Source organism: Psittacula echo (genome assembly GCF_963264785.1).
Source record: "Psittacula echo genome assembly, chromosome: Z".
NCBI lineage: Eukaryota > Metazoa > Chordata > Aves > Psittaciformes > Psittacidae > Psittacula > Psittacula echo.
The window spans coordinates 89657509-89801687 of NC_137742.1; positions in this window are offsets into that span (position 1 = coordinate 89657509).

Genomic DNA, 144179 nt, shown 5'->3' on the forward strand with positions numbered 1-144179 from the left:
TTGAAAAAAGAATTTAAAAACATGTTAACAGAAGAGGGACTTGATGTTAAGTTGATACAAATAAGGACTGCTACTACAGTTAAACAATAAAGAAGCTAGAAAGAGGCAGGTAGTATTCATTATTAACACTATTATTATAGAAAGTCACAACTGGACACTAATAGGAACTGAAAAGGTAAGAAGGTCTGAGGATCGATCTCTGGTTCTGATGGAGTGTTGCTATGGAAAATTGATGTAAAGTTTTTGTAAGACACTAAAAATACTATTGGGATTGAAAAAGTAAGTGTCCCCATTTGAATCCAGATGTGGAACAGATAATCAGTGTAAAAGCATGAATTCCTCCTTATCATGGGTTTAATAGTTTTTTGTAAATCATTGGAGACATCAATTTGATGGGTGGACCACTCGGTGGATAAACAATTGGCTGGATGGCTGCACACAAAGAGTTGTTGTCAATGGCTCAATGTCCGGCTGGAGACTGGTAACGAGTGGTGTCCCTCAGGGATTGGTGTTGGGACCAGTCTTGTTCAACATCTTTGTCGGTGACATGGACAGTGGGATTGAGTGCACCCTCAGCAAGTTTGCCGATGACACCAAGCTGTGTGGTTCGGTTGATACGCCAGAGGGAAGCGATGCCTTCCAGAGGGACCTCAACACGCTTGTGAGGTGGGCTGATGCCAACCTTATGAAGTTTAACCATGCCAAGTGCAAGGTCGTACACCTGGGTCGGAGCAATCCCAGGCACAGCTATAGGTTGGGCAGAGAAGAGATTCAGAGCAGCCCTGCAGAGAAGGACTTGGGGGTGTTGGTCAATGAGAAACTGAACATGTGCCGGCTTCAGTGTGAGCTCGCAGCCCAGAAAGCCAACTGTATCCTGGGCTGCATCAAAAGGAGCGTGACCAGCAGGTCGAAGGAGGTGATCCCGTCTCTCTACTCTGCTCTTGTGAGACCTCACTTGGGAGTCTTGTGTGCAGTTCTGGTGTCCTCAACGTAAAAAGGACATGGAACTGTTGGAACAAGTCCAGAGGAGGGCCACGAGGATGATCAGGGGACTGGAGCACCTCCCGTATGAAGATAGGCTGAGAAAGTTGGGGCTGTTCAGCCTGGAGAAGAGAAGGCTGCGTGGAGACCTCATAGGAGCCTTCCGGTATCTGAAGGGGGCCTACAAGGATGCTGGGGAGGGACTATTCATCAGGGACTGTAGTGACAGGACAAGGGGTAACAGGTTCAAACTTAAACAGGGGAAGTTTAGATTGGATATAAAGAAGAAATTCTTTACTGTGAGGGTGGTGAGGCACTGGAATGGGTTGCCCAGGGAGGCTGTGAATGCTCCATCCCTGGTGGTGTTCAAGGCCAGGTTGGATGAGGCCTTGGGTGACATGGTTTAGTGTGAGGTGTCCCTGGCCATGGCAGGGGGGTTGGAACTAGATGATCTCAAGGTCCTTTCTAACCCTAACTATTCTATGATTCTATGATTATCATTATCTAGGATTCTCTCACTAGTATAATCCACAATGGGAAATGGTATCAACGCTCTATGTGTGTGTATGTTTGACTAGAAGAACTAGAAGTTCAGATTAGATATAACGAAGAAGTTCTTCCCTGTGAGGGTGGTGAGACACTGGAACAGGTTGCCCAAAGAAGTGGTAAATGCTCCTTCCCTGACAGTGTTCAAGGCCAGGTTGGACACAGCCACGCGCATCATGGTCTAGGGTGAGATGTCGCTGCCCATGGCAGGGGTGTTGGAACTAGATGATCTTAAGGTCCTTTCCAACCCTAACCATTCTATGATTCTATGATTCTATGATTCTATGCTGGCCAGGGGTGCTGCCTTCCTGGCCAGGTGAGGCAGGATCTCCTTTGTAGTAGGTGCCCGGTCACTGCCGGCTGCGCTCTGGTTCACCTAAAGAATACCTATGGCTGCAGCAAAGGCTTGAGGTTATTTGGGATTAGCAGGACTCTACTAGTATTCTATATAGATGAAGGAAACAGGAGATTAATATATTCTTTGTTGGTTTCTTTATTATGGATTAGAAATTAGGAGAAAATGCAGGTAATTTAAAGCAACCCCTGATTGTTAGGCTCTTTGACAGCTTTCCTCAAGCAGATTTTGGCCTCCTCTCTCCTTTCATTCTGATAGAGCACTTTTGCAGAGACTCTGAGGCTGCTACACAGTTTTGTATCCTCAACACTCTGGGCTAATACTGCTATAGTATGGGAAGAGTTACTGCCTAAAGAAGAGAGAATTTGCCATCTTTTTGGCTGGTGGTGTTTTTTTGTTTGGTTTTGGGCTTTTTTCCTCCATTTAAGAAAACAGAAGCCATGGACCTCAATCTCAAGGGATGTGTGTTGCCTACCAGGGGCATGGATCAGGGATGTTGCAGAGAGGCTGCCTGCTCTAGTAAGTCCCATGGACTATTACTCACTTATAGTGATACATGTGGGTGCTAGTGATATAGATAGCAGTAGCCTGGAGAACATAAAGACAGACTAGAAGGTGGTTAGGGGCTCTGGAGCTCAGATTGTCTTTTCAACAATTCTCCAGGATACAAGGGAGGACCTTAAAAAAGCTAGGAGGATTGGCCAGGTTAATCAATGGTTAGAAGGGTGGTGCCATAGTCAGAGGTTTGGGTGTCTTGAACATGCGACCCAAGTTTGTAGGCCAGGTCTACTTGGGGCTGGTGGAGCTGGTCTGATAAAGAAGGAGAAGAGTGGTTTTGGTAGGAGGCTTGCCAGGCTGGTCAAGGTTGCTTTAAACTACATGTGTTGGGGGAGAGGGGCATCATTCCATCCCAACACACCCAGTCAGTTGCCAGCACCTATAATAAGTGCTTGGAGCAATGTAGAGATATTCCAGCCCCTCCAGCCAATGAGCCGGCTTCATCTGGAGCTCAGCTCAGATGCCTCTATACAAATGCCCGTAGCATGGAGAACAAACAAGAGGAATTAGAGATGTGTGCACGACTATGGGAGTATGATATAATAGGCATCACAGAAACATGGTGAGATGGCTCCTATGACTGGAGTGTTGGAACGGAAGGTTACAGGCTCTTCAGAAAAGACAGGCCCAGGAGGTGGGGAGGGGGAGTTGCTATTTATGTTAAGGATAGGCTGGAGAGTATGGAACTCTGTTTGGGGACAGGTGAGCAGTCAACAGTTTGTGGGTCAGGGTTAAAGGGAGAACAATGGTGGAAGACATTACTGTGGGGATCTGTTACAGACCGCCTGATCAAGAGGAATCTGTGGATGAAGTGCTCTATAGGCAGACAGGAACAGCCTCACGCTCACAGGCCTTTGTTCTCACTGGGGACTTCAACTACCCTGACATCTGCTGGAGCGATGGTATGGCCCGGCACAAGCAATCCAGGAGGTTCCTCAATTGTGTGGAAGACAACTTCCTTCTGCAAGTAATAGAGGAGCCAACAAGAAGAGGTGCCATGCTTGACCTCATGCTCACCAACAAGGAAGGGCTGGTTGGAAATGTGATGCTCCAGGGCAGCCTTGGATGCAGCAATCATGAGATGGTCGAATTCGAAATCCTCAGGACAGTGAGAAGAGCGTGCAGCAAGCTCACTTCCCTGGACTTCAAGAGAGCAGACTTTGGCCTCTTCAGGAGCCTGCTTAGTAAGGTTCCATGGGGCATAGCCCTAGAGAGCAGGGAGGCCCAAGACTGCTGGTTGATATTCAAGGATCACCTGCTACAAGCTCAGGAGTGTTTCATCCCAACTAGAAGGAAGTGCAGCAGGAGGGCCAGGAGACCTCCTTGGATGGATAATGAGCTGCTGAGGAAACTTCGAAGGAAAAAAGAGGCTTAGAAAAAGTGGAAGCAAGGACAGGCGGCCTGGGAAGAATACAGGGATGTTGTTCGGGAAGCTAGGGACCAGGTTAGGAAAGCTAAGGCCCAGTGAGAATTAAACTTGGCTAGGGATGTTAAGGATAACAGGAAGGGATTCTATAGGTACATAGTGAATAAAAGACAGACTAGGGACAACATGGGCCCTCTCCGGAAGCTATCAGCAGAGCTGGCTACCCTGGATTTGGAGAAGGCTGGGGTTCTTAATGACTTCTTTGCCTCAGTCTTCACTGGCAAAAGGTCTGACCACACACCACTCAAGTCTTGGAAGGCGGATGCAGGGACTGTGAGAATGAAGACCTCAGGCCCACTGCAAAAAAGGAACTGGTTTGAGACCATCTTAAGAACCTGAAGGTACACAAGTCCATGGGACCTGATGAAATCTATCTGCAGGTCCTGAAGGAGCTGGCAAACGAAGTTGCTAAGCCACTGGCCATCATATTTGAAAGATCATGGCAGTCACGTGAAGTTCCTGACGACTGGAAAAAGGGAAATATAACCCCCATTTTCAAGAAGGGGAAAATGGATGACCCAGGGAATTACAGACCTCAGTCTCACCTCTGTGCCTGGCAAAATCTTGGAGCGGATTCTCCTGGAAGGCATGCTAAGGCACATGAAAAACAAGGAGGTGGTCGGTGACAGCCAGCATGGCTTCACTAAGGGGAAATCCTGCCTGACCAATTTGGGATGGGGCTAGGGAACTGATGGACAGGGGTAAAGCAGTTGATGTCATCTACCTGGACTTGTCCAAAGCGTTTGACACTGTTCCACACGACATCCTTGTCTCTAAATCATTAGAGACATCAATTTGATGAGTGGACCACTCGGTGGATAAAGAACTGGCTGGTTGGCCATACGCAAAGAGTTGTTGTCAATGGCTCAATGTCTGGCTGGAGACCGGTAACGAGTGGTGTCCCTCAGGGATCGGTGTTGGGACCAGTCTTGTTCAACATCTTTGTCGGTGACATGGACAGTGGGATTGAGTGCGCCCTCAGCAAGTTTGCCGATGACACCAAGCTGTGTGGTTCGGTTGATACGCCAGAGGGAAGCGATGCCTTCCAGAGGGACCTCAACACGCTTGTGAGGTGGGCTGATGCCAACCTTATGAAGTTTAACCATGCCAAGTGCAAGGTCGTACACCTGGGTCGGAGCAATCCCAGGCACAGCTATAGGTTGGGCAGAGAAGAGATTCAGAGCAGCCCTGCAGAGAAGGACTTGGGGGTGTTGGTCAATGAGAAACTGAACATGTGCCGGCTTCAGTGTGAGCTCGCAGCCCAGAAAGCCAACTGTATCCTGGGCTGCATCAAAAGGAGCGTGACCAGCAGGTCGAAGGAGGTGATCCCGTCTCTCTACTCTGCTCTTGTGAGACCTCACTTGGGAGTCTTGTGTGCAGTTCTGGTGTCCTCAACGTAAAAAGGACATGGAACTGTTGGAACAAGTCCAGAGGAGGGCCACGAGGATGATCAGGGGACTGGAGCACCTCCCGTATGAAGACAGGTTGAGAAAGCTGGGGCTGTTCAGCCTGGAGAAGAGAAGGCTGCGTGGAGACCTCATAGGAGCCTTCCGGTATCTGAAGGGGGCCTACAAGGATGCTGGGGAGGGACTATTCATCAGGGACTGTAGTGACAGGACAAGGGGTAACGGGTTCAAACTTAAACAGGGGAAGTTTAGATTGGATATAAAGAAGAAATTCTTTACTGTGAGGGTGGTGAGGCACTGGAATGGGTTGCCCAGGGAGGCTGTGAATGCTCCATCCCTGGTGGTGTTCAAGGCCAGGTTGGAAAATGAATATTTGTTCAATATTTTAAATGAATTAGTTTGAACATCTGCTTCTTATAAATATTTTAGCAAATTAATTTATTATCAGAAACATTTGGGTAAACAGTGAGCCTTAAGCAACTACTAAAACATGTCTGTAGAAAGGTAGAATTCAAATTTACAATATTTATGCTAGAAATATAACTTTAGGATTTATGCTTATCCAACTGGGAAAACAGTATGTTTAATATAAACAGCTCAAATATTGAGCACTCATAATTCAACAGCCAAAATAAAATAAAAAGTGTCTTTTTTTTTTGCAGATGTGGCTCATCAAATCTGTTGCATCTTACTATGTGGCAGGGAAGCAGAGGGATTGTTCAGCACCAAGATGCATATGACAAATTTATATATATATATATGTATTGTTTACTTTATATAAACAAATGGAGAATACATGTATGCATATTGTAATGCATTTATTTTTCATATGGATGTATTCAACAATCAAAGGGGACCTGTATTAAATCATAATATTGATAATACCTGAAAAACTAATGTTAATATTGTTCAACTATATTTAATGGATTTTTTTATGCTTTTGAGCCTGGGAATTGAAAAGAACCAGTGAACCAGCTAAATTGGGTTTTCTGCTGTTTACAGTGTAGTTTAGAGATATCTCCCTTGGTACTATCTGTGCACTTTAAAGTGAAAGGCCTCTTTCACATTAAAATATTTCTCAGGTTAATCTTTGTATGCCTTTTCCTTATTTTTCACCCTAGCAGTATTCTGAGCAATAGTTCATTCATTTTAACTTAATCTTGTTCTATTCCTTCTATCTCTCTGTTTGTCCCTTATTCAGTCTGCATTTTATACTCATGTTCTGGCAACTATTACAGTCATCCTGCAAAGATTGAACTGGTATACAGCTTGGTCTAAGGCTCTGCACACTGGTTTAAATCACTTCTATAGGTCTTCCATCTACAATTAGTAGCAACACCACTAAGAACTCTGGCAGGCAGCAGCCATTGCAAGAATTTTGTTGGTGCTCACAGGAAAAAATGAGAACCTATGAGAAATGACAGTATTAAGGATGTAAAATTAGGTTGTGTCAAATATGAATTTTCAATTTTCTTCTGTGATGAAGTTGAAAAATATTCTGTTTTTTCTTAGTCTTTTTCAAAATACATATTACAACTGTGGCTGCATGGTTCACGAGTCTTTTTGAATCTCATTTTATTAAACTATCCTGCAACTAGTTTCTTCATTCTTTTGCCTCCCCCATTGTTCTTCTGCATTATCATTTTTCATCTGCATTAATGCACAATGTAGAAATGCTAAATTTTCTTCCACTGCATGCAAATTATTTCCAGCTGCAGTTTCCTTATTCTTGTCTATTGAGTTTTTAGTTTCTCTATAGTTTATCTCAAGTTAGTGACTATTACATGTGGATCTAGTTCCTTACTTCAAGGTTTTTAATGTTTTATAATACACAATGCAGTCTGTTTTTGGTTACATATGTAAGATACCTTTCCATAAAGTAGAAGATCAATAAAAAAGGAATCTGCAGACTATTTTCAGCTTATATTTCACAAATAAAACATTGATGTTCCCTTTTAAGTTGTCCATCACTCATCCAGCAGGTTTCACAGACAGTAACAGTTCATCAGTAATTTCAGGAGAGGAAGATGTATGATGTTGTAAATATTTAAAATCAAATTTGAAAAAAAGGACAGAGATGAATGATATCAGAGTAACATAATGCTGAAGGCAATATTTTCAAAGCAATTCAGTAGATACTGTTTTCCCTTGTAGGTGGCACTATTGAAAAGGAAGTCAAACTGGATCTGGTGCTGAAAACTAAAACTCTGTGTCTGAAACTCACTCAAAGCTGGAATATGAACGGAATAACCACTGCCAGATCCAGACAGGATGAATAACACTGTACTAGAGATTAGCACTTACTAATTTTAGCAAAAGGTGGATTTTCTTAATTTTAAAAAATTGGCATTTGAGTTAAATATCACCTCAAATGTGACCCCATACATGCAGTTATACTGCAGGAACTATTTGTGTTAGAGTAGGTACAAGAATTGTCAGTTTATTTTTTGCTCCAGAATTCTGAATGTGAAAGAGAATTTCCAAAAATCCTATAATTTATGATTTTTGACAAAAAAAAAGTATTTAGTATCCTTAATCATATATTTCTATGGCACACAGAAGATCTCATTTACAATAATAAACTTGTCAGGCTTTTATTCCATGCTCTGCTTTAATTGCAACAAAACAGCCCTGTGGCCAGCTAAGACTGTTAAACTGCTTGTTGCCGAATTCTGGAAAAGGCTCTGAGCAACACAGTGCTTTTAAAGCCAAACAGCAATTGCTGATAAGGGTGTGGATTTGTTTTTCTCTCGATAAGACAGTTGTAGATGGTGAGCACAAACATTAAAGAGTAAATAGCAAATTTATGTCTTTTAGCTAACATGTTACTTTGATTCACTTCCCAGCATCCAGTTGCTGCCCTTCATTTATTGCCAGGAAGTGCCATACCTGGAGGTCTTTGATGTTACTAAAAATTGATGTTAAATTAATAAATGAAGAAGCACAACTATAAGAGAATATATATACTCAGAAAGTAGTTTTAGTAAATTTTAAAATGAGTTGTAGGATACACTGATGTCTGAAGCTTGTTTAATCACACTTTGCAGTAACTTACTGTAAAAATTAGCATGGTGATGGAGTAAGCATTTTCATTATGTGACATACCTTTTTAATAGTAAAAGTATTCGTATCATTTGTGATGCACCTTGTCTTTAGAAATATTCTAAGAAATATGAAGAATTATGTAACACTGAAATAACATTAAAATGAATAATCAAACTACAGTGTATCACTTTTAATACTTGCATCCATCATGTAATTCCAGATTGGACCTATTTTTCAAAATTAAAAGTAAGTAAGTTGTGCAGTACCATCTACAATATTGCTTCTCAAAAACTGAATCAGAGTTTTGATTTGGCTTAAAACATTTTTTTCAGATATAGTTTATTTATTTTGTTGTTGGGTTTTTTTGTGTGGTTTTTTGAGCAATGGTAGTTATAAGGGTCACACAGACCTTGCTTTCTTTCTGTTTCTGTGCTCTAGAAATAGCATCATGAATTGTAAGGGACCTCAGGAGGTCTCTAGTCCCACCTCTGGCTCAGAGCAGAATCCTGGTTCCTTAGGGTTCTGTCCAGCTCTGGTTTGAAAAGACCCAATGGATAGTGACTGCAAATTTTGCTGTAAAAGCACTAAGCAGATCTTTGTCAAGTACCAGCTTGAATGGATTTATATTGAATTTTGTACTTCTACAAAATAAAATTCAAAGTGTTGATTTTATAATCTCAGACTTCATGTTAGTTGGAATACAAAATAATCAAAATATTTTCAGACTGACCCATCCTTTAATGTAACATTTAAAAATAAAAGCAGAAATCCAAATAAGGTGTGTTCATCACTACTCTTTTGCTTTATTATTTGTCATATATTTTTAATACATAAGTGACATCTGATATATTACTTAATCAAGAGAAAAAGAATTATACCTTGCACATAATCAGTTATTTTTGCCACATCAAAAAAATTAGACTAACAGATGAGGAAAATAAATAAGATGAACTTTAAAAATGAAAATGCTTAGCCTTTGGAATTTTATTTGACAGCTTTTGAAAATTAAATTATAAGTCAAGTACTGATAGGTTTGATATCTTCTTTGCAGCATTGCAGATGATGTATTGCAGCTTTAATGGAATATCATTTATCATCTGATAATAACAACTGTAGTATTTCTGAGCTTGTCATCTCTTCTGTGATGACAAATAGTCCAACTTGTAGCAGTGATAATGGGATTTTATAATGATCTCTCCAAACTGACTCTGCTCTAGTGCAAGCTATTTTACTTTAAATCTCAAATACCTACTAAAAGTAGATTAAAATAGTCAAGATTTTGAGACCTGCTTGGGTATGCAAGCTTCTGTGCTGCAAAAGTGCATTTACCTCATTGATTTTTAAAATTTGATCCATTGCATTTGGTTGGTTTTATAATAAAAGTTGTCTAGATTTACTAAGCAGTAGGTTTATCACAATTTTCTCTGTAAAAAGACTCATATGTAATAGTCTGTCAGCAGACCTATAGACCAATGTAACTTGCTTTTTATCAAAGTATGAGAAATAAAAATGCAGCTTAATTTTATTCTGGAAAAAAGTGGCCAGTTAGTTACCTTTTAAAATTCTATCAAAATATTTTTATTCACACAATTTAACACCTTTAAAAGGAAAATCTTTTTCATTTGCTTGTATTGCTTTTATCTTATACTGTAATCAACTTTCATTAGTGCTGTTGACTTCTGTAATGCAGCTGCTTTATTGTGTCTGTCCAAACTGCTGGATTCTTTGAAAGCATCCTTGTCTTTTCAAGGACTAATAGACAGAGTTTTAATTTATTTGAGCTTGGCAGTTAGAGTATTTGAACTGTTCTTCAGGAGAATGCATGAAAAAGAGGAATGGTGAGGAAAAATGGGTTTTGTTATACAAAATATGTTTTTAAAAAATAACTTCCTGTAGACAAGCATCTATGAGGATACTGAAGGAATTTAAAGTACACGTTCAGATGCGAAATATAATCTTGATGTAAGTAATTTTAACAGAATATGATCAGGTTGTCGATGTGTTTTGCCATTTAATACTTAAATAGGGCAATGTGAAACGTGTGATCATAAATAGATTCTTTCAATGATTCTTCCAATCTGAAGATATTAAAAACTCAGTCTGAATTTCTCGTATACTCTCTTGTCTATCACGAACATTTATTCATGCAAAGGATATTTCAAGTGAACATGCATGAGAAGTTTAGGGATATATTTGAATTTAATTCAAAAATAAAAATTTGACTTCACCTTTCTCCAATGTAGTTAACAAAACCAAGGGAGCTGCTGGCAAGATTAAGGTAACTCTCTGGCCTCATGCATCAGAGATAGTGCTCAGTAAAAGCAGATGCTGCTCTGTTACCAATTTTTCTGCTTTTTGCAGAAATGTCCCACTAAGACAGGTAGTTTAAACCTCTGGTTTGGAAACAGGAAAGACCTGTTGAAGTGGACCCTGGCCAGAGCCCTGACCCTAGTAACCTTCCCAGAGCATCAGTTAGCAGGGCCAAGCAGGAGCCCTAACCACATTTTTGCTTGAGAGTGGGCCAGAGTCATAAATTCAAGAGTTGTGTTGTGTGGACAGGTGAAAAATTACTTCTGAGACCTCCAGAGCATCACATGCACTCTGTGCATGCCAGCAGCTGGCTGGAGCCCTGATGAGGATTCACAGTTCAGGACCTTTCTCCTTGGCAGCTACTGTAATATTAATGGCTGTAATGTTGCCATTGGGCATCTAAAGGAAACACTGTTTAGTGTGCAGCAGTTTGGATTTTGCATCTGCATACTGCTCGCAATTAAGAAGCAGTGTACATTTTATGCAAGTCTAATTCAAGACCTCAATTAATCTACAATCACTTCAAAACATATCCATATTGTGCTTTATAAGCTACAGTGGTTTACTGTTAACGTTTCAAGACAACTTGAAATATTTAATAAAATTAATCTCAATTACTCTTTTTTATTATTACTTTCATGTATGAGAGGTTGTTGGTTTCCAAAAGGATGTTACATAATCAAGAGTTTGCAGAAAACAGTTGCTGAAATATGATCAGGAACTTTTCAAAATTCTCAGTTCACAGTAAAAGTTAAGAGATTTAAACATATTTTATCGGTGATTTTTTTTGTCCCTGTTACCCTGTTCTTGTGAAAATGAAGGCCAAGTAATTCTATATTCTGTGTATAACAGACTGCGTATAAGAAGAATATACGTAATATCAACTATTCAACACTTTCACTTGAGCAAAACTTATGCTCATAAATTTCATGCACGTTTTAATGTAAACTGGAAAAAAATAAAATTGTAAACCAAACTGTATAATAAAATATATTTGCTTATGAAAAATTTATAAACAGAAAAAATGTTACTTACAAATACAATTTGAATATTTCACCCAGACTTCATAATGGCAAATAATGGCATGCTTAGAAAGGAAGAATTAAGCAAACAAATACCCTTTCACTCTTTCCTTCAAGTGAAACAAAACTTAGCACATCGGATTTCCCCTTTAGTATCTAAGTAGTGGCAGAAAACCTGAAGACTACGGGAACTGACCTGAAGATAAAGGATGAAAAAAGCTGGCAGTATAGAGCTTTCCTGAGCAGTGATAGAGAGGGTATGATAGCCATCTACAAGTATATGAAAAGTGTTAACACCAAGGCAGGAAAGGAATTGCTCAGTAAGTCAGGGTATAACTTGCAGTTACAGGAAAATATTAAAAAAAGCTAAAGTTTGGGTTGATTATCAGCAAGAAGCTTCTGACAGTGTTATACATCAGCTGTGGGAAAGTGTCTGAAAGTGATCTCCCTTGGGATACTGTTAGCTAGAGTAGACAATCCACAAGATGGTTTAGGAATAGCCCTGCACTTGTACTCAGGTTTTGAACCAGCAACTTTCAGATTTTCTGATTCTGTTTCTGTGTGTAATACTTGCTGGGGGCAAGGTGGGGGAGATGGGAAATGAGGACTTTACAGCAACATAAACATTTCTATTATCTAAGAACAAGTCTATTGACCAGTGCAAAATCCTGCAGATGAATGCCGGTGCCCAGAGTTTCCTACCATGCTACAGCCTTGAAACAAATGACTGATGTCCAGTGCTAATCATTTGCCTTCTGTCAGTTCAATTGCACATTCCTCTTTCAATGTGATCTAACCCCTGCAGCAACTGAGATAGTGTGCATCACTGCTGTACTCAGACTTCCATTCATCACTAGAGGAAAAAGCCACCATTTCCTCCTCCTCCTCTCCCCACTTTGGTACTCCTGTGTTGCAGGTACTTCAGTCCACCTAAAAGGCCAAGAGAGCAATTTAAAGGGGTTTTTGTTTGTTTGGTTGACTGGTTTGGGGTTGTTGTTGTTTTGGTTTTGTTTTTTGTTTGTTTGGGGTTTTGCTTGTTTGTTTTTTTGCTTTGACATTTTGCTTTGAGTGTAACTCATGGAAATACAGTCTTTTGCGTTAAGGCTTTGGGAGGTTTCTGTGTTAAATGAACATTGATTGAAATATTACCGCACAGTGTAAATGTACTTCTAATTCTGTTGGCTGCAGAGGCATTCTAATGTACACCAGCTAGCAACAGAGCTCAAGAATCCGGCCTCAATCTACCCATCCAAGTGGGTAAGATTTTGTTATCATGCATATCTGGGTTTACAGAAACAAGCATATAGGAATAAAAAGAAAGGAAGCAAACAAAAGCAAAACCAAAAAACTGGTAGAGGAGCACATGGTGATAACATACTAAATTCTTCTGTACACAGTCACTACCACATCCTTATTTAGCACAGCATTTTCTGAGAATATTTGACAAAATCTATTGACCACAAAACCTAAATACTGAGTCCTGTTCTCAAGTAAATACAGGGAAGCACTGCAGGAAAGCTGAACTCAAACTAATTTCCGCATCCTTTCTTAACAACATCAGAAAATCAAAGGTAGGGAGTAGTTGCTCAACTTTCTTTAAATAAGCTGTTCCTTACAAATTCTTATTTATATATGCTATGATATTCTGTCATGCACTCAGTTGCTAAGACCTCCACAGTGGATAATTTTGAAATCTGCAAGCAGTATTTTCTTATAACATTGTGTTCATGATAATTGCTTGGGTTAATAAAAAAGTGCATTGGAATTATTGAAGTTATGGGCTGAATGTGATTTAAGAACAAATGATGGTTTTACACCTTTGAGGGTAAATATTTCTACAATTTAATATCATGACTACAAAATTATCATGTTCCAGGTTGTAGATTTTTTTCCCTGCTGAAGTGAGCTCTTCTGAACATGGGCTCTGACCAATGTAGACTCAACTTTTCTCCTGTAATTTTGTGAGATCTTTTCTACAGCTTAACTGTCTGTTTAGAAATTATTGGATAACTTAATAATAATGAAATAGCAGATTTGTGTATGTGACAAACCCTATGAAGGATTATGTCTTAAACTACAATTTTCAATTTGACAGGCTCTATTAAACCTTAAATTGAATGTCATATGTAACGGTCATATGATTACATTTTATTACTAAAATTATCTTTGGGAAAGAAAATTAAATCTCTTCTAACTCTGAAATGATTAAAATAAATATATGATATTTTTCTCTTACCTTATCAAAGAGGTGATTTTCTATGCATACAGATGGTTAGAGTGGAAGCATAATGACAGGAATCATTTATAAATTGTAATAAAACTTAAAACACTACTGTGCTTATTCTATCATTTTTTTTTATTAAAAAAATTTGATATAGTTTTGCTTATGAGTTGATTGTAAATCAACTTTCCTCCTTCTACTGGATATGGATTTCTAGTTAAGTTGTTTCCCCACAAAAAAATGTTTATCTAGAGGAGAAGTGGAACAATTTATAATATCAGTTAGTCCAACCAGTAAACCAGTTGTACTATGTGGTATACAACATGATTATGCAGTTTAAGATTCAAATATGAAATAATGTTTTTCTGCTAACAATTCACAACTCATCCATTGATAAGGATTAATTTTCACCATAACTGGGACAGCCTTAATGAGAGAATAATGCATTAAAACTGCTGAAGAAAATTATGAGTAGGAACTTACAGTGCTGAAATTCCAAAAGGATTGTTACAGACTGCTTGTCAGTGTTATCTGGGGAACTGTAGAGTGGTTGTCTCCACCCTGACTTGCTCTGAGGGGTCTTCCAAGTTAAATATTCTCATTGCTTTACAGATTCTGTGGAAAGGCTTCTGCACTTAAGGACTGGAACAAATCTGATCTACTCAGGACACCCAGTTGGCTAGAGGGCTACCTAACGGTTAGCGAGTATGTGGTGCTATAGTCTGAGCTTCACCTTTAACATGCAAAGGGCATGCAATGAGGCATCCACACTGTTAAACCAACTTGCAGAAGGCATAAATTGAGGGGGGACCTGTTTTATGGTATCTGGTTTTTTGTTTCTTGTTTTCTTTTAGTATATTGCTATTATATTGTATGTGATCAAAGATGTCTTCCAACATAAGATGTGTGCAGTTGTTTTGCTACTAGAAGAGACACATGCAGACCTGGGGCTGAGGAGGCAGAAATGGGTGTCAGGTCTTTCTGTAGTTGCAGAGCACTTGCATTGTCTGGGTTTGCTGGTCATGTTCTAAAAAATGCCCTATTGCACTTGTCAAAGACAGAGGTGTGGCATGTTTCTACATACCTGAGTGTTCAGTTCCAGGTTTGTGTCCTAAACGCTGCTTTTGCCTGTTTGAGCTGTTTGCTGAATGCGGTTTTGGTAGTTCTGTGGGAGTGAGATGGGTCAGAGAGTGAGCTGGGTAATTTGTGATTCTTTCTAACCACAATTCAGAATTCTGCTGGGAATTTGCCTTGTTTATGTGATAACTTCTTTGCCTATTTGTGGAATTTCTGAGCTTCTTTTGTCAACATAAAAAAATGTTTTTCTATAATTCTATAGAACTGACAAAAATTTTGTACATAGATTTCTATATATAGCTATAATTCTCTGAACTAAGAAGAGATAATGTGATCACCTGACAATGCTTTTTGCAGTGGTTGGTCCTTTTTTGTGGTGGTGTCATTGTGTGGGGTTTTTTTTTATTATTTTGTTTTTGTGTTTTGTTTTAAGGTAATTATAAAAAATCTGTGTAGGAGAGAATGGCAAATTAAAGGAATCCTATTGTGGGGCATAAGGAGGAACTTTACTACTCCTCACTAAAATAGTAATAATGAATAGTGCATGAATTATGGATTTTCACCTGTGCATTCTTTTCACTCATCATACTGTAGAAAGCCATAACATAGACTCTAGATTAAATACAATAAAGTCTCTGACTTATATGCATGTACACCTGTAATAAAGTTGAAGGGTTAAAAGGTCTGCTTGTATATGTTCAAGAGCAGAACTTTCCAGGCAGACAATGCTGGTACTGCATTAAGTGTACAATATTTTTATTATTTGCATGAATAATATCTATGACTCTTTGATACCTGCAGGCTATATATTCCTAGCAGATCTGTGCATTCAAAGGATTCATAAAGTACATTTCAGCAAGCAAGCTACCTACTGTTCGTGTTCATCATGTCCCTTATCTTAATAAATAATGAAGATGCCATGGGCTGACAATGAAATATTTTGAAAATAGTTTTAATGTATAGCTGGCACAGGACCTGTTGGGCATTGATAAATTACACAAACGGAGAGGATGAGAAATCTGTAAAATATTAATGGTCTGCTTCTGTCGGCAGTAAAAGAGAATATACCTGTGTCTCATGTAAGGTCTTGTGCTGCCCATGTAAAGCTAAAGGGAATGTTTCCTACTTACCTGGAGGGTTCATGTGTTGTGAGCAGAGCTCACTGCCTTTGGTACTGCTCAAAACACCAGTGAATGGTCCAAAGGACATAAAACAACATGGCTGAAGTTTCGTCTGCAATTATTGCAGTGTGTGGTCCACAAGATAAAGCTGCCCCCATGGTGAAGAGATGTAGAAAGTGCTCTCAGCTTGTAGGAAGGGGGTGAATTTATATGAGAACACTTGTGCTCCAGTACTTGATATCCCTGTTATACCCTGAGCACTCAGGTTGTTCTTTGCTAATGGCTCTTGGACTGCACTGCCTGGAGGGGATAGTGTATTCAGGAATATATGAAAGTATGGGGAGATACACGAAGCATACTGTCCCCTGAGGAAACAGAGTCCTATCTTGGTAATGGCATGAATGGAGAAGGATAGGCTCACTGTCCTTCTTCCTTGTCTTCTTTGATGCCATGAGCTGTGTCATTTTCTTTTACCCTAATAATAGTCATAGTCTTACTGGGTGAAAACAACTTCTGTCACACTCCTGTCCTCATTTGAAACAATGGCTAAACACTGCAGTTATACCCCAGGGGATACTTTATTGTCCAGTGTTACTGTAAAACTGTTAGACATCTAGTTACATACTGATGGGAAATGATCTTTTATAGAGAAGTTTGGCAATGTTATCACTCTTTTAGAAACACTGGTTTTGAGAGGAACTTTCCCTCTAATTGGTGCATGTTTTGATTTGGATATTTTATTATACCTCAAATGTAACTGTCTGCAGCAAAGTGTAATTTGAATTCAGCAAATTGGGATTCCTGTGAGTCTGTGTTCTGCAACAAAATAAATTCCTTTGAGATCTGAAAATTATTGAGTAGAACATGTTTTAACTGGGAAATGGGTAATGGAGCAGTGAATTAAAATGGCAATATAGCAGTATGTTTTCACCTCACTTGTGATAATGACTTCATTTCTGAGTAATTCTGAAGTGGAATTAAAAGTAGAAATGTTAGTTTCAGTGGGAAAGATAAACAAGTATATAAATGAGAGAAATGCAAATCACGAAAGAGTTTAATTTTTGTGATAACTATAACATAAAATTCAAAAAGCTGCCTTAGCATGGCTCACATATACAAAAGAGAGGTTTGGGTAGGTGCTCAAGAAACAGCTGCTGGTGGGCTGATGGCATTCTGCATGCCTCTGTGGTCCTCTTGTCACCAGAGAGCCATCTGTCACAAAGCATCTGCCCTGAGTGAGGAGGTTAAAACTGTCATTTGTGTGTCCATTGCATGTGGCTCATAGAGCTACACGCTTCTAAAAGTCTTGCAAGTCATAACAACATACGTTTCTGTTTAAAGAACAGGGTTGCATAAGTGTTGCACAACATAAGCTGTGCGTAACCAGGAAGTGAAGTACAATTTCTGTTTCCTTTATCCCAGATTCTATTGAAATTTCTTACTAATATCTAACTAATATTCTTTATCAAAATTACATGTTTAAAAAATAATTATCTCTAGTTATTTTAGTTCTGAAACTCAGCTAATAGTTTTATCTGCTTCCTACTATTCTAACTACACAAACTGTATTTAATTTTAATAAAAATACACAGATGTGTAATCCATAACATGATCGTATATTCTATATGAGCATACTCTGCATTATCTCTGATATTGAATTATTTCACTATGGAGCATAATTATCTGCACAGGCAAATTCTTATTTAATTTCATTGAAAATTATGTAAAGATTTTCCATACATTGTACACTAACCTTGCAGCTGGATTAACATGATGGACTATCAAGACTTCTTTAGGGACATAATGCACTGTTGGGTCAATAGTACATGAACAAAGAAGGATTTACACAGTAATCTATAATGGCTCTTTAAGAGCTGTTATGGTCTATCAGGATAAAAATAAGGTAGATAATACATATAAAGTGCATACTTGCTTGTGAAAAGCAAGCATTTGACTGCTTAAATTTTAGCCCTTTAAAGGTCAAATTAGATTCTTTTAACATTTTGAATATAAGTTTACCTGTGAGAAGATTTAACTCTGCTTGCTTAATTGCATGCTATGTAATGAAAATGAAATTCATTAAACTACACAGCAGGTTTATAGAGAAAAAAATCTAAAATCTCTCTTTAAGCTATCAATATTTCCTGTTTTAAATAATTTGCTATGATTAATTTCTCCCATCTTCTCTGCCTTGGTGGCCAATGGATTTCAGAAAAGGGACACAGTGACCCTGAACCAAGGTCCAGGAAGGCAGGAGCCATGCTCCACAGCAGGCTTTGGTGTTTCAATATGATTTTGGCTCTCCTCTGACATTGTCCTGGGTGCATGTGTCCCTGTAAAGCAGTTTACATCTTTGGGACACATTACGACTGGCCAGAAAAATACTTATTTCAACTTTTCTCAATGAAGTAATATTCTCTAGTCATATGTGTTAAAAGAAATAAATCTATTTCTTGGCAGATTTTTTTTTTTTTTTTTTTTCTAATCACACTGAATAGTTGTATTTCAGTTACAGTGAAGGAAAAGGTAGGAGAGGTTTATTTGTTTTAAGTGTTCTCTTATGAATAGAATAGCATTTTCTTATTGTTTTTGCAGACAAAGCTACTTTTTGGTGTTCAGACTCAATGTATGCAGGAAAACTGAATTTAATTTAAAACAGGAGACATACCTTCCAAATGACAAGCCGGCTCCTAAGAGGTGTACAGCATCTAATCTGTGAGGATCTGATAGAGCAGTACAGCCCCTGTGATCGTTTTGCTGTAGAGGGCAGCAGAGCAGCAAGGATCTGCCGCTCTACGGCCTATGAGTGTTGACATGGGACTTGGCAATTGGATAATTTTTGATATTGTCCTGACACATAAACACCTAGAGTCAGGTTTTCAAAGGTTATTTGCACACTAAAAGAGGAATTAACAAAATGAACTTACACGCCAAAAGTAATTTTGAATATTCCAAAATTACTGTAGTCCTATGAAAAGATTAGGCTTTGACAGAAAAAGCCATTGCCATTGTTGATCTGTGAATAGAAATTAAAACATGTTCAAAATAAACGAGCTCAAATGACTTCTGGGAAAGTGTAGTAATCAGAATATAAAATTATGTAATTACAAGAAAGTCCAGCATTATTTGCACGCCTAAGGCCACATTACCTCAGCCACCCCCTCCCTTTTTTTATATTTAATATTCGTTTTTAGCATAATACCTAAAATGCTGATGTTAATATGAAGAGTAACTGTGGTGCATAATATATTGTTGTGTTTCTTATTGTGCAATTTACTTTTAAGTCATTAATCTACCTTGTACATAAAAAGTCAGCAAATTATCGGAGTTTATTCCGTTGACTTTCTCACACCTTGAGAAATAGCCCATTTGTATTATCACAGTTTGATATATTTCCCATTTACTGAGCTTCTTTGGTAAGCTGGCATTTTAATTTAATTATACTTTTTTGCTAATGGTCTTTATTTTTCAGTGTCTCTGTGGTAAAATACCTTTAAGGTCTGGTATTTATTTATCCACCAGCCCCCAACCCCCAGCTCACTCTTTTGGCATGCCTTAGTGTAAGTTTATAAACTGACAAAATTCAGTGTAAAATTCAAAGAGGTGAAATTAAGAAATCTGTTAAGAAATCCTGCGCTTAAATGATTAAGCGTTTCTTCGCTTTGAGAATGTGATTTCTGAATATAGTTAGTATTGTACACACCTAATTAGAAGCTGCAATGCAGAGTGAATATAGCATGAATAACACAGACATTTAGGAGTTTTCATGCAGTTCTCTGTATGTGTGCTGTCTAAAAAGCCTTGTTATGTGGCTCAGCATCAGATCACTGAACTCAGCAGGGCTCTGCTGTATTTTTTGGTTGTGGATAAATCTTTAATCCTTAATGCATATCCTTAGTGTAAGTGAAAAATACTGTTAAGAACAAAATACATATAGTTATAAGAATACTTTTTATATGTGATTGGTATCAATGTAAAATTCCTTTTTAATACATGAATTCACTATTTTTACACTGTAGTCCTTTTTGCAACTCTTGTTAGCTCCTTGCCTCCAGAAAGGTGGTGCATACACATCCTGCTATTCCTTTTAGCATCCTTATGTTTGCACCATCACCTTCCTAATAGCCTGCAGGAACTGCTGGATCTCTTTTCCTGGAACATTAACAGAAGTTTGTGGTGTGATCGCTAACTGTTTGCTTTGGCACCTCCTAGGAGCCAGAGAGAGGAGGGCAGGAATTTTTCAGTGGCGGGGATATTGCACACTGGGGTGTGAATTAGGAGATCAAAACACAGCTAAACAAATGGGACTCATGCTGCAGGGACGATGGAAAACCAGGAGTGGACATAGCACACCTAAGCTCACAGCAATTACAGCTCGAGTAAAGCACTAAAAACATTCCAGAGGGGGTAAAGCTGTGGTATGGAGAAAATGTACTGAAAACATGTGACTTTTTCAAATTAGCACCTTATGTTAATAAAAGTTAGTGACACTAGGCCTACTTCTGTCTTCTGCATACCTGATAGATCAGTGGGGCTGTGATTAAAATTCCACCTATAATAAGGAAAGACAAAATAAGAAATCACTCTGTCAGTCCTGACAGCAAAGCTCTCCAATTTCTCACAAAGAAGTGGCTACTTTGCAAGAGCGTCCCTGCGTGCACGCAGTAGTATCAATTGCCTTAACTGGAGTGCAAGTTTAGAGAAAATTAACTACCTCCTTCTCTGCTAAATTCCCAGTAAAATCTTCCTGGTTCTCCTTCTGCCAATATATCCCTGTCCTCAACACTTGTGCTTTTCACTTTACGCTTTACCTTTCTAAATGTAGACATATTCTTTCTTTGTTCTATGTTCATTTATGCTATTGTACTTTTTATGGATTGTCATTGTAACCAGTTACAGTCATGATATTTACCGAAGCATGTATTAGACAAAAGTGGTCCTCTTAACCCTGTATTTGCAGCTTCTGTTTGTGCTGTTTCTGCTTGATGAAGTAAGGATTGACTTTGTCACACAGACTTGGCATAAGTCTGTTTCCCTTCATGTGCTCTGCTTAGAGTCTCTGTATTTGGTGCAGTTAATCACAGCTAGGTAGATTATGTATCATCAAATACATTGTATATCTTAATGACAACAACTGATAAGGAAATTATCTGCAATAACTGTGAACTGGAACTCCGTACAAGCTAGTCTGTATGCAGGAGTCAGAGATGTCTGTGACAACTGCTGTTTGTTCTCTGTGCACAACAGCTTTGCGAGATTCAGCATCACAATTACACCTTCCTAACTGAAGAAATCGCATAATGAAAACAAGTACTTGCTGAGCTATTTAAGATGTCTAGGAAAAGAATTGACATAAACATCCAGAAGAGCACGAAATTAAAACCAATTTTTGGTGTGCAAGCAAGAAATGCTATTAGTCATCTAAGAAGTATTAATAACAATTGAGGGGTTTTTTTGTTTGTTTTTTTTGTTTGGTTGGTTTTTAAATTATTTTTTTTTAAGAAAAAAATCAGAAAAAGACATAAAAAATAGTTTAAGATCTTGAAAATAAATTCATAGTGAGACTTAAGTAATTCAGTGTGTCTAAATCCCCTGAGAGAGTACAATGGACAATTTAATCACAAGAGGGAAAAGAAAACAAGTTATGAAAACATCCTTTAACCAAGTAACAATGCATAAAGAAGTTTGAGAGTTAAAGAAAGATGAATAAAAAATAATATACAAGCCTAACATTAAGATTAATTAGCCACTAGACCGTCTAAAAACTGGTGTTTTCAAATGCTGATTCTCCATCATTTGAAATCAAGAGTGGATACCTCCTCAGCTAGATGAAGTGCAGCCTGTGGAGCCTCTGTTGTGCTTGTCCATAGTGTGCTCTTTTTCAGACTAGCACTTTTAATCTGTTTGTACTTGCCACCATCCACAAAGATGTATGGAGCTTTTACTAGAAAACTATTCTTTGTCACCTTTTTCTATCATCAAAGTAAAGGCAGCAGATAATAACCTCTCATTTTACAACTTCCTCTGTAAATGCTGGCTTGACAATTAGCACTTTCAAAGACTAAGAGCAACCTTCAAAGACAGCCATCACCAAACAGAAGGTTGATTGTTGAACTAAACATCAGGATTAAAGGCAGAGCATTAAAAATGTGACAAAGTCTACCTCCAGTGTTTGTTTGGTGCCGTTTTCTGTCCTCCCTAATAGAACACAATAAGAGCATGTCATCTCAAATACTTCCAGAGTTAGCTTTGAAGAATATATGTCCGAATTCCACATTTGTGTAATGTTGACCTAGAGTGCTGGGAACCTGTTGGTGCTGTCTGAACTAGGAGGGACTGCAATGCAAATGGTGCCATGATGCTCTGCCCAAGGCAGAGTGCAGCTGCCTACCTTGGTCAAAGCTCAAGGCAGCACTGGTGTGATCTGACACACCTTGGGGTTTGGTGCATTCAGTGCAGCTTTGCCTTGGCCTGTCGCTGGCTCTGTTTGCAAGCAGTTATGAAAAAAAGTTAAGAATGGGTGTTGCCACACTTGTTCAAATTTCTTATCATACCTCTTTTGTCAAGCTCACTGTATGTAGCTGGTTGAGAGTTAGAATTTTGACCAGACCATCTCTTTTGCTTCTGATCTAAGAAGGTATGACTACCTGGTGGGTGAGCCTGGAGCGTCAGACTTGCAGTCTATTCCTGGGGCTCTGGAAGTTGTCATAGCAGTTGTGGTGTACTGGTTTGGTTTGTTTCAATCAGAGCAGTGCAAACCAAGTTAATATATTTCATTGTTCTGGCTCTTTGTAAGGACAGGAATAAATCAGTTAACTAAATGGATTGTAGAATTCATACAGAGGACCTTACAATGTTTTTCTCTCTTGCCTTATACTGTGATGGCAAGAACAGAGAATAGTTGAAAAAGACTATCCAGAAGCGGTAGTATATATGTTCTAAGCAATTCTTTTGCTCATACAAATCCATATACAATAGAAAGAGAACAATGGGAGGGAGGTCTTGACTGCATATTTCAGAATAAAGTTGGAGTAGAGCAAAACCAGAAGACATTAGCTTTTACACACACTGCCCTGAAGGCCTGGCATATGGCTGTAGCTTTACAAGCAAAATTAAGTTTATTCTTCCATAGAAAATAAACAAGGGATTTTAATTTTTATTCTTTTATTTAAAAAATATCCACAAGTATCTTTCCCTTTTCTTTCTGTTTCATAGCATTCTGCATCCATTTTCTTGCTTACAAATTAACATAATACTGGATATTAAATAACTTGGTATACAAATGTTACTATTCCCAGTTCTTTACAATAAGCACGGAGAGATGCAACTGTTGCCAGATGGAATCTTTTCTGAATATAATTCTTACATTCAGTTCAGATTCCCTACAGCATCTTGTACTAATGCAGTGTAGTTTAGAGAGCTGTTAGCCATTAATTACATTCCATTTTATTAGATGGTATCTCCATAAGTCATCAAAAGTGTGGCAAAAGAAATTAAAAAAAAATGTTTCCAATCAATTTTCCATCTGAAAGTAAACAGCCTTAGTCATTTGTAACATTGACAGAATTAAAGCTTGCAGGAAAGTTTGTCCAGCTGCGATTCCAAAGGAGGACTGTTCCGTAATGCAGCAGCACGAAAGCAGGACCTCCTGCCACTTACACTGGTTAGTTTAATTTTGGAAACAGTCTATTGGTTCTGGGAAATTCATCAAAGTGTGCTGAAGCAGAGTTATGGCTTTCAGTTTAAATCTCTTAAGCGTTGTGATGGAATAGCTGAATTCAAGTAAAGGAGGGCTTTAAAAACTTTAAAAAAAAAAAAAACAAAAAAAAAAAACCAACCAGGGAGCAGCTGTCATTTTATATGAGCTGAAGGCAAAAAAGGAATGACTGCAGCAGCTGAGCATCAGCTGAACTTCGCTGCTTCAAAGCCGCTAAAAGACACGTCAGATTTTCTGAGAACAAAGTAAAATTGGAGAAACTTAAGAGAATAGCCAAAAGAATGATTCAAGACGTGGAAAACCAGTGTTACCTAAGAAACTAAGTCAGTTCTGCTTATTGAAGAAAAGGTTAGCTAGTGACTTGATCAGGGTGTACAATTATTTTCCTAGACAGAAGATTTCACATTCAGAAGGGCTCCTTTAATAAAAAGAAGGGGTAGCAAGGCAAGCCAGATAAGAAGTTAAAGGTAGTTGAAGTTAAAATCAGAGGAAAAATTGGAATCACATTTTTAATATGAATGTTAATCAATCACTGGAATATGGTTGTATGTGGCAATTTTCCATTGCCATTAAACCAAGATAAAACAAAGCAGAACAGTTTTAGAAGGATGCAGGCTTTGACAGTAAATATTCTAGATTCTAGGAATTTAAGTAGCTAATCAAAATAGCTTTACAGTTTTAAAACCAATCAGGTTTGAAGATTACAAACCAGAGCTACTGGGGTTTTATTTCTTTACCTCCCTTTGGTTCAAGCACACCCTAATAAGCCAGTGCATATTCACTGACACCTTGGTATACTGACTCTTTCCTCTGCTTATGCAAATCTTGAATTTGCTGGAAGCCACGGCTCATCAGTGTAACAGCTGTGGATTTCGAGGCTGCCATGGATTTTGTTGGATCTGGAGGGGTGGGGTGTGTTTGCCACAGTCTGTTTGAAAGTGTGTATCTGTCCCTTCTCTATCTTTTTCCAGGCATAAAAATTAACCATGTGACCACTCTGTAAATTAATGAGAGATACACTTAAAGACAATGCAGGTGGTTGTTGCCAAAGGGTGGTCCAGCTTCCATATTTATCCATCTCCCTTTTCCTGGTGTTACGGTTCTCTGCTTCCCTTTTACTGACTCTGCTACCGTTGCTGAGCTGGCTTGTCTGACTAGGCATAAAAATATTTTTTTTAGCCTGTACAGTTTAGTTTAGAAAATTTATCAGTAGATTCTATTCAGAAGGGCACTAAGAAAAGTACAAGAGAGAGACAGGAGCATGCAGCCGAGAGCAGGAAAGGGGGCATGCTGATGGAAAGGTAGATGGAAGAGACTATCCTGTAGCACTGAGCCACAAATCAACTCAGAAATCACCTGTGATTGTGCCCCAGCTGTAGTCACATGGAGTGTACACGCTGCTTGGTGACAGATTATGTTTTTAGTGCTTATGAAACTCAACCTGCCCGTAGACTGGTTTTGCTACTGCTGCAGCTTTATATAACTGTAGCCATTACTGTTTCTTTTGTCTTTGTTCTCTGGAATGTTTAAGAGAGTCGTGCACATGCTGTTTAACGAGATTTATTTGGCCTGCAAGCTGCAGATGGGCAGAAATCAAAGGAGGTGGAAGTGGACATTGACATGACCTCCAGCATGTTGTTTATGGAGAACATCCTTCTAGTGATGTATGACAAGTCTGAGGTCAATGATTAGTATCTATTAGCTCTTTGAAAAATGGAGAAAGCAATAGTTCCTGATGGTGCATGTTTTAGATCTGGTTAAAATGGAGAAGCCTGACGTGAGAACTAAAAAATGCTTCAGTGTCTATGTATACAATTACCACACATCACCAGGGCATCTTAACACTGAAATACTTACACACCAAGTTATGTTAGTAGGAAGAACTATGGTCTCAATTCCTTCTCCCCTGTCTCCCCTCAGAAACAGCTGGATTTGATTATTTATTATTATTCACTTCTTTCTCCTTTTCCCTCTAAATTTTCTTCATTTCTTTTTGTTTTTGTTGGAAAGCTAAATCAAAGGGGTTTACATTCAGTTCTGAATACAGTGAGTAACTTGCTCTTCTGCAAAAAAGGATTGTAAGGTCCTGCGTGAGCTACCTCATGCCAGCTCTCCTCCAGTTCAGCTACATCATGAAGAAATGGGTAGGCTTTCTAAGAATTTAGGGAAATTTCAGTATAATATCAGCATGAAAAATCTCTGCAGTTGCCTAAAATGGCTGGTAAACTGATTTCTGACTTTCTAACCACTTCTATTGAGCTATACTACAACAGTATTTGCAAGGTTCAAGAGTCTTTTCATAGACCTTTTTCTTTTTTCAAATTGCATATAGAATTGAAGTAAAACAGGTTGGTCATATACGTCTAAGGAATTGTGAGCAAATCCACATATACTTGAAAAAGGGGCAGCCAGAGCTGTAGAAAACAAAAAAAAATATCTTTTTTACAGCTGTATTGGAGGAACAAAAATTGTCTTTCTCTTAAAAAGGGCTGCCTATTCTTCAGAAGAATAAGATTGAAGAGTTGATTTCTACAACTTAGAGTAATACCGCAAAATATTCTTTTGCTTCTATTACTTGTACCAGCAGTGAATATTTGTACCGAGTCCACATTGACAGTTGTCTTTACAATGAGACTGGACACTCTTTACAACAGCAGCATAGCTTCAAAATTAAGATTTTTTCAGAAGTCCTGCTTTGCCAAAATGTTGTAGTTATTTGAGGAGGTGACCCCCAGTGACAGCTGCCCTTTCTCTTTACAGGGTCCAGGCAAAAAATCTGATAGGAAAAGCGTTAATTTTGATTTTGAGTAAAAGGTCTGAGAAGCTGCATGACTTGATCAAATGCGAGCTGTGATGCCTCTGTGTGTCTCTGACAGGCTGTGCTAGAGGACATGTTCTAGCAGAGCAGGTCATAAATGATTTTGGAATTATTTGAATGCACTTTCAGTAACAGAGGAGGGAGAGCCCTTTTGTCTGCAAAACTGAGACTCAGAGGGAGCAAACTGTTTGTTTATGGCTGGACTGGGATATAAAACAATCCAGGGGCTACAAGGCATCTAGTTGCCAATATTTCCTCGTGTTGCTTTGGAGATACAACTTGATAAACAGAGTGCCTAAAGTTTTATATAACTTTCCGTGAATCTTTTTCCTGTTGCAGAAGGAATTTTAATTGTTCCCCAGTGGCTCCACCACAGCAGAGCAGTGACATTTACTCTGAGGAATACTGTTCGTGGGTGCTTTTGTGGGAATGTGTAGGTATGGGGAGGTGACAGTATCTGTATTTGTATGCTGCCATTCAGGTGTTGGCATCTGTGTTACCAGCTCACAGCAGTGAGATTCTTTAGGACTAGCCTCTAAATCTTAATGAAGACCTCTTGTCTTCAGAGATCCTCTTCCACAATGGTTTTCAGTTCTTTAAGCAGGCATACAACATTCCTTTCACATTCATAACTTGGAGACTTATCCGTTCCTTCTTATTCCCATTTTTTTTTTACTCCCTTTCACAGAAATTAGATGGCAGTGGCTGGCTCCAATCACCACATTCTCTCTCTGCTTAATTTCTGCTACAAAGTTTTCCAGTTCTTTTATCTGCACAGCTGTTTTTAATGGGCTGTTCAGAGAAGGAACTGATAATGGGCACTTTGTGCTGTTTGGATTTTCACTAGTTCTAAGGTTGGCAGCCAGCATTGGCAATATGCTGTTCTTTAGGCAGCATTCCTTTTTAGCTGGACAGCAACCCAATGACACTAGACAAAGCTGCAGCAGCAGGCTGACTAAAAGCGGCATGCTATCTACTCACTCTGCTTCAGCTAATACCCCAGTGTCTGTGACTATCAACTTGGGAATGGTTTTCCTTCTTTTCTTTCTTATTTTTTTTCCTTATCTTTGGACTTGTGTTCAGGGAAGCTGTGAGTGAAGTTGAGATTCATCAAGATATATAGCGCAAAATATATACAGATATATACACAAAAGGGAATTATCAAGTAGGGGTTTTTTTTGCAATAAGGTTGGTTAATAGGTGTGCAAAGTAGGGAATTGTCCAAAGATGCTTTTGAAAATGCCCTGAACTTTCCCAAAATTACATCTGCATCTTCTCATTTGTAACAAAATATTTGGGTAAATGGAAGCAGGTGGATAGTGTTTGAACAGAGACTATGTGAATATGACTATTGGAAGGAGGGTTTGTATCCTGCTGTCATTTCATGTAGGTTTCTCCAGTCACAGCTGAGAAACAGTTGAAAATAGCCTATCCATTTTCTATAACCTCTCATGACTTCTAAATAGTTTAGATAGCTCTACAATTCTCTAGATAATATATGAAGGAAAGAATATGAATCAGAACTTTCCTAAGTAAGAATATTCTTCTCCTGGTTGTTAACATTGGCCACCAGCTTAAAGCAAGAACACATGATGAAGAATTCAGGATTTTATTTCAGCCCTGCATGGATTTTATCATAATTTTAAAAATCACTATGCTGTTAAGGTCAAGCCAGATATAGAGTTACTATTCAGTGTGCTTTGTGGCAACATAAAGCAGTTTATTCATCAAACTTAGTAGCTTAAAATACTAAACCCATTAATTTAGTTACACTTCAAAAAAAAAAAAACCAAAAAAAAAACCAAAAAAACCCACCAGGTTAGATACCAGTTTTGGAGCAGTTTCATGGAGTCAGCCACTACACAGTGTGTCTTCAGTTGCCAGGGATTTCAAAGAGCTGTTTCTTCTCTGTAGCTTGTACTCTAGTTCAAGTACCAAGGAATTTTACTTACACAGATTTAATATCTTGGTTTCTAAAAGCCCACTACTTTGTATCTGAGATGGCAACATTTTCTGATTTCTCTGTGTATTTGCATGTATCTAGATTTCTCTAGTGTTTAATAATTTTTATTATGATTTTTATGATTTTGGAAATAGAATATATGTGTACATGGAAAATGTCAAATGATTTGTCAAAGCTGTACCTGTCAGAAATATTATCTGCTGTTACTTTGTAGTTCTAAATACAGGGTTGCAAAATCTTCTCTTTACTTTCTAAGGAAAAAAATTACATCCTCTTGAAAAACAGAAAAAGAAAGTTCAATTTGTAAAAAAAAAACCAACAAAACAACAAACCAAACAACAACCAAAGACTAAAAAGGGAGAAACATCCTCAACTAACTGACCTTACTGCTTGAGAAGTCATTGTTCTCTTCCTGAATTACCAAAAAATTGCAAACATTTTTCAGTATTTTTCCCTAACACTTCTGGGGAAGCTACCTTGTTTGTAATTGGGAAATAAGGAAGTATAAAATAGAAGTACCTAAAGGAGATTTATTAAACTTAAAATAACCCAAAACAAGTTGGGGGGAAAGAGAAAATTGTAACAGAACTGTTGTAATTTAGCCAACCAGTACAGAACCAACATTTCAGAGAACCTTGCTATTAGTGTATTTATCACATTGCATTAACTCAGTTCCAGGTATGCTGCTTTTTCCAGAAGTTTGTGTACTCAATGTAGGTTGGCAGTTCTCACAATCAATGTGAAATTATGATGAACCTCAATTTCTGCAAAATTATCTGCAGGGTTTTTTGCATATGCATGAAAATAATTTTTCACTATAACAGTAATATTATTTTAATCACACACTCCATCTCTTGAATTGCTTTGTGCATGTTAATTGTCATGACACTTCTGTAAGGTAACAATGTTCAAGTGAATTGAATAATTCACAATGAATAATTATTTGAAGAAGTTTGTCCCTTTGTTTGCTCTCAGAATATCCACCAGAATCTCATTACTGTTAAGACTTCCAGCATTTAAAGGTTGTTTTTTTTCCTTCTTGCATTCTAGCAATGCTTATTAATTACAGATACTGCTGTATAAATTTAAGGTAGTTAAGCTACTTTTTGTGCACTTGTGATAAAACAAAACATTAAAATAAAGGTAAGATGGTAGGAGGATGATGAAGAGATCAGTGCATTTGTAAAGGCAGCATGACAGATACAATGGATGTTCAAAGTCCAAATATAATAGTAGACAGGAAGAATTTAATGTATTCAATAGCTGCTACAGGACTGGAGGAGGAGATTTCTAACCTTGAAGGGCAGGCATAAAATTCAACCTGTAAAAAAACCCAAATCTTATTTCTGAGGAAGAAAGTATTGAGAAGAGGGAAGGAAGAATTTTATCAGTACAAGCATAGTATCAATATATTTAACATTCTCATAAATTTAGTAGTACAAAAAAATAGCAGGTTCCCAGATACTCTTTGAAATCCAGGGCCTGATGGAAACCAATTGAAATTAGTGGGGAAAATGTCACCAAATGCTTCTGGACACAGATCAAGTTTTCACAGTATGAATAAACTGTACAATAAAAACATGAGCTATACTCTAGTAGGATGTAGTAAGAGGAAGTGATTATGATTACTGGATTTCATAATAAGTTTTGAAATCTTTTTATGCTTTCATTTAAATAAAATGAACAAAAAATAACAACACTTAAGGTGTTTATAACCCATATTTTATAGTCTGCAGGAAAGTCTTCCACATCAATTTAAATACCATGCACGTGTTTATATTAATGACACTATATTGTATTGTCAGTTTCAGTAAACTGATGTTATTATAGACCTAATATATGGAAAGTGTCATGAATGGGGCTAAACAAAGGCACACAGAATCCAAGACTTTAAAAAAAAAAAAAAAAGTTATTTAACTTTTAGGAACACTAAAAACACAAACTGTGTCACATAAAATTAGAAATCAGTTCATAAAATAGTAATAACTGACCTGCACAATGTAAATTTCCTGAAATGTGCACTCATGTTGGCAGCAAGTAACAGCTAATGAAGAGAGTTTACAGAGCTGATTAACAAGGCCCTATGCTTTTTATTAGACTCATTTTGTTAATCCCTAAAATTAAGGAATTCCAGGTGTATGGAGCCAAGTATGCAAATGATTTCCTTCCGTCTAGCTGCTGATTTCATAAAAGGTCCTCCAAACAGTGAAATAAAACACAACATGCATAATGTGGAAAGCTTTACTATGTATGAGAGTAAAGCTTGGCTTTACAGAGTTAAGCATGGTGTGCTGTAAACTCACCACAGATACAAATTTGAAAAAAGTTGTAAAATAAATATAAATAAGTAAATTAAAGGAATGAATAAAATGGAAGAACAAAAAAACAAAACAAAAGAAAAAATATGCCTTCAGTTCAGCTGTTGTTACAGCTGAAAACAATTTACCTAAAATTAAGCTTATCAGACTAGTGTAAGACATACAGACCTTTGATGAAGCAGAAACAGATGTAAAATGATAAAGGAAGCCATCATAATCTGCTAAAGACATATCAATTAGTTTGATGGTGCTATGATACTGCCTATGCTTCTTAGCTGCAATTATACTTTTAATCTGGCTTAGTAGCCTATAATGCATGCAAATACCTAACTCACTGTTTAATTTTGGGTATACAGACCTGGCACCATTAAAGCCAATGATAAAACTCCTCTGACTAAAACAAATATACACCCTCAAGCTGCTCATTATTTCACCTCCTTTCATCTTGTCACAGTTTGGCAAAGTACTTTAGCATGTGAGGAGTCCCAGTAACTCTTAAAATTAACCTTAGCTTTTGAAATTCAACAGGCTATAAAATACTACCTTTGGGAGCAGATTGCTCTGCTTTTGTATGACATTATATAGACAATTCATTTCCACATTCAGTTTTAAAAGCTTACAATTTCTGCAAGTCCAACATTACGTTGTTCAGGGTGCTGCTTTTTTTTTTCATATAGCCATGGATAGGCACTGTTTATTCATCTGAGAATAGTCATGCTCTTCATGGGATGAGTGGGCGTATAAAACATGCAGGAAAAGGAAGAATTTTCAACTAGGCAAGCTGTAGTTTACCTGGAGTCAGTGAAAAGTCAAGAGGACAAATCCTGGAAATGAAAGACTAAACAAGGTGTGAGTTCAGGCGGAGGTAACATGCTGCTATAAGAATGCACTTTTTATAAGAGACAAAGACTCAGGAGCCTGAGATGAGATTGGCAGTGGCTTTGACAATGTGATGAGAAAGGTGCTAATTACACACAAATAACTCAGCTGTTAGTCTGGTTCCTGGAGTCCATGGCAGTAGAAAGAAAAGACCTTATTGCTTGATCACATATCTTATGTTCTATACAATGAACCTACCTTCAGAATTTGTTCCTAAGAAGACATCCTTACTCAGGTAAATTGATTTGGCCAGTAGGAATATTTTTGTAACCTGAGCTTGATTACAGTACAGTACGTAAGTACATAGTACTAAGTATTTAGGCAGGTACTGTCTAGTAAAGTCATCTTGCTGGAATGTGTCAAGGTGAATTGATGGTATCTGAAAGAGTCAAAACAACTTTCCTGGGAACAGGACTGTTAACCATGTCCTTTGTCTAGCTTCATATCTAGAAGTTAGACTGGTAGTGGATTTTCCAGAGAGAACCCCAGGATGGCTACATGTGGGCATGAACTATCTGATCTTCCAGCCTCATTTTTCTGATCAAATGACATAGAGCTTTCGTCTGTGTTCTAACAGTTTAAATTTTGCATGTGATGCTCTTGAATTGTTCATCTCATATGAAAAAAATCTTCTTTCAAACTTTCTTTCAAAATATTTCTTGGTCTAAGACAAAGCATTTTTACATATTTGGTTGGAGGAAAATAAACAAAGATTGCCTTTGTCTCTTGTGTAATATGTATGTAATGTGTCTCTTGTGGTTGCTGTATTCCAGTTTTGGTCCTAATGTATTTCAAAATGATATTTCTCTAGTGATAAAATAATAATAATAAAAAAAATATTTACATTCCAGCCAGGCTCACTCAACTATTTTAAAGGTGCTTAAAAAGAGGAAATAATTACATTTATGGCCACTTCACCATAACCAAGCAGAATGGCAATGATGTAAATGACAATATGGCCATGTGTGCTCTTAATACACTTGCACTATTCACGTGCTGTTATACGAGACACTGAGTTTGCATTCTCATGAACTTGTGGTGCTTGCAGTATATTTACTTATGACAAGAAAATATAATTGATAAAGAAAAAATGTGTAAAGGTAACTATTAAAAGGATGTTTCACTTACCTGACTTCCCATTTTGTTGTATATTTGTTGATACAGCAGACAACCATAGGCTTAAAGGTACTCACTGGGTGCTGGAAAGAAAACGACATAACCAATCTGAAAATCTGAGGGTTGACCACAAGTCCAGTTTGCTGAATGTTCAGATCTTAGTCCAACTTTGAGTCAAATAAGAAATATTGTTATAAATCTAATGCAATTAAATCAAATGCCATTTTTCCAATATGTTCTCTAATAGCACTGGTGTGCTGCTACTACAAATCATATTAAAAAGGCTCTGGAGCAAAGAGTTTGGGTAAAAGCTGGAAGTGCAGCATGTGATTATTCTTACAAATTTTGTCAAGGAAGAGTAGCTGTCAGGGCTTGGATTGACAGTGAGCGAACATACCGTGTTAGTACTCAGGGATCAGTTCACAGTCAGGGTTGCAGAGAACATGCCAATGCTTTTTTCGGTCCCCCAGGAAAGATGTAGGAGGATGTGATGAGAAGCAGTTGTGAATGAGCGTTCTTTGACAAAGGTCAAATGCAATTGTTTGCCATCTGCCCTTTGCCAAGTGGGTTGTATTTAATCTCAGCCATCATCTTTAGCAAGCTGTACCAGAAGACTGTATGACATACTGTGATAACAACATCTTCAGATACATCTCTCTGACATGCTAGGATATCCTTTCAGGTTGCAAATAAAGCATTTTAAGAGAAAATAATAGGTAAGAAAAAGCTTTCATTAAATGAAATCAATGTTTATTATGCAGCCTATCATAAATACAAAAGTAATAACAGATTTCAGCATTCACCGTAAATTAATTGTAAAACTGGTATAAAGAAAGCCTTTTACAGCTGGAAGAAGTATGTCACTCATCCAACCCAGTGGTAACAAGAGTAAATACAGCTCAGAGTCATATTATCCAATGTGCAAATAATTCTTTTGTAAACTCACCTAATTAGTCCAACTAACATACATGTTCAAAGTCTAGGCATTAGCCAGGTATGCTATTTTACTCTAAGTTTTGCAGAAGGATGACGGGATTTTTTTTTTAAAGGAAGCTGAACATGAGATCTGGATACTTAGTGCTGACATTTTGTTTTTAAAAGGCTGAAAACAAAAGCTTAATCCTTTTGTCATTTACATGCTTGATTACAGCTGATTTTAGGTGAAGCAAATGGACATATTCATGGGAGGATGCAGTACCAGGAGTTGGTAAATCTAGTTCTAGTTAAATGTGTTTATCATTCTGTGAACAAATGTAATGAATTGTGGAGTTCAAACAAATAATTACATTCCAATTTATAACACTGAAACCTTCAGTCAGACTGATATCTAATAAGAAATCTGTGAATAGTGCTTCCATTAATATAATCATAATAGCTATGTGGATAGGTGCTTTTCTATCCTGCTGTTAAGCTAAATAAGCATCTTCTGTTGCAGATGCTTCTGGATATCAGCTTGGACCTTGATAATGAAGTGTAGGTCCAAAATTTGCCTACAGCCACAATCATTTGCAATCTCAGAAATGCTCAGGTTGTGATCTAGACCCATTCCTGCTTAAAATATGCTCCTGTTGCACTTTATTTGGAGGGCAGTAGGACACCAACTTGCTCTGCAAATGGACATATTCATGGGAGGATGCAGTACCAGGAGTTGGTAAATCTAGTTCTAGTTAAATGTGTTTATCATTCTGTGAACAAATGTAATGAATTGTGGAGTTCAAACAAATAATTACATTCCAATTTATAACACTGAAACCTTCAGTCAGACTGATATCTAATAAGAAATCTGTGAATAGTGCTTCCATTAATATAATCATAATAGCTATGTGGATAGGTGCTTTTCTATCCTGCTGTTAAGCTAAATAAGCATCTTCTGTTGCAGATGCTTCTGGATATCAGCTTGGACCTTGATAATGAAGTGTAGGTCCAAAATTTGCCTACAGCCACAATCATTTGCAATCTCAGAAATGCTCAGGTTGTGATCTAGACCCATTCCTGCTTAAAATATGCTCCTGTTGCACTTTATTTGGAGGGCAGTAGGACACCAACTTGCTCTGTAAGTTGAGATCCATTTCAACCTTCTCCCAGTGTCAATCCAAAACTGCAGTGCCCACCTCTGACAGGCATGGTTTTGAGATGATTTCCGAAGATGTACTTTACTGGCAGTGTCCTTTTTATGTATGGTTATCTACTGGTTTCATGACTGTCATCAGGTTTTCATTGGCAGAGTCAGTGTATGCTGTTCTCGTAAAATACTGGGGTAAGAAGGGGGCTATTTGTGATCAAAGCTGACTACAGATTTCCTTTCAAGAATTTGATTTCACCTAAAAACAGATCAAAGGAGTTTTTCTTTATAATAATGTTCAGAGGGTAGCAACTTGGCATTCTTCTTGGCTCTCACCTTTCTACATAAATGTCTGAGTAGATTTAGCCACTGCAGCTCTCTTGAGAAAAATACATCCCCAGGAATCTCAGACTGCATGGTCTCAGCATCGCTTTTCGTATTTCTCTGTGGCAGAATTTCAAGCAAAGCTACAGCAACCTGACTGGTTGCTAATTTCATATACTTCATATATCCTACAAAGCCAGACATTTGCTGGTCTTGGCCACTTCTCCCTCCACCTTAGGAGACGTTACCTAAATGCTGTTGCTAACGATCCTTGTGTCTGTCTCTTCCCCCATTGTGCAGTCTTGAGCCAGTGAAGATGAAGAAGATTTTGTAAACTCAAGCTGTTTATTTAATAGGTGGCTATAGATTTACCATTTTATTCTTGAAGACTTGGAAGCAAATTATTAGACCTTTTGGAAGTGTTCTTCCAAACACCCTCTGTGCAGCCTGATGCTTTGTTGTGATCAATTTAACATATGAAGATATTGCAGAACCTATACTTAAGGGGATTATAGCCTCTTGTGAGTTGTAAAAACCTCAGTGTATTTCTCATTCTAACTAAGACTCTAGTCCTAGAGTCAGAAAGTAACAGTTCATGGTAGGATGCATCTCCACTAAATAATGTATCAAACTATTATTTTATATACATAGGGAGATGTTAGTCAACATTCGGAACAGACTTTCAGAAGCAGAAATAGTAATAACAATAATTTCAGGAAAGCTACACAAATATGTGGAAGAATAAATTATATCTGCTACCTCTAAAAATGTTCCAGGCTTGGATTAAGCAGAGACTTTGGTCTCCTTTCATGTTACAACTTTCTGGTTTTGCTTTCTCTGAGAGACTAAAATATATATTCAATCAAACTCACTGCACTAAATCTGCTGTATGGTTTATCTTGAGCTTTAACTTCAAAGTGTTTTTACCTATTAAGAAACTGATTGTTCCTCTGTAATTGAAAGAGGAAGAAACTATTTTCAGAGTATGAAGATAACAAAACTGTTTCATTATAATGTGACATGCATGATATAATTTATATGCATTGGTTTAAATTCTCCTTCTGCTTACCTGGTCTGGTGCACTTTTCTCATATGTTTGTGACCTTCATATGGTGGAAAAATCCCTTTTAGAAGAAGGACAAGCTTGCGTTATTCCTGAAGTAAAAGAATCCGTAGATATGATGGTGTGATTCAGAGGTTAATTTCAGTTTCTGCCTTTCATGTGATATAAGACACTCATTCATAACTCTTGCAGTCCATGAGGATGCTGGAAATTATCTCAAAATGGGTGTTGAGAAGAGAAGAAAGGCAAGTTGAAATGAATCAAATAGTTTATTTCATCTAACTAAAATTTTAACTTATACTTTATTTGACTTTTCTTGGGTTTAATTTTATTGCCTGGAACGGGTAGCAAGTTATATCTCAGTCCATTTTAGAACACCTGATTCCCTATGTTCCTGCAAGCTGCGAATCCAGAGATTCAATTTGTTGCATTGCAGCTTATTTCAACATTGCATTGTCATTGGGAAAATACAACAGCAGACACAGCACGTAGGTGGTACAGAACCTCTGGTGTGTAAAATGGAGTTCCTATTTTAAGAACACGGAGCAGGTTGTTTTTCTGTTAAAAAAGAGCTTTATGCCTTCAAAACAGCGTTCATTAGAATAAGTTTGATTGACTGTAAGTCTCTTTCATTATTTTTTCTCTAGTTATACAGTAGGCAAAGATCAATTGAAGTCACACCTACCTGTTTAAAAGTCATGAGAAAATCTCTACTGATTGCAGCCAGAATTACAGCCTGCCACAAACTGCCTTGTATTCAAGAATGTAATGGTTAGTCAGAACCACAGTGTTTATTCTAGCACACGCTGAACTTGAGCTTCTCAAAACAGTACAGTAACAGTACAGTTAACAGTAACAGTAACTTAGGAAGAAACTTAAAAACTGTGGGATTTGCAAAAATAGTCTTATCAGCCTAGAAATACTAATGTCTGCTTTGCACAATGAAAAAAAGTGTTTATGAATAACTACTCTATTACTCTATTTCCCTGTTTTTGATAAGGAGAAAATCTGTGTCAGATATTGTTTTGGTAGGTGTTAGCTGCTTAGTAATGCTAAACTGTGGCATTGTGTGTCAGAGGACAAAAACTCCCAGAGTGTATATGAATTGCCAGTGACATTTAGGTAACCAAAAGTTTAACAGCTTTAGCTCTAGGTCTGTAAATGAAAGAAATGCCAAACAAAAAATACCTCAGACCATGCAATAGCTGCCAAATCAGCAGAACTGTGGTTATTCCAGCAGGTTTCTTAAGTTGTTAAAGTTATTTGTGCACTGAGCATTAATTCTCATGCAAACATAACAGAAGCCATTCCACTGAGATAGAAAATGAAGGTGGTGTAAAAACTGTTCCTGTGGTGCAGCTCCTGTCACTGAGTACCAGAGACAATGCAAGCAGCTTAAGTAAAACCAAACCGATTTTTGGTTAACACTAAGAGACATTGCAAATATGTAGCATGTATATGGAGCAATGTAAATATATAGCAGTTGTAAATGTAAATATAGAGCAATTGTCTGCCTCCCTCATACAGCTGGTTTGAAAATGGTGATGATGTGGGACTGAATGGGAAAATTCAGTCCATGAACAATTGGCTACGAGACTGGTGCTTCAGGCAGGGCTTTGGGTTCTTTGATAATAGCTGGTTTTTTAAGGCTCCAGTCCGGATGATGGCACGTGGGAAAGGTTTAACTCACAGAGGCAAAAGGATGCTGGGGCATGAATTAGCAGGGCTCATTTGGAGAGCTTTAAACTAGATTCGAAGGGGGATGGGGTTGTAACTGGGCTTGCCTCAGTGGGGCAGCACTCTAGGATTGATGAAGACTGGGAGGCCTCCTATAATCCTAGGGTGGAATTGGTGAGCTCAGCTCCCTCCTTGAAATGCCTATACACCAATGTGTGCAGCATGGGAAATAAGCAGGAGGAGTTGGAGACCTGTGTTAAGTCAGGAGATTATGATCTGGTGGCAATTACAGAGACGTGGTGGGACAGCTCACATGACTGGAATATACTCATGGAGGGCTATGTCTTTTTCAGGAAAGACAGGCCAGCCAGGCGGGGTGGTGGGGTTGCTCTTTATGTGGGAGAGCAGCTGCAATGTACTGAGTTCTGTCCAGGGGCAGAGGACGAGCGAGCTGAGAGTCTGTGGGTGAGAATTAAGGGGCAGGCTGGCAGGGGTGATACTGTTGTGGGTGTCTGTTACAGGCCACCAGATCAGGGTGAGGAAGTTGACGAGGCCTTCTACAGGCAGCTGAGGGCGGCCTCACAGTCACAGGACGTGGTCGTCGTGGGGGATTTTAATTTCCCTGATGTCTGCTGGAAGGACTACTCAGCAACCCAGCCACAGTCCAGGAGGTTCCTCCAGTGTATGGATGATAACTTCCTCATGCAAATGGTGGATGAGCCAACCAGGAGAGGAGCGCTGCTGGATCTCATCCTCACTAACAAGGAGGGTCTGGTCGAAGCAGTAAAGGTTGAGGGCTGCCTTGGTTGCAGCGACCACGAGATGGTGGAATTCAGGATCTTGTGTGGTAGGGCCAGTACAATAGCAAGTAGAATTGCAACCCTGGACTTTAGCAGGGCAAACTTTGGCCTTTTCAAGCAATTGCTAGGGGAAATCCCATGGGCAAGGCTGCTTGAAGGTAAAGGGACCCAAGATAGTTGGTTGGCATTCAAGGATTGCTTATTCCAAGCTCAAGAGCTGAGCATCCCGACACGTAGGAAGTCAAGGAAGAGGGCCAGGAGACCTGCGTAGCTAAATAAGGAACTGCTGGGTATGCTCAAGTGGAAGAGCAGAGTTTATAGGTCATGGAAGGAGGGGCTGGCCACTCGGGAGGAATATAAGGCTGCTGCTAGAGGATGTAGGAAGGCAGCTAGGATGGCTAAGGCCTCCTTAGAATTAAATCTGGCAAGAGGGGTCAAGGACAACAGAAAGAGCTTTTTCAAATACATAGCTGATAAAACTAACACCAGAGGCAAGGTTGGCCCACTGGTGAATGGGGTGGGTGCCCTGGTGACAGAAGATACAGAGATGGCAGAGTTATTGAATGCCTTCTTTGTCTCTGTCTGCTCTGCCGGAGGCAGTCCTGAAGAGCCCTGTACTTCTGAGACCTCAGATGAAGCCAGGTCACTGGAGCAGTTTGCCTTAGTCGATGAGGAATGGGTTAGAGACCAGCTGAGCAATCTGGACATCCATAAATCCATGTGTCCAGATGGGATGCACCCGCGGGTACTGAGGGAACTGGCGGAAGTCATTGCTAGACCACTCTCCATCATCTTTACCAAGTCTTGGGAAACGGGAGAGGTGCCTGAGGCCTGGAGGAAAGCAAATGTCACTCCAGTCTTCAAAAAGGGCAAGAAGGAGGACCCGGGTAACTATAGACCGGTCAGCCTCACCTCCATCCCTGGAAAAGTGATGGAGCACCTTATCCTTGATGCCATCTTAAGGCATGTCAAGGATAAGAGGGTTATGAGGGGCAGTCAACATGGCTTTACCAAGGGGAAGTCATGCTTGACCAACCTCATAGCCTTTTATGAGGAAATAACATTGTGGATGGATGATGGCAGAGCGGTGGATGTGGTCTACCTTGACTTCAGCAAAGCATTTGACACAGTCTCCCACAGCATCCTCATAGGTAAACTGAGGAAGTGTGGTCTGAATGATCAGGTGGTGAGGTGGACTGCGAACTGGCTGAAGGACAGAAGCCAGAGAGTTGTAGTCTATGGGGCGGAGTCTAGTTGGAGGCCTGTATCTAGTGGAGTGCCTCAGGGGTCAGTACTGGGACCAGTATTATTTAATATATTCATCAACGATTTAGATGAGGGAATTGAGTGTACTGTCAGCAAGTTTGCTGATGACACTAAGGTGGGAGGAGTGGCTGACACGCCAGAAGGCTGTGCTGCCATCCAGCGGGACCTGGACAAGCTGGAGAGTTGGGCAGGGAGAAACTTGATGAAATATAACAAGGGAAAGTGTAGAGTCCTGCATCTGGGCAGGAACAACCCCAGGTTCCAGTATAGGTTGGGGAACGACCTGTTAGAGAGTAGTGTAGGGGAGAGGGACCTGGGGGTCCTAGTGGATGGCAGGATGACCATGAGCCAACACTGTGCCCTTGTGGCCAAGAAGGTCAATGGCATCCTGGGTATGTATTAGAAGGGGGCTGGTCAGTAGGTCGAGAGAGGTCCTCCTCCCCCTCTACTCTGCCCTGGTGAGACCGCATCTGGAATATTGTGTCCAGTTCTGGGCCCCTCAGTTCAAGAAGGACAGGGACCTGCTGGAGAGAGTCCAGCACAGGGCAACTAAGATGATTAAGGGAGTGGAGCATCTCCCTTATGAGGAAAGGCTGAGGGAGCTGGGTCTCTATAGTTTGGAGGAGACTGAGGGGTGACCTTGTTAGTGTATATAAATATATAAAGGGAGAGTGTCATGAGGATGGAGCCAAGCTCTTCTCAGTGGCAAACAATGATAGGACAAGGGGTAATGGGTACAAACTGGAGCACAAGAGGTTCCACTTAAACTTGAGAAGAAACTTCTTCTCAGTGAGGGTGGCGGAACACTGGAACAGGCTGCCCAGGGGGGTTGTGGAGTCTCCTTCTCTGGAGACTTTCAAAACCCGCCTGGACACATTCCTGTGTAACCTCATCTAGGTGTTCCTGCTCTGGCAGGGGGATTGGACTAGATGATCTTTTGAGGTCCCTTCCAATCTCTAACATACTGTGATACTGTGATACTGTGATAGCTCAGATTTTTTCCTCATATTGCAACTCATTATGAAATCAAGTGGTAGTGGGTTATCCAAAATATTTTCTAGCAAAGGGCAGAGGCAGCACAGCATTAACTATTGAGAAATAAGAAATCAGTTTAGACAAAGAAGGTTGTCTAGAACGGGAACTAAAATATCCCATTATGCAGCAATAGAGGGCTTTATCTGATATGCCCCATGTCCCCTTAGTCAGGGTCAGACCTGGACATGCTAAGCTCACAATTTCGCTGGCCTGTTAAAAGTCTGAGAAGTATTGAATCAAATCTATTGAATTGTTGTAGTAGTTGAGCAGAAATGCCTTTCAAAGTGTTTTGGGTCATTTGGTGGCCATACCATGCTATGCTATGCTAGACAGATTTTATAGACTATTAAACAAAAACCGTGTCTTCCCATCAAAGAATTTGCTCCTCTGCTTCTAGGATACCACACAGAAACTTTTCTCCTTGTCTATAAGACCTTAGGAGTGCAACAGGTGTGTAGAGGGTCAGCTCTGAATATTAGCAGATATCTGAGGAAAAAAGAGATTCCTTTTTAAAATTAAGTACAGCTTCAAAGGTTTTTCCTTGTTCTTTTTCTCAGCAGGAATCTGGCCTCAGTACTGTATCTACCTACTCAAATTATTGTCATGTGTTCCAGGTTACAGAAAGTCTCAGTTGAGATTATGAAGAATTATTTTAGCACTGACTATATAAGTGCGTGTGACTGTTCTAATTAGATATTAAATTATATTTCAAATTTAGCTAGTTAGCATGAAAACTGTTATTAAGGAACATTCCTTCGTGTTCTAAATGAATGATTGAATGTGTTATTAATTTATTTTACAGCAGAAACATGACTAGGGGAAGAATTCTAGGTGACTGTTTAGATAGTAAGTATGGAGATTTAAGATTTGATTGACAATCAAAATTTCTGTTAACCATAATGAACTGAAGAAAGAGTCTAATCACTGACAGAGAAAATCTATTTGCTTCAACATATTAAACAAATGTTTCTTTGTGATAAAAAGGAACATTTTGTTGATTTCTAAAGTATTCAAAATAATAGTTTTAGAGAATCTAATGGTTTTTTATTTTTAGGCACCATAAAATTGATTGTTCTGAATGTCTGGAAAATTTAATCCTATGAGTAACTATACACACACTGTTAGTTCTATTAATTTTGAAGTATTACTTGCATACTTACAGTTATAATTTTCTTCTATCATGAAAAGTTATCCTATATCATGCAGCTGGAGCTCGTCAGACTCTCATTCATGAAAAGGCCACATAAGACAGTTGGGAGGTCTGGCTTGCAGCAGGGGAAGGTTTTTCCAAAGCCCCCTTGTCTCAGTTATGCTGCAGGATCAGTTTTGATCCAGGCCACTGAGCAATCTTCCGATCTCTCACCTCTGACACTTAAAGGTTAAAGCTTTTCTCTGAGGAGGCTGGACTATGCTCATTTGTGATGTCATTGTTCCTCTGCAGCAAAGCTGGGATATCCCCTGTTTTGTGGGGCTCCCGTTTGCTCTGAAGGACTGAAGTTTTGGTGCCAGCTAATTTGGCCTCTCATGATAATTCTTTCTTGGCCATTTGGTAGTCCTGTCTAAAGTGAGCTATGTTGCTGGTCTTCCTACAGCTTCGCTAACCATAATTTAAGATTTTCCTTTTATAATAGACAAAAAGCTATTTTCTATTAACATGGAGTCATACTGTACTCTCAACAATAGTGGTTCTGCACACTCAGAGTACACTCACCCTCACACTGTTAATGTATTTTTATCATCCATATAGATCAAAGGGTATTGAAACATTAAAATCTTGTTATAATTGTAACTTCAGTTCAAAGAAGAATCCTACCTTTTGCTTAAGCCTGAAATACTAGTCACATTTTCCTCTGAAAGCATAACAGATTCCAGCAAATGCTATCTGTTGATAGCAAGACCATATAAAAAGATAAAACTCTAATTTTCAAATCAAAGTGTTTATTTTTGATGTCTGAGTATTTCTGGGATTACAGACAACAAGTAAATACATTCAAACGCTGACACATAATTCTGACTCTGCAGTTTGCTGTGTTTAGAAAAAATTATTTTGTTCCTCATGTGTCCAGCATTGGTTATAATTTCATTTTCCCAATGGACTAATGTGGCAATTAATGAGGCTAATAATGGAGAGGAAAAAAAAATTTTCATACTTCTCTGTTAGGATTTAATCTCTTTGAGACTAACTCCACTCAGCAACTCTGATTAATTTAAGAATGACTCCTCTGCAGACAATGAAGTATTTCTGATTCAACTAGTATCAGGGAGAGCAGAAATACATCTCTTATTCTGGTGAAAGTCAAGGATAAAAGCTTTTTAAAAACATTTAAATAATTTACAGTATAATAAAGCTGAAGATAATAGAGGTTTTAAGGCCATCTTCTAGCTGAGGTTTCTTTAAGAAGTGTGAAAAATACAACACAAGAGTTGAAAGTCAGCTAAGTAAATATGTAAGGCTCCAAGCATATACATCAGTAATAACTATTCTAATGTGCAGTTGCACCAGCCACTGTGTAGAAATTGTGAGTTAGGAGCAGTATCTTTGTTCAATAAATTTAAGGGTAGTGTACTCTTCCAGCAGTGTAATGAACATTTGCCCTGAGCAAAATCCATCGAGTGCCAGGAGTCAGCACAATGTAGTCACCCCTTAATTCCCACTTAAATTCTGCTTTGAATGCTTAGGTGTGATCCCCAGTCCTTGTGCTGATCTACTGGCCACGGGTAAACCCCCTGCCCAGTGCCGTAGCTCCAGGGACTTGTTACATCAGTCTTTCTTTGTCAAAAGAGAGTCTAGAAACCAAGAAGTGCCCATGCCTAGCAATCAGTGAAACGTAAGCTTAGTTTTCAGCTGCAGAGGCAAAATGGTTCCGGAGTAATGCAAGTTGTGGTGCTGAGTGGGGTGAAGGGGGCTTTTCTCAGTTTTCAATTGAGTTCTACCATCTGGCACCAGTCAGAAGACATGCTAGTATGAATTTAAATGCAATCTCCTGCTAGGGACAGACAGATGGCAATATTGTAATCAAACTATAACTTGTTAGCAACTGTGCAATCTTATCAATGAAGAGTTGGAAAAGGAACTGGAGTGATTTGGAACTGGATCCTCAGCTGTACCCAGGTCAGCAGGAAGGAAAGGATGAGGGAGAGCAGGCAAAGTCTGCATTTTCTCGTTAAGCACAGCTCTGACCTTCTTCAGAACTCCTTTTCGGGACCCCCTACAATTAAAGTGGATCTCATGAGTAATGCTAGAGGCCAAGCAGGTTCTGTGCCTTGTATGGGGCTGAGAAATGCTGACTACCTGGGGTTGGAAAGCAATTGCATACGGTAGTTTTCACCTGTAGTGAAATTATCAGTATGAAGGGGGGCTATAAGGATGCTGGGAATGGACTATTCGTTAGGGAGTATAGTGACAGAACAAGAAGTAACGAGTTAAAACTTAAACAAGGGAAGTTTAGATTGGATATAAGGAAGAAGTTCTTTACTGTGAGGGTGGTGAGGCACTGGAATGGGTTGCCCAGGGAAGCTGTGAATGCTCCATCCCTGACGGTGTCCAAGGCCAGGTTGGACAGAGCCTTGGGTGACATGGTTTAGTGTGAGGTGTCCCTGCCCATGGCAGGGGTGTTGGAACTAAGTGATCTTAAGGTCCTTTCCAACCCTAACTATTCTATGATTCTATGCAGTCCTCCAGAGGAAGTTCATTAGAATGCTACTTAGCTGCTGTCAACAATGTTCCAGTAAGTATATTTCCCTAAGACTGTTACTACATACGTAGGCGTCTGGTATAAACTGCATTATATTTGCACATACATTTTAATGTGTTGAATGTTTGAACTGAATTTGACCACCTTTCTCTTTGAAAAGTTTACTATTAATGTGAGTAAATTAGAACTGTTAACAAAAATTCAAATTCAGGTTAGATCTGAAATGTATAAATGCAAATATTTTATCAAGGAACACATTGCTGCTTGCAAGAGGGATGCACTGAGTAGATGGTCGCTGTGGTTTATAGAGTTGTTGAAAGATGATAATCTGGTTTTACATAACCTACATACGAGACCATAATGAAAAATTAGTGTTAACATCCTTAGAACTTACCTGGAAGATCTAAGAGTACGTTTATTCTGTAGATAGCACATAAATTATCAGAAGTATAATAGACTCAAAAAGAAGATGCCTTGCAGCCTTACAAAACCACCAATTTTATTTTGCAGCAATGGATTATAAATAAGAAGACTCTCCTGAATTCTGCCAAACCTTTACTGAGATATAGGGGTAGCACCGTTGGGAAAAAATTGAAGTGCAGAAGACAGAATGTATAAACTCCTCTGAACTATTTGAAACACAGTTTTAACTTGCAAATACATTTCTGAAATCAGCTGTAGGAAGATAATTAATTAAAAATACAACTGGACTGTATCCCTCATTGTGCATCTAGGATCCTGAACTTTGATTTGTACATCAGCACGATCATCTTCTCTTACAGTATAGGGAGCGGGTAAATTTCATTCATATCCATAGTCGCATGGACTTCTGTACAATATTACAGAGCTCAGGTATTGTACTCAGTAAAAATCCCCACTGCCTTCAGGAGGACAGACCCAAATTTCTTTGAGACCCTTTATATAAATACGTATCATATATGCAAATTTTTCTAAACTAATTTCTGGTGGTTTCAGAAGGTCAGTGAACCAACCCACAAGATATGTCAGACAACACTGATCTGAAGTTGCTATTTAGACGGCAAGACATAATCCATTTTAGCTAATGAGTATCTTGAAATTGTCTTGATCTTGATTTACCGAAGACTTTAATCAGTCAGTGGTAGTTCGCCTGATCAGAAAGTGTAATAACATTCAATATTCCCTGGTACTACCACATTTGTTCTATAGCAGTAATTTCCTCCCCTGACTTTGGACAATGTGTTTAGGTTCTAGATAGAGGAAAATTGATCAAAACCCATACTTTTTGCTCAAAACTTTGTATTTAAAGTCAAATCACAATATCTTGTTAAAATGGCAGGGTAGTAAATAAAACAAAGGTTTAATATGATCTGTAGCTGTTAGAGTATCCAATCACCTAAGCAGAAGAATGGATTAATTGAACACTGCATAAAGCATTGAACATTTTCTTCTGTTAATCACTCACTGATTCACCTTGAGGGTAGGATAAGTGGGGGGGTAACCTAAACTTAATTTGTTCCTTCCTGGTCTGCATACTTGGAAAGAGCCTTACTGTATCCACTCAACGCTCTGACTGACATCCCTTCAAAGGCTTGACAGGTTTTCAGAATTTATGAAAGTAGCTGCTCCGTCATATAGACCTCTATATGCTGGAGATGTCAACATGCCTAGTTATTTTGTGATAGTAAACTCACTTTAGAGTTCGCTCTTTATTGTCAGACTTCTTAAGCCTACCAAAACTACGTATTACTAGCTGAAGTCTGGGAGTCAGTATTTGCAAAATCTTTCTGATAATGTATCGTCTCAGCTAAAAGAGAAAGTACAACATCATTATCTTTGAAAGGAGTTGCCATAAACCTGTTCAGCAGAGTTAGCAAAGGGCCGCAGCTGGCTCTCTTATCTCATTTTACAAAACAGTGACTTAACTTTGCCATTAGCTGTAGTAGCCAAAGCAAATAAATATTGGTCATGCTGTGAAACATTAGGGTTTAAAGTCACTGAAAGTTACTACAGTGAGTTCCAAAAGGTTTACCAACCAGTTTCCATGGAATATAAGTAGTGCCAAGGGTAAAGCCTTGGGGGTTTTAATCACTGGTGATCTGTATAATGTGCTGGATGTGCAGGAAGTCTCATAACCTGTTTGAGCTCCTTGGAGAAACATCTCTGAGAGAATTCACATATGTCTTTAGGTAAACAAAGGATTCAAGTGACATCACTGTATCTTATCTGATATATATTTGAAGTTACCTTCTTAAGGAGATTTGTCTTCATTGCCAAAGACCGGTCAATAAATAAAAATACATTATACTATAATTCATTCAAATCATAATTAACTGCTCTGTATTCTCCAAGCATGTATGATCAGCTAACTAGTCTATGTGTTTGCTAGAAATCTCAGTTGGTCACTTATTTTATGAAAAAATAATCCACAGCTGAACCTTTTTCTTTTGAAAGTTATAAATTAAAATCAGTGGACCCTGTTAAGTGCAGCTTCACAAATTAATATGAAATATACTGCTTTTTCGTAAGGTTTGAGAACCAGATTTAAAAGCATATTGGTGTTTGTGCACAGCAGGCAATAATGATCCATTATCCTGCAAGCAGAGGAGCTAGCAGCAACACATAAATAAGAAGCAATTGGACCATCTGCTTTGATTTCTGTAGCATCCCCAGAGGATGTGAGCAGGAGCTGACACTTCTCTCCATCTGCCCTTACGTTATCAATTACAGTTAAATTATGCTGCATGCTACAAGGCTGGCAGATATGGATTGTAGATTGTGGCACCTGAAAAATATAGAAAAAAATACATATGTTGTAAGCCAGCTGTTTATTTACAAGTTCTTGATGTTTTGATGCCTTTTTCTAAAGCTTCCAAGAGCCATCTTTGCTTAGTGTGAAATAGAGAAGAAATTAGGTATAACAGTATAGAAGCAGGCACTAAATATTCCAGTTCCCCTTTTTATGGTTGAATCCTGAATGGAGCACAAAGCATTAGGTAGAGCAGAATCTAAATTTGGAAAAAAATAAGTTCTGAGTGCATCTGGGTCACTGCTATAGCCAGTGTTTATAAAGCATGCCAGAACAGGAGGGGCAACACACTCTCTGCATGTTTTTTGTAGCTTAGAAATCATGTGTAAAACTGTAACTTTTATGAAATGTTAAGTGTTTATGAAAGCTCTGGGAGTGGTAGAAGCTGGAATGGAGGGCCAGAGTTGCCATGTGCTGTGAGCAAGTGGTCTGTCGAAGTGTCTTACTGCAACCCGTAGGAATGCTATTCCCTTTTGACCGGGGATAATTTTGTTGCAAGTTCATTCAATTTTCGACCTGTTTGATGGATGGTTGCCAGTCGTGCTGAATTGCATTTTTTTTTTGTGGTATGGTATTCTGGCCATCGAAGCTGACATATGAACACTACTTAACAACTTTCTTTTTGCCCTGACTGCAATTGGAAGCCTGACGCATCCATCAATTGCAGTAGCCAGTTAACTAAGGGACGCTCCAAGGCAAACATACTCCAAACTTTGAACATTGTGCCTTTCTTATAGTTTCTAACACTACCGCTTGCATTTTTCATATCATTAGCTCTTTCATTAAACAAAGCCTTTAGCAAGTGCTACAAAATAATAAAATTGATTACATGTGTTTTAATAGCCTCATGCCAATGCTATCTGATCAGTACAGGCTATTAGAATACTGCACAAGACAGAAGTTAACAGGAAAAAAAAAAAGACCCTTAAAAGACCAGAAAGAAAAGCTTGAACGTAAACTAGCAAAAAGCGTGCAGCAAAGAGGAGCTAAACAAAAAATGGATTTATTTGAATTATGATTATCTGCTACAATAAATAATTTAAAGGTGCTTTCTCTTCCTGAAGTTCCAACAGAAGACTGCCATGGGTGGGGTTTAAGAGTTCCAGAAAGGAAAGATGGGCTATCTGGCTACATGTAGACTATATTTTTACAATTGCATATATTTTGCTTGTTTTGCCTGTGAGCATTGGGAACATTTGGCATTAGCAGTAGTGCTATACGAGGAGAGTGAATTGCAGGCTCTGCCTCCTCTGTCTTACTCAATAGGACTTTCCAGAGGCCTTTCCACCATCTCTGACGGTTTTGTTACCCTCAGTCTAGAAACTAAAATATTTTTCTCCCTTGTTCCCTTCCCTGAGTCCTCCAAGGACTGACCTTTCCTTTTTTCATTGCTTCTTGCAGTTGCATGTTTTTAGACATGCCTCGTTATGTCATGGCTTCTTCTTGAATTTGCCTTTTGAGGCTTATGTTGTTGTCAAGGTCACTTTTCCAGGGGAGAAAACATGGTTCGTACTGGCTTCACACCTGCTCCTCTCCACACTTGTCAAAATGATAATATTACTCTTTATTGCAAAGTGATTTATCCTGGAGGGGTGTGAGAATTGACCTTGGATAACGCCAGAGCCCTGCTCAGCATGCCAAAATGCAAGCAAAGTTGCCTATTTCCTCATTGAAGCAGAATTTAACAATATGCTTGCAACAGGATATGTTGGTATCTGTCTTGAGACTGCCTGCTTTAGCAATATTGTTATGCTTGGCATGGACATCTAGGAAATTCTCACTTTATCAGCCCTCTGCTACTGAATATACCCTTGGAGAAGCCAGACCTTCCCTCCACTCTTGGTCACAAAGGCTAGACTAAAGCAGCTAACTCTGAATCCATTAGTAGTTGTTGTAAGAGTTTTAAAATTCTTGTGAAATGAGACTCTCTCAAACTTTTGTGTGTTTATGCTAAATTTATGCTAACTTAAGAATTTCTGTGTGCTTGTCTGCATTTGGCTGCTTGTTTGTGCAGGCCTATGTGGAACACTAAATTGTGTTATTCACAAGTGACCAAGATGCTTGGATGTGAAGTTGTTAAACATATGTGCTTTGAAAACATCAACCTACAATACTTGTCCAAACCATACGACATGATTATAATGGAAAAAAAATGATTTTAAGTGAAAATATCTTAAAAGTAGTTAAACTGGCTCAGGTTCCAGACTTACACTGTTACGATTGAACAATCATTTTTTTTGCTGCTTTATTGCTATGAAAGCTCAGTATTTATTTTTTCTGGGGAGGAAGCAACCGGAAAAACTCTGTAGTGCCATGTACTGTCTGAATTCTGTGACTAAGCTGCACCTTTTGCTATACCTTTGCAGCAAATTGACTTTAAAATGTTGGATTTTTCTGGTAGAATAATGATAAGAGCAAGAAACCTGTAAAATAGAAAAGAGCAACCAAAAAGTCTAAAGTAAATTTAGCACATTTCCTGTTCCACATATAGCTCACAATAGCCATCAATAAGAATGTTCATGAAATCGCTAAGAAAAATTTCACTTTCTTAGTCAGAACCTTAAAATAAAATCTTTTTTCCTAGCAGTTCTGTGAAGTAGGCTTTTAATTTGCATGTTTATGTACAGCAGATAACTATGTGAAAAACATTAATTTTCTGGTTTACATATGTGGTCCATAAAACTAGAGTTACTAGCTCAGTGGGTAATTATTTCTATGAAATTATAATAATATTTTTGAACAAGGATTTACATTACTGTGGTAAAATAACTAACAGTTATGTATATTATATGTCATTTTTTCTGCAGCAACATTTGTATTTTAAAAGATTGTACCTCACAAATTGTATATCTTTTGGACAGAGAGGGGCAATAACAGAACGTGCATATTGTTTACGCTTGCATTATGAAGAGGAATGCAATTTATGAATCTGTAACTTAGCTAAAAATTTACTGAAGACCAAAGAATGAATTTGCCATCTTTCTAAAGAGCTTTTGATAAGGTTCTTGGTTCAGGTTATTAGTCAGATAATTTTAAAATCTCTATTTGTCTAAGTAAAGTAATACACTGTAAGATGTTCCATAAATTATTGAAAGCTAATTCTGTCTCTCTCTGTCTAAGCCCAGAATGAAGGTTCAAATGCTGCAAATATTGTAGAGTGTGTCTGTGTATGCTATAGGTAGAAGCAATACGAAGGTCCCTGCGAAAGGCTTCAAAACTGCTCTAATGAAGCTAAGTAAAAAAATAAGGCTTTTAAGACAAAAACTATCACAAGTCTTTTCACACTGCTAACCCTGGATGATAGAAAGTTGCCTAAATCCAAATGCTCATTTCTGGCATCAAGCTTGAAATCTTTGACCTTAGAAATCAAGTTTGTGATTTTTGCCAGAACTGACCCCTTGGAAACAAGTGCCGAAGCACAAAAAAACATGGAGGGGAATGGTTTTAAGTCCATAAAGATGGAATTGATAAATGTTAATATAAAAATATTCTGTGGTTCATTACAATTAAATAATTCAATTTCTGTCAAATTGGAGATCTGGAAAGCTGGCAAAGAGAGAGCCAGTCTCTCCATGGACACCAGACCCCTTGCCAGACTACCTGAATGGGATGTTGCAGTCCTTAGGAATGGTGGGAGGTACCAGATATGCAAGTCAGAGTTGGAACTGTTGGAGTGTTGTATTTCCTGCATTCATTGAATGCTTTTAGGGTCCTAACTCATTATAAACTCATCAGGGAGCTTTAAACCCCTTTCCCAAGCAGGTCTGAAATGTTTGGTTTTTTTGTTTGTTTTTTTTTTTTTTTTTTTTTTTTTTTTTAATCTGGAATGTAACAAAATATCAAATATTTTGTGTCCTCCATACAACAGAAATAACTTTACGTATCTTGGCTCAAAGAGTAAAGTTTTTTTCACTTAAGCTAAACATACCCACCATTTTTTTTCTAATATTCAACAAAAACTGAAATTAATTCAAAGAATTCATATATTTCCAGTAGTCATACAGCAAATGGCAGAAATAGCAGAATGGCAGTTCCTGTCCGTTCAAGATTGTGTATCCAGAAGAGGCTAAATAAAGCCATTTACAGATGCTAGTAAATAATTTGAATTTAATTCAGCAAGTGCCCAGTACATTTTCAGGGTAAGAGTATAACTGAAAGGTATGGTTTCTAAATCTGTGCTAACTGCATTAATAACGCCTTTTGTATTTCAAGTGCTCTGAACTCTGCATGCTTTCTTATGTCAGTACCTCATCCTTTTAAAAGTCTACTGATTAAGTAAATAATTTTGTAGTATGTGAAAGTCCTTGTATTTAATTTGATGGGATGGGAACCTGCATCTCCCCCTAAAAATCTAATTAACATGGAGACTTTCTTCTCTGATAAGTTCATAAGCTGTTCACAGACAGTTGGGATGTAGCAACTTTACAAGACACTGTTTAAAGATCCCTGACATCTGAGAAAGCCACAAAATCCAATAATCCTACTTTCAGAACTCCAGGGTGTCCTCTGAGATCAATCTCATATCTAAACATCACATAAAGGGAGTACATTGTGTTATAGACTGGTTACTACTGAACACCAAGTAAGAAGCAGCATTAGACATTCTTGAAGAAGAGCTTTTACCAGGAGAATAGAAAAGGTTGTCAAATTCTGAAAATTTTACCAGTGATTAAAGCGGTACTGTGAAAATTGTTACATTTTTAACAAAGGTCAGTTTATCCTCCATAGAGCTCTCCTGAGAGTACCCAGCAAATTATTTATTGGAAATAAAGTTGAGCAGCTTTCATGTTTATCTGTGTGCATGAACAGAGCTAGCATTAATTCGGTTTTCTTTAATTACCATGCTATCAAGTCAAATATCCTTTCAAGTTGTCTTTGGATTCTGGTTTCAGTTGTGCTTTTGGTCCACATACATTTAGATAGAATTTCAAGGCAGTTTTAAATGAGAAACTGTCTGAAAGAAGTTATGTAGGATTGGTTAGGTATTGGTGTTCTCATTATCCTTGTGTCTGTATTTTCATACATGCTGAGGCCACTCACATTCAGTCTTCATGCTGACATTTCACAGTGCATTTTTTATGGTGTTATAAGTGGATCTAAACATTAAAGATCTTTATACCTGCTCTGCTACAAAAACAAAACTAAAAAGGACCTAGTGCTGTAAGTTTAAATTGGTCTGTTTAACCCAATATACCAGCCATGGTGTGGAGTTATTCCAGAAGACCTCAGGGGAACACACTTCAGGAGCGTGTTTTGCTTTGCTCTCAACAGGAAAAATTCTCACGCTGTCGGTCACAGCGTAATAGGGCACAGTAACTTAGCCAGACATTTGAACCATAATCTTGTGTACCTGCTTGCATGGAAACTCAAATTAATTTTTCTTAATTTGTTAATTCATTGAATGTCTTTCATGTGAGGATTCAATGAAAGTTTCTAACATCTAGCTTTATTCCAGTTTTGAGTGGTGATGAAATAAGTTTGATGGAGTTTCTTTTTTTCTTTTTTTTTTTTTTTTTAATTTAAATGCTGTGATTCACGATTTTGTTGCTTTTCTTGCAATTGTTTTCCAGAGATGTTCCTCTGCCTTAAGTCTACATACTAATTTTAGCAAAATTCCATTTGCACTTTGAGTTTTTGCATTCATTGGATAAAGCATTAACAGATTAAACATAGAGCTTATATGTAACTAGCAAAGGACTGGAATGGAGCTTTCAAATATTGGCCTTCAGATAGTCTTATAATATCTAATATAAAGCTCTAAATTCTTAAATGGAAGGCCCAGGTGCAGACATAGCCTGAGTGAATTCACTCTTGTCTGTGTGATCAAACTGTGCAACTCTTTATGCAAACTAATATTCTTATGCATATTAATAATGGATGTAGCATTTTTCAAATACCACAATACTGCAGATACATGGCTGGGACTGTTAAACCAGTTGCAGTTTTCAAATCTGTAATAGCAAAAGTCTTCTTGAATCTCAACCTCTGTGATTTCTAATGTTTACCTCTAAGTAATAAAAGGAGTTTGTTTGGAAACTACATTTGAACATTTGGATTCTGCCTCAAACTTTTAATGTTTTAAACCGGTTCCATGTAGGACTCCTCCTTGCTTTCTAGTGCTTGTCTGTTCTCACTGAGAAATATCAGTTTTGAGAGACAGCATTTACGAGCAAAGAGAATGTAGTAGTAATAGATGCAGTAAATTAAGCAGAAATATTTTGCATAGAGATAACAATAGGTAGTATTGTATACTAACTGTGCCAGACCTCAAAAAATACCAACTTAATGTATCCTCTGGGAAATGTGATGTTGGTAATAATGTAAATAACAACTACAGAATAATCAGAGTAAATAAAATTTGTTTTCTTAAACTGGCAGTTAATAGATGACAGCAGTTTCAAATATCAGTTTAATTCTGCCAGACAGACAAGGGGACAACAGTGTACTCCACAGAAGTAATGCGTCAGTAACAAAAAACTCCTGATCAGCTGCTCCAAGTTGGCATTTGTCTCACAAATATCTCACCTAGATGTCTATTCAGCATTTCCTACAACTGCTGAAAAAGGTGGGCAAACCAGGTTTCATCACTCTGAAGATTATTCCGAAAGCACTGTTAATTTGCTAGCAGTCAGGATATTCCACTGAAGCATGTATCTCATTTTAATATCTTTAATGTTGACGGTATACATGTATTTATCTACCTGCACAGACTTGGTGCTGCAGCCTATAGTTCTGAAGTGCAAACCTACTATTTGTACTGTTGCAGTAGAACATGTGCTGCCGCAGGTACTGTGGTTGTGGGGGACCTTTTGTGTTGTCTGCATTAGAAAACCCAACTGTGACATCCTGTTTGGCTTGCAGAGGCATCAATAGAATCATGTTTCAAGACATTTTAAAATTCTCTTTTAATTCATTGTAATGATTTCCATGTATATTACATTTTCTACTTTATTCTTTGACTTGAGTCAATACTTATCCAATGTAAGTGCAGTTCATCTATAAATAAATTGATATTCTGTCCCTCATTACCTATATTTCTAATGCATTCTGATACATTAGTAAATAGACTTGTCTGATCAATCATTAGCACATGAAAAGAATTAGCTGTCTACTGCCAAATGGAACTATTGACAACGATAATAAGACCAGCTACTGTATCATCTGGAAACTGGTGTTTTACAGGAAGCCTGAAAATGGGTGCTGAAACTGAATGACAGAACTCATCTGTCTCAGTAAAAGAAAAATAATAATTTCTCTATATGCCTTCGTGTATTTCTACCACTAAAGTTCAATAATACCTTTATACCAAGAGTATTGATTGGGCTGCTTTCATGCCATCTTCAGTTTGTAATTTAGACTGAGTTCAAAATGATATAATGTGTTTTCCTTCAAAGCAACATGTGCAAATTCCTGGAATAATTATGCTGAATATCGTGTCATCTTCCTGCCATAATTTAGTTTAGCACATCTAGAAAGTTCAGAATATTCTGAACCACCCCAAGAGTCTGAAACTAGTGATGTGATTTTTACCATTGTTTGTACCATCTAAAAGCAAGATTTAAAAGCGTTCCAGTAAAATTGTCATAAATACGCAAGTTGTCTATATGATAAAAGCAGCAACTTTATTTACCAAACCTTGTCAATAATTGTATTATGGATAGTACAATATCTGTCTTGTATGCCAAATACTTGTAGCAGCTGCTGAAACACTGTCACTGTTCAGTGCAGTACTTGCACCTTTTCTAGGAAGCCCAGATATCCACATAATCTGGAATGTTTATGAAATGCTGACAAGAAAGCTGACCGGGATTTTACTAACACATCGTTAGCCTTCCAATATGTTCAACTAATACACAGTTACCAAAGGCAAAAAGGTGTTAACCATACTCTAAATATTTTGATGAGGACTGTATGCACTTAATTGTATCATAATACACACAAGAAAATGCAAATAAATAATTCAGACACCTTGAAAATTTCCCCTTGCCTGAGCAGGATTTACCTTGGCAAAGCAAACTGGTGCAGAGATCACCAGCTTCTGCTATTCCTGCTCATCTCCTGAATGACCCATAGAGGTCCCAGGCTGATCCACAGACTTGTCATCAGTGTTTGCCATACTAGACCTGTTTAATCTGCAGAGTCCTGTGTAGTGTGGCCTTGGAGGTGCTGGGCTTGCTACCCCTGTTTGCACGTGGATCTGCTTCTCCTCCATTGCAAAGGCTCTCTGGGCTGGTTATAGCCATCCATACCCACCCTGACCTACTCCCTGCTACAGCCCCTGGCAAGGTGCTGGGACTGGGGATCCCTTGGTGACACTACCAACCTGTCACTCATCTGCACTTGCCAGTTCCCCAGGTCAGGCTGCCTTTCTGCAAATATCCCCTAGCCATTCCTGAAGCCCTCTTTGTACTTTTACTCTCAACTTGCTAAGCCATAAAGAGACTAAGGGCAAGCATAAGTACTCAAAACCTGAATTGCTCTGTAAATGTGTTTTTTTCCTTATGTTAAGTTTTCTTGCATTTACTCTTCACCTTTGAAGAACTCTGGACAACTCTAATTATTTGAGACTCATTTTAGAGCACCTTTTGAAAATTTGGAACTTGCATCCATATTATGGAAAGTAGCACTAAAACCAATTTGATATTATGAAAACCAATCATTTCAGATTAAGTCCTCTTTCATGTGACGTTGATTAGGCAAATAAACATGAGTAGAGTACCAAAACCCAAATTTATTCATAAATAAGGTAAAATACTTTTTGTTCATCTGTGATAGAGAAAAACTAATAGAGACTTCACTGAGAAAATAAACAATAGAAAATGTAGATGGTAGAATATTCAATCCTTCAATCCTTTTTGAAGGCCTGAGATGTGATAGTACTTTTTGGTTCCCCCATTAGGAAAAGCAGCTGACACCTTACTGCAGTTTAGATTTCTGATGCTTTTTGTAATGTTTTGGGTTGAGAAATAACAGTGTGCACAATGCTGCCTGGCATGCTTATGTGACAGTAACATTTTGTTTGTGTGGTTCAGTTGTAGATATGGATACAGAAGTGATGTGCAGTGAGCAGAAATGGTATAAGAAATAACATGTGTAGGATTAAAATACAGCTATAGTAATTAATGTATTATCAATCATAAAATATAAATAAAGGACAGGAAGCAATCCAAAACACAACCTGCTGGAAAAAAAAAAAAAAAAGCGGCATATATATGTATATATATGTGCCTGTGGGAGGAAGTGGCAGACTGCTATTTGTAAGTCAAATATAATTTGCAAAGGAGCTATTTTCAGATCCCTCTAAAATGCATTTGAAAAGAATACAGCCATGTGTTAAATTTAGGGAAGTTGAAAAGGCTAAGTTTGTTCAGAATAAAGACCTAATCTGCAATATTTTTAACTATTCCTGTATTTATAGCACAGTATGAGTAAGGCCATTTACATTACATTTACATTTCTGTGAGAATGAAGACCTTGGGTGCATTGTAGGAGAGGATCTGGCTCAAGACCATCTTGAGAACCTGAACATCCACTAGTCTGCGGGACCTGATGAAATCCATCCGTGGGTCCTGAAGGAGCTGGTGAATAAAGTTGCTAAGCCACAGTCCATCATAATTCAAAAATCATGGCAGTCAGGTGAAGTTCCTGATGACTGGAAAAAGGGAAATGTAACCCCCATTTTCAAGAAGGGGAAAATGGATGACCTGAGAAACTACAGACCAGTCTGTCTCACCTCTGTGCCTGTCAAAATCTTGGAGAGGATTCTCCTGGAAGGCATGCTAAGGCACATGAAAAACAACAAGGTGCTTGGTGACAGCCAGCACGGCTTCACTAAGGGGAAATGCTGTCTGACCGATTTGGTGGCCTTCTATGATGGGGCTACAGAACTGATGGACAGGGGTAGGGCAGCTGACATCATCTACCTGGACTTGTGCAAAGCATTCGACACTGTCCCATATGACATCCTTGTCTCTAAATTAGAGAGACATCAATTTGATAGATGGACCACTCAGTGGATAAAGAACTGGCTGGATGGCCGCACACAGAGTTGTTGTCAATGGCTCAATGTCTGGAGACCTGTAACGAGAAGTGTCCCTCAGGGATCGGTGTTGGGACCGGTCCTTGTTCAACATCTTGGTCAGTGACATGGACAGTGGGATTGAGTGCGCCCTCAGCAAGTTTGCCGATGACACCAAGCTGTGTGGTTCGGTTGATACGCCGGAGGGAAGGGATGCCATCCAGAGGGACCTCAACACGCTTGTGAGGTGGGCTGATGCCAACCTTATGAATTTGTTTAACCATGCCAAGTGCAAGGTCCTACACCTGGGTCGGAGCAATCCCAGGCACAGCTATAGGTTGGGCAGAGAAGAGATTCAGAGCAGCCCTGCAGAGAAGGACTTGGGGGTGTTGGTCAATGAGAAAATGAACAAGGCAGCTTCAGTGTGCGCTCACAGCCCAGAAAGCCAACTGTATCCTGGGCTGCATCAAAAGGAACGTGACCAGCAGGTCGAAGGTGATCCTGCCCCTCTGCTCTGCTCTCGTGAGACCTCACTTGGAGTCTTGTGTGCAGTGCTGGTGTCCTCAACATAAATAGGACATGGAACTGTTGGAGCAAGTCCAGAGGAGGGTCACGAGGATGATCAGGGGACTGGAGCACCTCCCTTATGAAGACAGGCTGAGAAAGTTGGGGCTGTTCAGCCTGGAGATGAGAAGGCTGCGTGAAGACCTCGTAGCAGCTTTCCAGTATTTGAAGGGGACCTACAAGGATGCGGGAGAGAGACTCTTTGCTAAGGACTGTAGTGACAGGACAAGGGGTAACAGGTTAAAACTTAAACAAGGGAAGTTTAGTTTGGCTATAAGAAGGAAGTTCTTTACTGTAAGTGTGGTGAGGCACTGGAATGGGTTGCCCAGGGAAGCTGTGAATGCTCCATCCCTGGTGGTGTTCAAGGCCAGGTTGAACAGAGCCTTGGGTGACATGGTTTAGTGTGGGGTGTTCCTGCCCATGGCACTAAGTGATCTTAAGGTCCTTTCCGACCCCAACTGTTCTATGATTCTATGATTCTATAATTAATATGGATTCACAGGATGGGACTGTGAAGTTTGCTGTATTCAGTTTTGTTACTAACATATTTATAGTGTTTAGATTGCATAGTATCAGTGCTTCCTAAGTTCACTTACCAGTGCTTTTCAGACTCTGTCCAGGGACCTAATTAGTGCTTGAATTTGCAGTTCTCTTGTAGGAAGAGTGTTACATTTAACATAAGCCAATGAGACCTTTACTTCTGTAAAGACTTGGATCAGGCTTTTACTGTATACTAGAAATATTTCAGGTCGATGACCTTCTCTTTGCCGTATTTGAAACTGAAGCAAAAAGAAGCTCATTGTCTTATGAAAAATATTAAAAATTCATGATATATTTTGGTTTCTGCACTTTAATTTCTGGAGTAAATAATACTAATGGTATATTTTCAACATGTCTCTTAGTAACTACTATATATTATGCAAATACTTGCAGGTAGCATACAGTAAATCTACAACTGAAGAAATATTGACTTGAAGCAAACTCATTTTAATTGGGAAACTGAACCTTTTGTGCCTTTTTACTGGTCTCATATTCATGGTGTAGCAAATCCTTAATTTCCTAAGACAGTACACACACAAACCGTAAAATGCCATTTGCAGTGTTCAGGGAATAAAGCAAGCAGAAAGACATTTTCACTAAAATAAGCAACTTGACTAAAGCCAGTGTTGCAAAGTGCAAGTGTAAAAAACCCACTTTAATTGTGAAAGAGAAAACAGGCATTCTCACTAAAAAGATACACCTTCAGCAGCGTGTGCAGGATGGAAGAGAGTAGATGAATACCACCATACTGCAGTGATGTAGGTTCGTAGAAGGTGATGACAGTAGATCATAAGTTTCCATCAGGACTACATAATGTTTTTATTTTCTTAGAGCCATAATGTTGCTGAATGCTTTCATGAAAGGTATTTTCCAGCAAAATACCTCTTTCCATTTCTATTTTGAAAAAAGGATACTCCAGAGTGCCCATCAGTGAATCCTAACTCAACACAGTAGAATAGCATAAGGCCGAGAGAGCAAGATCAGTTTTGTCTGGTTAAATGTAGCCTACTCTTGAGCACAATATCTTTTGTGTACAGACCCAAACACACAGTGTCTTAGCTGGTATTTGCTTAGAAATGTGGGCAAGATTTGTACTGGGTCATGGCAGTGGCAAGCAGTAACAAGGAAATAGAAACAAGGAACGTTTGCAGTTTCAGGTGCTTTGGTATCCTTGAGCACACTTATGCCCTAGGCAGTCATACTCTTTTGACCAGCTCATGAAAAACTGTGACAGAGACTTTTTTTTTTTTCTGCTATTGTTACAAGTTGTAACAAATTCATTATTTTTATCACTTAGTGACAAAAGGGTCTTTTTAAGAGCATTTTTTTGAAAAAAAAAAAAAATTATCATTATTTTAAAACTAGCAGTTAGATACCACAAAAGGAAAGGTCTTGGTACGTATTAATTTATCTAGAATTCCTTATTTCTAGTTTCCTTTATCACAGTTCTCCCCAGATAATATGCCAGACTCACACGTGTATCAACTCTACATGCTTTTAATAACTCTTCATGTCAACAGAAGGCAGCACAGGTAAAGAGCAGTACCTGTTTTCCAGAAATCCAGAAATCTTTGTAGCCATTTCACTACCAAATTTCCATTTCTTGCAGTGATGCAAGTACAAGCTCTAATTCACTTTTTCATATGTTGATCAACTTTTCTACCATACTGAACTCTCAATGGAGTTGATGAGCAGTTAGATGCTCTATGCTCTGAAGCACAGATTTCTGAAGTCCAAGATCATATCTAAAAGTTCTTATCCAGCTTTGATATTTATTAGGTTTCCATGTGTGAAGTCGTAGTTTGAATTTCTCAAAGCGATCTTTGTTAAATATTCCCTTTTCTGCTCACCAGTAAGTCATTAAATCAATCTAAGTAATGTGAATTTGGGTTTGTTGGCTGGTTTTTTTTACTCCTAGTGATTCTTAACTTGCTAATCACAGGAGCTTATGTCGTGCTGCATGCTTTTGTCTTCCTAAAGGAGACATGACATAGAATAAAAATTTCAGCAATAATAAATGAAATCACTTAAACACTTGAACGTTGCCATAAACAACTCTGCGTCTAACTATGGAAATAAAATATACTATTGTGTGCTTAAAAAATTGAGTTTCTCCTGAACTCTTCTGAATGCTGCTGAATGTGTAGGGCTATGTTTGCAGACCAGAGAATATATCAGAATAGGCCAAGTCTTTCTTTCTACTTTTGCTATTAGAGCAAAGTAGAAGCTGCCTATAAAGTGTTGAAAGTAGTTTCGCTTTTTACTTTAAGACTGAAGTAACCTTGTATTTAGCAATGGTCTCTTAATCAGAAAGGTAACACAGCCATTTTTAAATGGTGAAGGAATAACTTGTAATCTCTGTATCTGTATCTGGAAAATATGACAGTGACTTGCAAACTACAACTTATTGTTTGATGTAAATTTTACAGCAAGATAAAATCATGTACTCGATAAAATATATTAAATATCTTTAAGATTGGTTTATGAGCTTCTGTATCAGAGAGAGTAGAACCTTATTTCTGAGGAGTCTGAGCAAATTCAGAATGGGTAAAAAATCTAGTATGGGAAAAATACTACCCAGGGTAATGGTATGACGGTCAGAATTTCCAAAAGCTGGTGCAGAGGAAGTTTGCAGTTTGTTCAGGCAAAGAGTTTGAGCCCCTCTCTCCACTGGTAATTCCAAAAGGAGTTGGTAATTTTGCCTGAAACCTCTGTGTATGACAGGAGAGTGAGCTTTTCTAAATATTTATCCTCTGAATTTCACTTATCCAAAATGCATGAATGGTGCAATGGTAAAGGTAGATCTTTCAAGTGGAATAACTTTGTGAGATTTTGATTTTAGTATATATCTTGTGTCAACATATATATGTTATGTGTTTATAGCAAACAATTAGCTGTGCCATTATTCTTCAAAACTACTACAAATACGGTTTTTATTTTAAAGGTTACTCTTTTCATTATAAATGGATTAGTATTTTATTTTATAACCCCTAGCAAATGCTGTATAATGAAAAGGCTAACCTTAAAATAAACTAAATGCGTGTTCAGTGATGTTTGCTTATTTCTATTGAAAAGACTGCATAAGTTACTTAGAAACCACATAGACATTATTTATGAAGCGTATAGACTGCTTTTCAAATTCACTTGAAACTGCCAAAGTGCACGGATGCTTAATTTTTTTTTTTCCAGATTATACTAAAATATTTTACATTATTTTTGCTATTTTTCTGAGTGATATAAAATGGGGTAAAATGTTCAGCACACTATGTTTCATTATTTTCTTTTAGTTAGGAGTAATTTGTCTAGACCATGAAAAAGCATTTTTACAGTCCTCATGTTTGATCATATTGTTTTCTCTGGTATTTTTTTTATAATGTAACAATTAAATACACTGAAAAAATGTGCAGTAGAAATATTCTTGATGGTAAAAGTCACATGAGATTTATATGTACTTGTATAAATTTATTTAATTAGTTGAAAAGTATGAGTCAATATAAAAGATGCAAAGAATCTGCAATATCAGATAATAAGATTGCACACTTATAGTATGTTCAGGCTTGGTATCATAGAAAAAGATGCAGGTAAAATGCATGCCAGTACCCTTCTACCAACTTTTATCAATAACTGTCCCCCCTACTGGAACAAATGTGACTCATTCATTATTTATCAGCAATATAATACTGATCAGCAAATGTTGTGTGGAAATTTGTAAGAAAGCAATTGTAAATATTCAAAGATGAATTTTTCCTGTAAAGTCTTCTAAAAGGTAATGCTTAAATTTACCGAAAATAAACTTTTTACTAACTCAGATTTATTCTCCCGATTAAAGCAGTACTAGACTAAACATATGAGCAGATTCATTTTAGTTCACTACTGGATATTCAGATGAATTTTATAGGATTAGTCCTCTCACTTTCAGGTTCACCTCACGCCCAAGAATAGATGAGGTTTGTAGATGCTGTTAAAAATTTGCTAATGGGGAAAGTTCTGTTCTTAGATGAATGAGTAAAAAATTTTGATATCTAGCTCTCCTAAAGGCAGTGACAATCTCTTATTCACATAAATACTTGAAGGAGTTCATTCTCAATTCTTAAAAACTTTATATAGCTGATGGTTTATTTATCAATGTGAAGAGGAATTTTAAATAATGTTCAAAATCTTGACCATGGCATGTAGTATGCAATTTTGGATATGAAGTTTCAGTAAAGTAACATTTTAACTCATCAAATAAATTTTGAAAAATATTCGAGTTTTGAACAATGTTCCTTTATTTCAAAAAGGAATGTGCTGTTTCAGAAACAGTCTCATGTCACACAAGTCGTATAAATATATATACTGAAATATCATATAAATACCAGGGATCGTGATTCCACCATTGACCTGGGCAGCCTGTTCCAATGCCTGTTCACACTTTCTGTGAACAAATTTTTCCTAATATCTAATCTAAACCTTCCCTGGTGCAGCTTGAGGCTGTTACCTCTTGTGCTATTGCTTGTTACTTGGGAGAAGAAACCGACCCCCACCTCACTACAACTTCCTTTCAGGTAGGTGTAGAGAGTGATAAGGCACCTCTAAGCCTTCTCTTCTCCAGACTAAACAACCCCAGTTCCTTCAGCCATTCCTCATCACACCTGTGCTCCAGACCCTTTACTAGCTTTGTTGCTCTTCTCTGGACCCATTCCAGAACCTCAATGTCTTTCTTGTAGTGATGGGCCTGGATGAACACAGGATTCAAGATGCTGCCTCACCAGTGCCGAGTACAAGACGGTGATCACTATCCTGGTCCTGCTGGCTGATAGAGGTTTGGATGCCGTTGGCCTTCTTGGCTGCCTGGGCACAAGCTGGCTCATGTTCAGCTGTCAGTCAGCACCCCCAGATCCTTTTTGGCTGAGCAGGTTTCCAGCCACTCTTCCCCAAGTCTGGAGCATTGCATGGAGTCGTTGTGGCCCAAACACAGAACCTGACACTTTGCTTTGTTGAATCTCATGACACTGCCACAGGCCATCAATCCAGCCTGTCTAGGTCTCTTTGCATAGCCTTCCTACCCTTCAGCAGTCTCTCAGCCTGGTATCGTCTGCAAATTATATGCTAAACTATGTATGTAGATGTTAAAGGATGTTGATAAGCACAGCAATTTTATGTTGATAAACTGAGAAAGCTCCAAAGAGACAGGTGTGGGGGTTTTGTGGTTTTGGGTTTTTTTGGGGTTTTGTTTTTGGGTTTTTTTTGTGGGTTTTTGTGTGTGTGTGTGGGGGGGGGGGTGTTTGTTTGCTTGTTTATTTTTTTTTGGTGTTAAAGCAAGTAATGAGTGAAAAATACTTTTTCTATGATGTAACTCAAAACTGATTTCTGGCTGTAACTTGAAAAACCCTAGAGAATGCCTAATGGATTCTGGGAATCAGATGTCACTCAATTCTTAACAGCTTGATAAAGTGATCCTTGAGATATTCTTCTAAATCCTTGAGATCCTCTTCTAAAGAGGAAGGCCAGCAGAACTATACAGGAGAAGAGATCAAAATAATAACAACCATTAGTTTTGAGCACAGACAGAAGATAAAAGGCACTCAGGAGGCAAAGTGACCAGGAAGGCATCCATCATAGCCAGCATACATGATGTAGAAATTATATGAGGGGCAAAACTAAAAGTGTTCAGCCATAGGCAAAGTTTTGTGCTGTGGGAAACAGAATCACTCTCTATCATAATGCCAATGGCATAGTGCTAGGAAGGTAGTAGCATAATACATCAAATGATTGAAGACATGAAGTTCTCCTACAATGAGAAAGATGCATATAAGGAGACTGAGAGAGATCTTAGGCAAATGCATGTAAAGTACATGTACATGGTAAAAGAAAGCTTCCAGCTATTTTCCTTCCATCTTTTCTCATTAAGAAAGGACATTCATCAGTTCAGGTCCAGCTGGGTTACAGAATTCTAGTTACAATATACTGCTTATCAACAGCAGAGACCAAACAGGAAAGCATGGCAAGGGTTTTGAGAAACACAATTACACCTTTCTGTATCTACTGAACAAGCAAGTAGTTAATAAAAAGTTTGCTGATAAAGCCATTACTATTTAGAGGGGACCCAACTGAAGACACAAATGATAGGAAAAACAAGGGATTTTTCACAATGCCAAAACACCATCATTTAGCATTTACTTGTTTTAGCATAAAACTCTTTATTTTCCATGTCTGAGTGAAAACTAGGAAAAAAAATATTCTGTGCAGGTAAGGAAGAAAATTAAAAAAGCCATCATAGAATTACAGAATATTTTGGATTGGAAAGACCCTAAATCTCATCCAGTTCCGCCTGCCATGGGCAGGTACGTCTCCCACTAGACCAGGTTGCTCAAAGAGTTGCTCAAAGCCCTGTTCAATCTGGCCTTGAACACTGCCAAGGATGGGGCAGCCACAGCTTCTCCGGGCAACCTGTGCCAGTGCCTCACCACCCTCACAGGGAAGAAGTTCCCAATATCTAATCTAAATCTGTCCTCTGTCAGTTTAAAACCATTACCCTTTGTCCTATCACTGCACTCATCTTGCAGTTCTGCTGCTGCTCAACAGGGAACATTAAGCCACGAAACTCAACATGTTGGCTACCTTCATGTGATAGGTAGTGCACAAAACTATGTCTGTTGCTTGAGCTGTCATGATCTCTCTGCACTTTGGAATACTGGGCAGCTTTCTACTTTTTGGGTCATTTGTTGGAGGTGATTAGCCATTGCAGTTGTGGAATAATGCAGCACTGACACTGGCATTTCCTACTGTGACTTTGTATCTGCTCACCATCATCAAAGATGGTATTATATTCTGTAGGGCACCACAGGAATGTGCACATCTCTCAGACTTTTTCCTAATCCATTTACTCTAAGCTACTTAGGCAAAGGGTAAGCCAGACAAAATTATTCTCAGTCAAGCCCTGAGAATAATCAAGTAGTAGTATGGTTTGCCTTCTCTTCTGTGCCATCACAGGTTGATGTATACCTTATGTATACCTTCTATTGCTTCTTCAAGAACTCAGTTTCTGACTTCCATGCTCACATCTGTTTTCTATGTACGCTGACATAACACACATGTAGGAACGAATATTGGAGCAAAATGGGCATACCTAGACCTTGTTAGACAACCAGCAGCTGCAGAGTTAGACATAATGACTTTCTGAAGAATAAGAGTGCAGAATAATGTCAATATTACAGATGAGTAGTAGAATGATTTCTAAAAGTGAATCACCTGTATCGAATATTCACCATATAACTTATAATTGAAGAAAGTAAATAGAGGAGGAGCTAAAATTGCAGGTTTCTGATGATTGAAGGTTTTGTATAGAAAGGGGGAAAAGTATTAAGAAATCTAATCAAATCACAAGACACTCAGTTTCCGTACTAAGAATTGATTTTTCTTTATTACGTCCTGCTTTTCCAATGTAATGTTGGTATTTTTTTGAACAACTGTTGCCATAAAAAATCAAATCCAATAAAATTTATTTTCAGACTCTTTCAAAGATATTTGTGTAGCCAGTAGTAAGTGGAAGAAAAATCCTAAATTTCAGTTTTCATTGTTTAATTTTAAATTTCTTTTAGTAAGTGCTTCCTTTTTGCATTCATTTTGTTGGAAATTCTCTTCCCAATGCACTCTCTTTCTGTTTCTATCAGTTCCTTTCCATCTAAAAGAGGAAAAAAAGAACAAAAAATATTCCCATGACTTTCTGAAAATTCGTAGCAAGACATTGGAAGACCAGATGCTATAGTCTTATAAATTAAAAAAGCATTATATACAGCCAGCTGTACCATATAAACTCAGATTTTATACCACATTGCAGTGTTTTATGAAAACCTACTCAACATCTGCTCAGACCTGTTAATACTTCCCATGTATTAATTATAATTAATCATATACTACAACATATCTTTCTGTTTGAGGTTTGACCCAATGAGAAAGCTTACATAGTACACTTGCTGAGGTTTTGCTAATAAGAAAATGGTTTCTGCTTTTGCTGATTCATGAAAATTGCTTTATTTTCTTGCATACTTCTTAACTTTGCAAAAAATTTAGGTTAAATTATACAAAAAAGGAAAATAAAGTCCATATAATATCTTCTTTTTTTTTTTTTTTCTTCTCCTGTTGATTATTCACTTCCACACAAAAACATTATACTGTCTGACTCGCTGATGTATGTCCATTCTTACTGGCATTTTACATTATTCTGCTCTACCATTCTGATTTTTATGGGAACTTACTAAATCCTCCTCTAGACACACCATTTAATGAGAGTTTTACTAAGGCCTTTGCATGATCCCCAAAACCAATTTTGGCTTTCTGTATGCTAAGGTGACACAATGAATTAAAAATAGAATAAATGAATTTCAGAGTGAAGTGTTTCAACTGAGTCTGCATTTTCCTGTGTAGCTTCTCAGCTAAACAGGATAAATGCAAACCAAGAACTTTGAATAAAGAAAAGCCAGAGTGACATATTTATAAGATACTGCAAATGCCACAAAACATGTGGTAGTATCCTGGAGGGTGCTCACATCTATACAGGCAAGATTCCCATTCATTTCTAGGCAGTGCAGGTTTTCTTGTTATTTCTGAGGGACTGACAGAATCTTGCAATATTCTATATCTAGATCTGCACAACCGATATCAAGAAAAAGAGACTCAAATTAGAACTGGTCCAGGGAAGGGCTGCAAGTATTTGTAGGAGGGCAGGGAGTATTCTTATGGGACAGAGAGAATTGAATTTGGCTTGGTTAGCCTAACAAAACAGGGACTGACTAGAGGTACAGAGCCAGCATTGTAGATGTGGAGCCATGAACTACTATAAACTGACCAAGAATAAATTTAGACTAGGAATACAAGAGATTTGTCACATGACACAGAGCAGCTCTTTCCTTGGGCTGTGACCCCTTAGTTTTCTTTGGGAAAAGCTATCCCTGATAGGGTTGGGGAGTTTATTAGTCTGTGGGGGTTGGGCCTGCAGTTGTTGGTTTTCCTGTCTCCCTGTAGTTCATGAAGAGGACATGTTGCCCAAGACTAGAGCTTTATCAGAAGTGGGCTGATCATTTAAACACTTTCCTCTCCAAGGGTTTGCTATCCTATTTCTCTGAAAGCCAAGTAAGGTAGTAGGGGATAATTCTTTCCCTATATTTGGCTGCAGCTGATGTATATATAGTGGGTAAAAGAAGGTATGTGGCAAGAAGTAATTTTAAAGAATTGAATGTGCATAAAGTGTGTAGGTTTTTCCATCCTTCATTCACTTCATTAACTGCAAAGCAAGCAAAGTTTTAAAATAGCTTTAATAAGTGTTTAATAGTTCCTAACACATTTGAATGGAAATGGTTATATTATCTTTTCCATGTAGGAGATACTATAAGGCAATGACTTTAAACTTAATATTTGCAGAATTATATCTACCATATAAATGCTCAAACTTTAAAAATTCAAACACATTTGGGGATTCTGAGTGCCTGATTTTTTAAATATACATTTTTAGTTTGTAAAGTTTCTCAGTGCACTTTGAAACATATATGCATTAGGCTTAAAGGCAAAAGGAAGCAATGAGTAGTAAATTACTAGTGACTGAAATAAAACAGTGTTTCAGGATCAAAGTATGGGCCAGCATTAACACAAGCCTTTCTAAATTTTTGACTGTTTTCAATTCTACAGCTAAAATTGATGCCAGAAGAGTTAGATTATATTTATTTAATTTCCCCCTTTTTATCATCACAAATGCACTGGAATACACAACACATAACACACTGTGCTTGTGGCTCCCTGGGATGTGTATAGTCTTACGTCTAGTGAAAGGATGCGAGTCAGAGTAAAACTTTGTCTTCAAAAGCATGAACTGAATTTACCTGGTCAGCACGAGAAAGTTAAACCAGATATGTTAAACCAGATTATATTAAACCGTCCAGTCTGGTGCTTCTGATTAATAATGATTGATTCTGTAATAACCATGCAAATGTAAACTATTCATTTATTCCAAATACGTATGAATTGGGAGAATGATATCTCATATAATCTGGTGTTAGTCTATTCACTGCATCATAAAAATTAATTTGTCTAATTAATGACATTAGTCCTTTTATACATTCATAATTCATACTAAATGATAGGTCTGCCTAAAAAAAGTACCTTTTGGAAGAAAAATGATCCTATTTTTGCAAGTTTAATCCAAATCAGGGCTGAAAAAGCATGGTGCTTTCAAGGCTTATCTCCAGCTTTGTTAATTGTCATAAACATTCTAAATTGATTATTCTTACATTAGCATGGGACATTTCATTCATCAATGTTTTGCTGTAAAGAAAATTTGTCTAATGGATTTGTGTAGCAGCATTAAATAAGTGTGTAGGTCCATTTTTCCACTGTAGCTACAGGGGTATTCAAAGCATATTAATTCACTTAAAAAAAAAAAAAAAAACAAAAAAACCCCTGATAAAATATATAGAAATTTCATACAAAATTAGATTTCTGACACTGAATAATTTTTTGTGATATTTTAATAGTGAGTGCACACACCAGCACTTTTATTTTTTTTCTGTTTCACGGATGCCTTGATAAAGAGCCAATGTTAATATTTCTTATGAGTGATGTTGCTTCACCTTCCAGGGCCACAGGGGCACAAAGTATAGGATAAATTAGTTGAATATACATTTTAAGGAGCTGCTTGGAGGAACAATAATTATAATTTAGTCAGGCTTTATAATGTACAATCTTACAGTTAACATTTTAATAATTTATTTGCAGATGATCAAGTTCACTGATGGTCAGTGAAAGAGTTCGGACACAGACTGAGACTTTAGTGAAACAAATAAGTTTTAAAGTGTTTTTTGTTCTCTATGTGAGTTAAGCTACAGTTTTGATTTTTCTAAAATATATTCATAAACTCAGAAAATGCAATCGTCACAAATTCATCTGGTTTCTGCTCAGAATGGGAGGGATTGATTTTCACAAACTACACTCTTCTTATAAGCATTGGCTCTGTTGGCAAATGGAATGCACTTTATGTGCACTTTTATGATACTCTAGTTTCTTTCCCCCATTCACCTGATCTTTGTTTGTCTTGCACTTTTTAGCATTCTGTTAATCACTGGAAGCCACTGTGGAATTAGATCTGTGGCAGTGCCAAGAGTTTCAGGAAACTTTTTATGATACTTTACAATTGAAGGCATGCATCATAAAATGAATGGGGAAGAAGGCAAGATGCTGTCCAATAGATGTTTAAGACCTGTTCTTTCCAACTCTCTAATCAGAGCATATTTTTCCACTTTGTTGAGCCTATCATTGAATGGCAATCCATAAAATGGGGTCATGCTCAACCTCTATTGCTTCTGCTACAGTTTAAAAGGATTCAGGAAGGCAGCAAAAATGCTTTTCCTTATTTCTTTTCATCTCAGTCTTTGTTCAGGGGAGAAGTTCAGCCTAGGAGTTCTGAGGCTCAGTCTTTGTTTGTATGGGGCTTTGGGTTCTCAATGCTGTTTCCATGCCTGTGCTGCTCTATCTTGGCTTTCTAGTTCTACAGAGCAGGTTGGAGATGTTTTTGTTTGGTTTTGTTATTTCAAACACTACAAAAAAATGAGATGCGAGGTTTTGATCTCTCTATTGTATAGGTAGATTCTTCTTCAGAGATAGAGAAACAGATAAAAAAAAAATAAAAAAAAAAAAATGAAGCAGCTGAACATCTGGCCAGGCTATTTTCCATTATTCAGACACAAAACTTAGATAAAAGTGGACAGTGCCTGTTTGCATTTAGTCCTATGGGAAGGGATTTTAGTCTTGCTGACGAATTTAAAGCAGGAAGTGCTCTGGTGCTCTGTAATAAACCCCTCACAGTTATACTGTAATTGTACAAGACAGGGTGGTTCTTCAGTCTGCATCAGGCTTCAAACCTTGAGCCTAGTGTTACTTGCATTAAAATACAGCCACTTAGGAACTTACTGTTTATCACAGTATCACAGTACGCTACAGATTGGAAGGGACCTCAAAAGATCATCTAGTCCAATCCCCTTGCCAGAGCAGGAACACCTAGATGAGGTTACACAGGAATGTGTCCAGGCGGGTTTTGAATGTCTCCAGAGAAGGAGACTCCACAACCTCCCTGGGCAGCCTGTTCCAGTGTTCCGTCACCCTCACTGAGAAGAAGTTTCTTCTCAAGTTTAAGTGGAACCTCTTGTGCTCCAGTTTGTACCCATTACCCCTTGTCCTTTCATTGTTTGCCACTGAGAAGAGCCTGGCTCCATCCTCATGACACTCCCCCTTTATATATTTATATACACTAATAAGGTCACCCCTCAGTCTCCTCTTCTCTAAACTAAAGAGACCCAGCTCCCTCAGCCTTTCCTCATAAGGGAGATGCTCCACTCCCTTAATCATCTTTGTCGCCCTGCGCTGGACTCTCTCCAGCAGTTCCCTGTCCTTCTTGAACTGAGGGGCCCAGAACTGGACACAATATTCCAGATGCGGTCTCACCAGGGCAGAGTAGAGGGGAAGGAAGACCTCTCTCGACCTACTGACCACCCCCCTTCCAATACACCCCAGGATGCCATTGGCCTCCTTGGCCACAAGGGCACATTGCTGGCTCATGGTCATCCTGCCGTCCACTAGGACCCCCAGGTCCCTCTCCCCTACACTACTCTCTAACAGGTCGTTCCCCAACCTATACTGGAACCTGGGGTTGTTCCTGCCCAGATGCAGGACTCTACACTTTCCCTTGTTATATTTCATCAAGTTTCTCCCTGCCCAACTCTCCAGCCTGTCCAGGTCCCGCTGGATGGCAGCACAGCCTTCTGGCGTGTCAGCCACTCCTCCCAGCTTAGTGTCAGCAGCAAACTTGCTGATAGTACACTCAATTCCCTCATCTAAATCGTTGATGAATATATTAAATAATACTGGTCCCAGTACTGACCCTTGAGGCACTCCACTAGATACAGGCCTCCAACTGGACTCCGCCCCATAGACTACAACTCTCTGGCTTCTCTCCTTCAGCCAGTTCGCAGTCCACCTCACTACCTGATCATTCAGACCACACTTCCTCAGTTTACCTATGAGGATGCTGTGGGAGACTGCAGAAACCCAATGGCAAGGCCCACCTTTTTGCTTACCTTTGGTGTAATTCTGACTCATTTCAGAAATAAGTAGTATAACCTCAGTTTCATTTGAAATATGCAACCTAACACTGCAAATTTGATTCCTGTATGAAAACACTCTTAGAATCCATAAAACACCCTGTACTTCTCCTTCCTGAATGCTACCATTTATAAGTATGCTATCTTCATTTATCACCTTTGACTTAGATCCAGTCCTGATTTCTAAATTATATATCCTAATAACTGAAGCTAGGATGGATTGCACCTTCAAGTTTATATCCATGCCTGTGGTCTAAAAAAAAATCCCTTTGTTCCAATTATGACTGTTTTTTCACATCCATTTTTAATCCATATGCCAAGCATTCTCCATAGGGTTCAAATTTCAGTGAAAAAGGAACACTTCCGAAAGTTGTTCAGTTTGGTTTACAGTAGACAATGTTTGGGAATGACAGAGATATTCCATATCCCAAAACTAAAATATACCAGATGTGCAGCTTTATTCTGGTTAAAAACAGATCAGAAAAAACCATATATAATATTCTGTGTTTCCTAAAAGTAATTTAATATTGCTTTCAACAGAGAATATGATACTCCAATTTTATGTAGTAAAAATGGAAAAGCTATATATCTATGATAAAGAAGGAAATGAAAACAAATGACCTGTGTTTAAAATCCAATAAAATTCAACAAATACCTTCATGTCTGATATTAGTTGAATATATACTTCCAGCTCATGTAAGAATTAATTATTGTTCAAGTAATGTCATTTAGCAGTGGCTGTATTTAACAGATTGCTCAGGTTGACACTAGAGTCTGGTAATTTTTGCTATTTCAAAATGAATGGAACTAACAGGTTTTTACTGGTCATTTAAGGAAGCATTATTGGGTTCCAGTATGCCTCTCATGTGCTCTGAGTTTGAAGGATAAAAAGCAGAGGGATAGTTTTTCTCATTAAAACACAACAGTGAAATGAGATACTCCTGTCTTCTTCCTTTACACCACAAGAAGCAGAACACAACATTTCCTCCAAATGCTTTTGTTTGTTAGGGGTTTCCTGTAAGTTTGATTGTTTTAAGAGACAGGAAAAAGGAGGAGGAGTTGAACTTGTTGGAAGATGTTTAATGATCTTATAGTTGTTATCTTGGAAGTGTCTGCAAGACATTGTTTTCCCTGGCTGACAAGAAGAGGCTTTTAAGATTCACTCACCTTCAGATATTAGACATGATGATAATGATTGAAGTATGGGACCTTCAAAGGCTAAAAATACATAATCTACTAAAATGCTTTCCTTGTCCATATCTTTTTTGAGAGTGAGTTCAGGCTGTTTAAGCTTTCCTTTATATTCTCCACAGTGTTGATGTCCTTCATGCAAGACACTTGTGTCTACGCATATATATTATTATCCTTAGATTTCCAACTGTGACTAGGATTTTGGAAACTATTAGGTTTAGAATGCTTGGAGTTGGAGTTCTCAGCTCTTGCAACTTTAAAATCTCAGCCATGAAATTTACATCCTGTTGCAAATTCTGACTGCAGTCTTTGGAGATGTTCACATTTGAGGCTTTATTTTAGTCTTTTATTTGGCTATGGTACAATGGCAGGGACAAATAAGATTAAGGAATCAAAATGATTCAGATGGACTTTCCCAAGTCTCCTCCTCATTGAATAAAAAACTAAAACACATCCAACAAGATCTGTGTTCCTGGTTGGTGTCTATGACAAACCCAATGAATTTACTGTGGAACAGATCCCTTAATGGATAAATCTATGTTCCAAATGACATCTGTCTGTCAGTTTGTGCTAAACTCACACAAAGTCCTCTTCCATAAGCATTTTCAGAAATACCATTTGTAGAAGCATAACTAATATTGGCTAAATGGAAAAATCAAATAGATGTGTACTTTCCAGAAATACATGGCCTTAGAACACAGCCTGGTGGGTTTCTAGCTTTATCATCTAACAGGGAGGAGGAAGTGTGGTACAGTTCAGGCTGTCATATTCTGTATGTATCTAAAGGTAAAAGAGGTAATGATCAGAAGAATTGTGATAGAGAACAGGGTTATGCTTAGAGAAAAAAACAATAACGAAGTCTGTTTCTTCTATGTTTATAAAACCTTTGTCTCAAAAACCCCACAAGTCCTCATTTTAGTTGGAATGAGGAGAAAGGGGTAAGAATAGCTCACATTCTGCTTTGTGCTGTCCAAAGGTAATTCTGAAAGAGAAATATCAAAGTTCATGTTTGCCTCACCCCTGGCCTAGAATATCTGTATTTGTTCTCAAAGTACAGCTTTCTGTGATGCCGTGGTTTAATAAGGCTTGGCTAGAGTTCTTGATGGGAAAGTCTTCTGTGTAAAGTTCAGCAACTGGCTTACTCCCACTTTTTGTTTAGGCTACATTTTTCCTAAAAATAAATCGTCTGTAGGCTGGTGAAAGTGAAGTGACTGAGTAGCTTCATGTAGAGGATGTTCCTCTGCAGCATCATAGATTGTCTGTAGCTCGGTTCCATTAGACTCTCTCTATTGAAATAATGACATTTCAAAAATCAAGTAGTGATGTCAGTGCAAAGTTGTTAATAGATTTTATAAATTAATTATGTTAAATTGGAAATGTTCTAATAACCTTTCAAGTTTCAACCAAGTTACTGTTGATTGTTTTCTTGGGTGCAGCAGATTGAGAATTCTAGGAGGATGGGTGGGGGGGTGTTAGTGTTTTGATTTGTTTGTTTGGTTGGTTTTCCCCACCATGTCATGTCACTACAAGTTTAATTTTGAGCCATCAGAGCACAATGAAAACTGCCTGTCAGAAATATAGCACAACTTGGCAAAGAGATGCAGGAGCTCTTGTATACATTAGGTTATTGCTTTAGAATATGATGTACCAACTGCACCATACTCTGTTACAAATTAGTGATACCATGTCTCACTCTATGAGAATTGCTGCAGATAAAGAGCACTATATGATCAAATGTTTGATCATTCAGAAGGAGATAAAAGGTTTGCATTACACAGGAGGCAATCAGATTTTCTCCGTCCCAGCCCTAAACAAAATGCCAACGTCTAATATGTTGATGAAAGATTGTCTTTCCCATGTTTCCCCTCCTTCCCCATTCCTTCGTAAAGCAATTTCAAAGTAAACCATGACCTACCACCAAATAAGAGTTTACTAAGAATAAAAATTGAATTTGGTCTGCCTGTTGACAAGCTGATTGATTTGTGAGCTCTTATGACTGAATCCTCTTCTAAATGTGTTCTCATTTATCATGTGCAAGATTGTTTCAGAATCAATACCAGCTTAACACAGAAGCATTTCTGTCATGGACATTTTGAAAACAACTTGCCTTCTCAATATTGCTGCTAATTTTTTCAGGCAGAATTATTGGAACAGTTTAATTGTGCTTTGCAAGTTAACACATGCTTATACTGGGTTCTGCTTTGAAAGGATGATTTTCAAAGTAACTTCTGTATATCATCTTTTTAAAAGAACAAAAATAGATTAAAATTGGATTTTCGTTCCTCTTCTAATGGGGAAATCAGATCGAACTTTCTCTAGTTGTTAAATGTGCCCTTTGAAAACCCATTTTCCAAAAATTGGATTTCTTAAATTAGATTTTTAACGTAATTATTAGTATTCTATTGGAATAAGTACCCAAAAGCTTTCTGGGAGAAAGCCTGCTTGTGTATATGTTCCTTTTCTTCCCCAGCACTTGCAAGACTTTAAAGTTACTTTTCTTGATTAAAACCCCATAATTACATTTTAAATTACACAGAAATATTTTAAAGTCAAATATAGTACAAGTAATGGAGGACAAGGAAAGAGGGGAACATGGTAAAAGTTTCAGAGCTCTTCAAGGATTTCATGTGTTATCTTGGACCTGGTGTGAAACTCTGCTTGTACAGAAAGATTGAACCAGGCACAGCCTTTAACTGCTCCATTCCTCCTGCCATATGGCACATTGCACCAGCAGCAGTGGCAGCACAGCCAGGCAAATAAGGAAAAGCAAAAGGGGTCACACTGGGGTCCCCTAGCCAGGAGGGAAGACTGAGCCAAAGGGATAGTTGGTGTATCTTCCATCTGCCTTTCGCTGTCAGTGTGTTTTTTTCATGTATTTTTACACCTTCAAACAGTACTTGTATAATAAGCAGTCTGAATACAACACAGCTGATGTGGGAAATAATTGAAAGGTCTCTTCACGCTCCAATGTAACTCTGAACCTTGAAAGAGAGATTTCTATCAAGCCCATTTTAATTTGGTGTTCTGAAGGGCTTTACTTCCAAACACTCCCATTTGTGGTCTCAGATGGTCCTACTTCCTATCTGTTGATCTTGGTGTTTAGTCTGCTTTGGGTGAGTCAGAAGTACTTGCCTTAGTTCAGCCCATAATGCACTGGGCTACGAATCAGACCCAGGAAACCGCCGTGCTGTTGCTTTGGAGCATTGAATGCAATTTTAGAAAGGACCTTTTGTGTCATCCAGCCCACAAACATTTCACAGGTTCTCACATCATACAAACGTTTTCATAGTTGTATAATGCTCAAAGATACTTCCTTTGAGCAAAAGGTCTGAACTTCACATGACAAATAGCCTTAATCAAAATTAACTTTTTTACAATTAAAAATCTATGTAAGAATACATTTTTAATACATAATTGTACTACATTTAACTATCCTTATACTTCACTATATTGAATTCAATATTAAATTACTATTCATAATTAAGTAAATTCAAATGTCACTTATTTCATCAAGAAAAAAAAAGAAAAAATATCTTTAAATTTTTCAGGGTGTGACTTAGCCTCTAATCTGAACAATTGGTTTTTCATACATTATTCACACTCTGTAAATGTTTTTACTACACTGCTTTACACTCTGTTACCAAGTTATCTTGCTCACACAGAAAGTTAATCAGAATTTTTATTTAGAATTGTGTGATTGCTCAAAAAATCTTTCAGGTTTCTCTATGATTTCTTCTGAGATGGTGGCAAACACTAAATTCTGAATGCACTGAGTATGTGCTCTTTCTCCAATTAGGTCAAAATAAATTTTTTCTGTAAGATTAATTAGAGCAAGAATCTATCATATGATTGATTTAAATGGTTTTGTGAACAGAAATTAATTTTATGGAATAAAGACAGCATTCTGATGGAAAATAAAAAGCTAAAATTTTTGAAGTGCTAAACCAGTTGATGGTACTTGCAGGTGTTTAATAATGGGCAAAAGGATAATAAATAGAAAACAAAAGAGAAATAATCAATTAAATAAACATGATTATTACTGTATTGTGCAGTATAAATTTTACTTAGAAATGGGGTTCAGCTGTGGTTTAATTGCTGCAGACAAGAACTAAATGTGTTCTAGAGAGAAATTATAAAACATATTAAATGTTTCCACTTTATGCTAAATACATATATGTTCAGCTATCATTCTCAAAAGAAAGGAGTAGAATTTTTTATGAAATACCTGTAACAACCTATTTTTGTACCATAAAGTGCTATTTAAGGCTTACCTCGGAGTGGGAGATGATGATAATGTATACATGCAGATAGATAAATGATTCAATTCTTACTTACAAGAACAACTGACAGTGATTGCTGATGCTCATTTCCTTTATGCACACTATGTAGACCAGGAAACTCCAGGTTTCATGGCCTTTCATGTTCTCCAAAGTAAATCAGTCACTCACATAATAATTATTTCATGTTGGCAGGTTGTTGTACTGGTTTATGACAGTTGAAAGTACTATACAAAATGCAAAAAAATGCAGCAACTGATAAAACACCTTACAGCTCCAGTGAAAGCATAAATAATGATCAGCAGTTTGTAAATAAGTAGCCAGGTAAGTTGAGATCTTTGTTGAGACTGAGCTTACTGCAGTCTAAACCTTCAGCTTTGTAGATTATGAAGTTGAAGGTATGCAACAAAGGTTTTGGTTCATATTACAGTGGATTTATCCAGGTTATATTTGGGTCTCTACCCCGTATATTAAGAACATATGTGGTTAAACTTTTATTATGCAAGATATACACTGTTTGGTTGTGAATTTCTTGCATTGTGCTGACTCTAATATTTAATTTCAACTTCAGCCCTCTCAGAGCTGTGGTGTTTGGATTATTTCTGATTTTAATCTGAGCTCTTTATCCTGCTGTGCTTTCAAACTGGACTTCTAATCACCTAGCTGAGTTGAACTTTTCATCTGGGGGAGGCTGTGAGGTATTCTAGCCAAAGATCAAATATTTTCAACTGCTGTGCAGCATGGAGATGAGCCAAACTGATCACCAAATGCACTGCGAAGAAGGAAAGGAAGTTGTAATGTTAATATTTTTCTATCTTAAGAAGTTTCTCTGTAGCTGCTGCATTAGGGATATCTGCTGGTAAGGCATGGCATCTCTGAACAAAACCATGGTACAGAGAAGATAGTTGCTGTCTATGGCAGGATTTCCTCAGAAGCATAGCTAGAGAACAACCAGGCAAATGGAGGGCTCCCAGTGTGTCACCAGCACTGTGAGGTCCATGAGAACTGCCCCTGTCCTCTCAGCCTTCTCAGGGACTGCCTGCCCCATACATATTTTTCCCACCCCTAAATTTTCTTCCAGCTGGGCTGATAAGGTGGAGTAGAGAGACAGAGAAGGTATTATTTGATCTCTGCTTTGAAGAGCTGAGAAAATTAGTTTCTGCAGTTAATTCCTTATCTGGTTGCCTAGAAGAGTAGCTTTTACTTGGAGGATCTGCTCACACTACATGGATGCTATGGGAAGAACTGAAAATGGCAAATAAAAGTATTCTTGGTCTTAGAATCATAAAATCATAGAATGGTTAGGGTTGCCAAGGACCTTAAAACCATCTAGTTCCAACCAGTCTTGGCTTGATAAGTCTTGTTTTCCATTCCTTTTCTTTTACTAACTCTCAAAACATGATGTCATGATTTTATGGTCAGAGTTCTGAGCTTTTGTGATTTCAATGAAGTAATACTTGCAAGTAGAGTGCTCTTATCCATACCATAAAGCATGCTTTGTACTTCCTAGTGGTTGAACTGTTACCAGGCCACCAATGCTTTTCTACTTAGAAAATGATCTGCAAAGAATAATTGAATTGTGCTATGAATTATAACAACATTGTGTATCAGTACTGCAGCATTAAGTGAAAAGTTATTATTACAAAATATTTTTTTTTAAATTTTACCATGATATATCACTATAATCAGGAAGTTTATTAATTTATAAACTATCTTATCTTTAGCATCTCAGTCATATGCAACTGAGTTATTGTTTGTATTATGCAGATGACTCATTTCCCTTTCAAGGATGTGCAAATCATATGTCATATACAATGTCTGATATTTCTTCTTTCAGTGTCTACAGGCCACCATTTGATTATTCAAAGTAATGCTTACAGTAATGATAACAATGTCTAGGGAATCAGTGCAGAACAAAAAAATGTCCCTTAAGAATGGCTGATAATAAATGCGTGCAATATGAAAATATTACTGCAAAAGCAATACTGAGAAAAGTTTACGATATTAGAAACCACTTGGAAATTAGAAACAGCATAGGGAAAAGAGCAGTGTGGAGGATGCCGTCTAAGAAATCCAAGGTTTTCTTTCAGATTAATTTCCAAGCATGAAAGCACTGCCTTTGTGAAAATGTAGATTCAAACAAGGAGGCTGTATCCAGGAAGGCAGAGCCTGCTCCTGCAGTGCAAATCTGCCATGCTTTCAGATTGCAAATCAGACTGCATCTCTTCATGGTTTCTCTTCTTAAAACAGACTTCCAAAGTGTTAAGCATTTTATGTCAGTGGTTGTCTCTGATAACACCTTTGAAGGAAGAGGGATATCCCTGGCAGTTAGCAGAGTTTTGCTTTCTTCCAAGTGTTGTCTTTAACCACAGTCATTTGCAGGGTCATGAAACTACCAAAAATATGCCTTCAGAAGTGCCTGGCATTACCCCAAATGTAACACTGCATCGTTTCAGGTGTCAAGTGTTGGCAAAGTGAAGGTGCTGTGCAAACACAGAAGAGGACACCCCCAAAGCCACTCTTCTGTTAGGTTTGGTAATGGATGTCTGTGATAGTCGAACAGCAGAACATTCAGATTGTGTAGCCCATAGTACCAAAACAAACTCGAGTCCTGCTGAGGTCTGCACAGACTGCCAGAAGAGGTTACTGACTGGAGTGTAACGATAACCAGTAGAAAGAAGTCAGCTCAGGTCAGTATCTCTAGGCACGTCATGTTGGGGTCTAGGAAAGCTAATGAGTTTGGTGATCTGTCATACAAAACAGCTGCTTTGCCTTCAAGGACATTCTGGTTTTGCTGGCGACATGGCTGTGTTTGCTTGGAGTGGTGGTGGGTGAATTTGGTCTGCTGAACTCAGACTGGCCCCACAGGGAGCTACTGTGAGTGCCTGTGGCCCCACAGCACAGTTAATGTGCGACATGGTCTCCCTCCCTACCTGAGGTGACTGAGCGCTGTTCGCAATCCTGTGGGGGATACTGCTCCCCTCTCTTTGCAAGAATTGTTTTCCACTGGGTGCTTTTTCATTTTTTAGTATCTTTTAACTTAATTTCCATTACTAGTACTTCTTCTGTTTTGGTGGAAAATATGTATTCTTTTTTGCATAAAAATCTCTGTTTATGACATGTGTCAGGATAGCATATAAAGTTCTGAATACCACCTGTACTTTTAATCTTCTTGGAACCTACAGTATTTTATTAGCAATGGATGTTATTGCTATTTTAGTGTGTGTGGTTTCCTAATTTGCTAACCTCATTATTAAAATTAATATTTAGGTTTATATCTTTCAAATGGGAAAAATGATGTTAGTTATCTGATGTTTATGTCTTTCAGTCACGAAAATGTTCCTATTTAGGCTGTAACAGGCCACACACATGTAATCACAATAAATAGCATTTAATATGTTTACAGTAGTGGAAGGATGAGGTTAACTTCTGTTTTTATATTGATGGACTCAGCTGGACTTGGAATACTATTGTTTACAATTAGTTACATTTTTGTTGTTGTGCTTTACCCTCAAATTAAATCTTTATTTCATCAACTAACCCTAGGGATTCCCTGTTATAATCAATGTAATAAACAGCATTAGTTGATAGCCTATAGATGATGTTAATTTGTAATTAGGCTTGTGTTTAAAGAGGAATACTTTTCTAAATTTTACTGCAATAATTTTCCTTCAGATTTATTTATGAAAGGCAGGATTAAAAGTTGACTATGGTTTGTCTTGTCTCCATATGTCTTTAAAGCAAGGTCACTCAAATGGGACAGCATTTTTCAATGTCCTTTTTTTTTAAGCATAAGTTTAGAAGGGAAGTTACTAACAGTCAATATGGGATGAGCACCTAACTACCAGATACTCATTCAAAAACCTGCTTTACTGCTTTGTCAGATGCTTGCTAAAGACGTGGCTAACACATTGACTACCCACATAAGACCGGAGCATGTGGCAAGTATCAATGACACCCTACTAAACAGAAAAATGTAGGAGCAAGTTGCAGTGGGCTGAGGCACAGATAACAGTCTCCAAGTTAGGTTTTACTTGATGAAAAAAATGGCCGGAGGCAGAAGTCCTGCAGGACTGAAATATAAACCTTTAAAAGTAGTCCTCAGAATGCAGGTGACTCCTGAAGCCTTTTGTGTAGAACAAGCAAAAGGACATCTAGTGAAAACTGTCTTGCAGAGGTGTTATTAACTTTACACATTGAGCAACCCTTCACTGGGTAATTGTTTTAAATCTTTAAAGGCCTGCCTATGCCGCATTAATTTAAATCTGATGAGGAGATCTGTGTAGTTCTGATTCTGATGAAAGTAAACTTGTAGTAAACTTTAACTTCAAAAGCAAGGCATGAAAAAAAACACTTCAGTCATCTGAAAGAAAATAAATGGAAAGAGTGCTTTATCAAGTTGTTCTAGACTAACCAGGAGGAACAGCAAGATGGAAGACATACCCAAAATCTGGGTATATTTTAAGTATATTGTCAGATTAATCATATTTTTGATAAAACAGAACATGGCTAATCTGTGTGCATCCCAGATTAGAACATGGGTGTTCAGGAAAAGAATAAAAGGAGAATGGAGCTGACAAGAAAACTGTTATGTTATTTAGATATCAGTGGTTTATAGCATGTATCTGCATGAAACTCAAGACAACCCTGAGCAAGTCACTCTGGTAGTACAAGTTGTACAGCTTGCACTGTTAGTATAGTGCTTTATTTTGATCTAGTTTGCACCATGTAAATTTACTCTTTGAAGCAAGATTAATTTCCCCTAAACCCACTGCTAATACTCTCAAACCTCCTGCTTATGTGACTGGTTTCCTGCATTTAACTCTGAGAGGAAATGTCAATCCACCCCTTCTGAGTCTCTGGTTAACACTCCTTGCTTCCAGCTAGTACTTAGGCTGGACAAGCTGAGCTCGATAATAAATGAGCTTTAGTTAATAAAGAAGAGAAAAACAGTAAGTGAGAAGTGGAAAGGTACAAGAAGATTCATTCATTTTGTAATGTGGGCCTTTACACAACCTGTAGGATGAAAATTAATCATCCTTATTTGCATGGTTATTCAGATGCATTTTATTCAAATACAGTTACGAATATTTAGACAAAATGTATGTATAGAGGAAAGAGTGAAAAAACAATTTGCGAGATGTGAAGCTTATTGTCTTACATAACAAAGCTATTGACACAACAAATTTATATACTGCCCTGGACCCAGAGCAAGGTTGTTCACCCTGAACTGGGAATGCAGAACACATTCCACTTGAGAGGCCTGGGAAATTTTTCTTCCAAGCTAGCAATTCTGTGTACTTATATGGTTCCAGTAATATCTATTTCTCTGTAACAATGATGATTTAAAACTCGTGAATCAGGATCTCTACCAATCTTCCCATCATTCCTAATTCTGCTTTGATTTGTGTGTGTGCATATATATGTATATATATGCACTTATTTAGACATAAATGCATAATGACAGAGATGCAGAGCACAGGAGATTAGTTAAAAAGCATAAAGGGTTTCATCCGGAAGTCACAGGTGTAAATAACTCTGATACTGACCTGGTGTAGGCACCATCTTCCCTAAGTGAAATGAATGGAGAATCCCAAGTAGTATTACAGAGGTATGCTTATTGTATAACATGGGTGGAGGTTTGTGACAACAAGCTTCTAAAAGTTAAATGGAAGACTTCAATCTATGTGACTGTCATTTAGGATCGTGTCTTTAAGTACTAAGATACAGGTCCTCAAAATTATTTAAGAAACCTAATTGAGTTAAACAGTAATCAAGCATAAAAATAGGAATGACATGCTGAAATGCCTTTAAGAAGTGTTTGAGATTATGTATACATACAGTTGTCTTGGATCCGCTTATGGATATTTGTGAATATTGTGCTAAAGCTGATTTTCACCCTTGTGGACCTGATTTTTTCTAAGAAAACCATTACACTTACCCAAAGCATGCAAGAACAGAGAGAATTCATTCTCCTGTGAAGAAACATGGAGTGAAAAAAACCATTTTTTTTCTGCACAATAGGCAATTACCTTTTTATATGATATTGTATTTTGAATTCTAGCTATTATAGGAACATCTTATTATTTCAAATTATTAGCCATTAGTCCAAATGAAAAATACATTATAAGAGTGTGGTTATGACCAGACTATGAAACTTATTTGTGCCAAGTAGCTTTCACTCTGTGACTAGCTGCTGTGAAATCAGTAAGTGGTAGATCATGACTTGGTATGCAGCTGTTCACCTCAAATTCCTGTAAAGATAGTGGAACTACACATGTGAGTAGCTACTCATTGGTGTAATGAAGGGGCCCACAATCTGACCTTCAATGACAAAGTGCATTAAAATCTGGGCTTGACATTTCAGGAAACTTTTAAGTGAGAATAAATTAACCACTTTATGCCAGATATCAACAGCAGGCTTTGGAGATATCATAGTCATGTGGGGAAATGTGCCTCTCAAATGGGAGGTTTAAATAAAAATAATTTCATTTGTATTCAGGTAACATTTTTATAGCAACAATTTTATGATAAACACAACAGCTGCAGCAAAATTGGTTTTCTTGCTGTAAGGCGTAGTTGAGAGTGTTTGCCAATTTTCTGTCTCAAAAAAAAGGTGTCTTCACATCTTGATTTAGCCCTGAATATTTCAGCAGAATCCTTAATAGCAGACTTGCATGTTATAAGATCCTAAAGCATGTTACTGCTTAAAGAGGCAGGGAGAAATTGGATGTCATCATAGCGCCATGGTTTATAGAAAGTAGTTTTAAAGATAAGTTGTATATTATTTGGTTTATCATGACAGACTCTTGTTTGCCCTAGGTCAGAACCTGTGATCCTGAAAGAAACTGTATTCCTTTGCCAAACATTATAGAAGGACTACAGACAAGAACATGCTTATCTGTTGCACTGAACTTTTTCTCTGTTTAAATACATTCTTTCTCCAAGTGGCTGCTTTCATGAATGGGAAGGAAAGAATTAACATGGGGAGCAGATCTCCTGTATCTGCAATTTCATCTATAAATAAGGAGAAGTCCTATTTTGTCAAAACATGTAGGAGGTAAAAGAACATTAGCCTGAGTTTTACATTAGGATTTTTTTAAATTGTTTGAACATTGTTTGAAATAAAAATAACAAGGGCTGACATGAAGATCAAGAGCATCTTTAGTGCTGAAGTAATACGTGTCTCTCTGTTTTTCCAAAGCGTCTATACTTTTAATTACAGTATATTTACATTAGTGTTTCCTGTCTCAATAAGGCAGAATCATCTGGAGCAGTGATGGCAACTTGTTCTGTCACATAACCAAACTCTCAGTTAACTGAGAAGCATGAGACATACCAAACAAGAAGGAAAAGACAGGATCCTGGGAGTAGTTTGTATATGGATGCTCACAGAAAAGTCTGCTGCTCCAGTAAAGGAGTGTTTGGGGCATGAAGTTATGTTCAAGATTACCCAGGATCACTTACAAATGAAGATGTGCATCTGCATTAGAATTCTACTGCTAGCCATGGTAGTGCCTGGTTGCTGAATGAAGTTTAAAAGCCACCAGTTGGCCACCCTGGATTCAGGATCCACTCAATCATGTGAATTCTCTAAATAACTTTAGGAAATTATTCTTACAATGCCCTTACTATTTGAATAGCAGTTTGGGAAGATGAAATAAGGTATGAGCAGGATATCTTCCATTGACAAACACTCTAACATAGGAAAAGCAGAATAAACACTGGCTTGTGCTTTGTCTCAGAGTTGCATGCTGAACACTAATCAGCATAGCATGGTATTTTCCTAAATCAAAATGGCTGCACAGTCATTAAAGTAATGGAAAATCTTTACAACAAGAACTTTCACAAAAGGATACACTACACGTTAATCAAACTTATGGCAGCCGCTAGAAGAGATTGTCAGTTTCTTTTATGACAAAAATCCACATGGGGCCAATTCACAATGCTGGCCAAGTTACAGGTGTCACATGTATAAAACATGTAGCTGGTTTAAGATTTAATTAGAACTTTCTTCTCTGATTATACACTGTAAAGGAAAAATACACTTAGGATTTAATTTTCTTTGAGAGTGGTTATTAATTTGATGTGATTGATGTTAAATGGGAATTAAATCATAAATGTGATTATGCTTGTAGTTGGATATTGTCTCAGCAGATTGTTTCTGCTTGTCACTTTTGAATGACTGGTGCTCTGATATGGCATGTTGATTTTTATTATTGCTTAAAGATTTCACTTTATTATAATTTGTCAGGGAAACTGATTTTTCTCTTAGTCCCATTAATATTAAATCTGTCATAACTAGATTAGGATAGAATTGTTATCTACTGAACCTATAAGCCCAAGACTAAATTCCACTCCTAGGAAAAAGAGAACATAATAATGTAGAGGGAAAAACCAACCAACCCACTAACAAATAGTAAAGCTGGAATGTGAATACCAGCAGATGAGAGGTTGGTTGGTTTGTTAGCTGGTTTCATCCTCTGTCCTGCCACATAAATATGATGTATATTTCTGTTCAGTTGCCTAAAACAGGTTTCAGAAATGTTTACACTTGAACTAGAAACTTACTTTTCAGTGCTAGAATAGGTAGGAAAACTACTAGGATGAGGCATTAAAAAATGGAGTAAGAATTCTGTATCTTTTAAAGAGAGAATTAACAAGTGCAGTCATTGATTTTCCCGACAGGAAACCTGCTTTTGGCAAAGGTAGTAGAGAACCACGCTTCATTTCCATGGGTGCTCCCCTTTCCATTTTGGTTCAGAATACACCTAGTGGAATTGCAGTTTCTGTCAACTTACAGAATGGACCCGGTGCTGCTAACACATGTGCTGCCCTCTTCCATCCAGAGAATTGGTGAAGATCGGTTGGTGCAATATACCCTTTTACAATCATTGTCTAGTCTGAAGCCTGCTAGGTCAGTTAAATGGACTTCTGTGGTCTCACATCAAGCCTTACATTTGTTGCTCATTTGCACTAACCAGTATTCTTCTCTGGTACTTATTTGACGCGCATTACTGTGATATCTGAGAACAAAGATCATTGAGAACAGATACCGTTTCTACCAGAAAACAGAATTTTGTATTGTTGTAGAAGCAGAAGAATCCTATTAATTCACAAAGCACATCAGAGTACGTTCCACACAATGCAAGCCATGTGCATTTTCTACACAAGCCACAGCACACAAGCTGAGATAGCTGTGGCATATTCCTCAGTCTGAAAAACTAAAAAATAAAAGTTAGAAGATTTTTAATTCTGAGAAAATCCTCAAACAGTTATTTAAAGCCAAAGTTTTGATATCTAGATTAAATTTGGGTATAGAAATAAGTACAGCCTTGAAAAATGGGAGAGAGGAAGGGTTCCGTATGATGCTGTTTTTCTATTAATCTCAAACCTAATATCTGATTTCTTAAAACCATCTTTATGATGGACAAATTTATAGGATTTAGACATCTATCTGCTTGATTGATCTGCCATCTCCTGTCAGTGAGCTATACTGTGCAAGGTGTGCCATCAACTGCAAACGGCACACAGCAGGACAGATGTCTCCAGATGATGTAGCTTCTGGGTTTCTAAGAATCAGTGTACAACAGAATATAGTTAAATGAAAAAGCTAACCCGAAGTTTATTTTTGTTCTGAGAGTACCAGTAATTTATAGGTCTTCTAAAATGTGCTCTTTAGACTTGGGAAATCAGTCAAAACTAAAGCTTTCTTGTGAATATGTAAAAAAAAAAAAAAAAAAAAAACCAAAACAAAAAAACCTTTTGTGTCAATAAAATTTCAATTTCAAAATTCCTCTGGAGTGCTAGGTTTTGGTGAAAAAAAAAAAAAAAATTGGAAGTGAGAAAAGCAAAGCAACACTCCAAGAACTTTAATTGTCCAACTGACTGAGCATGTCAGATTATTCAAGGACCCTTTCCACAAGAGAACCCATGTTTGAAGAAAGTCAGTATGACACAGTAAGAGTCTGAAATTCAGCATCAGTCACATTAGACTAAAGTTCTGATTCATTTAGAAAATCTGTGTTTTCAAATATACTGAATTTGCTTTTGCAAGTAAATATTAGCTGTATTAGGAAACCAAAGAAGGAAAGAGTTAGATTCTGCACTTTTGATACTGAACTGGGAGAAAATGCGATTGAAATAAGTGGAATTACAGAGGAGAGAAATGAGTTGGAGATCAGAGTCAAGCCTGTGCTGAAAAAAACTTATAATGTTGAATATTAAATTAATCTAATTTGCACTGTCTGATGGTGGCCATTAGTGCCTGAAGTAGAGGCAATGAAATGGTAATGTGATTATTTAGGAACACTAAAAACAACCAGTACATTTTTCCTTTGATTGTCTGTATGTTTAAGAATGTTTCATTACTTCCGCTTCCTTTGAAATAAGGGTAAGATATAAATCATAGGCACAGATATAACTACCAGTTGTGACGTTTTGTTACAGAGTTTAATTACATGAATCATAAAATATTGCTACAATTTTCCAAACTGTTAAACCTTAATTAATATGAACCCACAGGGACTACCTTGATGGGTCATAATACTCTGGAATCTCTCTTCGTACAGTAGTAGTTCGGATGGTTGAAGAGTGCTTTATAATTTACAGAGAGTAATCAATTATTAGAAATGAAACCAGACAAATTAATTTAATATAAATTAGGCTGTATGGAGTTTGACTAATTCTTTTTAATTACCTATATGTTATTTTTTCAATAGTCTAACAAAGGGAACCATTATTCTTCACCATGTACAAATTCATTAATCTCATTACTGTGCAGTATTAATATAATTTTATCACACATTCCAGAAGTGGAGCACATTGACAAACCATAATGAATCACAGCATTAGTGTACTATCACTACATTAATTTCAGGACATGCCTAGCTCTTCTGCAATTTACGTTGAGACTTAGTAGAAAATGAGCTGAATAAGCATGTAATTATGACATCTGCTTCTTTTCAGGTATCTCTTTGTAAATCAGTGACAAAGGAATAACAGGTTTAAATATGTGTTAACACTCTGATAGCATGTATAATTGCAATATGGCAATGTGTAATGAAGATTAAATTAGACTGTAGTGTACCTGACATATGCAAGAGCATAATTGAACTGCAGTAATTGTAGAATGAAAAAGACTATAAAGCACTAATATTTCAATTCAGTAAGGTAAAACCAGTGTAAAGGTGTAATATTATTAAAATGGCAATGCAAACAAGCTTTTAATAGGGAAACATTAGTTATGATCATAATTATCTTCAATATATTTAACATGTTCTCGGTGTTAGGTAAAGTTTTCATAGACTTTACTGTTTTAACCCTTCTTGCATTTCAGGTATCCAGGCTTTTCATCTCTCCAACAGCAGATAATGCCCATCACATATACATATAATAGAATCATAGAATGGATTGGGTTGGAAGAATCATCTGGTTCCAATCTCCATGCCATGGGCAGGGACACCTTCCACTGTTGAAGCATATTTTTATGAGAGATAGGAACTGATTTTCAAACATCTACTGTGGCAAAAAAACTACGTTCACTGAAGCTGAGTACTTGAATCATGGTTTTGAGGAAGGGTTATGTGGTTTGTCCTGTATATGAGATACAAACAGAAATGTATGGAAGATCGAACTGAAAGCCAAAAGGCATGGCAAATTATTAACTACATTTTAACTGAAGTCATTATCGCATAACTGGTAAAATATTTATTTTAGATGTGTCTCATGTTATATTTCAACTTCAAATCACTTGTGGAGGATGATTAATTCTAATAATTATAAGAGAAAAATAGGTTTTGTGTTACTCTTATTTGAAGAGAAATATATAAAATCTGTTCATGTGTCTGAAGTGTGTGATGTTATGCCATATGTTTACATTACTAGTATAATTAAAGCACAAATGTCTTTGCTATATGAATACAAATTAAGAGACATTCCCATACAGCAGGATGTTATATTAATGAATTAATATTATATTACATGAAATCACTCACATTATCAGAATGCTTACATTTCATAAGACATGAAAACCTCTTCATGCTTATGACAGTACATAATAATATTTTAAATATAATCCTTGATCTCTTTGTCATATATTTGTGTACCTATATGCGTATACCCCTGTGCATATGAGTCCACGCAGCATGTTACTCCTGAGAAATTATGGGTCTAGGAATTCTGCACCTTCTTAGACTTTCTTCTGACAGCAGCTTTCCTTTTGTACTACCAGGCTGGAGAACAACAGTTCCTCCAAATAAAACTCACATAGAAATGTGTTAAAAATAAATTTCAATCTATATAGAAGGATTTCCAGTGAAGCCATCAGAGCCTGAAGCAATCAGAGCCAAAGGCTGACCTTCTAAAGAAAATTATGACCTTTTTTAGCTTACACTAAATTTTCCTTTCAGAACTCTCTATGGCTCTTATTATAAAACTGGCTAAATGAATTCCCTTGTGGTATTCCAATAAAGGTATGTTAAACAGGCAGATCAGCCCATGCCACTGAGCAGGTTTCAGCTGGAGTGCTGACTCCAGTTTGCTTGGACTTTCTAGCACAGGATGTTTACTGAGCTTTCCGTGGCCAGCAGCCACAAAGGTTCATTTGGGTTGGACAGGGCCCTAAGCAAGCATGCTCTGGCAAATATTGTCAGAAATTTCTCTTTGCAAGTCTTTCTAGTTTTTGGTGTCTAATATGTACCTACATGTGCACACTAGTACACACACATACACCCATCATCCATTAATAACAAACATAACTTAAACTGGTTTATCAAATTGATTCTGAGTAGTCAGACACATATAGAAAGGTAAATACTCTTTTTGTCTTGATTTTGTTGAAATTGCAGAATGTAATAGCCCTTTCTGTTGTCCTACTGCTCACACTTGTTAGTTTTCATATCTCCTATCTTCTTGTCTCACTATTCATTGCTATTCTGGGTTTTAACTAACAAACTTTGCATCTGATGATTAATAAATGCATTAATAGCAGTATATGAAATTAGACCAGAAAAACTCAAATCTCAATTTAATGTAATGGTGGATTTTTTTTTTTTTTTCTGGTGGTCTTAGTCAATAAACAGGAATATCAGGTCATCTCTGTCATTGTTTTGGGACAGATTAGTCAGTTTAAGATTAGAGGAAGCATTAGTAATCTGTGACTTTTTTTTTTTATGGTTTAAAGCAGCATTTAGGTAACACTTAAAACTGGTAAAATTATCAATATAATGGAGAATGGATTTTACTCAAATTAATAAAAACTGTATCATTATCTACTACAAATATATATAACTCCTGGGAAAAAGAATCTTTAAAGATTTTTAAAATTATAAATTTCCTACATAAATAAAACATCACTATTTTTATAAAGTTAGTTTCATACCAATTTAAATATAAAGAGAGTTTAAATTGAATAGTCACAATGAGGAAAACACAAAATAATTGTAAGAACTGTAATTTAAGCTGCAATTATGGAAAGTAGGCTAAATAATGTTATAATCATCTTTTTCTGTTGTGGTGGAATATAACAGTTTTAATGAAGTATAATTTAAAAAATTTTAAGAGTTAGGCTGAAAAAAGTACCTGCTTATGCTCTATTTAGTCAACAGATTTACAGGAAAGATAATTCATAGAAATTTTCAAACATTTCTTCTATTGTCTGAAAATTTTTAACCTACAGAAATATTTTAATCATGTAATGTTGATGTCACCTGAGTTTAGGAAATGAATAAAATTACTTACTTTTAATGTGAATTAATACTGAAAAAATTTAAGATATTTTTATTGGTGCTAAAGGATTTTTTTTAGATTCTCTTCTCTGCATAAATGCAAACATTTACACCATAGTGCACTTGACAGTGTTATTACAAAATTGGCTGAATGATGCAGAGGATCTTCACATAATTTTCTTTCTTCCACCAGTTAAAGGCATCTCACGTTCAAGAATTTTTCTTGATATTTACCCTACATTTTTCCCTTTTTACGTTAATCTTCTAGCTCCTAGTTTTATCCCATGCACATCACATCTTTTGTCTTATTTGTGTGTTTACATTCTTGAATTATTTATAGACTGCTACCATGCCTTATATCCCAAACCTAGTCATTGTTTGGCCAGTCTGTGATAGCTCTTTTAAATCTTTCCTCATAAATCTCTTTGTCTTCACTAACCTCTTTTGTTGCTCTGCTCTGAATATCATTAGTTTTTCTAGGTCTCTGTCACAGTGAGGTGGTCGGTGCTGGACACAGTGTTCCAGATGTAATTGTCTTCCAGCCATGTTGACAGTGGCCATTACCTCACTACCCCATGCTGTGATGTTTCTGCACAGAGAGTATAAAATTGTTTTGGCTTTTTCTTTGTGTATATATACTTCTCATTGCAAACTGATGTCCAACATCTTATTAGGCCACACCATTAAGAATTTTTATATTATTGTTTATCAGGTTTCTGTCTTCAAATTGGATTTTACATGTTTATTTTCTTTGAATACATGAGCAAATGAACCTTCACATACATACACTGTTCACTTCCATTGCCTAACACATGCAGAGTTAAAATTCCCTCCCGTCTTACTCTCATTTGCTAAGAGGCAGAGATCTAAATTCTGGGGCCATCAGGAAGATGTTACTTCTATCCAGGATATCCTGCCTTTCTTCTGAGTATGCAAATATGTGGACTAAGTTATAATTGAGTCTTTAGGGTATAATTCTATAGATGTTTAAGACAATATAGTTCAGATTATCACAGTCTTGCCCTCCTCCTACCATCAAACATGTTCTGCCTTTAAAGGCAGTAATAAGGTTTGGGAAGTTAGACAGAAAGAAATATATATATTTTTTGGCTTAGTATGTATTTTATCCAGATTAGTTCCCAGAACTGGCTCACTGTACACTCGCAAGAATATGAGTGCCGGTGTAAGAAAGAGGGAGGAGAAGCTTGGCAGAAGAAGGGGCAAGCTAGACCCCTGGTAGCTTTGGCTTAGATTGGTTTAAAATAAAATCATAGAATCATAGAATAGTTAGAGTTGGAAAGGACCTTAAGATCATCTAGTTCCAACCCCTCTGCCATGGAAGGAAACTGCTAATATGAACGGTAACTGGTAGAGCACAGATATGCACTATCGCACTCCAATGAAAGAATAATACTCTTGGTAAATGAGTTCAGTTATATATTTTGTGTGATAGTCAAGCATCTGCATTCAAATCTGGTTTTATTCTTAGCTTCAATACAATATTGTATATTTATCGGGTAAAAGCTGTTCAGTGTTGTATGCTGATGGGTTTTTCTGCTTCTTGTGTATGTGTATTACTACTTCATGCATATACGTTTTACGGGTTTAACCATGTGGGAGTTTTTACATTAGACAAACTTTAAAACAATTTGCATATATATAACAACAGCTTTAGTGAATTAAATCAGTGTCAATTGATAGATTTTTGTGACTCAAAGCAGTGGCCAGATTCTTAATTATTGCAGCTGTAATAATATTAAAGTACAGAACTTTTCAAAACAGATTTATTAATTTTAATGCAATGTTTAGAACACTCTGCTTTCTTTTGAGTAATAATCCAAAAAAAGAGGCTTTTTCTTCTAATGAATTCAAGTTTTGCCTTTTTTAGTTCATAAGTTAGCACACTAATATTCAAAGTATTTAAAGATGTTATGATGACTCTGACTTGTTGTAGAAATAAATAAAGATGGAATCCATATGTTTTTCTTTTGATGGATTAAGGGCCATGTTTACAACAGCATAAGTTTACACTATTGTTGGCCTCAAGTATTCTGCAGACCTTCATGGGTCAGTTCCTGCAGAGGCTCATTCTTACTCGAGAGTACAATTACAGTAACTGTTTCCATGGTTAGGGAAACAGTCTGTTCTGAATAGAACACACAACACGATGTTATGTTTTGGGTTTTTAACTTTTTTTCATTTGAGAACAATTTTGTTTCCAGTAGCAGCACTTCAGTATATAGTGATAGCTATAGATTAACATTTAAAATATTTTGCATAGGTTCATTTTATTTTGAATATAAATTGTTCTTGTGTCATAGATAATATATCAAATTTTTTAGAAATACGGGGTCTTGTTCTGTAGCTGCTATCCTTCCTTATTTTATTTCCGTATTTCAAAATCTCCATTGCTGTGTTATTAGTGCTGCAGAGACTACAGAATAAAGCTGTAAGCAAATTATTCCCAACTGCAATTCAGAGAAAATACATAGGAGTCACATCTTTACTAGTTTGATTTTGCTGCTTTTGATTTTCTCTGGAATTAGCAATAGATTAATCTTGAGAATAGTTTTACAATGTCCATGATGTATTGAGATAAATGCTGAGCTCTTGCACATGTTTATAAGGTCAAGTTTTAAAATGTATATATTTATTCCTGTTAGTGTCACAAGGCCACAGTTTGAAGAGTACTCAGTCTAGATGAGTAATTCTTGGTATTGGTGTTTACATACTCCAGTCCATAACAGGAAAAAATATTTGCCATTGATCACTGCCAACCATCAGATTGTTGTTGGCCAAACTTCCCACCACCAAGCATTGCTTTACTTCAATAGCTACACTGAATTAAGTGGATAAGGCTATGTCTAGCACTTAATGTGAGCATACAGACCAGTATGACAAACAATGAGACCAGCTTAGTTTCCCAGCCTCTAGAATAAAAATCTGCCCTAGCTGAGGTCCTGTAACTCCTATGGCTGGAGAGCAGCACAGAGATGTTTTCATTCCACGGTTCCCTTAAGGCCTAATACGGCAAAAAGGAGAGAGAGCACTAAAAATTAATGCAAACTGTGGAGCACATTTTCTCTGTAGGCCCTCCAGGAATATATCAGTGCTGGATGACTCATGAGCTTCCTTGTTGTCTACAGTTTTTTGTGTGGTGTCCATTTAATTTAAGAAATTGAACGTATTGAAGTAAACACTAAATTAAATTTAGGAAAAAATTGGTAGCAGTATTGGCAGAAGGTGTTAGTATAGAATCATAGAATGGTCAGGGTTGAAAAAGACCTTAAGATCATCTAGTTCCAGCCCCTCTGCATGGGCAGGGACACCTCACCCTAGACCATGTTGCCCAAGGCCCTGTCAAATCTGGCCTTGAACACTTCCAGAGATGGAGCATTTACCACTTCCTTGGGCAACCTGTTCCAGTGCCTCACCATCCTTACAGTAAAGAACTTCTTCCTTATATCTAACCTGAACTTCCCCTGTTTAAGTTTGGACCCATTACCCCTTGTCCTACCACTACAGTTGCTGAAGAAGAGTCCCTCTCTTGTAACCTTATAGGCCCCCTTCAGATACTGGAAGGCTGCTATGAAGTCTCCATGCAGCCTTCTCTTCTCCAGGCTGAACAGCTTCAGCTTTCTCAGCTTGTCTTTGTACGGGAGGTGCTCCAGTCCCCTGATCATCCTCGTGGCCCTCCTCTGGACTTGTTCCAACAACTCCATTTCCTTCTTATGTTGAAGACATCAGAACTGCACACAGCACTCCAAGTGAGGTCTCATGAGAGCAGAGGGGCAGGATCGCCTCCTTCAACCTGCTGGTCACGCTCCTCTTGATGCAGCTCAGCATTCGGTTGGCTTTCTGGGCTCTGAGCACACACTGAAGCTGGTTCATGTTCAGTTTCTCATCGATCACCACCTCCAAGTCCTTCTCTGCAGGGCTGCTCTGAATCACTTCACCACCTAACATATAGCATGCTTTTCATGTAATATTTAAAATTACTATGGAAATTGTGTGTAGGAAGATCATAACTGTGGAAGCAACTACAGTAATGGAAGTGAGGTTTGCTTTCCTGCAGCAGATTAGGAGATTTTATTTTGAAGGTAAATGGAAAAAAATAATTTGTATTTCAAAGATAACAATAATCTCTTAGCTTTAAGAAGAGGAGAAAAAGTCAGACCGTCTTCTTGTATAACTACGCATTTGCAGGTACAAAATATTTGATGACCAGTCTCTGGCTTTCCAATAAGCTATTTATGTTTTTATGAAGTAAACCAAAACCTGATTGTGACCCAGAGACAGAGCCTGCTTCTTTGAGCATGCTGAGCACCATGTTCTTTCCTGGAACATGATATGTTTTCTGTGAGTTTTTTTCAAATTATATGCAGCAAGAAATTATGACCAATTACAAGTTTGTTTATTTTATTTATTATTTTTTAGCCAATACATGGGAAACTTGCGTATACAAGGTTTGGTTTGAGTCCAAAAATAATAATAATTTACCTGGTGAATTTATATTGATGAAATCCTCATATATACATAATTATTTTTCTCACTTTTTATTAATATTATTTACTGTTTCCAAAAGTAATTTCAGTGGCTTTTTATGATCTTAGCAACTCAAACCTTAAAACAGATCAAAGGACACTATTCCTCTCCTGTTTACATTTACAAAAAGAGTAGAGCTGCTGAGGTATTATTTTTCTTAGATGTAAATATATTATGGGATTATAAGTATGTATTTAGAGAATTAGGAGTTGTCTGGAAATGGTCAGATGAGTTAAGTGGTCATCTTGTGTTTTACAAACATGACTTCCCAAAAGCAGCTACATTGTGCAATATTTTCTGGGCCATTCTCTATAAAATATGTGGTTGTTCATCTGACAGTCATTGTCTGAAGAAAATAATGGGAATATTATTAATTTGCTTCAGCATTTTATTATCTACACTGTAGGCTTGCTTCAGCACAGGAAAGCTGTCAATGACCACATAACATGCTGTTTGATGTGGCACTGCAAAAAGGTTATGTGGTTTCTACATTAGAGCAGTCACTTCTGTTAGCACAATAGTATTGAGTTTTATGGTTTACTGAAAGAAGCCACTCGGGAGGCAGATTTTGTCTTTAGAGAAATGACTGATAATAACAGGTTGGAATATGGAAAGCAAAAAGTCTTAATTACATCATATACAAACAGAAACACACATGGAAATTTAGAGGCCAGACACTCAGCTGTTAGAATTCACCAAAGTCCATTTTACTGAGGAGACATTAATGGAACATTGAGGAAAACACATTCCTTGGTGACTTATCTTTGAGATTTAAAGCTAACCTTGGTAGTGCTTGTTTTCTTGCTTTTTTTCATAAGTGAAATTTATTAAGGCAACAGTGGTAGGTGGGACAATGCTGAGATCAGAATACTCCTTTCTGAAAATTTCCCCAACCTGATTTTCTGTTGTTTGTACCTTTAGCAGTATTTTCCAACTTTTCAAAATTATTTGAAAGTTTTGGGGAGAGAGGGAATACACTCAGATTTATAGTTTTGTTCCTTCAGCAATGCATGCTGGAAGCTCAGCTAAGACAAACTGCAGTTGTCAGAGTTCTGTTATACTATACAGACTACTGGAAAGCAAATGCTGTAAATCGAAATCTCAGCAAGTTTTGAGAGAATGGATGCACAAATGAGTCAGTTAAAGTAGAAAATTAGTATGTCATACTGAGAATTAAATTTAATGCAGTGTTTGAAAGTCTGAAAAGAGTCATAAGTGAAGATAAATGAGTACCTCTCTATCCTTTTTCTTGTTTTCCTTTACTATGTAATCAGGTTTGTGTTGTACAGATAGGTTTTTGAGAGTAAAACCGAGGCACAAACATCTTGTGGATTAGGTGTGGAATACGATGTCTGAAGAGACAGATTTTCAATCAAGATATTTCACAATCTTTGGTCTTAGGGACCTTCTTGTTATCTTGATTCATCACATATATTTTTTGAAATGTCATATGGTCAGATTTAGAAGTTAATAGAATCTGTCCAAACGTAGGTGGAGAATAGACTGGTATCATCAATGTCAATGTGTATTCTGCTATATAAATTTAATATTTACCATATCTCCTAATTGTTTCTTTTGTTGCCCCTGTCGTATATCATTTCCGAACATGGCTTGCAGAAGCTATTTCAAATAGCATCTGATAATGCAAATCACACTCAGGTGGCCCAGAAAGCAAAAACTTGATGAAAAAAAACCTCAAATAGAATAGGAAGTATTAAGTCTTTGCTTCTTTGTTTCAACAGTACGAATTACACTAAAGCATAATATTTCATATGTAGTAAAAGTGAAAATAGCCTTAAAGAACCCTGAAGACTAAGCTGACTAAGACAAAGCGTTATTCCATAGTTTACAAATGTTCAAAGATATGTGACTAGCTCTTTCCCATAACAAGAAGAAAGTATATGGACAAAAGTAAAGAAGAAACTCTATGCAGATCTACGTTGATGTTTTGAAGATAGTCACCTTTGAGCACCTGCTCTGTCTGGGGAGAAGATGGATACATGGATGAGTGTGTGCAAATTCTGGCGTAAATACCTGGCCACTAGACCCCAGCACTCAAGTTAATTTTAGGTGCCTCAGGCAAATTTATATAAACAGGAATCCTTAAAAATAGTAATTTGATGAGTTTGGGTATTCTTAATAAATGTTTCAGATATCTGGCCATGTTTACTCTTAAGGGAAATGTTACGTAAAATAAAACAGATAAACCTTGTAAACACATTCTGAAAACTTACAAGTAAATACCAATAAATACCTCTAGCAGTTAGATCTGCAATACAGTCACCTTTGGAACTAAAATACAATGTTTCTTTATTATTATTATTTTATAATAAAGAAGGCACAAAACAAACATACCAAACAGCTATGTATGTAAGAGAGTCCTTTTGCTTTATTTGGTGTTGGTTTTTTTTGTTTGTTTTGTTTTGTTTTGTTTTGTTGTTTGGGTTTTGGTTTGGTTTTATTTTATTTTGTTTTAATAATAAGGAAAATTAGATTATAAGTGACTTGCAGAGAACAGTCATATAACATATCCACAATAGAAGATGTCATTGGTTCCTAGTAAAGGAAAGAGTAACTTGCAACTTAGGGAAATAACTGTGCATGTAATCACGTAATCTGGCCACACAGTAATAATTTAGATTAGAAAGATCTTATAAAACTGTAGTTTTGTATGTCCTTGAACAGTCTAACTTCAGAGTGAGAGTTTATATCTCTCATGGTAAACTTGAGCTGTGCTGCAGGTGTTTTAGTTTATCACTGAAAGGAAATGACTTTTTTTACACCTAATTTAATCTGAAGCTATTCACAGTTTAAAACATTCAGTAACAGTGACCTCTGTAATGACTAACACATTGCAGGTGGTCCGATAGCAGGCCAGTGGTTAACGTTTGCTATCGAAAGAGACAGAATTAAATATCCACTCCAGAGTTGTTTTCTTCCATTTATAGTATGAACACAACAGCTGCACAAAAGTAAGTCACAATTAAAGGGGTTCTGAAAGGTTGCAATCTATTTAGTTCCCACAAATGGAGAGCTTTACTGTTGGTATCTATTAAAAATTTGCCATTAAATTCGAAAGCAGAAATCCTGGTAAATATTTGCAATCTAAACCTTCGTATTAGACTTCTGATGCTTAAGTTCCAGCCTTGCAGTCCCTGCTAACTCCTTCAGGCAAAACTCCTATTTGTTTTGTAGTTACATGGTTGGGATCAATGAGTGTTTTGTCTTAGAAGACTTGAAGTGCTTTATCAGAGCTAAGAAAGCTCCACCAAAGCTCTTAGCTTCCACAAGTAACTCAGAAGACAGTTCAGTGTTCCCATAACACCATATAAAGCAAAACTGGTAAGCCTGAAGCTTTCATTTTAGCTTATTTTTGCTCTGACAAAAATTGAACATGTTTTCTCTGCCACTTTTTCAGATGTGTGTAGACCTGAGCGGTACCTGGGCCAGTGTTAACCACTGTCAAATGGCACTTTGATTTAAAATTCTATTTCTTTGTAATGCTTACTGAATTACTAGCATTGCATAAATGGAGCTAATCCTGAGTCCCTTTCATGCAATTCAGTTAGAGTCTAAAATGTTTCTGGGAACACAAAAGTACTTGGTAAAAATGGGTGAGAAATTTAGATACTGTCAAAAGATAGTTTTCTACTTAGAGGCAATTCTGCTATTTCTGTTATTTGCCTTGGAGTGACATAAGTTGTTACATAAAGAAAGAACCTCCGGACATAAAAGTAAATCTGCTTCATAAAATTTAATAACCTTCATATCTCAGAAGATGTTTCTTCAGGAGGTTTATTCAGAAGAATTTTAAACCAGTCATATTTTCATTGAAGACAGGATAACTGACCACAACAGTTGAAGAGATATATAAACAGACATGCTTCTGAAAAGAATGTTTCTAATTATTTGATGTATTAGATACTACGTCAAGCCTTCTATGAAATTACCAGGATTAGGATTTTTCAGCACTTTGTAAAGCAGTCCTAAAAGAAAAATAGTTATTTTACCAATAGGATACCTAGATAGGATCTATTTCACTGCTTTGTTAACTATGCACAGATGAGAATCAAGAACACTCTGCAGTGGTCTGTGAAATACATCAGCTGACATTGCTTTTTGCTACATGAATGAATGTAAGCAAAAAAACTTCACAATATGAACAGTAGGTAAAGAAAACGGAATGCTAACTGGAAAAGGAATTGGAATCTGGATCATTTATGTGCAGTCCTGTAGGAGTAGTCTGCTTTGGTCTACCTGAAAAACTAAAGTGAAAATTGACTATACCAACCACTCAAGAGATTTTCAATATCTATTTAATTATATTATTGAGCTTTTCTCACTCTAGAATGACATATAATCTGGGTTTTAGGATTACCTTCTGGGAAGAGGGTAATTTGCATTCCAACCTTATCAGACAGAGGATGGGATTGAATTTGTGTTCCACCTCTCCTGAAAGTGTACATTGTCTGCTATGACATGTTCTGCTAGATGTTACCCTGGAAGTTCCACTAGATTTTATAATAGCTTTTTGAAAATGAAATATTTCATTCAGATCTTTCTCATACTGAATGAAGCACTCCTTTTTCTCTTCAATGATTTTGAAGAGAATTATTTCAATTATCAAATTGTGCAGTAAATTTTCAGTTGAACCAAACCAGGCTCTTTGTACAGCTGTGTGAGCAAATCCTTCCTCTCATACTTTTTCCTAACTCTTTTCTAACTGTCCCTCCTATACACATTCAAGATGTGTACTCAAGAAAGTACTATGCAATGTGTATCATTAATATATGTTTTATTTATTATTGGAGGATAAATCCAAAGCCTAGTACAGTTATTAGAAAAAAATTCATTAATAACAGTCTTATATTCATAGCAGGTTTTCATTGTGAAATATTTATTCTTTAATTAAAAATAATTAGTTTGCCAAAGTCTTTTGATGCCTATACTTGTTCAAAACTACTCAAGTTGCTACGGTTTCTGACTAGGAGATGACAGTATGGCATGGCCATCTTCTTTATATATGCATCTTTAGATATTTTATAAGTCAATAGAGTTGTTCATACTTAAAATTCCTTCTAAGATCCTGTCATGTTTAAAGTATCAGACTTGTACAAAGTTATAGAGAGAATTATGAAGATTTAGCAGTAAAAAAAGATGCTGTTATTCTTTTCATCAGCTATACCTCATATGGTACCCATATAAATAATAGATTTTTATCAGTCATGGCTGTTAGATAATTAATACACAAAATGAGTATTTAGTCCTAACCCAGCTATATATAGATCTTTAACACTAAAAATTTCCATTTGTAACAAAAGTCTGTCTGTATATTAACAGTGCCCTTTATTGTCTTGAAATTAAAGCTTTTGAACTTTCTTCCTCCCTGAGACACAAAAGAAAGCATATAGTTGACATCAAAGCGGAGACATACTGCTGACTAGTAATTATAGTAGCTTAACCTTACCCAGTCTCCACCCATTTACAAGCCTACCTTAACTTTTCTCAGCGTGTACTTATTTTGATCAACACCTTCAGAAATAACTGGACAGCCTAGCTACATATAAATTTTCTGTGAAATTTAGTTGGAAAACAAAAGACTGTTTTAATAATTTATTTTTTATACATCATTTTGGCTTTTTTAAAAACCTCACTTAATTACTCTAAGTAAGTTGTAACTGTTAGCTGGGTGTTGCCAGATGTGAAACCAGACACAAGGGTGAGATTTTACAGTTTAAGCACAGCTGCTTAAGACAAAATCTGGTTTAGGACACAAGAGATGGATTTAAAACACTACATTTATATTAAAAATAACAGGGAATCATATGCAAGACAGCTAAAGGTCTTCTTGGCAAACTTATTAATTTCAAGTGAATCCAGCCAATCAAAGTCCAAAAAAGGCCTCAAACCCCAGCAAATAATATTCGCCATCAGTCTTCTCCCTTCATCCACCAAAGCAAATACACAAACACAGAGCACTGTTTTGTTTTCAACTTAAAGCCTCAGTTCTTTCTAATATGTATATTAGTAAGGTGAGCACCTCTGCATCTTGGAACAGTTTTAAACTTCTCGAAGGATCAGGATGATGAACTGAAAAGGATTTATTTATGTTAGGCATTTGAATTTTACAGCTTAAGAGAGAATAACTCTAGAAATCCAGGTGAGGGGAGAAGGGATGGGAGCGGGGTCCTCATCATCCTTGCACATTTTATTGTATTGGCAAAACGTAGATATGGTTAGCAGAACATGTGAAGTAGTGCAGAGCAGCTGAAATAAGTCTGCACGTCTTCTGCTTGTTAACCTCTGTACTGTGTGTGTATGAGGAGAGAGGAGGAGTGGCACAACATTTGTATCAATATTTTAACAAGAGATGTGTGGGACTGGAAAACCCTATCCAGTGAGAAAGCCTTATTTTTTCCAGAATGAAACAAGAATAAGTTTTAGGTACTTTCCTTATAAAGTTTGTTTGAATTATAAAGCTATAACTGTTTTACTAGCTTAACCCAAATCTCATGGGCACCATGTTTGCCCTCACTGTATTCCGTCTTATGTTTAGGTGACAGGCATGCAACACTTTGAAGAGACATATTTTTCCTTCCTTCTGAGTCCACCCTAAACCTTACAGTGATTTACAACCAAAAAAAAAAAAAAAAAAAAAATTAAAAAAATACAATTTAGCTATAACAAAACACAAGACAATTTAGCCTCAAGAAAAACTAGACTCTTCCATCTAGCTTGATTCTTTATTTACAAAAATGGCAGATAAAAAGTGAACTTTTTCTACTGTTTCTCCCAAGTTGCTTTTTTTCTGCCACTCCATGCTGATTTCAGCTACTGCTTCAGAGCAGCAAACAGCAGCAGCTAATTGTATCCAGCAGTCCCTGCTTCCCCTGCCTTCTTACCAGGTCATTGCAAAATTAATTTTAAAGTGTTTTTTTCTAAACAGGAAAACATTTCTCCAACAAAAGTCTGTAAATATTTTCCTCAGTGCTACTATCAAGCAATATTTAGCCTGACACTGAGGTCATTCAGAGGAAAGCAAATGTGATAATGCTGAGCTTTCAGCTGCCATCGTAACTTTCTGGCATTTCCATACAGTTTTCAAACATAAGTACAGAGAAGTCTGTTTTTCTTGTCAAGGCATGCTCCTAATTTCCATCACTATTAATAGGTGTCACACAGTCTTATCAGGGACATTATAGACCTCCAAAGTGTTCTAACTCACTTTCACATTTTTATTGATTATCTGTGCCAGATAGCAATGCACACAAATCTGTGATTTGATCAACAGATCCTGATGAAGCTCATCAGTTTGCAAAATGAAACCTGTGTTTGGTGAATGCTTTCCAAATCTGGAGATGGAACTGCAAAATAACATGGGTAATGAGTGTATTTATCACTGTATAAAATAATAGGTAGTCTCCTCTCTGCTTACTTTATCACTTCTTTTCTGCTTTTTTTCATTTTTATTTTTTTTCTCCTCCTTTTTTTTCTTTTCCTTTCATTCTGACATTAATTTTCTGTATGGGCCTTCTTTCCATTAACAATACTTATTTTGAAGCATTGTGGGTTTTTATTAGAGTCAAGTAGGCAGTAAAACATTTATGAACTCCTAAAGCATGTATAAACTTTTCCAGTAATCATTATTTTCACAATACTTATCAGGATTTCATCAGCTCTATTTATTTACAGGTCTACCCATTCTTGTTATAAGATTGATTTTAAAAAAAGTAAAAACCACCTTTTATTCTGATTATTTAAGAAGTGAGGAATTGCTAAGGTAAATCAAATATGAATGTTCTGCTACTTTAATTAGGAAATATAAACTGATGGATGAGCTCAAAAGAACTATTTCAATTTCTGAACTGAGTGTTGAGAAAGGAGTATCTTTCTACCCTAGCCTCCATCTTAAAATACCAGCATCTCTTTTATTAAATGACAATGTTTAGTTATTTCCTTGCAGACTATTACCAACATGTAGGACAGACCTTCGTTGTTATTGCCCATATGCAGTTCATCTTACAGCCACCTTATTTTATTCTAATTAAAAGCCATTAAGTACATATGTTCATCCTTCTGTGGCTATTTGTCTTTATCTGCCTATACATGTTGTTTGTTTTTTTTAAAGGTTCTCTCTTCCAAACTACTGCAAAGTAGTACTACGCAACTACACTGACTACCTGCTGTAAGGCAAAGGAAACAGGAATCTGGCAGTGGTCAACAACTTTACCCCTTAACACATTTGAATATATTACACACTTTTTTTTCAAATAGTGTTGTGAAACTGGTTCATTGACAATAATATAACAGTTATAATGGCTTAATTTCTTGAAAATAAGTCTATTGCTTATTTTAAATGTGTCAGAACAAAACTGTTCTCCGAGCTTCACATAAAAGTCCACTGACATTGAAGATATTCTGTGTTACTCAAAACCAGTTTTTATTAGGATGTCCAGTTTCTCTCACATGTCTCAAAAGAGCAGATTGATTAAGTGAGAAGTAATTGCTGAACAGAAACTTATTTTGTGGTACAATATGAACACATGTTATTTCCAACCAGTTAAGGAAATAAAATCATAGTATTTTCTATTCATTCTCACTTAAACTAGTAACTTGCCATGCAGAGTCTACTGCTAATTAAAAATATTAGTAGTGTTGGCACTGAAAACTAGAGAAGTAATTTGTCTTAGTAACAATTAATCCAAACCAGAAGCAAGAAGAGGGAACAATTTTAAAATTAGTTGCCTAATATTATGCATGTCATTCTGATGATGCATAGATGGTACTGAATTCAATGAAATAATTTCGTACATAAGAGTCTATTACCTAGTTAGAAACCATGACCCCATTTCACAGTTATGGACCACCATAGCATCTAATCTATATTAGTTGATTTGTATAGCCTTTATGATCTGAGACAGATCCCATAATGTAAAAAATCATAGCTATCACATTGAATTATAACCCATTAGGAATCCAGGATAAAATCAGATATGTTTGTCTCAAGAGTGAGTTCTGCTAGCATATTTACTGTACAGCAAAACAGATTCTGCGCATTGCCATTAAAAAAAATCAAGAATCCATCTTCAAGTGATTTTAAAATTAAATGAAGCATGGAGAAGTCAGTTTAAGATACTTTTAGTTGGCTTTTCATTGCAATCTGTGTAAAAAAATAAGTAATCATATTTTATATTTTCTTTTCAAGAGCTGAATATCAACAGATATTATCTATCATTCTGTGTGTATTTCTTTTTGCCCACAAAATTTAGATCAGCAGATTATTTTAAACTATATCATGTTTCTGAATCCCATGGCAGCTGTAGTTGACTGTCATGGAACAGGAAAATCACTGATTATAAATAAAAATGTGGTAGAAAAAAAGAAACACATCCCTGAACTTCCTCTATTTTTGCTCATCAAAAAAAAAAAAACCCTAAAATAAACGCGCCAATGGTTCTTCAGGACACAGGATGGGAATACATGACACACAGAAGTCAATTACAGAACTTTAATTTAGCAAAATGTGTCTTAGACTACCATAATTCAAATCCAATGCAAATCCAGAACTTTTTTTTCTTTTTTCTTTTTAGGTATAAACTGAAGATATCATTATAGTTTATTTTGGTATTGTAATAGGTGATATGAGGCTTTAGCAGCTCCCCCAGAAGCCTCATAGGTGTGTATATAAAATAACCTAGAAGTTAAATCTGCAATGTTTCCTTGAAGACATTTATTTCTTGTTTACTATATATATGCTATTTTTTTTTTCTTTTTTCCAGAGTATAGCGCATGTCTAGTAAATAAAGAGAAATACAATGTATTTGTATTTGGACAAAAGTGCACACATGAATGATGGAGACGTAGAGATGAATATGAAAACTGAATGAGAAAATTAATATAATAAATTTACTATGTATACGGAAAATAGCAATCTCTAAAGACACCATAATGAGATATTCCCAAATGAAATATGTATTTGAATGTATGCATACTATTTCTAGGCAAAGTATGTTCTTTTTACAACAGGTTGTATGCAAGCAAGGAAGTTTTGCTTTCTATATGCGGTTTAGCATGGACCCATTCACAGATCAAGCTTGCTTTTGTATAGAGTGATAAGTTCCTGCTCATCTCAGAAAAGCAGGCAGAATGTTCTAAAAGACTTGCAGTCCCCTTCTAGTGTCTTTTCATACAGAGATATGGTAATGTATGTTTAGGATTCAACTTCAATGTGCAAGGACTAGATTTGGGCTTGTTTCTGTAACTTTGTATCCTTCTGATACTGTGTTGATTTACAATAGTTGCTTGTAAGACAGATCTGGAAAATACAGATGGAGGAATGGACATATATATAATTGCAGGAATGGGCAAATAGAGCTAATATTCTTTGATATTCTATGGCATACCTATGCACAGTAAAGAATGAATGTGTGACAAGTGGTTTTGGTTTTACCAACAGATAACTGGAAATCCCTAATACAAAGTAACCTTTTCCAATAAATCAGTGTGCTGAAAACATCACCAAAGCCTAATCACTTAATCCCAAATTTAATGAGGTATTCAGGCTCAAACTTCCCATTAATTAAATGGGAAATCAATGGGAAGCTAGGAGCCTAAATGCTTTGTTGAATCAGAGCCTCTGGGCTCAACTGAGATTCCCATAGTGATCTCTGGAAAGACTTCCATTAAAGCTCTGCATTGTGTTAATCATTTCCATATCTGTCTGTTGGTACCTACCTGGTTCATTTACAACATTTATTTTGTGTGTTTTATTAGGGGCTAAAAATGATACTTCAAATATACATTATATTTGATACTATACAGTTAGACACATACTAGGACTTCGAGTTGGATCTAAAATATTTTCTAAAATCTTTTTAGTGCCTACCTGTATTTCCAAGTGCGTATCTACAGCAAAAGCTAGCACTAGTGATTGAAACACCCAAATCCCAAACTACATATACTGTCTTTTCTACTTGAAAACTGTTATTCTAGAATTTCCATTTGGAATGCAACCAAGCATTTGAAGAACTACTGTAATATCTTTTTACCTACCACTGTGGTATCAATCAAATATGGAAAATTGGCCTAGTTTGTGAACCTTTCTAATGGAATATTTTTAACATGTTCTGAAATTTGGAAGAAAATGCCAGATTTCAAATTTTTCTAACTAGAAAATCTGATCAATAGAGATAGATGAATAATTAATTCTAAGTAATATCTCCCAGTTTGTTACTTTAGTCCTACTAAGAAATTATTCAGTTTTATCTTACAGTATTCCCCAGCTCATACTAACTAGCTTCTCTTAAATAATTCACTACGGGCCAAAGCTTGATTGCACTAAAGTCAATGGCAAAAATCCCATTTTCTCCAGTGACAACAGCGTTTAACCCTGAGGAAGTGACCTTAAGGTTAATTAAATGTTTGAGAAAACCTGAGGTGATTTATAGTTTCATGCTGAAAGCAAGAAAAATTCACAGTTTTGTTAGGTTTTGATGTAAAACAAGATAAAATCTAGTGCTCTCAAGCTGAGTTTCACTTTCAGTTTTTATTTTGTTTTAAAATCTGAAGCTTGAAACTCAGGTTGAATGAAATGCACGATGTGGATTGTACTCAGACATTCCTTTTTTTTTTTTAAACTCCTTAAGAATTTGGACCCAGAAAGTTTTGTTACCTACCTTTGCTTCTATAAGCTCCTTCATATATCTCAACTAATAATCAGTCTTTTTATTACAGGTTTGTTTTCATGGTACTTTTTTACTGGAACCACTGCTAGCAGTGCTGAGTATATTTCTTCAATGTGCATATAAACAGTTATCAAAGAAGAAAAAAATAATGCTTTCTGTACACACATCATGGAATGGACAGCATTAGTTAAGGAATGCCATATACTTGATTTGATTAATGAGTTTTAGGGAGATTATTTCTTAGCTTGATTCATGGCTTAAGTGCTGTAAAGTAATTTAGAAAATAATTACAAAGTTTTCCAGAATGTTATGTTGCTTACATTAGACTTATGGAATACAGAAATTCAAATCCAGCCTCTACATAGCTTTTTTGGTGCACAGTAGCATGGTTCATTTTACTACAAGGTAATCAGATTACACATGTAAGTATGCTATTCATCTGAAAATATTAAACTTTCTTCTGTATATGTTGATAAAAATACCCAACACCAGTATGGTAGTATACAGATTTCTTAAGGTTTGCTGTATAGTTCTGCTAATTAATAAAATCAGAAAAAGATTTTTCCAATATGATTTTATATAGAATATTAAAGATTAGACTTTGCATACAAAAAATAACAGTAGTTTTCCTCTTTGATTTCTTCAGCTAGTATCCACACAGACAGAAGCTGACTATATGTACCTCTTTGAAAGCAGAAAATATGCTGCTATATGAAGAATTGCATATGCAGAGGTGGAAAGGAGAATTGATTGATGGCTTGGCTTCGCGAACAAAGATTTGGGAAGGGCATTACCCTCACTCACTACAAGCACGATGTCTAAGGGCAAGTGGAATAGGCAAAATTGATTGGAGAAAAGCTGCATAGGCAATCAGGAAGATCCCGCACGAGATTGTCATCTCCTGGATCAAGCTCGAGTGACCAAAAGCCTGAACTGCCCTCAGGCAAGGTAGGACTTGCAGCTTCCAGTGCACCTTGTCACCTGCCATTTCGACGCTTGCCTGTCGAAAGGAGAATTAAGGAGAGTATTTATCACCGACTATACAAAAGAACACAATCACTGAAATCGTAAGAGCCCGTGTAAGCAGAGATAAAACTGAATGGAAGCTGTGATGTTGAAGTGAGTATCCTTGTGCACAGAGTTTCAAGACTGTAGCTTCCCTGATCACATGAAGAGGCTTTCTGATAACAAAAAGGAAGCAGAAAGCAGCTAAAATAGCTCACTAAGCTGCATGACTCAGCTGATCTAATAGTAAGACAATGTTTGTCTTCAAACCAAAATGCTAGGAATAGAAGAAAATGTCCTCAAGAGCTGATTTAACGTCTTGTTTTCCTGAAGCTCTGTTACTTGACTCTCCCACCACCCTCCCCATGTCCCTGACCAGGAGATAGCAGGACAAAATCATGGCCACAGACCCCAACATAGATAAAAGGAAGACCTTAACAATAAGTTGGATGTGGTATTGTGGAAAAGAGGATGCCTCAGTAAGATACAGCACAGTGATCAACATCAATCATCATCATCAGTAATTACCACAAAACCAGGGAAAATGTAGAGGAAGAAGAATGGTTTTGCTTAGATTTTAATAATTGAAGTTTTTATTACTAAGACTTTTAAATTTTACTCTCCATGGGGAACTGTAATTATTTAAATGCTCTGTACTCCTCATCTTACTTTCTCCTGAAAATTTTCTCAGCTGTTACATGGCTTTGTTGTTACCTGGTTATCCATGTTTAGACTGGATTTTAGGAAAAAATTCTTCACTGAAAGAGGAGTCAGGCATTGGGACAGGCTTCCAAGAGAAGTGATGGAGTTACTGTCCCTAGATATATTCAAAAGCCATGTAGGCAAGGCACGTAGTGATGCTGTTCAGTAGTGGTCTTGGCGGTCCTGGGGTAACGGTTGAACTTGATGATCTTAAAGGTCTTTTCCAACGTAGTTGATTCTATGATTCTATGGCACCGAAAACTTGGTTCACAAGTTGAAATAAATAGATTTCAAAGAACAGAGAATCTATGTATGCATTATTAGGAATTTATAAGCTTATGGTAAATATTTTATATATATTTAGAGATTAGGGAGAGAGAAGATCCACCCTGGGTTCCCTCTAGTTACAATCTGCATACTGAAGGCTACATTTAATATACATAAAGTTTTAGTGCATGTGTCCACAGCAAACCATCTTTGCATCTATAAAGGCATTGGGAGAATCACTGATAAGGTTCCAGGTGTTCATGGCTAATGACTGCACTGAATTAGGGAGCACACTTTTCAAGTTTATGGAATGTTGCAGTTTAGTATGTTTTTCAGCTATGATATAGGAAATAATTATGTGGAAATTAAGATATAGGTATTTAAAAAGAGGATTCAGTAGCGAGAATGGAACATCAATGGGATTTTTAGTTTTGTGAACTTCAGTACTATTTGAAAATTCTGTTGGAACCTACTTGCTTTGAGTCAATTGTAGATTTAAGACGCAGCTGTTCATCAAAAGAGTCTGAAATATTCAATTCATTAAGGATTTGCAGAATAATATTTCAGCTTCTGTTCATTGTTCTGGAAGCTTATAATTCAAATGCTTTTTCTGTAAATATTTTCAGAACATATAAAATTTGAAAGTATCAAAGGTTTTTTTTGTACTTTTTTTTTTTGAAGAATGTGACTCAGTGTTTTCAAATTATCACTTTTAATTAATAATGAAAATGTTCTCCTGTTATTCGGCATTGAAACACAAGTACTGCTACAGTTTTCCCTGTTATATAGTCGTGGAGATGACCAGACCATAGCTGATCATGCAGCTAAATCTTTTGGTTGGATATGAAAGCACTAAATCCAAGAATGTCTGATTATTTTGTCCTGATTTGTATTTAAAATGATCAAAACCTGCGCAGATTTTGACCCTCAGTATTGAAGAGTGAGTCAAAGATTTGCCCATTTTGCTGGCAGATGAGGAGCCTCTCCCCATTTGGGAGTGCTGTGATCAAGTGGGTTTTTACCTGGTGCAGCACATCTTCATTTACGACTTGTAAAATGTGGGTTTTTTTATAAAACTCTCCATGTGATACAGCTCTATATATTATATTACACTTATAAAATCTTACCAAACCCTTATGAATTAAAAGATAATTAGTGGTTCAAAACACGTGAGACATTAGGGCAGAAGTGTCAAAAATGTCATGAAAGGCCATAAATCAGTATACTTGCATTGATCCCTTATATAGTTAGTTTTTAAATCATCTCTTTAACACCTTGTAAATGTACAAACAACTATGAACCCAAGGGAAACTTTAATATGGTTTTTATACATATTTTAATTTCATCTCAAAGTACTGGCTGCATAAAAATTAAGTCAGACTCACAAAACCTCATTGATTTCCTCTGGATAAAACCCATCTGTCCAAACTAATTTAGAACCTTTTTGAAGCTGTAAAGTTAGTCATGCAACACTGAGGTCATTATGGACATCCTGTACTGTAGGAACTCTAGTGTAATTTTAAGAAGGTAATTTTGTTATATTTACTGTATTTAAATACAGTGCTACTTTTAAGGAACAAAAGCCTTACTGTGTAACTGTATTGAAACTAAACCAGAAGCTGTGAAAAGTGAGATCTGTTCTTTTCCTTGTGATTAATGCACCTTTCTGCCAAAATTGAGACTTCTTAACTGAGCTCATTTAATACAAAGTAAACGAACTCTGCTCTTTGGATTTGATCTGCTGGCTAAGCTCTATAGATAAGGGCCTAACAGTGAATAGCTTTCATTATAAACAAAGGATGTTTTGATAGAAAGGTCAGAGCTAAGGTCTTTTATATTGTGATAACAGGAAAGGGAAATGACATATTAATGGCAATTCATGCCATGGTGGTCTGCTGAACATGGTGGATCCAAAAGAAAAAAAAGTCTGTAGTGCTATTTTTTTCAGGACATCAGTTTTTAATTGGTCTTATTTTGAATGACAATTTCTTTCATTACAGTTGGCAAGACAGAGATGCCAAAATGTGCAAAACTACTACCACAGGGAAGATCGAAAACATTGTGCGTATTGATCTCTATTCTGCCCTCGAACATTTGTCTGCCATCCTGAATATCAAGTAGGCTTAGCCCCTGTGAATCACTCTTGTAACAAATGGTGATCTGTAGCTAATTTTTACAATGCAATAGACTTTAATTACATGTTGAATCACTTGAATAGGGCAAATAAGTTTAAATTAAGAGGTTTTCGCTATGGCTCAGGACATGTACATCATGTTGTGTGCTTTATGTGAAGTGTTTGTGATTTTGGGAACACAATTCATCATAGTAGAAGCTTGACAGCTTCTGCAATAGAAAGCACAGGGAGTTTTAAAACCTTTCTGCACATTATGAAAAGAAAAGCTATCACCCGATTGCAGGACTAATTCTACCACAGGAATTTTTATTCTGAGATAAGCAAAACAATGTGATTAGGAGAGGCAGTCACTTCAGTGAAGATACTCAAAATGGTTATTCCATTCCCCTTTTCAACCTCCTACTTCTTTCTCTTGGGGCAGGCTGCTTTATCTAGAGCCAGCTGATGTTATCTATAATGCCAGCAGCTTCTTACATACCCACATTGAGTCTAACAATTTCATGGCACAGTATGATAGTGTAGATTCCTATGTTACCTAATGAAGCTTGAATTGAATAGCATTTATTTTATGCTTAGTAGAATATCAACACAGAAAACAGCAGGATCAAGTATTCAAGAAGCAGTATAGGATGTCAGCAGAATAGTACATTTTTCCTGTTCATGTCTCGTCTCTAAAGAGAAAACTTCCCCTTGCCTGCTTCTCTTCCTTCTCCACTGAGATACATTCCCCAGTAGTCAGTTACTTTGCACGCCAGGCAGCAACTGCTGAATTGGTGATGTCAGCAGCAGATGCTGTCTCTTGCTATCCCTATATTCAAGCACTGTAAGCTGCACTCTGCTTTTCTAAACTACCACAGCACAGATAATGCCATTATATTTGCTTGTAAAGGCCTGTCAAGCACTTTGATGACACCAGATAATTTTGAAGAGCATAACAGGAAAGACACAAAAAACCAAGCAACCCCCACAACACTCATATCTGCTATTTAAATGACCTCCCACCCCCAAACAGAAGACTAGAAGCAATCTCATTATTTACAAATTGGGATATTGCATGCCATCTCTCTGGATTATCTATGGGAGTACACAAACCCACCTTAGAAATTCTTTGTCATGTCATCTGGGAGCAGCTCTGGGAAAGTGTTCCTTAAAAAAACAGAAATCTGCTGCACACTACTAATTTAAGCTCCAGCAGAGAGAAATACAGGAACTCTGAAAATGTTGCTTACTCAGGAGAGAAGCTGTGTGCCTCTAAGCCATGTAGTGTGAAGACAGTTACACACCTGAGGTGTGTACCAGGTTGATATAGCCCAGCTATTAGGCAAGAAGCAATAGCAATTCAAGTAATTAAATCCTCCATTCCGTACAGCAGCATATGCTTCTGTCCAATGTCCCTTGCCTTGCCTTAATGCATCCCAGCTGTATGGATATACTATTTCTGCAGGGAATGAAAATATAGGGCCTAGAGCCAATAGCTTTTCCTAAATCTTAATGGGATTCCAACTCAAACACTAGCCATGATGAACCTTCTCTCCAAATCTCCTGTCCTCTCAGTTAGTAACTCAGAAATCTCAAATAGCAGGCACTACTGTCCACATAATTTGCCAGCTATTCTGCTCAGAAAAGATCTGATTAAAAATTATATTCTCTAGTATCATTCTACAGTTTTTCCTACTATTTCTCCTTTGTGCCTCGTTTCCCTCAGTCTTTCTTACTCTACCCTGCAGTGGTGTGAAAAACTTATTTCAAATGGTTCTTACTTGGGTAGTTAAACACTGTTATTTTACTGAAGTGTGATTGCAACATTAATGTTACAATCCTTTACTCATTGATGCTAAATAATATCTGAAGAAAAATAAGGTATTAACTAGCATTTTGTTTTAGAGAATGCATTTAAATTAAGAACTGTCTGGATACTGGCGAAATATACGAAAGTGAATAAATCAGATGCCTCTGATATTTTTTTTTTAGTTATGAAATAATAAACAGATTTTTATGAGATAGCTCCATTTCATTAGATTTTAATATATTCATGGAATGAAAACAGATTCCCATTGTGTAGTCTGTTGCCAAGTAGTAGTAGTAACTTTATTCAAAATCAAATTTCTTCCCTTTAATATGTAGCTATTTAAGCACCATAGAAACAAGGCAGTAGTGTTTTCTAAAATGCTGTAGTAGTCCTCTGGACTTTTTTCAGCTCTTGCTACAGATATGTAATTTAGCTCCTGTATCTGACCAATCATGCTATAAAAAAATAAATCTGATATGCAAAGTTTTTAGCTGTGACAAAGTTCATGAAAGTAAATGAAACTGCATTTATGTATTTGCTACTGAAAAATTTGAGAGAGCAGCATACGAGGGGAAACATGATTTGAGATATGACTTGATTGTGAAATAACTTCCTGAATAGCTGCACAATTACTAATGGTTGTAGGTGAAATCAGACAGGTCAGTGTGTTTGTGCATGTAGCACTTATAAATGTATTCTAGAAGATGAAATAAACACCTTTTGAAACCAAAATTCTCTTGGCTGAGATACTAATTGTACAAGACTGATTTGGATCAATATACTTAAATCATGGACAATTTGTTCTTCCATAGTTCCTACTTCATTCTGTAATTCTGTAAACTGGAAATACAGCAAGCAGAGCTCAAGGGATATGTAAGTAATATTCTGCTATATGGAATGATGAATTTAATCCTCAGAGCTGACCCTGTCACTTGGAGGTAGCATTGCAATCTTCACTCATCAAACCACTTTGCAAGTGCAAACTAAATAGGGTTTTCTTTAGCAGTCTTTTCCACTAGCAAACATTGCACTCTTAAACTTGTTAACCTTAAAAAAAAATCCAATGGTAAAATTAATAATGGAGTAATGTACTTGTAGTAAATGTGTCAAGAAATGCTCAAAATTTTACTGAATGCTGACAAAAAAGTGAATTAATTTACCCCATCCTAATTTTCCTGCTACCATAAGGTTTTTATACCACACTCAGAAACTCCTGCCTTGTGCTGTCTTATTCAGCATTTCTTTGCCGCTGTCTTTGAGGGGATACTTCATCATAAAAAAGAGGGATGCATTGAAACAACACAGTTGTTCCATATATTCTCCAAAACGAGCCATTTTATGCAAAGTCCTCTTAAAAAATGCATCGGTCACACTCTATGAAACATTTTATATGACCTCTGTTTTCATATCTCGCAGTACTAACGTTTCCCAAGACATAACTACGGTATAAGAAGGTACTAGTGTCTCCGTTATAGTGAGGGGAAATTAAAGCACCAAGTGCTATGTGAATTGGCAAAATCGCAGGAGACCTGTGAGGGAGCAGTAAATTGAATGCCAGCCTTGTAGCTTAGCCAGTGTGTCAGCTTTCTCTTTGAAAAGAATAAATGGTCCTGAAACTACAGAAAGGTTATTGAAATCAATATGTAAGAAATAAAAAATAGATGTTTGTTAGTTTCTGCAATACTTTTGCCCCTGAGATAAGGTTTATTTTTCAAATTTCATAACTGATGTACTTTGAAATGACAAATATGGGCAGATCTTCAAGCAGAAAAAGCAAAACATTAAAAATATAGAATTCTGAAGAAATCAATGTAAATCACTGTCAAGTACATATATTTATGTCATCTGTATGTTGGGGGGATGTGTGTGTATATGTATACATATGCACACATACATTTTATTCCATATAAGTTGTCCTCCCTCCATGACTTCTGACTTTATTGTTAAAGCTTTATCTATCAAGTCAAGATATGACATTAAAAATGGACTTCAGATTTTTGTACAATGCCTTGATAACAAAATGTGCCCTCTTGTTCATGTTAGTCAATAATTCATGCATATCTTACATAACACTATTAGTGTTAACCACATTATTAATTTCTATTTTTGATTGTTAGGATTATAATAATTGAAAAGTACCCACATTTTTTAGAAACAGATTCAGTATCAAATACCTTACAGAATCATAGAATCATAGAATAGTTAGGGTTGGAAAGGACCTTAAGTTCATTTAGTTCCAATCCCCCTGCCATGGGCAGGGACACCTCACACTAAACCATGCCACCCAAGGCCTCATCCAACCTCGCCTTGAACAGCCAGGAATGGAGCATTCACAACTTCCCTGGGCAACCCATTCCAGTGCCTCACCACCCTTACAGTAAAGAACTTCCTTCTTATATCCAAACTAAATTTCCCCTGTTTAAGTTTTAATCCATTGCCCCTTGTCGTATCACTACAGTCCCTAGCAAAGAGTCCCTCTCCAGCAACCCATGTAGGCCCCCTTCAGATACTGGAAGGCTGCTATGAGTTCTCCACGCAGCCTTCTCTTCTCCAGGCTGAACAGCCTGTCTTCATACGGGAGGTGCTCCAGTCCCCTGATCATCCTCGTGACCCTCCTCTGGACTTGCTCCAACAGTTCCATGTCCTTTTTATGTTGAGACACCAGCACTGCACACAAGACTCCAAGTGAGGTCTCACGACAGCAGAGTAGAGGGGCAGGATCACCTCCTTCAACCTGCTGGTCACGTTCCTTTTGACCCACCCCAGCATACGGTTGGCTTTCTGGGCTGTGAGCGCACACTGAAGCCGCCTCATGTTCATTTCCTCATTAACCAACACCCCCAAGTCCTTCTCCGCAGGGCTGCTCTGAATCTCTTCTCTGCCCAACCTATAGCTGTGCCTGGGATTGCTCCAACCCAGGTGTAGGACCTTGCACTTGGCATGGTTAAACAAATTCATAAGGTTGGCATCAGCCCACCTCACAAGCGTGTTGAGGTCCCTCTGGATGGCATCCCTTCCCTCCAGCGTATCAACCGAACCACACAGCTTGGTGTCATTGGCAAACTTGCTGAGGGCGCACTCAATCCCACTGTCCATGTCACTGACAAAGATGTTGAACAAGACCGGTCCCAACACTGATCCCTGAGGGATACCACTCTGTTACTGGTCTCCAGCCAGACATTGAGCCATTGACCACAACTGTTTGCATGCAGCCATCCAGCCAGTTCTTTATCCATCAAGTGGTCCACCTATCAAATTGATGCCTCTCTAATTTAGAGACAAGGATGTTGTGTAGGACATTGTCGAATGCTTTGCACAAGTCCAGGTAGGTGACACCAAATGCTCTACCCTGTCAGTCAGTTCTGTAGCCCCATCATAGAAGGCCACCACATTGGTCAGGCAGGACTTCCCTTTAGTGAAGCCATGCTGGTTGTCACCAAGCACCTTGTTTTTCATGTTCCTTAGCATGCCTTCCAGGAGAATCTGCTCCAAGATTTTGCCAGGCACAGAGGTGAGACTGAAGGTCTGTAATTCCCTGGGTCATCCATTTTCCCCTTCTTGAAAATGGGGGTTATATTTCCCTTTTTCCAGTCGTCGGGAACTTCACATGACTGCCATGATTTTTCAAATATGATGGACAGTGGCTTAGCAACTTCATTTGCCAGCTCCTTCAGGACCCGTGGATGGATTTCATCAGGTCCCATGGGCTTGTGTAAGTTCAGGTTCTTAAGATGGTCTCAAACCTGATCTTCTCCTACAGTGGGCCTAGGGTCTTCATTCCCATAGTTCCTGCGTCTGCCTTCCAAGACTTGGGTGGTGTGGTCAGAGACTTTGCCAGTGAAGACCGAGGCAAAGAAGTCATTAAGAACCTCAGCCTTCTCCAAATCCAGGGTAGCCAGTTCTCCTGATAGCTTCCGAAGGAGGTCTACTTTGTCTCTAGTCTGTCTTTTATTAGCTACGTACATATAGATTCCTCTCCTGTTATCCTTAACATCCCTAGCCAAGTTTAATTTTAATTGGGCCTTATCTTTCCTAACCTGGTCCCTAGCTTCCCGGACAACATCCCTGTAACTTTCCCTGTTACAAATTAGAAATGTACATACTTGCTAATATTGCGTGGTCCTCAGGATCTTAATTTAACAACCTTATTTTAGCACATCATGGTTCTGAAATGCCAGGATTGAAACAAAAATCAAGAGGCTGGAACATGGCATATTTCTATATGACATTCAGTGCTAATTATGAGCTATGTCGAGGAGGTCTGGAGCTGTTATAGTACTGAAGTCATTAGCCTGAGTGTTTATAACCTATTATTTAACTACAATGTAGCATTAAAGAGTCAGCTAGTTACTTTTGCTACTCAGGAAGAGACATTTATCAAACAGAAATTCTATACACCATGGTTTTTCTGACATTTTGCTCACAGTATCACAGTATCACAGTATGTTAGAGATTGGAAGGGACCTCAAAAGATCATCTAGTCCAATCCCCCTGCCAGAGCAGGAACACCTAGATAAGGTTACACAGGAATGTGTCCAGGCGGGTTTTGAATGTCTCCAGAGAAGGAGACTCCACAACCTCCCTGGGCAGCCTGTTCCAGTGTTCTGTCACCCTCACTGAGAAGAAGTTTCTTCTCAAGTTTAAGTGGAACCTCTTGTGTTCCAGTTTATACCCATTACCCCTTGTCTTATCATTGTTTGCCATTGAGAAAAGCCTGGCTCCATCCTCATGACACTCCCCCTTTATATATTTATATACACTAATAAGGTCCCCCCGCAGTCTCCTCTTCTCCAAACTATAGAGACCCAGCTCCCTCAGCCTTTCCTCATAAGGGAGATGCTCCACTCCCTTAATCATCTTTGTCGCCCTGCGCTGGACTCTCTCCAGCAGTTCCCTGTCCTTCTTGAACTGAGGGGCCCAGAACTGGACACAATATTCCAGATGCGGTCTCACCAGGGCAGAGTAGAGGGGAAGGAGGACCTCTCTCAACCTACTGACCACCCCCCTTCTAATACACCCCAGGATGCCATTGGCCTTCTTGGCCACAAGGGCACAGTGTTGGCTCATGGTCATCCTGCTGTCCACTAGGACCCCCAGGTCCCTCTCCCCTACACTACTCTCTAACAGGTCGTTCCCCAACCTATACTGGAACCTGGGGTTGTTCCTGCCCAGATGCAGGACTCTACACTTTCCCTTGTTATATTTCATCAAGTTTCTCCCTGCCCAACTCTCCAGCTTGTCCAGGTCTCGCTGGATGGCAGCACAGCCTTCTGGCGTGTCAGCCACTCCTCCCAGCTTAGTGTCATCAGCAAACTTGCTGATAGTACACTCAATTCCCTCATCTAAATCATTGATGAATATATTAAATAATACTGGTCCCAATACTGACCCTTGAGGCACTCCACTAGATACAGGCCTCCAACTGGACTCCGCCCCATAGACTACAACTCTCTGGCTTCTGTCCTTCAGCCAGTTTGCAGTCCACCTCACTACCTGATCATCCAGGCCACACTTCCTCAATTTGGCTATGAGGATGCTGTGGGAGACTGTGTCAAATGCTTTGCTGAAGTCAAGGTAGACCACATCCATCGCTCTGCCATCATCCATCCACAATGTTATTTCCTCATAAAAGGCTAGGAGGTTGGTCAAGCATGACTTCCCCTTGGTAAAGCCATGTTGACTGCCCCTCATAACCCTCTTATCCTTGACATGCCTTAAGATGGCATCAAGGATAAGGTGTTCCATCACTTTCCCAGGGATGGAGGTGAGGCTGACCGGTCTATAGTTACCCGGGTCCTCCTTCTTGCCCTTTTTGAAGACTGGAGTGACATTTGCTTTCCTCCAGTCCTCAGGCACCTCTCCCGTTTCCCAAGACTTGGTAAAGATGATGGAGAGTGGTCTAGCAATGACTTCCGCCAGTTCCCTCAGCACCCGCGGGTGCATCCCATCTGGACACATGGATTTATGGATGTCCAGATTGCTCAACTGGTCCCTAACCCATTCCTCATCGACTAAGGCAAACTGCTCCAGTGACCTGACTTCATCTGAGGTCTCAGGAGTACAGGGCTCTTCAGGACTGCCTCCGGCAGAGTAGACTGAGACAAAGAAGGCATTCAATAACTCTGCCATCTCTGTATCTTCTGTCACCAGGGCACCCATCCCATTCACCAGTGGGCCAACCTTGCCTCTGGTGTTAGTTTTATCAGCTATGTATTTGAAAAAGCTCTTTCTGCTGTCCTTGACCCCTCTCGCCAGATTTAATTCTAAGGAGGCCTTAGCCATCCTAGCTGCCTTCCTACATCCTCTAGCAGCAGCCTTATATTCCTCCCGAGTGGCCAGCCCCTCCTTCCATGACCTATAAACTCTCCTCTTCCACTTGAGCATACCCAGCAGTTCCTTATTCAGCCACGCAGGTCTCCTGGCCCTCTTCCTTGACTTCCTACGTGTCGGGATGCTCAGCTCTTGAGCTTGGAATAAGCAATCCTTGAATGCCAACCAACTATCTTGGGCCCCTTTACCTTCAAGCAGCCTTGCCCATGGGACTTCCCCTAGCAATTGCTTGAAAATGCCAAAGTTTGCCCTGCTGAAGTCCAGGGTTGCAATTCTACTTGCTATTGTACTGGCCCTACCACACAAGATCCTGAATTCCACCATCTCGTGGTCGCTGCAACCAAGGCAGCCCTCAACCTTTACTGCTTCGACCAGACCCTCCTTGTTAGTGAGGATGAGATCCAGCAGCGCTCCTCTCCTGGTTGGCTCATCCACCATTTGCATGAGGAAGTTATCATCCATACACTGGAGGAACCTCCTGGACTGTGGCTGGGTTGCTGAGTAGTCCTTCCAGCAAACATCAGGGAGGTTAAAATCCCCCACGACGACCACGTCCTGTGACTGTGAGGCCGCCCTCAGCTGCCTGTAGAAGGCCTCGTCAACTTCCTCACCCTGATCTGGTGGCCTGTAACAGACACCCACAACAGTATCACCCCTGCCAGCCTGCCCCTTAATTCTCACCCACAGACTCTCAACTCGCTCATCCCCTGTTCCTGGATAGAGCTCAGTACATTGCAGCTGCTCTCCCACATAAAGAGCAACCCCACCACCCCGCCTGGCTGGCCTGTCTTTCCTGAAAAGGACATAGCCCTCCATGACTATATTCCAGTCATGTGAGCTGTCCCACCACGTCTCTGTAATTGCCACCAGATCATAATCTCCTGACTTAACACAGGTCTCCAACTCCTCCTGCTTATTTCCCATGCTGCACGCATTGGTGTACAGGCATTTCAAGGAGGGAGCTGAGCTCACCAATTCCACCCTAGGATTATAGGAGGCCTCCCAGTCTTCATCAATCCTAGAGTGCTGCCCCACTGAGGCAAGCCCAGTTACAACCCCATCCCCCTTCGAATCTAGTTTAAAGCTCTCCAAATGAGCCCTGCTAATTCATGCCCCAGCATCCTTTTGCCTCTGTGAGTTAAACCTTTCCCACATGCCATCATCCGGACTGGAGCCTTATAAAACCAGCTGTTATCAAAGAACCCAAAGCCCTGCCTAAAGCACCAGTCTCGTAGCCAATTGTTTACGGACTGAATTTTCCCATTCAATCCCACATCATCACCGGAAGATGGAAGAACTGAGGAGAAGATCACTTGAGCCCCAGACTCTTTCACCATCCGCCCCAAGGCCCTGTAGTCTTTCTTCATCCCCCTCAGACTGCGGGAAGCAGCTTCCCCCCCACCTGTCTGGAAGACCAGCTGCGGGTAGTAGTCTGTCGGGTGCACCAGGCTGGGGAGCGCCCTGGTGATATCCCTGATCCGGGCTCCAGGCAGACTACACACTTCCCTATGATGAGGGTCAACTCTGCATATCGGGCCCTCTGTTCCTCTCAGAAGGGAATCGCCTACGACAATGACTTTTCTTTCTTTCTTGTCAGAGGCAGTCTTGAGGTGCGAAGTCGACCGCCTTTTCCTATGTGACCTTGTAGTCTGGCCTTGCACCACATCCTCACTTACCTCTCCATCAAGATCCAGGGCCTCAAACCTATTACTGAGGGGCACCTGGGGAAGCAGGGCAGGAGCTACAAAATGAGCTACAAAGCTCAGCTGTTCTTACATATTGGAAGTCATGATTATTAAATTGTTTGTTAAATTCAACATGAATTTTAATAAATTAGAGAAATATATTTTTCTAAGAATTATATTGAACAGGGATAAGCCTGTCTTAGTAATGATATTCATACTTAGAAGGAAAAAGAATCTAGCAATATATGGCTTCCTACTATGAAATTGCTAAAAATAAAACAGAAGAAAAAAATACCCCTCTATTTCTTCTTACCCTGGTAAGAAGAAACTCTATTAGAGTTTTGAAACTCTATTAGAACTTCATCTTCCTCTCTCTTTGAGCCATATCACATCCAGTTTATTTCATACAGTGACAGCCCTATAGTGATTTTCTATTGATATTCAAAGAACTTTTTTCCATTGTCATGTCATTCAATTAATCCATTTTTATGCTTCTGAGGGTTTATTTACTAAAGTCTAAAAGTTATTAAACTCTTCAAAAGAACTTGTATTTTCTGAATCAACTTTTTCTGTTCTCGTGCATCTTCAGTTTTCAGCCATTAATTTAAGAAAAGATTTTACAATATGTCATGACTTAAAGCTTAAATTGAGAATGAAATTTCCACCTGAGTAGAACCTTTTGAGAGTTGCAAAATACCAGCAAATTTATAGCAACATTTATCTGATGTCAAGAAAAAGGAAGAAGGATTACAAGATGGAATAATTAGTATTGGAAGCTAATCTTCATATTGAACTCTAATGGAAATGAATGGGGAGGTTTTGAGAGAGACTTTTAATCACCTCTTTTATAAATAGTGAGCTTCTTATCACTGTCTCTTAAACCTTTCATTATTTTTTTCTTTTCAGACTTTTCCTTTGCTTTTAGACACTGAACTGGTTCTTCTAGTCTTAACAACAGACTTTAAACACACAAATAAAATATCTTTGAAAAAAATGATTAAAATGAAAAGATGATACCTAGTAAAATACATGTTAGACTTACTATAATCTTGAGACAAAATTAGTATGTGTGGTGGCCACCATTACCACTAAATGGGTCTCTGGAGTTGAACTCATTACTTGCTAAGAACTTTAACTAACTGCTATAACAAATCAGTATCTTCTCTGAATTGCGCTTATAAGGATACATCAAAACTGCCTGAACCTTAGAGCTCAGTAAAAAGTTCAGTTCTATGATAAGCCACTGTGGCAGAGGATGAGAAGAATATGATAGACCCTTGATAATATCCTTGAGAAAATACTTAATTTGGATGAGTTAAAGTTCATATTAATGTAGCCCACCGGTAGCTATTTAGGTAGTTATTAGTCAGATATTTCATTTGATTATATTTTATCTTAAAAAGATAACACATTTCTGATGCCAGAAACTTGGTGTCATAACTGGTAATAACTGTATAGAGTGAGAATTTAATACAAAAGTTTTAAGCCTTTAGACTAAAAATGAGGTAGTATCAGAACTTTTGTCCTACCGAGTTTTTAATCTACAGGCATTCTGATTTACAGGAGTATTTGAGTTCTCTTATATGTAAGAGGGATGGTTGTTTTTTGCTTTGTTTTGATTTTTTCTTCAGTGCCATTTATCTCACTTTAAGAAAACAGTACTTCCTTATGTACTGATCAACACTGATATCATATCACTGGTAATAGAAGCTACTTCTGAAGTGTATGGAAGATCAGTATAATCGAAAATCAATGATTTAAACTGAGGATGGTTGTTCTATAATGTGGTTTATGTAATTTGATAATGCCAATCCTAATGGAGTTAAATATAATCCATTGAAATTTCAGGATGCAAGGGTCAATAGGGAGTGCAATGCCTCACTTCCCAGCAATTACCACTTATTACTGGGGCAGTGCTTTTGCTTTGCTGTTCTGCTTGCCTCAATAAATAATATTTGGAGACCCTGCAGCTGCAGTCAATAGAGTACAGTTTTATTGTCACAGCTTCATAGTCAGATCAATACCACCTATTCTGAGACACAGGAGAGAACCACCACACACCAATCTAATGAAACCATGTGTTTTTATGATTCTGAAATTATACATTTTATTCATTGCTCATGCTTAATATCACTGTGCTTTTAATAAGGCCCTTTTGACTAAACTTTTATGTGCCCTTCACATGACATTTATGCATACAAAGAAAGGGAATTTGTGTTCTGTTAATGAGTTATAGTGAACAAAAACTGCAAACATTTCCTGTTTTTTTTCCTTATGTCAGCTTCAGTTACAGGATTCCTCAATGCTGCTGTTGCAGGGTTTAAGAATAAACTAGAAAATAACTAAAGCATCTAAGTGGACCTCATGCTGCAGTTAAAAATCTATTAAAGGGCAATGTAAGCTTTACTCTCTCAGAAGTGTGATTATGGCCCTTGGAACAAAAAAATAATTTAAAAAGTTGATGATTTTTAAATATCTAAAAAGATATCTATATCTTTATGAAATTTTACATGTGGCAGCTTGCTCTGCAAACACTGGACTCATAGGATGGCTATGAAACCCTAAAAGAAGCTTAAATGATTTAAAGGAACAAGTTCAGACAAAGGAAGCTGATCCTAATTCAGGAAGAGCATTTAAGAAGCAAGTTCTCTTGTGCAAACATCAGTAGTGATGTGAATGAGTGTTAGGAAGTGTGAGCAGGTCTAAGAAGTTCTGATTTAAATTAAGAAGGTATTGATTGTCAACTTATTCAAGAGTATGCAAATCCTTTTCTTCTTAAGTAGGACACAGGCTTTCCTACTGTGCTATCTAAATAGATATAAGTAGTGATGGACAATACTTCTATTCTGAGACTTGCACAAACAAGTTTTCTTTTTATCTGCCCCCTTTTTATCCTGCTTTTCATCACAATCATTTATAACGTGCACAAAAAATGTATTGACAGCTCAAATTAAGAAATCAAAAAGATTCTGGAAATATCAGAAGAAAATTGCAGCCCTTCTAGGTTAATGACAAATACAACATACCAAAAAAACCCTCAATACAAAAAGAAAGGTGTAGAAAATGGCTTTACATTGCAGTTGTTTTTGTTAATATTTGCTTCTAAATTGCATGACCATTTTCCAGGAAGTACCTTGTACCATGAAAGCAACTTTCTTTACAATTATTTTTCAATTATTGTTTTTTTTATATCTAATGCCAGTGACGATTCATCACATGATTACATAAATAAGGTGATCAGTCCTTGCATTAACATAAAGGTGCTTTCAATGAATGCTTTGGAAACATCAAAAGCTCAATTTTGCTGCTGGTAAAAATCCCACAAGATGTATACACACTAAAAGTCTGTTTGGTGATTTAAAGTCAGGTAAAAAATGTGAGGAAGGATTTCAACATTTTTTAAAACAGAGGCCCTCTTTCCAACACCTTCAGGAGGGAGTTTTCCTTTGCAGTAGCATAAATATTTATAACACTCACCACCACCTGCACAATCATCCTCATAAACTGATATGCTCTCATAACTACTGGCAATGAAATGTGTTTTACACTACAAGACTTTGGCAATGTGTCTATGCAATGCAGACATTATCAAAACAAGAGTATTAGCAAGATTACTACTGCTAGTAACTATTGGCTGTTTTAAGGTGTTTTCTTCCCCAGACAGACATCTCACATGCACGTATGTATGTGTACAAAACTAAAGGAAGTAGTGCTGCCTAGAAGCTAGGGCAGAGTCCTGGGGTTCAGGTTCTATCCCCATTTTTTTCCAGTGATTTAGTGGTAAATTTTTGGGAAGTTTACCTTTTCATAATTGAAGTTGCTACTTGCAAAATAGAATACTGATACTTGGTTAACCATTTTCTATGCTTAGAAATTAATGAATGAAAAATGGCATGTATGAAACAAACACTGTGTGTATAATGCATTTATAGTTTTAAGTATCTACATTTTGAAATGACCAGTATGGAGTAGACTATATAGAGTTATCTCATTTCAGAATAACTAGGCACAATCTCTTCAGGATACCTAGAATACCATAGTTATCAAAACAAGATTACTTAAATATTTCAGCAACCATTTGGGACAACTAACATTTTTTTAAGGCATCTCAAATATTATTTAATTTGTATAATAACATTAAAGCAGAAAGACAAAAATTTATATCTTAGTTTCAAATCTTTCTAGAAGGTATCATTATTTAAAATCATGGCTAAGATCCAAAATTATCTTTATAACATATGAGTGAGTGGTCTTGGTCATCATCCAGCTTTATATAGTTTCAAAACTTTTATAATGGAATAAATAGCATAAAATTCCAGGTTTGCAATAAAATTTTGGCAGAACATTCATCTTTATGTTGAACTGTAAAAACTGTCTCACTCTACACGAAATATAAAAAGCAACTAGTTATGTACAATAAGGGAAGAATCCGAATGAAGACCATACAATAATAAAAGTGGATCCAAATCTCACTGAAGACCATAGAAGTTTCTTCCACTGACTGCAATGGATATTGGATAGGATCCTAAATGGCAAAATTAAGGCATTCATCCAGTGAAGTACTTAAACATGAGAGCAGTCTCACTTAAATCTCACTGAAAACCTCTTAGTTTTGATTTCATCAGGATTACTAGCAGGGTGAGAAACTCTACATGAGTAGGGATAACAGAATCCAGTCTCTGGTGTTGTATACCTAGACCAGATCTTTGTGTCAAGGAATGCAAATTCTGTATCCACATCTTTAAATAGTCATAGAGGCTACTTTAGCCTAGCTGAAGTACAGCTGATGAAGTGTTGCCAAGCTGAAGAATAGAGAAGCTCTGAACAGCATGCCATTGCCACCTTCACAGAAGGAGATTGATTGTTATGCTATGTCATGATCAAGGAGTTGCTGTTCCCAGCCTTCCACTACCACATTAGCTCTGCTTCTGATTTTGCTGGATCACTTCAGATGCTTACTCCATAACTAAAAGCAACCAAGAAATTTGAAAGGACTTTCGCATAAGTAGACCTTTTGGCAATGTTTGTAACTTAGTTCTTCTTTGACAATATGATAGGCAGTTTTGTGTGATAGAACAAGTTGTATCTTAGTAAGATCATACATGACAGCAGGAGGAAGATTATTGTTTAGATACATATTAATAAAAGTGAACAAGAAAACACAGCTTTTTCCTACATAAAAATAGTGCATATAGTAAAAATTGAGTCCAAGATTAGGATAGATGAGAAAATGAACATGAGCCGGCAGTGTGCACTCACAACCCAGAAAGCCAACTGTATGCTGGGCTGGGTCAAAAGGAACATGACCAGCAGGTCGAAGGAGGTGATCCTGCCCCTCTACTCTGCTCTCGTGAGACCTTACTTGGAGTCTTGTGTGCAGTTCTGGTGTCCTCAACATAAAAAGGACATGGAATTGTTGGAACAAGTCCAGAGGAGGGCCACGAGGATGATCAGGGGACTGGAGCACCTCCCGTATGAAGACAGGCTGAGAAAGTTGGGGCTGTTCAGCCTGGAGAAGAGAAGGCTGCGTGGAGACCTCATAGCAGCCTTCCAGTATCTGAAGGGGGCCTACAAGGATGCTGGGGATGGACTCTTCATCAGGGACTGTAGTGACAGGACAAGGGGTAACGGGTTCAAACTTAAACAGGGGAAATTTAGTTTGGATATAAGGAAGAAATTCTTTGCTGAGAGGGTGGTGAGGCACTGGAATGGGTTGCCCAGGGAGGTTGTGAGTGCTTCATCCTTGGTGGTGTTCTAAGGCGAGGTTGGATGAGGCCTTGGGTGGCATGGTTTAGTGTGAGGTGTCCCTGCCCATGGCAGGGGTGTTGGAACTAGATGATCTCAAGGTCCTTTCCAACCCTAACTATTCTATGATTCTATGATTCTGTGATAGTGTTGTAAATATAAAATCCTCCACTTCTTTAAATAATATAGCAGTGTAAGTTCATTTATTGGTTATCAGCAACAGTACACACAATATGTGTGGGCATTAGAGTTGTGTAGTATCTTCTCTGAACTGTCATTTATAGGCACTGATTATTCAGTGAAAACAGGGCGGCTAGAAAAGTTCTACTCTGCCAATCCTTGTATCCCTGACATGCAAAACTTAAAGGTGGAAGAAATGTAAAACGATGAGACTACACATTAATTGCTGAGAAAAGTAGAATCCAAGAGCAAAAGACATACATTTTAGTGTCTGGGTTTTTTTAATTGAATCACAAGAAAAATGAGATTATTGTTGCATATAGAAGTATTCTCTTGTACTAATATTTTTTCCTAACAAAAGCATATTTAGGTGGTGAAATGGTCATATATTTTACAGTGAAATGTTATTGAAAATGGCTGTGTCTTGGGAAATTAATGGAATCTTATATTGTCACTGAACATATTGAAAAAAACTAAAGTCTATAGTTAACTCCTTATGGTTCTCATTTGAAATGTGTCAAAGCATCTCTAGAACTAGATAATTTACAACCCAGAGCAGTTAAGCACCTCATAAAGTTAATATTCAACACTTTTATTTACAGCATTTTCACTTCCATAGGTTTCTAGTTATGTTGTTTAAACCAAAATAGTGTTGACGTAATTATTTCATTTTGCCTTGTCTCAGTATGAGATAATAATATTTTTCTTTATTGAATGCTTTCACAAAGTCAGACCAATTACTCATGTTATGGCACAATAGAGCAACAACTGAAAACACACCATTTCCACTGGGAGGGACATGGCGCGTATGAAACCACCAGAACTTTCAGTCCTTTTTCTTAGTCTGCCAAGAAATAATGTATCTCTTCCACTTTAAAAAAAAAAAAAACAAAACAAAAAAACCCACAGTATGGGACTGAGATAAATTCTATTTTTGATTTTTTTTTTTCTTAAAAGTCATACATTTAAAAAATCATACATTTTAAATTTGCTCTACAAGGGATTTGAAGATATTTCCATAATTTTTATAACTAACACCAGAAAATAGGCTGCAGTTTTTCATCTTCCTAAACTATGCAATACATAGAAGAAAATGCAGTCACCCCAGTAGATGTATAAATTATTTGCTCTTGTCTTACCTTTCTTCTCAAAAGTGAAAATACTTTGACAATGTAGTGATATCCAGGTTGCCTAGATTCACCTTTCAATTATTTCACGGAGTCCTACTTCAATCCACTTCATAATTTTCCTTGTAAAATTGTGGGCAAAAAGTTTTATAAAAACAGGCAATAGTTCTGATCTTTACATTTTATTTTTATGATGTAAATATTCCAGAAAAAGGGTATCTTGATATTTATAAAATGCTAGCACAAGATCTTTATTTGGATACAAATAATAAACAGTGTTAGCATTGCAGTAAACATGATGTAAATGTGTGTGTGGGAAAGTTTGTAGTAAGAATTTTTTTTTAGTACTTTTTTTAAACTGCTCTGTTATTTTCAGCTTTACCAGTTGGCCTATGAAAAGATATTGCCACTCCTTAAAAATCCTGTTGTGAAAAATGAATCATAAGAATGATGATAAAGTATTTTTGAAAGACTTTTATTTAAGACTGTGTAAAATTAGGATGTCAGAAAAGAAGTAGAATGAAAATATTATCTATAGAGCATTGCAACTGCTCGAAACTACAGACAATTACTTATGATTTGAGAGTGTTCAGTTATACTAGTTCTGGAATTAATTCATGCATTGGTTGTTTTACTTGTACTTTGTGATTCTGTTCAGTGTCACAAAATATATTGAAAGCTCTTAACACCTTTTAAAACTCGATTCACTTCTGATGCAATAACAGAGATTGGTCTAATAAAGTAGAACGAAAATACATTTGTGAACCTTTTCACTGAAGTATATTAAAAAAAATCTCCTGTTATTTGAGCTTACCTTATAAAATGTTTACATGCCATTAAATAGTACTAACATCTCCTGTGTAAATTAAATGGGCTGTGATGTTCCCTATGTCCTAAAGAGCACTAGTACTTGAGGCCATAAAAATACCTTTATGCAATAAATCAAATGCTCTACTCCTAAAACTTGAATTATAAAAATAGGACACAATCCCTGCCTAATTAGCTTGTCTGTACATGCTTTGCTCTGAAAGCACTATAAACAAAAGTTTGTTTAAACTACGGTAGTTCCTACAACTCAGTATATTTTAAGAGCTAGTACCTGGTGCAAGAGGGAGAGTTTATTTTTCAGGATAATTCTGAGAAAAAAATTTTTAAGTATGAGTGCTAGTTTGTTAAAAATTTTTTCAGCTACATAAGAGGTAGCAGGTTGCACTGTTTGACAGTATAAAAGTTTGACACAATAGTCTAAATTCAGAGGAGAGCTAGGGAGTTGAAGTAAGCTGATCCTTTTCATGCTCACTTAAAATATTTGCCTTCATCCATTTACTGATGTGTAAGTGGAAGGCATCCTAACCTGGCATGAAGACAGGTATAAATGTTAAGCTGAACTAGAAACTTTTTTCCCTCAGTTTACATGTTCCTGCATGCCCCATTATTTCTTTTCTTTGTTACATTCCTGTCCACTGAACCTTTTGCAAATATTTTGCCAACCTGAGAGTTTGCCAGACCTTTCTCTTTCCACTTAGTTTCAGTTTTGGAAATACTTTTTGCTTCAGTTGTACATGCAAGTAGTATCTTTAGATAAGCCTATTCTACAAAGAATAAAATGTGTTGCAGTGGCTGAAGGGAGCTCACCTGAGCCATTTTATCTGCTAGAACAGCTTTTCTGACTAGTACATATTGAGCTAAGATGTGAAAGAATTACTCCAGTGAGGAAAAGATTTTGTATAGTACATGCATAATTTTTGCATTAAAATATAATTTGAAACTAATTGAATGAATTTACAGTAGCTACTGTAAATAAATAGCACACATATTTGCTTAGCTCTCAACTAGACTGATCCTTAAATGAGTATTTATCAACTATACCTCCACAAGTTGTATTATCTGAAGATAAAACTGTTTCCATCTGTGCTAATGGTTGCTATAACAAAATGTGGAGGTTGCAGGCCGAAGTGCTCCCCTGTTTCTTGAAGATAAGTGCACAAGTCAAGCACTCCAGCTATGAAGCTAGTTTGATTTAGAATACAAGAAAAATAAAGTTGACCAAGTAACTCTTTGAAGATACAAAAAGATGGAAAAGTTGAAAACAAACCTCTCCTCCGCCCATCAGGGCTCTGCAGAATCACTTCTTTGCATTCTACTTTCCCAGCTGCCAACATTAGTGTGCTTGGAGGTTATAACAATATCTGTGGATTCCCTTCTGTTCTCCAGAAACCTCATTCTCTTCCTGCCATCCCCAGCACTTGCTACAAGGTTGATTCCCCTCTCGACCTCACACTCCAGCTGCTGGATCACCCATGAGGGCTACAGAGGCACCCACAGCCCTTCTGATGCCAGGCATAGCCCTGATCACTATCCTCCTGCTTCTCTTTGTGGACTTCCCTTCCCTCTCAGGCCTTCAGTGTTTGGGTTTTTTGTTTCCACAGAACATACAGTAAATTACAGACAAAAACTGACAGTCATTTCAGTGATGTTATTGTAGTCTATTTTCCTGGCAGCACTAGTGAGACTGTTTTGTGGTCAAACACCGTCATGACACTTCTTGATTTTTCTAAAGATATTTAAAAGAGCTTTGAAAACATTAGTGAGAGATAGCTCGCCTGATCAACCATGTGCAGGGGAGTGAGGCAGCCCCACTGGCCATGAAAGCTCTTGGTACCCCTCCACTAGCTGTGGCATAGCAAGTGATGACTCTGCCATGCTGGGTGGTAGTTGGTGGTGTGGCTGGAGTGTGGAGGAGGAATGAAGCCCTGGAGAGTTGCTTCTCTGCTGAGGTGGGTATGGGGCTGAGCTGGATTTCTTTCCGTTGAGGTTTCTGGTTTGAGCATCTTAGAGGCCACTGTTGTGGTGGGGGGTATGTGATGGGGACTTTCTGCTGGCTTCACCCCTCCTTAGCACAACATCTGAAGGAAAGGCTGTGGTGGCAAGGTGATCCTGGACTGCCTGTGGTGTGCAGGGTGGATGCTAGCTGTCAGGGCTGTCCTTGGTGCTTCTAGTAGGAAAACCTGAGCTGGAGACTGTGGGGAGAAATGTTCCAGAACTATAGTGCTGTAGTAAGAGAAAGCCATCATGGCAATTTGATGTGTCTGGTATTTTCTTCCCTGTATGTTCTACCTCTCAGGCAGCCTGCCCGTGGTAGTTACTAGTGTTATTCTACTGGACAGTTTGAAGTTCACATTAACTCTGTGAAGCTCCACTTACCAAAATAAGGTGCAAGAACAAATATGTATGTTTCACAGACTTAATTTGCTGTTTCTATAAAAGGTATTAATAATAATGTACATGAATAAGTGAATTTATAACTATAAATAAATACTAGGGTAGAATAAGAAGTTTGAGACTTTAATATCTTTTACATGTAAAAAACCCTGATTTTACCACCAGCAAGTACTAATTTATACTGTTTGTAGCTGTATTTTGACTTAATTTGTCAAATAACCTGCAATATATGTACATTTACTTCTCTCCCCCAAAGCTGCCTGTGACACTGTAAGTGGTGAGGAGGGCTGCTGTGGTGCTTAGATAGAAGCTGGGTATAGGCAGACAGGGAGAGGATAAAAGGCCAGGCCTTTTGGCAGCAGTTCAAGTCTAGCTGGACTAATTGTATCGTGAAACTTTAACACATAATTTAATTGTGCCTTTGTAAGGGAATAGGAAAACTGGTGCTATTATATTGCTAGTAGCATATGGCAGAATTTTGAATTCATTGATATTTTCAAATAAATCTGTGAGGAATAATACGCCTTTCAAAGATAATTAAGTGTGTTTTAGCTCGGAAATCATTATCTCAGAAAAGAGATGAAGTCTTAACTGCTGATGTAACTCCAGAACTGATTTCTTGTCGTAATTGTACTGATACATGTGTGTATGATGGTAAGTACAGTTGGTGAAAGCATTATTAAATTTCACAAGTGAAATCTGTGTCTTGGATGACCCGCATAACAGAAAACAGAAGAATTAGCATGTAGGAAAGCATGGAAGAAGTTCAAGGGTCCTTCAAGCATGGAAGAGGTGGAAATGAGACAGAGACATGATTCTCTGTGTAATTAGTTGCAGATGGGTATCTGAGAGCAAAGCTAGGTTCTATGGCAGCAGACATCAATGATATTTTTGCTGTATGCTGGGATAAAGTGATGCTTGATAATTTTAATGACTAGCTATAAGGGAGGCTTGGATTGGATGTTCGGAGAACTTTTTTTCACAAAAGGGTTGTTGAGCACTGGAACAGGCTGCTCAAGGAAGTACTGGGGTCGCTGTCCCTGGAAGAATTCAAAACACATGCTGATACAGCACTTAGGGACATGGTTTAGTGGTGGACTTGGCAGTGCTGGGTTAATGGTTGGAATTGATGATCTTGAAGGTCTTTTCAAACCTAAATGATTTATGATTGCATGATGTTTCAAATGTGATGCTTGATTAACTTATATGCTCCAGTGTTAAGTTATTGTTACAGTCTTTCCTGCACATTTTCTTTTGGAGCAAAGCTGAGTATTTAGGTTGAATTATGGATGAAATGTTGCTAGCCAGTTCATTTCTAGTTCACTATATGAAACCTGAAATGTCATCAAATTCGTGTTTCTTAAGTGGAGATTTTATTTTAATGTTTCTGAAGAACTCAACCTGTCCATTATAGAAAGTTGTAGTGCTGTGTCACTGGGTGGATTGTGGGAATGTGTATCGATGCGTGGATCACGATTATTTTAATTCCATAACATTATCAGCAACAGACATATGACTATAATAATGCAATTCTCTTTAACACAGCCTGTAAAAACACATTGATTTTATAGCTCCCCAAACTGATTACATTAATATCTGTGCATAATTAGTTTACACATTACTAAATTACTGACAGATTAAAAGTGAAATAGTGCAGTTCATACATGGCCACATAACTGCCAGAAAGGAAATTAATATGGATTCAAATGGTCCTTGGAGACCTGCGCTGAAATAGCAGAAATCTATAAAGACTGCTTGCGTTAGGAAATTTCCATCACCAACATGTTTGTGGTTGATGCTTTGCTAAGTCTGTTAATATGGGTAAAACTTAGTACAGGAAATGATGTTTGAATGATGCTTTTACTGTTACCAGCTCAAGAATGTGTTTATTAAAAGTAATTTCCCACCTTAAACAGCAATTGCATTGGATGTGAATATGATTTTTTAATTACCTTTTTAAGTGTTTCTAATGAAGTGGTAGTAGCATAAAGTAGCCACTACTCAAGATGCATTTGAAAATTATATTGTTTTTAGATATCATAAAAATTGTGATCTTGCTCTTGGTGTTTCTCACTCAGGACAAACCACACATTACAGATAACCCTATATTGAAACATCTGTTTACACAACCTCAAATGGTCCCAATTTTCTGTCTTTAGAAGAATTTTGACATAAGCTGTATAAGCCAGCTTTGCATACAATCATCAACAGTCTTTAGGCTTTTACTTACTAGATACATGTTGATGAAGATTGGGCTACAGAGATGCCAGTCCAAGCTGTTATTATGGAAAGGATTGTAAAAAGAATTGGTTGTGATTCTTACAGATTGGTTGTACCATGCAGCAGAAAGTTGTGCTAAGGTGTTATTTTTTCTTCTTTCTTCTTTTCCCCTTCTCTTTTCAACTTCATTAGACCTATATGGAAAATGACATCGAAGGAAAAACAGGAAGAGAGGTGAGAGCAGCCAATCCTTCTTGTTTTAGCCTTTGGTGAAGTCAAGAGGCTGTAACCTCAGTGAATGAGTAGTATTCGTTAGCTGAATACAATGTAAGAGTGAATTGTGTAGCCAAAATTTGTAGGACGAAGCAAGGATTGCATATGGACCTAAGAGAACCAAGCAGTAAGAACCAGGAGCTAAGTTTTTAGTTAGATGCTAGGAAGCAGAATACTAGGAAGCAGAATGAAGATGAACTGAAGTTTTGTTTGCTTGTTGCTTTTTAAAATAACTTGAAGAAAGGTATCTTCAGCTTTAATGGCTGGGAAATTGATGCAAGGTAGAGCTGTTACCATTTGTTGCAGAAACAACTACCACATCAATCATCAGAACTATTGGCACCAAAGCAACACCATATTTGCCTGGTGTTCCAAGTGGGAAGAGACAAACTTCCTTTTTTTAAGTAGAATTTCAAAACACCCGTAATATTTAATTTAGTTTAGGTAGAGTCTGAATGATATTGTTAAGTAAATAATCTTTTTTCATGCAGGTGTATTCAATGCATAAGATATTTACTGTGACCAACTATCTTGCTTAAAACCACTTTGGGGATTTTGAATGCTTTGTTTTGACAATGAGCATACCTTGGTAGTGTTAAAAATTGAGTAATTCCTCCTTTGTAATCATGTCCAGTAAATCACTCTAAATGTTATGTTTGGTGTATTTTTCAGAATTCCTTTGATTTTTAGTGATATGGTGCTCCTAGAATTGTTTTTTCTTTTGCTAAAGAGAAAAGTTGTGTTTACCTTTATTACATGTTTTAGTAGCAAGTGTAGTGAAATAGGAAACAAGATCAGATTAGTAGACTTTTCTGTATCCCATTATCCATCTGAGGCTCTACAGGTCTGGAATTAGATCTTTTCTACTAATAACATGGTTTTAAGAAGAAGCTATGTAAAAAAACTAAAACAAAACAACCCCACAAACCCCTACCTCCCCCCCAAAAAAAATAACCCCAAAACTCAAGCAAACAAAAAACTCCAAAACTAAAGTCCAGCTTTTGACTTTTAATTTATGATGAGATTTATGCTGCTAAAGAAGAGCTAAGATTGCTTAGGAGCTGGTCACAAAGACTGTTTCTGTTTAATGAGCTATGTTAGTGTTGGAAAAATTGTGAAACATTAGACTGCAGTTTCCATAGATGTTAATTTGACATTTTTACAGGAATATTCTTTTTTACTTATCTCTATCAAACAAGTCTGTAACTAAGTAATTATTTTATTTTAGGATTTTATTTGCTTCAGTACATTCTTGTTTTTATATAATCTTTTGGTGTTCTTCATGTAAAGCTGCCTGCATTCAGATAGTGTAGGTATAATTTTTTACCAATTGTATTGGTTTCTTCACAAGTCTTACAACTTTGTGAGGTTTCCTTCTTGTATCAAGTTTAGGAAACCTAATATCATGAAAGTTGAGTTTCTTACAATAGAAGGCAAACTGGCTTGGCAAATCAGTATTTCTTTACTAGGGCTACAAAACTTTCCCAGCTGAAATATGATTAACATTTTCCTTGATGGCTCAGACTTCCATTTTTTTAAGTTGCATAATCTTAAAAAGTGTGATGGTTTGCAATTGGATAAATGGTACAATAATTTTTTCCCATAAGAGTTAATCTTTTAGATAGGGACTGTATACATGGTCTTAAGAAGTATGCATTGCTGAAGAACATACATGAAATGCATACAGTGTGGAGGACGAAGGAGAATGTCAGGGATTGTCAACTGGAGGGGAGAGCGACCTTTTAGTAGATGAAATTTTGGTGCCTGAAAGTACTGGATACTTTCTAAAATAAAAATGAAGAGGTGATTATTCAAGATTTTATATAATAATAATAATAATAATACAGAACCTTGACGTTTGTGTGGAGATAATGGTGAAATTTAATGATGTTTCATGAAAGCTGCCATTTATAAAATGCATGAAATCTTGATTCTTTTTAAATTGTCACTGAATTCAACACAGTCAATTTGACATATTAATCACTTATCTTGAAAAATTCCCAGGAAATTTTTCTTAATTACTTTTAGCTTTCTTTTTATCATTAATTTAGTGTCTTTGCACAAAGAAATTCTGCTGCTTAGAAAATCTCTCTCATTAGCAGTAACTGTAGCTGCAGATTCACGTTAGTGGAAGTAACCTTGTTGCCTTGTAATAGCTGTTTTTTCCTTTCTGCTGTCTTCCTCAGGTGGCCTGAATGTAAAATTTCACCACTTTTGCCTAAATTTCCCTCCTTCCTCCTCCTTCTCCCTCAAGATTCTTAAGCAGGTTGTTAGTTCTGAGGGCTTTTCTTAAATATGGGAATGCAAAGAGTCAGAAAGGAACAATGCTTCTGCTGTTATTTTGCTTATCTTCCATGGATAGTTGTACATATAATGTTCATAAAATGCATTTTGGTCTTTTTGGAGGTGGAATTTTTTTCTCTTAACCGTTACTCTGAAAGGAAGTCAAACTGGAAGACACTATTTGAACTGTGAATTTCTATATTCATTTATTTGCCTTTCAGTAGTATCTTAGCATTTCATTATACATCCAAAATTCAAAACTGCTAAAATTTTACAAATTCAGAACATATCTTCACAATCTTGGGAGGTAGCCGTTGTGCGACAAAGCTTTGATGTGAAGATGTTCTGCAGTGTGATTGCTGTCAGAAGTTTGGAAGTATTTAAGCCTTTGTTGGTCTTCCCTATTGGATACGGGCAGGAGCAAGGAACATCAATGAATCAATAAAGCTCTCTATCTGGATACCCACTGAATAATCAAAGAGTCTGAAACATCTACCAAGGAGGAGTCAGAGGAAACATTTTTTACTAACAAACACACTAACTAGAAGTTAATTTTTTCCTAGGAAGGAACATAGAAGGACATAGGTACAATGGTTGATCGTGTGGCTCAGATGTTTCTTTGTTTTGGCTTGGTTTTGACTTTTAAATTGGATATGAAGTCCTACTGTTAAATTAAAAATAGATTCCAATAAAAAAAGCAATAAAATCATCTACTGTTAGGGATCCATTACTTAGCAATACTTTCTTGACTTATTTTAGGATACTGGGTGCCTTTTTTTTGTCTTTTTTTTTTTTTTTTTATGCTCTAAAGAGCAAATGCTTGGTATTTAAAGGTTTCTTTTTCCTTTGATTTGAAAAGAATTACATCAGTGATTTCACAATCTCTTTGGAAGTTAATCTTCTAAGGTAAATGAAGGAACACGGTTTTTGTGGGGTTTTTTTTTTTTTTTTTAAACCTACAAAATTAATTGTACTTTTTCTGCTTTTTTATTATCTTCTACTACTTAAGAATGGTGAGAGTGGTTTCTCTGGCTTTCAGGAAATAAAGGTAGATTTTCCCTTCCTTATCAAAAATAGTTAATCTTTGTCACGTGATAGTTTCATCATTTTTGTTTATGCTAGGGAAAGACGGCTTCTGATTAGAGAACTATAAAAAACCCTATACAAATATGTCAGGATTAAATCATCTTTTATATTGATGACATTGTTTAAATTAAGTTTTAGGTCCATTATTAATTTTCAGCAGTTTCTGAAAAGGATGAACACTGAATATAAGGATTTCTTTCTATCATGTTTACAAGTACTGTGGTTTCTTTGATTGTGTCAGAAAATTTTGAAAATTCATTTTGCTTTTTTAAAAGTAATCACTGACTTACAATTTTGCTTCTTTAAATAAGGAGGGGCAGGTGAACGTAGTAAAGTAAACGTGATGCAAAGGTTAATTGATTGGCAGAGCCTTAACTTGAATGAGGAGATTTCATAACTTTGTCTATGAATTGATTACTGCAAATATTAGTATGATTATATGCAGAGATAAATAAGGAGTACAGGAATTGTTGTGGTGCTTGTGTTATCCCATTATATCTATCCCTGTCACGTCCATCCCTGTGTTGTTCCACTATTCCCCTTTACCCCCTCTCTCCCACTTCATAATTGATATTTGTGGGACTTATCTCAAAATATCTTCTTTTGAATTATGTGTGAGATGAAGGGACCTGATATCTTCCTTTCCCTGCCCCCCCCCAAAAAAAAAAAAAAAGGAACATAGAAGCAAGCTTCTGTTTATTGAGATATCAAAATTGCAGAATATGGTCTGTGTAGAGTTACATTTACAGTTGTTTGGCAAACAGATGAAGCAAGTTTGCAGCCTAAGTAACAAACTGCACAGACCTAGCCCTCCATTAAGATTTGCTTGTGCAAGCATATCACATTTCCTGGAATGCAAACCACATTAAAAAAAATATTTTATATGCTGTAAATCTCATTAAAGCACTGAAATTAACTCAGGTATTTTTTTTATATTTGCTTCTACTTAGCAGCATTTGTAGCAGCACTTCCAAATGTGTAGCAGCACTTCCAAATGTATAGCAGCTTTCCATATGTTTCTGCATGGTAATGAGCAAACATGAATACTTGTTATTGTACTTTTTTTCTTGCAACAATATACTTAAAAGTTGTTGTGCCATTCAGACTAGTTCTCCTAATTATGCTGTATATGCATCAATAAACAACATGAAGATGCAAAATGTAATTTTAGGGGAACTAATTAAATTTTTAATTCAAAGCACCTCACAAAAATTATTTGACTGTTTTCAAGAAAGATGAAAATCCTACAAGCTGCTTCAGTTCTGCTAAATCTCTACCCCTCTGAAACTGAGAAAATGAATATTCAATATTTTTTCCATTTGAGTCCCTTGACATGCTATTGATTCACTTTATTTTTCCAACAATTTCTGACAGATTTCCCAATGTGGATTGCTTATGTGCTTTGATATTCATTTTGTGACTGCCTTTGAAAATCACATAAAAATTAGAGCTGCAGAAAACTGTTCACTAGAGCTTCAAACTAGTGAACATGACTCTCGGAATTAGTGTGCTCATTGCCACTGGCATGTGCAATTTTCAACACTCAAAATACTTAGTATTAACTGAAGGTAGAAAATTTTGAAAAGGTCAAAACTAAAGACTGTTTCATTGGCTCATGGCAACATCAATGAAACAATTTTAACATCCTGCAAGGCATGTTCCTTTCATGTTCCATGCATGGTGTATTTCAGTCATGTTGTCAGCACACTTTGTGTACTTTTTAGGTATCTGAAAGATAAATGAGAGAACCATTAGACTTGGGTAAGAAATGTGATACTGGCATGAATGTAAGCTGAAAAAAATAGTATAAATTTGAAAGCAAAGACCTAATGCTGAGTTGATTTTAGAATTTCTGTGTTTATAAGGTGACTTTCTGAAGTATATTATTCTCAGTAACTGAATAACCTACCGAACTGACAGTCATTGAAGAGGACAGTGTGCATTTTTGTTTTATTGTGGGAATACACACGTCTTTTTATTCTAAGATGTTTTTAAAAGCGTAAAAACCAGCACCACACCCACCCCCTCAATCTCCCCAAATATCCATGAAGAAATGCAACCCTCCCTATCCGGGGGTTAAGAAGGAGTGCATGACCTAGACAAAATCCAAGGGTCTCTATTTCGTTCTCACTAAGTCTAAAACCATATTTTACTGCTGTGGGTTGTCTCTTGTCCATATTTTGATATTCCTGTTTTGATAAAAGATCCCTTTCACATTGTTGTGGTTTAAGCAAGTCGGCAATTCAGCCACGCAGTTTCTACTCCCCCTCCTCCTCCCAGAGGGATGGGGAGGAGAATCGAAAGAATGTAACTCCCATGGGCTGAGATAAGAACAGTCCAGTAACTAAGGTATAACACAAATCACTACTGCTACCACTAATAATAATAATGATAAGAGAAATAACAAGGGACGAGAATACGATACCACCTGCCGAAAACGAGCCCGACCGAGCAGAGCGATTGCCCTTCCAGGTAACTTCCAGTTACATCCCCGGGCATGACGTGCTGTGGTATGGAATACCTCTTTGGCTAGTTTGGGTCAGGTGTCCTGTCTCTGCTTCATCCCGGCTTCCCCTCCTCCCTGGCAGAGCATGAGACTCACAAAGTCCTTGGTCAGGCTAAACATTTGAGCAGTAACAAAAAACATTGGTGTTATCAGCGCTGTTCCCAGGCCGAAAGTCAAAACCACAGCACTGCACCAGCCACTAAGAAGGAGAAAAAAATGACTGCTACTGCTGAACCTAGGGCACATATGAAAGTATGTCTTTTGCTGGCTCAATTTGTCAGACATTGGAAGGTGCAACACCATGCGAATTCTAAAAATTCAGAAATTTAGCCTGTTCTTGCCTTGCTATCAATGCTGGGGGTGGGGGAGGAGGTTAACCTTAGCAAATATGGTATCCTTATTAATGCCTGTCTGGAATTTTCTGCTGGTGGACATCATTAGGTTTCCTATAATAAAAGTCTGGACTACCTACATGATGTTTTCTGTTCTGCATTCAGATAAAATGGTTCTTCACCAAGAGAATTCAGGCTTCTGTCTCTTAGGCTCAGTGTTGTTCTTACCAAAGATCTCTGGAGACAAATGATGCAGTTAATCATCATGATCAGTCAAACGTTCAATGGGGTCCAGTCAAATCCTATACTTCCATAATAACTGGCAACACCCGAATTATTTGTAATTTTTTCTACTTGGGTGACTTCGTAATTCTTTAGCAATTTTCTTAATCTGAGATTAGCCTGATATGAGGCATAACATTTTGCTTGATTGGCTAAATGTATGCAAGCAGTTGAGATAAGAATGAATTTTGAGAACTTCTACTTATATACTTTTTGAATTATTTTTCAAATTAGCTTTTTACAGACCTGGGAGTGTTTGTGAAAACACTGGAAAGGTGCTCTGAAGGTGAAGAACACTTTAAAAGTTAGCAAAACTGTAAGTAATGTATTTAATTAGTAGTTTATTAGTATGCCAAATTGGTATGCCTAAAATAGCGCCTGATGACCCGGGTCCACAGTTCTGAGTATACTCATTAAAGGAACACCATTTCAAACACAAACCAAGATTTAATACTGGGAGCAATATACTAGATAGAAATCCAAACCAACCAAAAGAAGCACCATCCAACTCTCAAACCCCAAACAACAAAATCAAACACTTTTTGTGTGAAAGACAGCATTTGTGTGAACCAAAGACAGTGTTTGTGTGACTATCAGGACTGAAGTTAAGCAGTTCTGCTTGGTCTTGATTTTCAAGGCTTTTTAAGCTTTATCCTGATTGGGGTTTGAGTTCAGGTTTTTAAAAATCATCTTCTGGGTCGTTCTTTCAATTTTGGAACCAAATTCACTGGAGCAAACTAGGCCTTTAAAACTTGCCAGTTCTCTTTAAGCTTTGTGAAGGTGGTTCCAAACTGGAATACGTAAAATTATTACCTTGGTAATATCTAAGCACCTAATACTAGTGTCTTTGTTGAATGTTCTACTTCTCATGTAACCTGTATCACAGTTATGCTTAAGTAAATTTCAGCTCCCAAGATATCATGATGATATCTTGCTATATTCTCTATTTAGTATTCTACTTCATGATGTATTCTAAATCAAAGAAGGAATAGTTTAGCAATACACTCTTAGCTTTTAATCTATAAAATACACTGTTATTAAATTCGGAAAAGGGGAAGACCTGTAGAAATTCCGTGAGGGAAGCAAATCAATTAGATTGATATTTAATTTTGAAATGGAAATACTATGTAGTTTTTTAAGAAATACATTAAGAAATTACATTTGTGCCATTTCTGGACTATATCATCAAATTAAGAGATTATTTGAAGTTCCTTAAAATTCTCACTTAACAGTTTCATAACAAACTCATGGTTTATAATAGGACTTCTTTCTGATTCATTATGAGAATTTTCTGGCAAGCCATCCTCTGAGGTAATTTGAGATTTCTAGACATCCAGATGAACTGGTACTAACAAGTAGCAGTTACTGCTCTGAACTGGAAGTTATTGAAAATGCTTTGAGAACTTCCAAGACACTTACGTGGCTTACTAATGTCTTCTAAATTGCTGACATAAAAATGACTTGTTTGGACAGTCATGTTAACAGTGGGTGAGAGTGCATTTGCAACTATTCCTAAAAATTTTCTGATTTTGTCTTCCCAGAATAAATGTGATGGACAGCTAGAAATCTAATTATATTGATATTTCAGTTCTGTGAGTTCTAGGAAAATAAACAATGGTTAGAAGAAAAAGCACTTACTCCACTGAGAGGGAAGGATATAATGTAATCTCAGCCTTTATTAGAAATAAGGGAAGCCACATGAGCTATCAACCTTGGGGCAAAACTCTGCAGGAAAGGAGGATTCATTAGTTTTGTTCCTCCAAAAACTGGTCAGCTTGGTTTGGAGTCATGTTTACCTAAAGCAAAAATCCTATTGCTGTGGGAAAAGGCCCCACAAGTATCACAGAAATTGACCAGCTAATTTAGAAAGCTTGATTATAAATAATGCTGTCAAATGTGCCTGCTGTTTTGGAAAAGGGATGAAAATATTTTGTCCAGCCTCTCTCTCTTTCTCACCAGTATGTTCATAACTGGTTATTCACAGCTACATTTTTGGAGAGTAAATTCTTCATTGATGGTGTCAGAAAGTAGTTCAGTGTCATGAATCCTGTTCTGGTGCTGTTAGGTTATATCTGAGGTAGCTTATCTAGTCCAGCCTCCTTCTTAGAGTAGGATGACTTCTCAGTTAGATGAGGCTGCTCAGGGTTTGTTCAGCTGAAGTCAGTAAATCTCGGAAACTGAAGATTACACAGTCCTTTTGAGTGTCTGGTCTAGTGATTAAAAACTTTTCCTTTCTTTTTTTTTTTTCCTGCAAGACCTTTTTCTGTAGAACTACTTCCTAACTACATGGTCCTTAGCCTGCACTCCTTCATAGAGCTATTGCATTTCAAAAGAGGTCCTTTTCTTTGTGAAGATTCTGTTGTCTTATTTTTCTGACTTGATGAGATCCCTTTGAACATAAACTGCTTCTATCCATGATTTGGCATAATCTGCATACTTGCCAAAGGTACCCCAGTTCCATTTGTGCTCTCCTGAATTAAATATTACTTGGATCTGTGATTCAGATATATGACAAATTAGTCTGATTTGAAGATGTAAACATTGCATCAATCAGTAGGATCTGCTAAGTTAGCATAGTGAAAAAAGCATCTCTTAAAGTATGCTTTGTCTTTCTGGTTTGCCCATAAAGTTCTATTAATATTTGTCTTCATGTAACCTGTAAAAAGAATTTGGGGAGATATCATGTGCTTCTGAATCATCTTCTCACGGCCATGATTGGCCATAACTTTGTACTTGGATCTGCAGTTTGGCACAGTACACTATTAAACATCCTCAAGGTTTCTGTTTCTGCTGACACGTAATCTGGGGAACTTTGAATTTTTTTTTCCTTAAGCATGCTTTCTACTGAATTATGCATTTCCTTGATAAGAGGGAAGATATTCTTTACTGGCATTAAATAATATTCTATAGGCTTCATATTTTGGAGGCAAAGATAGGAGCAACAGAGTGTGATATGTTACGGGGTGTATTTGGTCACATTCTGTTTTGCCAACCAAAGCTTTGAAGGGAATTTGGGTTTAAGCAGGCCAACTCATGATCAAGAGGAGATCTGTTCTTTCAAAGTATAATGAAGCGGATATGTATTCAGAAGAGTTAACGTATATTAAACTTAAAGATAAAAGGTATAAATTAGCTTGCTGTAGGCAGGTTTTAAATTCTGATGTACTGCTTGGGTACTGTGACTTTTAAGTCTGTCCAGGAAAATGTCACAGCATGGCTGTTACATCAGCAAACTGTTTTTCATTGTCCTTTCTGCTTGCTATTTTTCTACTTAGTAAATCTGAAAGAATTTGAAGATGGAATCTGGCCATCACTCAAAATTTTTTTTCTCATTTCATGCTTTTTCATATTTTCTTTTTAATTAAAAAGAAGTAATATAATGTCCATTGCTTTGTGTTTGCAAGGAACTAGCTTCTCTTATCTTCTCATTCAGGTCAGATTTAAATAGCCAACCATTAATAAGGCCCAAGATAAGTTGTTCTTTGTTTAATTCACCCAGTAGCACATTTATGCCTTCATAGGTGATTATACTCAATATTATTAATACCATTCATGCAAAGAATTATTTTTGTGTTGTCATCTAAAATCAGAAAAATATTCAAAAGCATATTATTGTTTTTGCATTTATACGAAAATATTTTTCTGTCATGCTGTCAGAATTTTGTTTGAAGAAAATATTTTGAAAAGGCAACGGCTTAGTGTCTTTAGAAACACTAACATGAATGGAACCATTAAGCTTCTTACTTTTATGA